The sequence below is a fragment of the Salvelinus fontinalis genome, chromosome 11, assembly GCF_029448725.1.
Source record: "Salvelinus fontinalis isolate EN_2023a chromosome 11, ASM2944872v1, whole genome shotgun sequence".
Taxonomy (NCBI): Eukaryota; Metazoa; Chordata; class Actinopteri; order Salmoniformes; family Salmonidae; genus Salvelinus; species Salvelinus fontinalis.
Window position 1 is genome coordinate 32,287,640 of NC_074675.1, and position 144,179 is coordinate 32,431,818.

Below are 144,179 nucleotides of genomic sequence, written 5' to 3' on the forward strand. Positions count from 1 at the left end.
CCGGAAAACATGTGTAAACAGAGCCTCCGCAGTTTGTAAGGCCGTAGGGAGACCGGGCAAAGGGAGAAGACGACAGGACTTAGAGAACCGATCCACAACGACCAGGATCGTGGTGTAACCCTGTGAAGGTGGAAGATCAGTCACAAAATCCACTGACAGGTGCGACCACGGCCGTTGAGGAACGGGTAAAGGTAAAAGCTTACCTCTAGGCAGGTGTCTAGGAGCCTTGCACTGGGCGCACACCGAACAGGAGGAAACATAAATCCTCACGTCCTTAGCTAAAGTGGGCCACCAGTACCTCCCATCAAGACAGCGCATCGTCCGACCTATCCCAGGATGACCAGAGGAGGGTGATGTGTGAGCCCAATAGATCAATCGGTCGCGGACAGCAGACGGAACGTACAGACGACCAGCTGGACACTCAGGAGGAGAGGGCTCTGCACGTGACGCCCGCTCAATGTCCGCGTCCAGCTCCCACACTACTGGCGCCACCAAACACGACTCTGGGAGTATGGGAGTGGGATCCATGGGTCGCTCCTCTGTGTCATACAGCCGAGACAATGCGTCTGCCTTGATGTTCTGGGAGCCTGGTCTGTAAGTAAGCGTAAACACAAAACGAGTGAAAAACATGGCCCACCTTGCCTGGCGAGGATTTAGTCTCTTCGCCTGCCGGATGTACTCCAGATTGCGGTGGTCAGTCCAGATGAGAAAAGGGTGATTAGCCCCCTCAAGCCAATGCCTCCACACCTTCAAGGCTTTTATTTCAGCTAACAGCTCTCGGTCCCCCACATCATAGTTACGCTCCGCCGGGCTGAGCTTCTTCGAAAAGAAAGCACAGGGGCGAAGCTTCGGTGGCACACCCGAACGCTGAGAGAGCACTGCTCCTATCCCAGCTTCGGATGCGTCCACCTCTACTATGAATGGCAAAGAGGGATCCGGATGAGCCAACACAGGCGCCGAGGTAAACAGAGCCTTCAGTTTACCAAAAGCCCTATTCGCCTCGGCCGACCACTGCAAGCGCACCGGTCCCCCCTTTAGCAGTGAGGTAATGGGAGCTGCAACCTGACCAAAACCCCGGATAAATCTCCGGTAGTAATTGGCAAACCCTAAAAAACGCTGCACCTCCTTTACCGTGGTTGGAGTCGGCCAATTACGCACGGCTGTAATGCGGTCGCTCTCCATTTCCACTCCTGAAGTGGAAATCTGATGCCCTAGGAAGGAGATGGATTGTTGGAAGAACAAGCATTTCTCAGCCTTGACATATAAATCATGCTCCAACAGGCGACCAAGCACCCTGCGCACCAAGGACACATGCTCAGCGCGTGTAGCAGAGTATATCAAAATATCATCGATATACACCACTACACCCTGCCCGTTCAGGTCCCTGAAGATCTCATCTACAAACGATTGGAAGACTGATGGAGCATTCATCAACCCATATGGCATGACCAGGTACTCATAATGACCTGAGGTGGTGCTAAATGCCGTCTTCCACTCATCACCCCTCCTAATACGCACCAGATTGTACGCACTCCTGAGATCCAATTTTGTGAAGAAGCGGGCCCCGCGCATTGACTCCATTACTGTATTGATCAAAGGTAGCGGGTAACTATATTTTACCGTGATTTTATTAAGGTCTCGATAATCAATGCACGGGCGTAAACCGCCATCCTTCTTCTTCACAAAAAAGAAACTCGAAGAGGCGGGTGAAATGGATGGCTGAATGAACCCCTGACGCAGGGATTCAGAGATATAATTATCCATAGCCACTGTCTCCGCTTGCGACAGAGGATACACGTGACTCCTGGGATATGCAGCGTCTACCAGGAGATCTATCGCACAATCCCCCTGTCGATGGGGTGGTAATTGAGTCGCCTTCTTTTTACAGAAGGCGAGTGCCAAATCGGCATATTCTGGGGGAATGCGCACGGTGGAAACCTGGTCTGGACTTTCCACCGTAGTAGCACCAACGGAAACCCCTACACACCTACCTGAGCACTCTCGCGACCACCCCGTGAGAGCCCTCTGTGGCCAAGAAACAGTGGGGTTATGAGTAGTTAACCAGGGTAGGCCTAACACCACAGAATACGCAGGGGAATCAATAAGGAAAAGACTAATCTTCTCCTTGTGACCCTCCTGCGTTATCATAGACAAAGGTGCGGTGACCTCCCTGATAAACCCTGACCCTATTGGTCGACTATCTAAGGCATGAATAGGGAAAGGCATATCCACAGAAACAATAGGAATCCCTAAACTATAAGCTAAATTTTTATTAATGAAATTCCCAGCCGCGCCTGAATCTACTAGCGCCTTATACTGGGAATGCAGGGAAAAATCCGGAAAGGTGACAGAGACAAACATAAGTGCAGCAGAGGGCTCTGGATGAGTATGGTGCCTACTCACCTGGGGTGATGCCAGAGTGCCCTGCCTGCCTTCTCTATTCCCAGAGGAACCAACCCGGCACCGATCAGCAGTGTGATCTCTGCGATCATAGATGGTGCTCGAGCGGGTACCCCCTCCAGTCTCCCTGCGCACCATCCCTCCCAATTCCATAGGTTCGGGAGAGAGAGTGCGGAAGGATGGAACAACCAGACCCCGATCTAGACGTCCCCGAGTAGCCAGCATGTTGTCCAGCCTGATGGACATATCCACCAGTTGGTCGAAGTTGAGGGTGGTGTCTCTACAGGCCAGCTCCCGACGGACGTCCTCGCGTAGACTACAACGGTAGTGGTCGATCAGGGCCCTGTCGCTCCATCCAGCGCCGGCAGCCAAAGTCCTAAACTCCAACGCGAACTCCTGAGCACTCCTCTTCCCCTGCCTCAGATGATAGAGGAGCTCACCTGCTGCTCTGCCTTCGGATGGGTGGTCGAATACCTTCCGGAAATGGCAGATGAGCTCCTCAAAATGGTCCAACGCCTTATCCTCTCCACACACAGCGTTGGCCCACTCCAGGGCTTTCCCGGTAAGGCAGGAGATGAGGGCGAAGCTTTTCTCACGGTCTGTTGGTACTGGAGAGACCGTGGCCAGATACAAGTTCAGTTTTAGGAGAAAACCCTGGCAGCTGGCAGTATCTCCATTGTATCCCGTGGGTAGGGATAACTGGATCCTGTTCTGTTCCGGCGGGGAAAAAACGTTCGAAGGAATTCCAGGGGGTGGTGGAGGTACTGGACACGCTCCCTGTCTCTCCCAGCGGTCCATACTCTGGACAATGCGATCCATGGCAGCGCACAGACTGTCAATCTCCGCCGCGTGTTCCAGGACGCGTTCCTCAACCTCCATTAGTGAAGTGCCTCCTCCTGCTGACTTCATTTTTATGGTCAGAGATTCTGTTACAATGGCGTGTATAAGTGGCAGAGGAAGTCAGGCGCAGGAGAGTCAAAATAGAGTGTAGCATGGAGTACTTTAATAAAAGTTCCAGTAATAAGCTCCATAACACTCACGAAAAAATATAATACAAAATCTGGGTACGAAGACCCATCGCACACTTATACACAAAACACACAACACTTGACAACGAACAATCTCTGACAAACACATGAAGGGAAACAGAGGGTTAAATACACAACAGGTAATGAATGGGATTGACAACAGGTGTGTGGGAAGACAAGACAAAACCAATGGAAAATGAAAAATGGATCGATGATGACTAGAAGACCGGTGAAGTCGACCGCCGAACACCGCCCGGACAAGGAGAGGCAACGACTTCGGCAGAAGTCGTGACACAAGGACATGAACAAACGACCGAAAACAGTACCGTGTGGCGAACAAACACAGACACGGCAACAATCACCCACAAACAACCAGTGAAAACAGCCTACCTTAATATGGCTCCCAATCAGAGACAATGACAAACACCTGTCTCTGATTGAGAACCCTATTAGGCCAAACAAACAAACCTAAACATAGAAACAAACATAGACTGCCCACCCCAACTCACGCCCTGACCATACCAAACAAATACAAAACAAGGGAAATAAGGTCAGGAACGTGACACTCCTACCATAATGATTCGATCATTTGTTGCCTGTAAGTTCAATAAATTGGTATACATGTTTTCGAAGAAGTGAGGATCATCCTGATTTGGACCATAATGAGCCAACTCTCTTTTTCGTCCACTTTCATATTCAAAAGGATCCACCTTCCTTGCGAATCATTCCTGACTATTTGCACATTCAGATCGAAATGTTTGTTAATTAATATCATCACACCCTTTGAGTTCCTTTGTCCATGACAGAAAATTATTTCACTACCCCATTCCCTTTTCCATGCAACTTCATCTAAGGATGTAGAGCGAGTTTCCTGTAATCAGTATATGTTATATTCCTTTTCTTTTAGCCATGTAAAGACTGATTTTCTTTTTTTATAATCTGCTAAACCGTTACAATTATAACTGGCTGTACTTATTTCACCTCTTACCTTAACTAGATACTATTCTCAGTCTAAATTGACCATAATTAGTGCTTGTAAAGTTACTGCCATCAGAGGTATTATGAAGGTCAAAACTAAAGCTTTCAAATGTCTGATATTTAGAATTCAAGAAATAGGTTCAAGCAATATTTGTTTTATTCCCTTGCCTGTTTGCCTGTGAGCCAATGCCACAGATGTTAGAAAACCGTGATCCTTAGCTAGTTACGGCCACTTTCACCATGATCCTTTGCGATTTATTTGGTGCCATTTAGCCCCATAGTTGCCCCGTGATTGGCCTAGTGAGCTGTCACTCATGGGGACACTACGTCACCACAAAATCTACAGAAAGAGCTTGAAAATTCAAGCCCATTTGGGTGCTGCCATAGTTTTACATTAAAGTGCCCATCCATAAAGGCTCAAGGTCATTGGCCACAGATAAAAGGATGTCAAATCACGTTATATCTACCGTAGCTTTGATTGGACTGATCATGTCAATATCATACTTTGAAAATCTTAGCTAGCATGAATCAAGTCGACAATCTACTGACAAATCCTTTTCAATCATTGTCATATGAAGAGAAATTATACTGTAGATAAAACATATCGGTGCTCATCGGCCATAAACATTACACAACAAGTTGGAAATCGCAAATTCAACAATGAGTGGTTTGGAAGGAATTAGTGTCTAACTGCAAGCTTTGCAAAGCAATCACTAGCCTTCTATTCAGTGGAGAGGGTGTGTGGTCTAAGTCTGGGTTTAAGGGTCTCTTTTCCAAGCTTTAACTTCTCTGCGCTACGGATCCCTTTAGCGGGATCATTTTCCTAAACAACCGCTGAATTGCAGGGCGCAAAATATTACTAAAAATATTCATAATCATGCAATCACAAGTGAAATATACCAAAACACAGCTTAGCTTGTTGTTAATCCACCTATCGTGTCAGATTTTGAAAATATGCTTTGCAGCGAAAGCAATGTATCAATCAATGCTACAACAGCTAGCCCCAAATTAGCATGGTCACGAAAGTCAGAAAAGCAATAAAATGAATCGCTTACCTTTGATAATCTTCGGATGTTTGCACTCACGAGACTCCCATTGTGAGGTTCTGAGTTATGCACTACAACCCAATACTATATGTGATTGTGATTGAATACTCAATGTGATTGAATATTAGCAACTGTTGGCCTGGGCGCCTGGGTGTCTGTGTGTGTGTGCTGGAAGTAACTGTTAGCCCCAGATAAGTGTGCTGGGAAGCTGTGGTTAGCCTTGAGCGAGAACAGTGTGCTTTTGTATACAGGTGCAAATAGCTCAGACAATGTTGCAGAGCTGTCTGACCTCAGTCTCTGGGATGAGGGAGCGTAATCTACACAGCAACAGCGCCGGGACACCAAAGAGCGCAAAGAGGCTAGGACTAGCCTGAGCGCCGGCGATAGGCTGGGTGGGTCTAAACCACGCCCAGTCTCTACTCCGACAGGCCGGCTCGGAAGCGGGAACTATCTCTGTCATGAGTATATTATAATATCTTTGTCAGGAACAAGTCAGGTGTTCCTTGTTCCACCCTGCGGGGTGGTGCAGTGAACCCCTATATACGAAAGTTGCATTTGCCATTTATTACTTAGTTAATAAAAAATACATAGCATACAATTAGTGACTCATTGTCATACTTGTCCTTATACCAGATTGAAGTGACGCAACCCTAACACCAGTTACACAACAAATGTTATTTTTGGTCGATAAATATGACTTTTATAACAAAAAAACGCCATTTGGGTTGCGCGTTATGTTCAGAAAACCAAAGCCTCGTTCCGTTCGACGAAAATTCCAAAAAGTATCCGTAATGTTCGTAGAAACATGTCAAATGTTTTTTATAATCAATCCTCAGGTTGTTTTTAACAAACATAATCGATAATATTTCAACCGGACCGTAACCTATTCAATAAAAAAGAGAAAGAAAATGGAGAGCTACCCCTCTCGCGCGCAGGAACTAATCAGAGGACACCTGACTAGGTGAAAATCTCGCTCATTTTTCAAAATAAAAGCCTGAAACTATGTCTAAAGCCTGGTCACAGCCTAAGGAAGCCATTGGAAAATGAATCTGGTTGATACCCCTTTAAATGGAAGAAAGACGGGCCAGGAAACACAGATTCAAAATAAAAAAATCACGTCCGGGTTAGATTTCAGACAATATTTTGACAGTTTTGGAAACTTTGGAGTGTTTTCTATCCTAATCTGTAAATTATATGCATATTCTACGATCTGGACCTGAGAAATAGTCCGTTTACCTTGGGAACGTTATTTAAAAAAATTTAAAAATATTCTGACCCCTAGCGTCAAGAGGTTAAAGGATAAATATCAACATTTTTACCTTTATTTAACTAGTCAAGAACAAATTCTTATTTTTAATGACAGCCTAGGAACAGTGGGTTAACTGCTTTGTTCAGGGGTAGAATGACCGATTTTTACCTTGTTAGCTCGGGGATTTGATCTTGCATCTTTCGGTTACTAGTCCAACGCTCTATAACCACTAAGCTACCTTTACTGAGCCATGCAACACCATGGGCCAGGAAAAGTTGAATACATAGGCCATGCTGTCAAGCCAGCATGACTTCTGCCTAGTTCAAAACAATTGGAAACTCAGACTGTAGTGAGTTCAAGACAACTCGGGAAAAAACTAGCTCCGACTGGGAAAATACGTTTTGAGCGGTCATCCAACTCGGAATTCCAAGTCAGGAACTCTGACGTCTTTCTAGAGCTCTGCCCTGAAGATCAATGACATCATGATTCTACCTTGTTTTTTTTTTAAGTTCCCAGTTGTTTTGAACGCACTGAAGTCTGAGATTTCCCAGTTCCGAATTTCCAGTTGTTTTGAACTTGGTAGAAGTTATGCGGGATTGACAGCATTGCCAATGTATTCAACCTTTTCTGGCCCATGGTGTTGCATGTGAATGTTTATTATTTTAAGCTTGGAAAAGAGACCCTTATACCTAGACCTTTAAACCAATGTATTGCTATTGTGGACTGACCAATGTAGATTGTTTCAAATACATGCAATTTAAAAGTTACATATCACAACATTTTGATTTTAAATATTTTGGACATCAGAGCAACCATGAGGGAATCTCATCTGAGTCAGAATTGGATGTTCATATGATAGGGAAGATATACAAAATTTGCAGAGAGCATATCCAACTGACATGCTCTTAGAAAAAAATATAAACTGTTGGAACCAAGACTTAAAACGAACTGATGTTGGCACAAGATGGAGGGAAAGTTGGAGCATAACTAACCAAATTAGTTAGCGAAAATGTACACTTAATCCAGTATAAACTAAACTAATGTATAGAATAGAATTGATTATACAAGTGACAAAATTCACCAATTCTACAGAACAAAAGCAGAGTCATGTCTTAAACTAATAATATGACTCAATAATCCATGCTTTCTGGGAATCCTATAAAATCCGGAAGTTGTGGGTGGAGCTAGAAAGTTGGCTGTCAGAAGTATTACAATGTAAACGTACTTTTAATCCATCTGTCTGCATATTGCAAGACATGGCATATGGGGGTGTAGTGAGATACCCAAAGGGCTGGAAGATTCTCTTCTCATCTTGAAAAAATGTATACTAAAAACTTGGAAATCAATAACACAACGAAAAAAATCTGATGATTTATTATTTAAATATTGAAAGTCTGTGGGCTACAGAGAGAAACAAAATGGTGCAGTTTCGCGGAAATTGATGCGGGCGCTGGAGATGGGGGTGTGTGTTAGTGGGTTTGGGCAGGTGTGATGTAGTTGATGTTTGTATGATGTTGCCATTTGTATGTTTTGTATTGTTTATAAAATAAAAAATTGTACAAAAATAAAACGTTTTGTCATAGTGTGGTGCTCAGTACCTGGATGTGCAAACTACAAGCAAGCACAGGCTGCTGGGGTAACATTTAATCAGTTACCTTAATAAGATGCCGTACAGAGGTAACATAGCTCACTTAGCTAGCTAGCTAGCTAACTACATTTGTTTTTCTTCATAATACATTGGCTAGATATTTCAAAGCAAATCAATGTAATTAGCCAGCTGCTATCTGGCAATGTGATTTGTAACTTTGTAAGCTATCTTTAGCTACGTTAGGTTACGTTAGCTACAGCCTACCATACCGTATCTAACCATTAGCCAGCTAACTAGCTAGCTATCGTAGTGGCTAACGTGACTGGCCTATGTGTTGTATTTACAGAGTCCGATCCCATCAACATCTGCAGCGGCATCAACATCAAGCTCAGCATCAGGAACTAATGTAAGTCACCTTTGCTAAATCTTTCCATGACTCCATGATGAGAAAATAAATATAAATATACTGGAGCTAGGCATAAACATGATCTGTGTTTTGTTGTCATAGTTGGTGTGTTTATAAGTAGGCTACAACTTCTACTGTAGTCTTCTCTGTATTATGGAGGCTTAGTTGATTGTTTATGCAAAACTTGAAGCCTAAATTGGAGAAAAACAGCGTTATTCGTAAGGAGGGGATGGTGTGGGTGACTAACTGGTGTCTGTTGGGGGTGAGTATTGTGTGTGTGTGTGTGTGTGTGTGTGTGTGAAGGTTAGTCAGCATAGACACAAGGTCGATGGGTGTACATAGTACCTTGTTTGAGTGTGTATTTGTAACGGATGTGAAATGGCTAGCTAGTTAGCGGGTACGCGCTACAAGCGTTTCAATCAGTTACGTCACTTGCTCTGAAACCTAGAAGTAGTGTTGCACCTTGCTCTACAAGGGCCGTGGCCTTTGTGGAGCTATGGGTAACGATGCTTCGTGGGCGACCGTTGTTGATGTGTGCAGAGGGTCCCTGGTTCGCGCCCGTGTCGGGGCGAGGGGACGGTTTAAAGTTATACTGTTACATTGATGCTGTTGACCCGGATCACTGGTTGCTGCGGAAAAGGAGGAGGTTGAAAGGGGGGTGAGTGTAACGGATGTGAAATGGCTAGCTAGTTAGCGGGTACGCGCTACTAGCGTTTCTATCAGTTACGTCACTTTCTCTGAAACCTAGAAGTAGTGTTGCACCTTGCTCTGCAAGGGCCGAGGCCTTTGTGGAGCGATGGGTAACGATACTTCGTGGGTGACTGTTGTTGATGTGTGCAGAGGGTCCCTGGTTTGCGCCCGGGTCGGGGCGAGGGGACGTACCAAAGTTATACTGTTACATATTGATGGGTTCAAAGTAGTAAAATGTTTGCTAATCACTTATTAGTGTACTGTATGTCCTACAGACTAATCCTGCTGCTTCTGCTTACAGTGCCTTGCAAAAGTATTCATCCCCCTTGGCATTTTTCCTATTTTGTTGCCTTACAACCTGTAATTTAAATGTAATTTTTATTTTAATTTCATGTAATGGACATACAACAAAATAGTCCAAATTGGTGAAGTGAAATGAAAAAAAAACTTGGTTCAAAAAATTCAAAAAAATGGAAAAGTGGTGCGTGCATATGTATTCACCCCCTTTGCTATGAAGCCCCTAAATAAGGTCTGGTACAACCAATTTCCTTCAAAAGTCACATAATTAGTTAAATAAAGTCCACCTGTGTGCAATCTAAGTGTCACATGATCTGTCACATGATCTCAGTATATATACACCTGTTCTGAAAGGCCCCAGAGTCTGCAACACCACTAAGCAAGGGGCACCACCAAGCAAGCGGCACCATGAAGACCAAGGAGCTCTCCAAACAGGTCAGGGACAAAGTTGTGGAGAAATACAGATCAGGGTTGGGTTATAAAAAAATATCAGAAACTTTGAACATCCGACGGAGCACCATTAAATCCATTATTAAAAAATGGAAAGAATATTGCACCACAACAAACCTGTCAAGAGAGGGCCGGCCTCCAAAACTCATGGACCAAGCAAGGAGGGCATTAATCAGAGAGGCAACAAAGAGATCAAAGATAACCCTGAAGGAGCTGCAAAGCTCCACAGTGGAGATTGGAGTATCTGTCCATAGGATCACTTTAAGCCATACACTCCACAGAGCTGGGCTTTACGGAAGAGTGGCCAGAAAAAAAGCAATTTCTTCAAGAAAAAAATGAGCAAACACGTTTGGTGTTTGTCAAAAGGCATGTGGGAGACTCCCCAAACATATGGAATACGGTACTCTGGTCAGATGAGACTAAGATTGAGCTTTTTGACCATCAAGGAAAACGCTATGTCTGGCACAAACCCAACACCTCTCATCACCCCGAGAACGCCATCCCCACAGTGAAGCATGGTGGTGGCAGCATCATGCTGTAGGGATGTTTTTCATCGGCAGGGACTGGGAAACTGGTCAGAATTAAAGGAATGATGGATGGCGTTAAATATAGCGAAATTCTTGAGGGAAACCTGTTTCAGTCTTCCAGAGATTTGAGACTGGGACGGAGGTTCACCTTCCAGCAGGACAATGACCCTAAGCATACTGCTAAAGCAACACTTGAGTGGTTTAAGGGGAAACATTTAAATGTCTTGGAATGGCCTAGTCAAAGCCCAGACCTCAATCCAATTGAGAATCTGTGGTATGACTTAAAGATTGCTGTACACCAGCGGAACCCATCCAACTTGAAGGAGCTGGAGCAGTTTTGCCTTGAAGAATGGACAAAAATCCCAGTGACTAGATGTGCCAAGCTTATAGAGACATACCCCAAGAGACTTGCATCTGTAATTGCTGCAAAAGGTGGCTCTACAAAGTATTGACTTTCGGGGGGTGAATAGTTATGCACGCTCAAGTTCTGTTTTTTTGTCTTATTTCTTGTTTATTTCACAATAAAAACATTTTGCATCTTCAAAGTCGTAGGCATGTTGTGTAAATCAAATGATACAAACCCCCCCAAAATATATTTTAATTCCAGGTTGTAAGGCAACAAAATAGGAAAAATGCCAAGAGGGTGAATACTTTCGCATGCCAATGTATGACTACCTTGACAATAGCTTTAGTAGTGCAGATCCTGTGGACCAGTGGTTCCCAAACTTTTTATAGTCCCGTACCCCTTCAAACATTCAACCTCCATCTGTGTACCCCCTCTAGCACCAGGGTCAGCGCACTCTCAAATGTTGTTTTTTGCCATCATTGTAAGCCTGCCACACACACACACACACTATATGATACATTTATTAAACATAAGAATGAGTGTGAGTTTTTGTCACAACCTGGCTTGTGGGAGTGACAAAAAGCTCTTATAGGACCAGGGCACAAATAATAATATAATAATAATAAATAATATAGCTCTTTATTGATCCATCTTCCATATAAAACCTTATTTGTTCATCAAAAACTGTGAATAACTCACCACAGGTTAATGAGAAGGGTATGCTTGAAAGGATGCACATGACTCTGCAATGTTGGGTTGTATTGGAGAGTCTCAGTCTTAAATCATTTTCCACAGTGTCTGTGCCTGTATTTAGTTTTCATGCTAGTGAGGGTCAAGAATCCACTCTCTTATAGGTACATGGTTTCAAAGGGCATCAGTGTCTTAACAGCGCGATTTGCCAAGGCAAGAAACTCTGAGCGCAGCCCTATCCAGAAATCTGGAAGTGCCTTCTGATTCAATTCAATTTTCACAGAACCGCTTGTTGCAATTTCGATGAGGCTCTCTTGTTCAGATATCAGTAAGTGGACTGGAGGCAGCGCATGAAAGGGATAACGAATCCAGTTGTTTGTGTCGTCCATTTGGGGAAAGTACTTGCGTAATTGCGCACCCAGCTCACTCAGGTGCATCGCTATATCACATTTGACATTGTCCGTAAGCTTGAGTTCATTTGCAATCAAAAAATCATACAATGATGGAAAGACCTGTGTATTGTCCTTGTTAATGCAGACATAAAAGAGCTCCAACTTCTTAATCATAGCCTCAATTTTGTCCCGCACATTGAATATAGTTGCGGAGAGTCCCTGTAATCCGAGATTCAGATCATTCAGGCCAGAAAAAACATCAGCCAGATAGGCCAGTCGTGTCAGAAACTCATCATCATGCAAGCGGTCAGACAAGTGAAAATTATGGTCAGTAAAGGAAACTTTAAGCTCGTCTGAATTAAAAAAAAAAACATGCCAATACTTTGCCCCTTGATAACCAGCGCACTTCTGTATGTTGTAAAAACGTTACATGGTCGCTGCCCATATCATTGCATAATGCAGAAAATACACAAGAGTTCAGGGTCCTTGCTTTAATAAAGTTGACCATTTTCACTGTAGTGTCCAAAAAGTATTTCAAGCTGTCAGGCATTTCCTTGGCAGCAAGATTTTGCAGTGTACCCAGTGACGTCGGGAACAACAGCTTGCACCGCGTTACCACTCCACTATGTCTCCCTGTCATGGCTTTTGCGCCATCAGTACAGATACCAACACATCTTGACCATCAAAGTCCATTTGATGTCACAAACCTATCCAGTACTTTAAAAATATCCTCTCCTGTTGTCCTGGTTTCAAGTGGTTTGAAGAAGTGGATGTCTTCCTTAATTGACCCCCCATAAACGTAACAGACATATACCAGGAGCTGTGCCAGGCCCTGTATGCATGTTAAATGACGAGACAGAGGCATTGATGCGAGTAACCAGTCTTGTTCAGTACATCACAATACATCCGGGTATCTCAAGCACCCCGGTAAAACACATGAGTTGCAGTAATGAACATTTACCAACAGATGGCATCACTGTGCCATCTTACACCCATAACATCTTCCCTTTAATAAAATAGGACAGGAGGTGTCAATTCACTAACAAAACAAACCTAGTAATAATACAAAAAATAACATTTTTTTTTCTCAGGTAACAACAACACATTTTGATACTCTCTTCACTTTTATCTCTGTCTGTCAACAATCCCTGATGGGAAACCTACAGATTAAGTATTTTTGGTGGCTGGGACAGACGCCCGCAGCGTGAAAAGACAGGGGGCTTGTCTGCGAGGACTGCGAGGACTCCCGCACAGGTGTGTCACCTGACTGTCTAAGGGGAGTATTGATGGGCGAGGGAGCGGTCGACCTGTGATCCCCTGGCTCTTTGCCCAGTGCCTCAGGCCCCATGTGACATGCTGGGGTTCCGTCTTTTGTCATGCGACCCCTTTGACCATCAGGGTTCTGAGTAGGTGCTGGCTCAGCAATCCGAAGGTCAACCCTGTTGCGACGGTACAGTGATCCATTCACTTCGACCAAGTAGGAGCGTGGTGCCACTTTCTGTACACAGGATCCGAGTCTCCAGAGGCCCATACAATCCCCTGGTAGTGGCTTCATTCGCACCGTTTCACCCACCCTGAGCTCAGGTAAGTCTTTTGCTGATTTGTCGTAGATTAACTTGGAGACCTGTCTTCTGTGACGTAGCTTCACCAGCACGTCTGTCACCACACAAGGCTCCAGGAGAGTGCTGGCTACTGGCAGAGCTGCTTTTAAGCGCCGTGCCATGAGGCGCTGGGCCGGGCTGCTATCCATGCCTTCTGTCGGGGTATTGCGCCACTGCAGGATTGCTTTCCAGACATCTTTGCCCTCTCGCAGAGCTTTTTTTGCAGAGGTTCTTTGCGATTTTTACTGCGGACTCCGCCTTCCCATTAGCTTTTGGGTGTCGTGGGGATGAAGTGACGTGTTCGAATTCCCATCCTGCAGCAAATTTTAGGAACTCAACTCCGGAGAATTGGGGTCCATTGTCTGAAATTACCCTATCTGGCTGGCCATAGTGGGCAAACTGAGCCTTGCAGCGTTTGATCGTTGTCTCTGCTGAGAGGTCGGGGAGGAGGTCAATCTCCCAAAAGTCTGAGTAATGATCGACTACCAGCAGAAAGTCTTTGCCACTGTGCTGGAAGAGATCTAGACTTACTATCTGCCAGGGGCGTATCAGTAGCTCGTGGGACATCATCGTCTCTCTCTGTTGCTCACTGGCATATTCATTGCAGATTGTGCATTTACTGACATAGTCTTTGATTTCACTCTGCATTCCTGGCCAATACAGTGTGTCACGTGCTTGTCTGTAACAGGCCTCACCTCCTATGTGACTTGAGTGCACACGCGCCAACATCTCAGGGCGCAGAGACCGGGGAATAATGACTCTCTGACACTTGAATATTACTCCGTTTTGAACACTGAGCTCCTCTTTGACTGGCCAATATTCTCTAACGGCTAAAGCAGTTTCTTCCTTGCAGTCGGGCCAGCCCATGAGAATCACAGACCTCAATGCCTGGAGTTGTCCGTCCCTGTCTGTGTGCTGTCTGATTTGTATAAGGCGCTGATCCGTAACATTGAGGTAGTCAGCCTGGTTGATGTGTTCAACATCCACTTGCTCTGTTTGTAAGCTGCACACTGCGTGTTGTTCATGCATGGAGCGTGTGTGAATGCCTGATGCAGTAGCCCTGCTGAGCGTGTCACTCACATACATCTCTGGCCCTGGCTTATACACCACCTTGAGGTTGTAGTTTTGTAGGGCCAGTAGCATGCTCTGCAGTTGTTTTGGGGCATTCAGAAGAGGCTTGCTGAATATAGCAATAAGGGGCTTGTGATCTGTCTCTGCGGTAATATTGCCGCGCCCGTACAGGCAGTGGTGGAAGCGTTGGCATGCAAACACAATGCTGAGGCACTCCTTCTCTATCTGGGCATAGTTCTGCTCTTTTGGGGTGAGTGCCCTAGAGGCGAATGCCACAGGCTGGCCCTCCTGCATGAGGCAACAGCCAAGTCCATATTGGTTTGAGTCACTCTGAATCGTGACAGGTTTTGACACATTGTAGTATCGCAGTACAGGTGTATGGGTGACCAGTTGTTTTATTTCCCTCACCGCTGCGTCATGTTTTGGGAGCCAATGCCAGATGGCGTCCTTGTCCATGAGCCTCCTTAGTGGCTCACACACTTCAGAGAGCCGCGGTAGGAATTTGGCCTGGTAGGTGACGAATCCGACGAAGCGCTGCATTCCCTTCACGTCAGATGGGTGGGGCATTTCCAAGACAGCCTTCACTTTTTCAGGATCCGCCTTCAATCCGGTGGAGGACAAGATGTGCCCATGAAAGCGGACCTCTGGCACTTTAAACTGAAGCTTTTTTATGCTTAGCCTTAGCTTGACCTGTCTGCATCTGACCATCAGGGTCATGGTCACATTCTGCCTCCTCATCACTGTCCCCGCAGCCCACTACATTTACATTTACATTTAAGTCATTTAGCAGACGCTCTTATCTAGAGCGACTTACAAATTGGTGCATTCACCTTATGATATCCAGTGGAACAACCACTTTACAATAGTGCATCTAACTCTTTTAAGGGGGGGGGGGGGGTTAGAAGGATTACTTTATCCTATCCTAGGTATTCCTTAAAGAGGTGGGGTTTCAGGTGTCTCCGGAAGGTGGTGATTGACTCCGCTGACCTGGCGTCGTGAGGGAGTTTGTTCCACCATTGGGGTGCCAGAGCAGCGAACAGTTTTGACTGGGCTGAGCGGGAACTGTACTTCCTCAGAGGTAGGGAGGCAAGCAGGCCAGAGGTGGATGAACGCAGTGCCCTTGTTTGGGTGTAGGGCCTGATCAGAGCCTGAAGGTACGGAGGTGCCGTTCCCCTCACAGCTCCGTAGGCAAGCACCATGGTCTTGTAGCGGAAGCGAGCTTCAACTGGAAGCCAGTGGAGAGAGCGGAGGAGCGGGGTGACGTGAGAGAACTTGGGAAAGTTGAACACCAGACGGGCTGCGGCGTTCTGGATGAGTTGTAGGGGTTTAATGGCACAGGCAGGGAGCCCAGCCAACAGCGAGTTGCAGTAATCCAGACGGGAGATGACAAGTGCCTGGATTAGGACCTGCGCCGCTTCCTGCGTGAGGCAGGGTCGTACTCTGCGAATGTTGTAGAGCATGAACCTACAGGAACGGGTCACCGCCTTGATGTTAATTGAGAACGACAGGGTGTTGTCCAGGATCACGCCAAGGTTCTTAGCACTCTGGGAGGAGGACACAATGGAGTTGTCAACCGTGATGGCGAGATCATTTTTATTTTTTATTTTTTTTATTTCACCTTTATTTAACCAGGTAGGCTAGTTGAGAACAAGTTCTCATTTGCAACTGCGACCTGGCCAAGATAAAGCATAGCAGTGTGAACAGACAACACAAAGTTACACATGGAGTAAACAATAAACAAGTCAATAACATGGTAGAAAAAAGAGAATCTATATACAATGTGTGCAAAAGGCATGAGGTAGGCAATAAATCGAATAATTACAATTTAGCAGATTAACACTGGAGTGATAAATCATCAGATGAACATGTGCAAGAAGAGATACTGGTGTGCAAAAGAGCAGAAAAGTAAATAAATAAAAGCAGTATGGGGGGTGAGGTAGGTAAATTGGGTGGGTAGTTTACAGATGGACTATGTACAGCTGCAGTGATCGGTTAGCTGCTCGGATAGCAGATTTTTAAAGTTGTTGAGGGAGATAAAAGTCTCCAACTTCAGAGATTTTTGCAATTCGTTCCAGTCGCAGGCAGCAGAGAACTGGAAGGAAAGGCGTCCAAATGAGGTTTTAGCTTTAGGGATGATCAGTGAGATACACCTGCTGGAGCGCGTGCTGCGGGTGGGTGTAGCCATCGTGACCAGTGAACTGAGATAAGGCGGCACTTTACCTAGCATAGCCTTGTAGATGACCTGGAGCCAGTGGGTCTGACGACGAACATGTAGCGAGGGCCAGCCGACTAGGGCATACAGGTTGCAGTGGTGGGTCGTATAAGGTGCTTTAGTAACAAAACGAATGGCACTGTGATAAACTGCGTCCAGTTTGCTGAGTAGAGTGTTGGAAGCTATTTTGTAGATGACATCGCCGAAGTCGAGGATCGGTAGGATAGTCAGTTTTACTAGGGTAAGTTTGGCGGCGTGAGTGAAGGAGGCTTTGTTGCGGAATAGAAAGCCGATTCTTGATTTGATTTTGGATTGGAGATGTTTGATATGAGTCTGGAAGGAGAGTTTGCAGTCTAGCCAGACACCTAGGTACTTATAGATGTCCACATATTCTAGGTCGGAACCGTCCAGGGTGGTGATGCTAGTCGGGCGTGCGGGTGCAGGCAGCGAACGGTTGAAAAGCATGCATTTGGTTTTACTAGCGTTTAAGAGCAGTTGGAGGCCACGGAAGGAGTGTTGTATGGCATTGAAGCTCGTTTGGAGGTTAGATAGCACAGTGTCCAAGGAAGGGCCGGAAGTATATAGAATGGTGTCGTCTGCGTAGAGGTGGATTAGGGAATCGCCCGCAGCAAGAGCAACATCATTGATGTATACAGAGAAAAGAGTCGGCCCGAGAATTGAACCCTGTGGTACCCCCATAGAGACTGCCAGAGGACCGGACAACATGCCCTCCGATTTGACACACTGAACTCTGTCTGCAAAGTAGTTGGTGAACCAGGCAAGGCAGTCATTAGAAAAACCGAGGCTACCGAGTCTGCCGATAAGAATATGGTGATTGACAGAGTCGAAAGCTTTGGCCAGGTCGATGAAGACGGCTGCACAGTAATGTCTTTTATCGATGGCGGTTATGATGTCGTTTAGTACCTTGAGCGTGGCTGAGGTGCACCCGTGACCGGCTCGGAAACCGGATTGCACAGCGGAGAAGGTACGGTGGGATTCGAGATGGTCAGTGATCTGTTTGTTGACTTGGCTTTCGAAGACCTTAGATAGGCAGGGCAGGATGGATATAGGTCTGTAACAGTTTGGGTCCAGGGTGTCTCCCCCTTTGAAGAGGGGGATGACCGCGGCAGCTTTCCAATCCTTGGGGATCTCAGATGATACGAAGGAGAGGTTGAACAGGCTGGTGATAGGGGGTGCGACAATGGCGGCGGACAGTTTCAGGAATAGGGGGTCCAGATTGTCAAGCCCAGCTGATTTGTATGGGTCCAGGTTTTCCAGCTCTTTCAGAACATCTGCTATCTGGATTTGGGTAAAGGAGAAGCTGGGGAGGCTTGGGCGAGTAGCAGCGGGGGGGGCGGGGCTGTTGGCCAAGGTTGGAGTCGCCAGGAGGAAGGCATGGCCAGCCATTGAGAAATGCTTGTTGAAGTCTTCGATTATCACGGATTTATCGGTGGTGACCGTGTTACCTAGCCTCAGTGCAGTGGGCAGCTGGGAGGAGGTGCTCTTGTTCTCCATGGACTTTACAGTATCCCAGAACTTTTTGGAGTTAGAGCTACAGGATGCGAATTTCTGCTTGAAAAAGCTGGCCTTTGCTTTCCTGACTGACTGCGTGTATTGGTTCCTGACTTCCCTGAACAGTTGCATATCGCGGGGGCTCTTCGATGCTATTGCAGTTCGCCACAGGATGTTTTTGTGCTGGTCGAGGGCAGTCAGGTCTGGAGTGAACCAAGGGCTATATCTGTTTTTGGTTCTGCATTTTTTGAACGGAGCATGCTTGTCTAATATGGTGAGGAAGTAACATTTAAAGAATGACCAGGCATCCTCAACTGACGGGATGAGGTCAATATCCTTCCAGGGTACCCGGGCCAGGTCGATTAGAAAGGCCTGCTCGCTGAAGTGTTTTAGGGAGCGTTTGACAGTGATGAGGGGTGGTCGTTTGACCGCGGACCCGTGGCGGATACAGGCAATGAGGCAGTGATCGCTGAGATCTTGATTGAAGACAGCAGAGGTGTATTTGGAGGGCAGGTTGGTCAGGATAATGTCTATTAGGGTGCCCATGTTTACGGATTTAAGGTTGTACCTGGTGGGTTCCTTGATGATTTGTGTGAGATTGAGGGCATCAAGCTTGGATTGTAGGACTGCCGGGGTGTTAAGCATATCCCAGTTTAGGTCACCTAACAGAACAAACTCTGAAGCTAGATGGGGAGCGATCAATTCACAGATGGTGTCCAGGGCACAGCTGGGAGCTGAGGGGGGTCGGTAGCAGGCGGCAACAGTGAGAGACTTATTTCTGGAGAGATTAATTTTTAAAATTAGAAGTTCGAACTGTTTGGGCATAGACCTGGAAAGTATGACAGAACTTTGCAGGCTATCTCTGCAGTAGATTGCAACTCCTCCCCCTTTGGCAGTTCTATCTTGACGGAAAGTGTTATAGTTGGGTATGGAAATCTCAGAATTTTTGGTGGCCTTCCTAAGCCAGGATTCGGACACGGCAAGGACATCAGGATTGGCAGAGTGTGCTAAAGCGGTGAGTAAGGCAAACTTAGGGAGGAGGCTTCTGATGTTGACATGCATGAGGCCAAGGCTTTTTCGATCGCAGAAGTCAACAAATGAGGGTGACTGGGGACATGCAGGGCCTGGGTTTACCTCCACATCACCCGAGGAACAGAGGAGTAGTAGGATGAGGGTGCGGCTAAAGGCTATCAAAACTGGTCGCCTAGAGCGTTGGGGACAAAGAATAAAAGGAGCAGATTTATGGGCGTGGTAGAATAGATTCTGGGCATAATGTGCAGACAGGGGTATGGAGGGGCGCGGGTACAGCGGAGGCAAGCCCAGGCACTGGGTGATGATAAGAGAGGTTGTATCTCTGGACATGCTGGTCTCAATGGGTGAGGTCACCGCATGTGTGGGGGGTGGGACAAAGGGGGTATCAGAGGTACGGAGAGTGGAACTACAGGGTCCATTGCAAACCAAAACAATGATAATGAAAACTAGCCTGAACAACAGTATGCAAGGCATATTGATATTTGAGAGAGACATACAATAAGGCATAAAGTGATTGCAGGTCTTGATTGGGAGAGCTAGCTAAAACAACAGGTAAGATAACAGCAGCAATAACAGGGTGTTAGTCTAACACAGCAACAACAGGTAAAAATGGCGACGACTAGGCAGAGAGGGTCGGATTAACTACACACAGATCCTGAGTTAAAGTACAGAGCCGACAGGTAAAGCACAAATAAACAGAATGGAGTACCGTGAATTAATGGACAGTCAAGCATGCATCAGCTATGTAGCCAAGTGATCATAGTGTCCAGGGGGCAGCCGTAGATGGAGCAGAGGAGGCCTCCACTAAGCTAGCACGCGGCGTATAAAGTTAGTAGCCCGGGGGGTGGTCTGCTCAGACGGAGGGGGTCTGGCGCAGTGGCGCTAGCGCTAGCTCTTCAGCTAGCCGGCAGATGGGCCTAGCTCGAGGCTAGCTCAAGGCTAACTGGTGCTTGCTTCGGGACAGTGGTGTTAGCCAGTAGTAGCCACTCGGTTGCAGCTAGCTAGCTGTGATGATACGGTGTAATTGTCCAGAGCTTGCGTCAGGAATCCGGTGATGTGGTAGAGAGAAAGCAGTCCTATATGCTCTGGGTTGATATCGCGCTTGCAGCTAGCCGGCAGATGGGCCTAGCTCGAGGCTAGCTCAAGGCTAACTGGTGCTTGCTTCGGGACAGAGGTGTTAGCCAGTAGTAGCCACTCGGTTGCAGCTAGCTAGCTGTGATGATACGGTGTAATTGTCCAGAGCTTGCGTCAGGAATCCGGTGATGTGGTAGAGAAAAAAGCAGTCCTATATGCTCTCGGTTGATATCGCGCTTGCAGACTGGTATGTATTGGCCCGGTATTGAAGCTGGCTGTGTCCGAGTTGAGGGTGAAGACCGCAGCAGTGGCTAACTGACTACTAGCTAGTAGCTAGTTATCTGGCTAGCTTCAGCTTGGGGTTACGGTTCTAAAGTATAAAAAAAATAGCAGGTCCGTACCACATTGGGTGAGGCGGAATGTAGGAATGTATATTCAGTTCCTAGATGGAAAGTGAAAGTAAAATATATACGAAATGTATACGAAAAATACGAAGACTATTTACTATTTACTATTTACACGCTACAGGACAATACAGGACAATACAAACACACGTCCGACTGCTACGCCATCTTGGAATCAAATCATGGAACGGGCAGTCCTTCCCCGGGAGGAAGAGCAGCTCCGTCTTGCCGAGGTTCAGCTTGAGGTGGTGATCCGTCATCCACACTGATATGTCTGCCAGACATGCAGAGATGCGATTCACCACCTGGTTATCAGAGGGGGGAAAGGAGAAGATTAATTGTGTGTCGTCTGCATAGCAATGATAGGAGAGACCATGTGAGGATATGACAGAGCCAAGTGACTTGGTGTATAGCGAGAATAGGAGAGGGCCTAGAACAGAGCCCTGGGGACACCAGTGGTGAGAGCACGTGGTGCGGAGACAGATTCTCGCCACGCCACCTGGTAGGAGCGACCTGTCAGGTAGGACGCAATCCAAGCGTGGGCCGCGCCGGAGATGCCCAGCTCGGAGAGGGTGGAGAGGAGGATCTGATGGTTCACAGTATCAAAGGCAGCCGATAGGTCTAGAAGGATGAGAGCAGAGGAGAGAGAGTTAGCTTTAGCAGTGCGGAGCGCCTCCGTGACACAGAGAAGAGCAGTCTCAGTTGAATGACTAGTCTTGAAACCTGACTGATTTGGATCAAGAAGGTCATTCTGAGAGAGATAGCAGGAGAGCTGGCCAAGGACGGCACGTTCAAGAGTTTTGGAGAGAAAAGAAAGAAGGGATACTGGTCTGTAGTTGTTGACATCGGCACTACGAGGATGTCATCTGCTATGGGTTCCACGCCACTGAGTCCCATCAACAGCTCGTGCTGTTTCCGCTGATACACCTCTGGAGTCACGGAGACACCAAACGGAAGCTTCAACCACCTCTTCCTGCCCCAGGGTGTCCAAAATGTGGTCATGTAGCTGCTGGGCTCGTCGAGCTTGCACTGCAGGAAGGCACCTCTGGCATCCACGAGCGTGAAGACTCTGGCCTTTGGGAGCTTGTAAAGAACATCCTCCAACGTGATCATAATGTAATGTGAACGTCGCAGAGCCCGGTTGAGGTGTTTAGGATCAATGCATATCCGTAGCTTGTCTGGTTTCTTGACGATAACCATATTATTTATCCAGTCTGTAGGCTCAGTGACGGATATCATGTGGCCATCTGCTTCGTATTTGTCAAGCTGAGCCTTTGTAGCTGCTTTCATGGCCACTGGTACATTGCAGGGTGCACACTGGACAGGCTGGATTGCTGCGTCCAACTCAAAGTGGACTTCCCCGGGAACTGACTCGACCGGTCCGTTGAAGACATCATCGTACTTGCTTAGGAGTGTCTCCTTACTCAGGGACCCAGTCTGGACTTTGTCTATAATGTTAAGATTAGCTGGGATGGTGAAGTTAATAAGCCCGAGGCGCTCGCATGTAGAACCTGACAGTAATGGCTGTTGACTAGCCTCAACTATTTCAAACTCAAGGGTGTGTTTCTGGCCACGTAAAACACACTCTGTCACAAACAGGCCCAAAGAGGTCATGAACTGGCCTGAATACAGTTTCAGCTTGGTGCTACTCTGTGTGAGTTTGTCTCTGGGTGCGAGCCTCCTTTTGTCTTTAAGGCTCATAACGTTGCATGTGGCCCCTGTATCTAGCTGGTATTGCTGTGGTATATTATTAAGTAGCAGAGTGACAAACCACTTTTGTCCTTTTGCCCTCACTGCCCCGATGCACTCGCTAGCATATGCATCCTCTGTGCTGTTGTTCCCTTCATCTGTGTTTGTTTCCATGGAGTGCACTTTACCCTCCTTTCTCTTGCTTTTCATGCAGACCCTTGCGAAGTGATTAGCTGTACCACAGGATTTGCATATTTTTCCATAGGCTGGGCAGTGTTCTTTTCCTCGTCCATGAGAAATGCCACAATATCGGCACGAATTGGGGTTGTCTACTGCAGAGTTGGATGTAGTATTAGCATTAGCTGTGGCAAAGAGGAATTTCTTTACTGGCTGCCTGAATGTAGCATTGACATTGCCCATATGTTGCCTTTCTAGCTCCATGGACCTTACCCGTTTATCAGTAAGGCTCTGCTGCATGGCATGTCTCCACTGCCAAGACCAGCGTCAGGTCACGTTCTCTCAGCAAACGTCTGCGGGTGCCCTCATCAGTTATGCCAAGCACAATCTTATCTCTGATCAGTTCATCTCTTAAAGCACCATAGTCACATGTAGCTGCCTTTTCCCTTAACCTAGTGACAAAGCTGTCAATCGACTCCCCGTCCTCCTGTTTGCAACAACCGAAAACATGACGCTCGTAGATGACGTTCTTTGCTGGCTTAAAGTAATGTTCAAGAGCATCAAGAATAGCTATAGCGTTACCTTGCTGAGCTGCTGTTAGGTTCAGGTTGTGTTTGTATACGTGTCGGCATTCAGTTCCCATTATAGTCCTCAAAGTGGCAGCCACTACCTCATCGTCCTTTTCCAGAAGTCCCGTTGCTAGCGCATAGTCCTCCCATTCACCTCTAAACGTATCCCAGTTCGTGCTCCAATCCCCGCTGAGCTTCATAATGGCGGGAGGGGGAATGTTCGCTGCCATCTCTAAGGTGGCAGTAGCTCATTGGCTACATCAGATTTACAACTGTCAGTGTCCATGCTAGCTGGGCTAGCAACACATATATAAATACTGATGCTAGCATTGGATGTGCTCGTGGAAGCAGAACAACTTGTGTTGTCGACAGGTGCAGGTGTAATACTTCTGGAAGTAGCAATACTACCAGTAGAGTTGGTATGTATCTCTATGGACGCGGGCCTTACTTTTTTTAACCATTTATTAATTTTCGAGCAATGAGGAATGAGCAGCAGCTACGTTTGGCTACATACAGACCGTTAGTGGAATTCCCGCGGGAGAAATGTATAGCTTTGTTGGAAAATCGAAATAGACTGTTTGAAAATGTGTATAACATTTTTATTTGATGTACCGCCAACGGCATTGTGCGTACCCCTGGGGGTAGCCACCCTATATAATGTACTATATTTGAATTGGGGGCCATTTCAGAGCTTGGTCTGGAACTACTCAGAAGGGAAGAAGGGACAGGAATTTTTCCTCAACTGGTAATCTGACCATGAACTGACCCCATTAGTCTTGTCACCAAACCTTACCCTTTTTCTCTTTCTATGCCCCCCTCTCTATTCTCTCTCTATAACATCTTCTCTCTAAGCCAAAGTTCTGTTCTGTGGAGAAGATTAAGACTATTGGCAGCACCTACATGGCAGCTGCTGGTCTGACCAATCCTGCTATAGGGGACGAGCGAAAGGTTGGTAGTGGCCTATTAAAATAAAGCTCTGTTCTGCCTCACTGGATCCTGTTCAAATACTTGTAAAAACACAACTTTACTTACTTCCTTCTCTAAGGTAGTCATGGATCTGTACATGATTGGATAAACAAAAGAAAGGTTACTTATTATCTTATTGCTTTCCACAATCAAATATCGTCACATCAATGAAGTGAAAGCTCTTAACTCTTGGAAGTTAGGAAAGAGGAAATCCATGTCTGAAGTATTTATTCGAACACAGTCTCTAGTCTGTCTGCCTGTATGGATTCTAACTGAGTGTTCTGATTCAGTGTGTTCTCATAGCCTGGTTAAACCAAGACTGAAGGCTGCACTCACCATTGATTCTTACTGAGTGTTCTCTTAGCCTGGTTAAACCAGACTGAATTCTGAGCTCACAATTGATTCTGACTGAGTGTTCTCTGTCTCCACCAATAGGACTGTGATGTGTCCTACAGCCATGTACGCAGCATGGTAGAGTTTGCCATCGCTCTGAAGAACAACTTGGAGTCCATCAACCAACACTCCGTCAACAGCTTTAAGCTACGCATCGGTAGCGTTCTATCGTTCTGACCTCTCCAACCAATCATCATCACTCATCTAGCCACACAAACACTGACCTATCACAATCGTCCTTATTTATTCTCATGCAGTAATGCTGTGAACGGGGACACTGCATTAGGAGGAAGGAGGTGCTGTCTTTTGGATGAATATGTTAAACCAAATACAGAATGTCAAAAAAGAAATACTTGGTTGGTAGGCAATTTGGGATAATTTATTACTTGTGTTTTGAATGAATCTGTCACTACTCATGAACTACTGTATCTATCTGTGTGTGATCTTTGATGACAGACAACAAAGCAAAGCAATTTAGGAATATGCTCTTACTAATGACAGTGACACAGAGTGGGTTCAAGGCAAGCAATGACAGTGAATGTTCCTTATTAGGAAATTATAGGCTATATGGAAACACAAGATTGTGTACTTTTCAATGGTTTCCTATAAGGGATGTTATATATAATAAGAATAAGTATGGGCTGTTATGTTATTTCAATGGATGAGGAAGTAGTTGACAGTAGGCTATCACTGCCAAAGGTACTGCTGCATTCACACTTTTGAATCCATCTGCCACCACTTTAACACTGTCTGTATGGCCAGAGGGACAAGAAAGATATGGACTCCATTAATCTTTCCTCGATTACGTGCATCCTCTCTCCTTGCCTGCTTCTCAAAATGTATTGGAGAAGAAGGTCAGACAGGAGGGACCTTGGACTTTCTCCTTCAACACTGTTGAGAAAGGATGGACGGAATCAACGGACGACAAAAAGAGATTGAGACTTTTACAACTCAACTCCCTTGATTTGATAACCATTTTAGTTTTGGCAGTGAAACGAGGCTACTCAGGAGAGAGAAAAAACATCACCCAAATGTATAGCCCCGTCGGAAAATATAAATGTACTGTTTGAAAATGTGAAGAAGAACGGCATCGCCCCCGACGGCTTTGCACCTTTGAGAATAGCTGCTGTAGACCCATTGGATGAAAGCTTTCAGCCGGGAACAAGCTCAACATCACCTGACTCTGAAGAGGAAAAGACTGCGTAGGCCTGGAAAAGCCAAAGTGTATAGTCTATGTCCCAGATCATGACCAGCTGCCGTTGCCCGACACAAGACGACGTTCACCAGCTGAAGAACACTCAGGAGCCCGACCTTTTAATAACATTCAGCCAACACAACATCCATATTCACGTAGACTGATGTGTAGCATAATATAGAATGCCTAGTATGCTCACAACTGCATTGTGTGGAAGACACATATCAGTTGAATACATTCAGTTGGACAACTGACTAGGTATTCCCCTTTCCCTTTGGTATAGAAAGCTCTTGTACATAAAACAAATGATGCAGGGAGCAGATGTATCATTTCAACTTTAATTTGTTGGCAAGCAAACATGCTTCAATATAACAGTAGATTAGTCTGTCATTGTAGCAAATAAGTAGACGGCTTGTATTCAAGACTATGTTTATTTGCTCTGGAGACCGAGGTGAGTTTACACAACAGTATGCAGGAACAGTTCTGGCAATGTACGGCATATACAGTGAATTCGGAAAGTATTCAGTCACCTTGAATTTGTACCACAATTTGTTACGTTACAGCATATTCTAAAAATTATTCAATTGTCCCCCCCCCTCGTCAATCTACACACAATAACCCAAATGGCACTAATACATGTTCCATGTCTCAGTTGTCTCCCGGCTTAAAAATCCTTCTTTAATCCGTCTCCTCCCTTTCATCTACAGCGATTGAAGTGGATTTAACCAGTGACATCACTGAAGGATCATAGCTTTCACCTGAAGTCACCTGGTCAGTCAGTCTGTCATAGAAAGAGCATGTGGATCATAGCTTTCACCTGAAGTCACCTGGTCAGTCAGTCTGTCATAGAAAGAGCATGTGGATCATAGCTTTCACCTGAAGTCACCTGGTCAGTCAGTCTGTCATAGAAAGAGCATGTGGATCATAGCTTTCACCTGAAGTCACCTGGTCAGTCAGTCTGTCATAGAAAGAGCATGTGGATCATAGCTTTCACCTGAAGTCACCTGGTCAGTCAGTCTGTCATAGAAAGAGCATGTGGATCATAGCTTTCACCTGAAGTCACCTGGTCAGTCAGTCTGTCATAGAAAGAGCATGTGGATCATAGCTTTCACCTGAAGTCACCTGGTCAGTCAGTCTGTCATAGAAAGAGCATGTGGATCATAGCTTTCACCTGAAGTCACCTGGTCAGTCAGTCTGTCATAGAAAGAGCATGTGGATCATAGCTTTCACCTGAAGTCACCTGGTCAGTCAGTCTGTCATAGAAAGAGCATGTGGATCATAGCTTTCACCTGAAGTCACCTGGTCAGTCAGTCTGTCATAGAAAGAGCATGTGGATCATAGCTTTCACCTGAAGTCACCTGGTCAGTCAGTCTGTCATAGAAAGAGCATGTGGATCATAGCTTTCACCTGAAGTCACCTGGGCAGTTAGTTTGTCATAGAAAGAGCAGGTGTTCATAATGTTTTGTACACTCAGTGCATACAGCGGAAGGAAAATATACTACTAACTCCTATAATAAATACTACAAAGGGAATACTTGCATATGGTGTGTTGTTTTGTTGTTGTTACCCTTATTTTACCAGGTAAGTTGACTGAGAACAATGACCTGGGGAATAAATGAGCCAATTGGAAGCTGGGGAGGATTAGGTGGTCATGACAGTATGAGGGCCAGATTGGGAATTTAGCCAGGACACCGGGGTTAACACCCCTACTCCTACAATAAGTGCCATGGGATCTTTAGTGACCACAGAGAGTGTAGGACACCTGTTTAAAGTCCCATCCAAAAGACAGCATACTACACAGGGAAATGTCCCCAATCACTGGCCAGGGGTATTGGGATATATTTTTTCCCCCAGAGAAACTCCTACTGGCCCTCCAATACCAGTTCCAGCAGCATCTGGTCTCCCATCCAGGGACTGACCAGGACCAACCCTGCTTAGCTTCAGAAGAAAGCCAGCAGTGGGATGCAGGTTGGTTTGCTGCTGACCCAAGGTGCAGTGAGGGTTCGGAGTCACTTTGATACAAGGGGAGATTGTTGTTATGGCCCTTTCACATCTCCTTTTGAATTGCTTTAATGGCCCGAAAAACACACGTAGGCAACTTCAAGTTGTAGTGGTACTACTAAGCCCCATTATGGCTGGATCGATCACAAAATTATGCTGTACTTAACAACACTTTCTCGTGTGAAAAGAAAGCGTAGCTATATTGCTAGCTAGCTACCGAAAACAAAACAACTTACTTGTTTGTCATATGTTTGTATTTAAAAAAAACTTCAAAACCTGTTTCGTCATCCAGGTCTTCTTGAAAAGAGGAATTGTCAGAAGCAGCCATTGTAATCAATTTGATAGCCATCAGTAACATAGCCTCCCGTGTACCTGTAGATACTAGTACCGCCCCCATTTTGAAAAGCCTGCCTTCGAGGGTCGGAAGAAGGAAGCAGGACTCCCGTCAGCCTGTAGTCTTTACAAAGCCAGGGAATATGAGTCAAGCTACATGTCCTGCAATATCGTGGCAGACAGGAACAACCATATTTATTCGCTGCTAGCATGATCGTGCAATCGGCAAAACACAAAGGCCACAATAATTGCTACAAAACATTACTCCATTAATTGTTTTATCAGACAGCAGGCTCAATCAACCAATGACCTGATTGGCTGAACTTTCCTGGCGTGAAAATTAAAAAAATACCGCTATGTTGCATAATTATGTCTGAAACACCTCTCATCACTAATAATTATTTCTGGGAGACTGGAAAAACCGTGTCTAGTGGAGAAGTAACCCTTTCAGTGTTAATTTGTGATTGTATATTCCACTTGATTTGGCGATGTTACCATATGTATCCCATGCAAATGATTAAGAGGGGTTGGGTTAAATGCATGCAGTTGTACAACTGACTAGGTATCCCCCTTTCCCTTTCCTTTCCCAAATAAAGCCCATTTGAAGAGAGATAGATATAATCACTGTTGAGCATTCCATTTAAAATGGTGTAAAAACTTTGCTAGAGTCATATTGTCTCTGCACAGTAGGGTACAGCAGGGTTAGAGAGATATGCAGACATAGGTTCATTGGGACAGGATTATTGCTTCTCAGCAGGGTGTTGTAGGAGGCGGTAGGACCTTGAGAGCATCATGTCCACTGGATAGGGCTGAGTGGCTGAACTGTGTGAATGGTCCAGTCAGTATTTGTGTGTATATGAGAGAGAGAGAGAGAGAGAGAGAGAGAGAGAGAGAGAGAGAGAGAAAGGGAGAGAGAGAGAGAGAAGAAAGGGAGAGAGAGAGAGAGAGAGAGAGAGAGAGAGAGAGAGAGAGAGAGAAAGGGAGAGAGAGAGAGAAGAAAGGGAGAGAGAGAGAGAAGAAAGGGAAAGAGAGGGAGAGAAGAAAGGGAGAGAAGAGAGAGAGTGTGTGTAGAGGAGGGGGGGACCAAGTAATATTACACTGGTTCCATATCATTGATCATCAACACCCCCACAGTGGGTATGTGCTGATGCAGAATCTTAGTTTGATGATTTTTTTACAGCAGGAAAATAATCCTGCAGCAACAGGAAATGTGAATTATTGTGTGGATTATAATTACTTGATACTTTTGTAAGGGTTGATCAATATTTGGTTAGGGAAAGTCTCACATTTTAAAGTGCTTATTCTGTTGTGTAGGAATTTCCCTGCAACAACAGGGTGATCAAATTAAGATCTTACACCTGTATACATTCAGAGAAGACAATTGTCGCAACAGAAGAGCATAGCCTTTGTCTGCCTTTCAATGAGCGGGAAAGGATGTTGGTGAAATATACCAATGCCAATAAAAAGGCTTATTTTAACTTACTGTAGGTGGTGTGTACTTCTGAGTAGGAACAAAACAAACAATAAATAATAATACGTTGAATAAATGTTGTTGTTATTTGTTTTCTGTTATTCCATATCCAATTTTGGCACAATAAATAAGAAAACAAGTCAATTTCCGATTTTGTTTTTTTTCAAATTCATAAAGGTTTTTCAAATTCAGCTGTTTTCTGTTTTTCCACTCTTTTTGTTTTGACTCAAAATATTGAAACGTACACGGGCCAAAGAGGCAAGTGATGATCGGTTCTTTGAGGTCTAGAGATGCCCTGAAAAGTCTATTTTAGCATTTTTGGGAAGTCAATTCAAAATTCAAAATATAGTTTAATATTGAATTCACGTTATCCTGCTTCACCAAACTATCATGCGTCTAAATAATTGTTTAAATATGACATATTTCTACATGTCCAGTGCTTCACATGTTCCTGAAACATTATGAGTAAAAAGAAATGCACATATCTTACAAAAACATCAATGCAATTTGGTATTTAGTAGCTTACAGAAGCGATTGCGCAACCTTCCACATCTTAGTTTATTTGTATGCACATTCATATACTGTATGCCCAGGCGTGCTCATAAAATCGTTCAGAATAGACAAAATATATAAATCTCTGTAAAAACAAAATAAAAAACATTTATCTGAAATTACATTACCAAAAGTTAAATACAGTAAGTTATATTGCATTTTCATGGTATTAAAGTGGCGGCAGATGGATTCAAAAGTGTGAAGGCAGCAGTACCTTTGGCAGTGATAGCCTACTGTCAACTACTTCCTCATCCATTTAAATAACATAACAGCCCATACATATTCTTATTATATATAACATCCCTTTTAGGAAACCATTGAAAAGTACACAATCTTGTGTTTCCATGAAGCCTATAATTTCCTAAGAAGGAACATTCACTGTCATTGCTTGCCTTGAACCCACTCTGTGTCACTGTCATTAGTAAGAGCATATTCCTAAATGGCTTTGTTTTGTTGTCTGTCATCAAAGATCACACACAGATAGATACAGTAGTTCATGAGTAGAGACAGATTCATTTAAAACACAAGTAATAAATTATCACAAATTGCCTACCAATCAAGTATTTCTTTTTTGACATTCTGTATTTGGTTTAACATATTCATCCAAAGACAACACCTCCTTCCTCCTAATGCAGTGTCCCCATTCACAGCATTACTGCATGCGAATAAATAAGGACGATTGAGATAGGTCAGAGTTTGACGTGTGGCTAAATGAGTGATGATGATTGGTTGGAGAGGTCAGAACAGAGAAGATGATTGGTCAGTCGGTGTTGATGAAGTAGGTCGTAAGTTCTCCCTTGCCCTTGACGGTGATGACTCCTCTCTTGGTCACACTGAAGCCAAAGGTCTTTACCACCTGCGCTGTTTCCTCGGTCACCTGTAGAGAGAGACAGAACCATTTAACAAGCGCTCTCTCTTTCATTCAAAATGTTTCTCCCCTCTCTCCAACCCTTCACTCTCGCTGTCTCTCCCTCCCCTCTCCATCTCTCTCTCACCTGGATCTTGTCTAGTACTCCGGTGCTGTCCATCCTACTGGCCACGTTCACAGAGTTCCCCCAGATATCATACTGTGGTTTGTGGGCTCCGATCACCCCCGCAATCACTGGACCATGGTTTATCCCTATATAAAGTAAAGGAGATAAAGTGATGAAAAAGTTAGTTGGGAGGGGGAGATGGTTATCAAATCAAGGGAGTTTTGTTGTAAAAGTCTCAATCTCTTTTTGTCGTCCGTTGATTCCGTGCATCCTTTCTCAACCGTATTGAAAGAGAAAGTCCAAGGTCCCTCCTGTCTGACCTTCTTCTCCAATACATTTTGAGAAGCAGGCAAGGTGAGAGGATGCACGTAATTGAGGAAAGATTAATTGAGTCTATATTTTTCTTGTCCCTCTGGCCATACAGACAGACTCACCGATGCGTAGCTTAAAGCTGTTGAAGGAGTGTTGGTTGATGGACTCCAAGTTGTTCTTCAGAGCGATGGCAAACTCTACCATGCTGCGTACATGGCTGTAGGACACATCACAGTCCTGTTGGTGGAGACAGAGAACACTCAGTCAGAATCAATTGTGAGCTCAGAATTCAGTCTGGTTTAACCAGGCTAAGAGAACACTCAGTAAGAATCAATGGTGAGTGCAGCCTTCAGTCTTGGTTTAACCAGGCTATGAGAACACACTGAATCAGAACACTCAGTTAGAATCCATACAGGCAGACAGACTAGAGACTGTGTTCGAATAAATACTTCAGACATGGATTTCCTCCTTCCTAACTTCCAAGAGTTAAGAGCTTTCACTTCATTGATGTGACGATATTTGATTGTGGAAAGCAATAAGATAATAAGTAACCTTTCTTTTGCTTATCCAATCATGTACAGATCCCTGACTGCCTTAGAGAAGGAAGTAAGTAAGGTTGTGTTTTTACAAGTATTTGAACAGGACCCAGTGAGGCAGAACAGAGCTTTATTTTAATAGGCCACTACCAACCTTTCGCTCGTCCCCTATAGCAGGATTGGTCAGACCAGCAGCTGCCATGTAGGTGCTGCCAATAGTCTTAATCTTCTCCACAGAACAGAACTTTGGCTCAGAGAGAAGCTGTTAGAGAGAGAGAATAGAGAGGGTGGCATAGAAAGAGAAAAAGGGTAAGGTTTGATGACAAGACAAGTCAGTTCATTGTTAGATTACCAGTTGAGGAAAAATTCCTGTCCCTTCTTCCCTTCTGAGTAGTTCCAGACCAAGCTCTGAAATGGCCCCCAATTCAAACGTAGTGCATTATATAGGGCGGCTACCCCCAGGGGTACGCACAATGCCGTTGGCGGTACATCAAATAAAAATATTATTCACATTTTCAAACAGTCCATTTCGATTTTCCAACAAGGCTATACATTTGGGTGATGTTTTTTTCTCGCCTGAGTAGCCTCATTTCACTGCCAAAAATAAAATGAAACCATCTAGTGTTCAGCGAAGTAACAACACAATGTCAAATACAGGCATCCTAGTCAAATAATTAACATCCAATCACATTAATTGTTTCTCTCGCGGGAATTCCACTAACGGTCTGTATGGAGCCAACCGTAGCTGCTGCTCATTCCGTTTGCTCGAAAATGAGTAAATGGTTAAAAAGAGTAAGTCCACAGAGATACATACCAGCAGTATTACACCTGCACCTGTCGACAACACAAGTTGTTCTGCTTCCACGAGCACATCCAATGGTAGCATCAGTAATTCTGCATGTGTTGTTAGCCCAGCTAGCATGGACACTGACAATTGTGAATCTGATGCAGCCGAAGAGCTTTTCCTGCATTTCCTTACCCGGGAAAGAACCGAACAACAGATAGGGACGTTGGACCATCAAAGAGGCGCAAATATGATGATATCTACATTGATTTGGGGTTCACTTATACTGGGAGTGGTGCCTTTCCTCAGCCACGGTGTGTTATATGTGCCAAAGTACTATCTCACAACTCGATGAAACCTTCACTCTTGCGTAGACTTTTAGAAACTAAACATGCCAATTTGAAAAATTGCCACAGGAGTTTTTGGAGTGAGAATTAAGACGACTTTCGAGTAGTAAGACATATATAAAAGCAACAGATACCATTAATAAGAAGGGGCTAGAAGCGTCTTATATGGTGAGCTACCGAGTGGGTAAGACAGGCAGGCCCCTTACTATTGTGGAGGACTTCATTCTTCCTGCTGCCGCAGATATGGCTGGGACAATGCTGGGGGAAAAGGCCCAAAAAACTATACAGACAATGCCTTCATCAAACAACACTGTTTCACAACGCATCAGTGACATGGCAGGAGATGTTTTGAAACAATTACTGCTTCGCATACAAGCCAGTGAATTCTATGCGTTAAATCTGGATGAGTCAACAGACGTGGCCGGCCTAGCACAGCTCCTGGTACATGTCCGTTACGTTTATGGGGGGTCAATTAAGGAAGACATTCTCTTCTGCAAACCACTGGAAACCAAGACAACAGTAGAGGATATTTTTAAAGTACTGGATAACTTTGTGACATCAAATGGACTTTGGTGGTCAAGATGTGTTGAAATCTGTACTGATGGCGCAAAAGCCATGACAGAGAGACATAGTGGAGTGGTAACGCGCATGTAAGCTGTTGCTCCCGACGCCACTTGGGTACACTGCAGCATCTACCGAGAGGCTCTTGCTGCCAAGGTGATGCCTGACAGCATGAAATACTTTTTGTACAATACAGTGAAAATGGTTAACATTGTTGAAGCAAGGCCCCTGAACTCTCGTGTATTTTCTGCATTATGCAATGATATGGGTAGGGACCATGTAACGCTTTTACAACATACAGAAGTGCGCTGGTTATCAAGGGGCAAAGTATTGACACGTTTAAAAAAAAATGAGAGACGAGCTTGAAGTTTTCTTTACTGACCATAATTTTCACTTGTCTGACAGCTTGCATGATGACGAGGTTCTCACACGACTGGCCTATCTGGGTGATGTTTTTTCTGGCCTGATTGACCTGAATCTAGAATTACAGGGACTCTTCGCAACTACAATGGTTCCTCCTTTAAAAGTTGCGAGCTTACGCCGCGGGACTTAGCGGTACCCAGCGTCACGCCTTCATTGCTCCAGACTACCGCAGGGGGGAGTTAGAGCACTCATTATGCATTTGGGTTCCAAGGTTTTTATATGACCAATCAAAATCGAGTGGGTCCAATGACAAATTCCATGTAATGCCACCCGTCGCTGATGACTTTCTTCAGCAAAGCTGTCTGACAAAAACATTATGGTGGATGCAAATGCAAGTAATTATAACGTCATAATGAGTCAAGCAAAACATGTACAATTAAGAGGAAGATGTTAGTTAATGTAGAAACAGACAATTGTGCATATTTTTCTGTTTCCTATTAGCAGGACAATAGACTTTTTATAGATTTATTATCCAAATGGAAAAGCATATACTTTACAGTACTGTATTTCTTCATCGGCATCTTTATGCTTTTGTTAATAAAATAATGATAAAAATACTCTTTCAAAATGCTGATGTTTATTTAGTTATGGATCCATTGCGAATTACTATGGGAATGAATATCACTGAATTACAGAAATATTGGAACAAAGTTGTCTAATGAAGGGAAACAAATTGTTGGAAAATACTCTTTCAAACACAGGGCCACGTTGTACTGGGCCATTATGGCTATTAGAAGGGCTATATTTTGGCCTTTGTAAATATTATTTTGGCCTTTATTCAGATTACAATTTTTTTCAACAAAATCGTCTCCAAAATATTGTTATATATAGCCTTCCCGCTATGGATGTCTATTTCAGCACCGTTTTGTGCTGCTCTGACACAAGCATGGAGAAACGAAATTGTTCAATTATAGTCCAAGATATTCTTAAAATATGTGTTGACTGCATATAAGCAAGTGATGTTTGCTAAATAATCAAGTTATGTATCTCCAGAAATAAATAATTCTAAATAACAAACTGGCTTTATTTACAAATTAGTGAGAATTGTAACGGCTGCTCTCCTCCTCTTCGTCTGAAGAGGAGAAGCATGGGTCGGACCAATACGCATCGAGGTATGCAGTCATAATGAATTTATTTAAATGATAGACGAACACGAAACACTTGAGAATTTACAAAATAACAAACGCAGTCAACAGACCTGGACACGAACTTACATATAACGTGAAGAACGCAATAACAGGAAAACTGACTACATAAAACGAACGAACAAACAAAACCGAAAACAGTCCCGTGTGGCGTTACATACACTGATACAGACACAGGAGACAACCACCCACAAACAAATAGTGTGAAAACACCTACCTTAATATGGCTTTCAATCAGAGGAAATGAAAACCACCTGCCACTAATTGAGAGCCATATCAGGTCACCCTTAACAAACATGAAACACACAACATAGACTACCCACCCAAACTCACGCCCTGACCGTCAAACACATACAAAATAACAGAAAACCGGTCAGGAACATGACAAGAATGTCTCACCCCATGTTCAAGAATTGCCTTTTTCTCGCTCACTCTAGGTTAAATGAAACGAAATCTCCAAAATATTGTTACTTTTAAACAAAGCAATTTTTATTATTATTAATTAATTTAGAAGGATATAAAATCCACTTAAGATATTCTCAGATATTCTCACAGATCCTAACAGAAAATGCCCCTTAGATATTAATTTAGAATCCTCCAATCCTCTAAATGTAATTACTGGTGTCACGTCATTGAAAACAATATTTTTAGATATACTGTAGGCCTACCATAGGCAAATTAGTCTCACTAGTGTTGAGTAATGTACTGCTAAAAGTGATGTAGATCTTATTTATTTAAAGAGCATATTGAAGTTAGAAGCAATAGGATTTGAAGCAAAAGCTTATAACTATTTCAGCATCGTTTCGCGCTGCTCTGAGACAAGCATGGGGACTGGTCTTGATAAATCAATGAGATTTTTATTTTCACTTAATCTCCGTTTGGGTATTGGTTAGATTAGAATTAGAAAATTAGGTTGCAGAAATGTTATGCTCTTAGTGTAACCTTTATTTAACTAGGCAAGTCAGTTAGGAACAAATTCTTATTTAAAAGGACAGCCTACTCCTTCCTCCCCATCGGGGAATATACCCACATGCCCTGCCCGCACGACACAGGGATTCTTTAGCTAAATAGCCCAGTACTGTACTCCCGACCGTCACGTTGTACAGCGCCACATTTTCCATTCCATCTTAACGGAAACCCTGAGGGTTTTGTTTTTAGTTTTTCTCGGAATAGAAACACCATAATATTAATCAAATTAATTAAGCCATATTTCTTAAAATCAATGCCATATACTATGTTATTACAAAAAAGGTTTTAAATTCTCTGATAATGCCAATGTAGAAGACTATCAAATGCTTCTCAAAGATGCCCTCTGGTGGTCAAACTAGCAGTAACTTGCATTAACAGAAAAAAATGGCTGACAATTAAATACTGTGCCACAGAATGCTGCAGCAGCCCACAAGGTGTGCTGCAGTATGGCACAACTTTTAAAGGAGCAACCACTGTATATTCAATGTGCGGGACAAAATTGAGGCTATGATTAAGAAGTTGGAGCTCTTCTCTGTCTGCATTAACAAGGACAACACACAGGTCTTTCCATCATTGTATGATTTTTTGTGTGCAAATGAACTCAAGCTTAAGGACAATGTCAAATGTGATATAGTGAAGCACCTGAGTGCAATTATGCAGTTACCTTCCCGAATTGGATGACACAAACAACTGGATTTGTTATCCCTTTCATGCCCTGCCTCCAGTCCACTTACAGATATCTGAACAAGAGAGCCTCATCGAAATTGCAACAAGCGATTGAATTGAATCAGAAGCCATTGCCAGATTTCTGGATAAGGCTGCGCTCAGAGTATCATGCCTTGGAAAATCGTGCTGTTAAGACACCGATGCCCTTTGCAACCACGTACCTACGTGAGAGTGGATTCTCGGCCCTCACTAGCATGAAAACTAAATACAGGCCCAGACTGTGTGTTTAAAATGATTTAAGACTGAGACTCTCTCCAATACAACCCAACATTGCAGAGTTATGTGCATCCTTTCAAGCACACCCTTCTCATTAACCTGTGGTGAGTTCTTCACAATTTTTGCTGAACAAATAAGGTTTTATATGTAAGATGGCTAAATAAAGAGCAAAATTATTGATTATTATTATATTATTATTTGTGCCCTGGTCCTATAAGAGCTCTTTTCCACTTCCCACGAGCCGGGTTGTGACAAAAACTCATTCTAATGTGTAATAAATGTATTGTATAGTGTGTGTGTGGCAGGCTTACAATGATGTCAAAAAACAACATTTGAGAGTGCGCTGACCCTGGTGCTAGAGGGGGTACGCAGCTGGAGGTTGAATGTTTGAAGGGGTACGGGACTATAAAACGTTTGGGAACCACTGATATAGGGAATAACGTGGCATTTTTGTACCTCGTCAAAGTCTGAGATGATCTCATTGAGGAAACGTAAACACTCCAGTCCATCTCGGTTCACACTGCTCTCGCTGTAGAACTCCTTAAACTGGGGTACCGAGGCGAACATCACACACACACAGTCACAGGACTGGCTGTACAGGTCCTGCAACACACCCGCAAGACACACATTACGTCACAACACTGACACAAACGCGTTATATACACACACACACACAAAACACGTTATAACGTCATATCACAACCCACACACATGTCACAAGCACACACGTCATATCCCAACACATACACGTTATATACATACACAAACATATTATATGCATGTACACACACACACACACACACAATAATGACGCCTCACTTCGTCCTACCCAAGGCCTTGGTATTTGCATGGTCATTTACATGTTTTTTTTTAGCATGATGTGTCCCTAACACAGTTACAGCATTGTTGCTGGTGGTGGAGCACATTTGCCTCACTGACCACACTACCCACTGTACTCTCCAGACCTAGGTTCAAATGCTATTTTATATCGTTCAAAGACTTGCTTTAGCCTGCCTGGAGTGCCAGGTAAGTGTCTTTTTCCTATTCGTTCCATTGCAACAAGCAAGCTCAATCAAACACAGCTAAAGTATTTCAAATGGTTGCAAATAGTACTTGAACCCAGGTCTGACACTGACACACACACGTTGACTTACCTGGTTGCGTATGGTCTTGCCCATGAATTTAGATGCTACATGAAGAGGTAGGACATTCTTCAGTAGTAGTTTGTTGACGTTCTCCATGGTCTCCATCTCAACCCTCTCAGTTCTGAAACACTGCTGCAGTAGGAACTCCACGCGACAGCCCAACTCGTCCTGACGAAAACACACATCGTTAAACACACTCAAACACACACTCAAACACACGCACACTTTAAACACACACACACACGCACGCGCACAATTTAAACACACACGTACAGAGTAAATATACACAAACGCACATACAAGCAGAAAGGCATGGACGCCACAAGCACGTACACATGCTGAAAGCAAGCACGCACGTATGAACACAGACACGTGCCCTTACCTGTCGTGCCAGTATCAGGCATGTAAAATAGAAGACGAACAGCCAAACTCCAGCCATGATCTTAGGCTCCTTTAGGACTCCAGGTCTGTGGGAACACACACACACACACGCACACTTTGAGACACTATGTAAACATCCCTCTCTCCTTTGTTCTCTCTGTCATGCCACAGTCTTTCTTAAAACGTACTCAAACACACACGCATATACTGGTCTGACTCAGCCCAGGTTATTAGAGTTTCATACAGTACCTTTTTCTGAGTCCAGAATGTGAATCCCAGACGATAGTAGCGTTTTACATTTATTTATTCAAGCAGCTCATACAAAGGTCCAAGGAGATAACACCGCCTCAGGCTTCATTGACTAATGTTTTGAGATACTCTCTGTGTTAGGTTCCATAACACCAAAGTGTATCAGGCCGTTACTAAAAGTGTGTGTGTAAGTGCAAGTGTAACGGTCCTGACCTGTTTTATGTTGTTTTTGTATGTGTTTATGGTCAGGGCGTGTGTTTTGGGTGGGCAGTCTATGTTTTCTGTTTCTATGTTGGTTTTGGGTTGCCTGGTATGGCTCTTAATTAGAGGCAGGTGGTTTGCGTTTTCCTCTAATTAAGAGTCATATTTAGGTAGGGTGTTCTCACTGTTTGTTTGTGGGTGATTGTCTTCCGTATCTGTGTTATGTTTTGCACCATACGGGACTGTTCGGTTGTTCGTTTATTTTGATGTAGTCTGTTTCCTGTCCGTAAGTGTTACGTTTAGTTGTGTAAGTTTATGTTCAGGTTTCGTCTACTTCGTTTTCTTGTTTTGTATTTTTGAAAGTGTTTTGTTTTTCGTGTTGCCATCATCGTTTTCAAATAAAGAGATGGCTTATTTCCCTAATGCTGCATTTTGGTCTGATGATCCTTCTCTCCTCTCCTCGTCCGAGGATGAGGAGAACGACAGCCCTTACAGCAAGCGTATAGTTGAAGTCGAAAGTTTACATACACCTTAGCCAAATACATTTAAACTCAGTTTTTCACAATCCTGACATTTAATAGTTAAAATTCCCTGTCTTAGGTCAGTTAGGATCACCACTTTATTTTAAGAATGTGAAATGTCAGAATAATAGTATAGAGAATGATTTATTTCAGCTTTTATTTCTTTCATCACATTCCCAGTGGGTCAGAAGTTTACATACACTCAATTAGTATTTGGTAGCATTGCCTAAAAATTGTTTAACTTAGGTCAAACATTTCGGGTAGCCTTCCACAAGCTTCCCACAATAAGTTGGGTGAATTTTGGCCCATTCCTTCTGACAGAGCTGGTGTAACTGAGTCAGGTTTGTAGGCATCCTTGCTCGCACATGCTTTTTCAGTTCTGCCCACAAATGTTTTATGGGATTAAGGTCAGGGCTTTGTGATGGCCACTCCAATACCTTGACTTTGTTGTACTTAAGCCATTTTGCCACAACTTTGGAAGTATGCTTGAGGTCATTTTCCATTTGGACGACCCATTTGCGACCAAGATTTAACTTCTTTACTGATGTCTTGAGATGCTGCTTCAATATTTCCACATAATTTTCCTGCCTCATGATGCCATCTATTTTGTGAAGTGCACCAGTCCCTCCTGCAGCAAAGCACCCCCACAACATGATGCTGCCACCCCCATGCTTCACAGTTGGGATGGTGTTCTTCGGCTTGCAAGGCTCGCCCTTTCTCCTCCAAACAAAATGATGGTCATTATGGCCAAACAGTTCTATTTCTGTTTCATCAGACCAGAGGACATTTCTCCAAAAAGTACAATCTTTGTCCCCATGTGCAGTAGCAAACCGTAGTCTGGCTTTTTTATGGCGGTTTTGGAGCAGTGGCTTCTTCCTTGCTGAGCGGCCTTTCAGGTTATGTCGATATAGGACTTGTTTTACTGTTTCCTCCAGAATCTTCACAAGGTACTTTGCTGTTGTTCTGGGATTCATTTGCACTTTTCGCACCAAAGTACGTTCATCTCTAGGTGACAGAACGTGTCTCCTCCCTGAGCGGTATGACGGCTGCGATGTCCCATGGTGTTTATATTTTGTAACGACTCTCGTCGTTGGTTGAAGGAGAGGAGGACCAAATCGCAGCGTGGTATGTATCCATATTTATTTGAATATTTTTTTTTAAGACGAACAAAACGAAACCCAACGACGCTACAGTCCTGAACTTGAGAATATATAAAACACAAATAACGCACGAACAGGAACAATCACCCACAAACAAACAGTGAGAACAGCCTACCTTAATATGGTTCCCAATCAGAGACAACGTAAAACACCTGCCTCTGATTGAGAACCATATCAGGCCAATTAGACAACCCTAAACCAATGAAACACATAACATAGAATATACCCACCCAGCTCACGTCCTGACCAACTAAACAAGGACTAAACAAAGGAAATAAGGTCAGGAACGTGACAGTACCCCCCCCCCCCCCCCCCCCCCAAGGTGCGGACTCCGGCCGCAAAACCTGAACCTATAGGAGAGGGGTGTGCATCTGTCCATGGTGGCGGCTCTGGCGCTGGATGTGGCCCCCACCCCACCATAGTTAATCCCCGCTTCCGTGGCCTCCTCAGAATGGCGACCCTCCAAAATAACAAAATAACCCCACTGTACTGATGGATGCCTCTGGACAGAGGGGCAGCTCCGGACTGAGGGGCAGCTCCGGACTGAGGGGCAGCTCCGGACTGAGGGGCAGATCCGGACTGAGGAGCAATTCCGGCATCGCCGGCGTGACATTCAGCTCTGGCAGCTCCTGGCTGACTGACGGCTCTGGCAGCTCCTGGCTGACTGACGGCTCTGGCAGCTCCTGGCTGACTGACGGCTCTGGCAGGTCCTGGCTGGCTGGCGGCTCTGGCAGCTCCTGGCTGGCTGGCGGCTCTGGCAGCTCCTGGCTGGCTGGCGGCTCTGGCAGCTCCTGGCTGGCTGGCGGCTCTGGCAGGTACTGACTGGCGGGCGGCTCTGGCGGCTCCTGTCTGGTGGGCGGCTCTGGCGGCTCCTGACTGACGGACGGCTCTAGCGGCTCCTGACTGGCGGGCGGCTCTGGCAGCTTCTGACTGACGGACAGCTCTAGCGGCTCCTGACTGACGGATGGCTCTAGCGGCTCCTGACTGACGGATGGCTCTGAAGGCTTAGGACAGACGGGCGGCTCTGAAGGCTCAGGACAGACGGGCGGCTTTGAAGGCTCGGGACAGACGGGCAGTGCAGGCGGCGCTGGGCAGACGGACAGCTCAGACGGCGCTGGGCAGACGGGCAGTGCAGGCGGCGCTGGGCAGACGGGCAGCTCAGGCGGCGCTGGGCAGACGGGCAGTGCAGGTGGCGCTGGGCAGACGGGCAGTGCAGGCGGCGCTGGGCAGACGGGCAGTGCAGGCGGCGCTGGGCAGTCTAGGCATATGTAGGTCTATGGTGGCCTAGATTGGTTCCCAATCAGAGGCAGCTGTTTATCGTTGTCTCTGATTGGGGATCCTATTTAGGCTGCCATTTTCCAGTTTGGTTTGTGGGTTATTGTCGATGTGATGTTGCATGTCTGCACTCGTTTCTTATAGTGTTCATGGTCGTTTTTGTTATTTTGTATAGTTTGTTCAGTATTCGTCTTTATTAAAAAGGAAGATGTATTATAATCACGCTGCGCCTTGGTCTCCTCACTACGACGCTCGCGACACTCAAATTATGTCAATTAGCCTATCAGAAGCTTCTGAAGCCATAACATAATTTTCTGGAATTTTCCAAGCTGTTTAAAGGCACAGTCAACTTAGTGTTTGTAAACTTCTGACCCACTGGAATTGTGATACAGTGAATTATAAGTGAAATAATCTGTCTGTAAACAATTGTTGGAAAAATGACTTGTGTCATGCACAAAGTAAACTATAGTTTGTTAACAAGAAATCTGTGGAGTGGTTGAAAAACAACATTTAATGACTCCAACCTAAGTGTACGTAAACGTCAGACTTCAACTGTACATGTTACTATCTATTATCCAGTCTATCTTGGTATCGTCGTAGAGCAATGTGTGTGTGTGTGTGTGTGTGTGTTAGTCTCACTTTGTATCGTTGTAGAGCAGGGCCATGTAACAGTCTGAGCGAGGTGCGTAGACGTAGAGGAAGAGAGACAGGTAGACTACTACAGCCAGTGTGAGGAGCAACACCTTGATGGACATGCACGTCCTCACAAACACCACCACACTTAGCATAGCCAGCAGGCAGCAGTACAGGTAATACTGTAGGGAGAGGGGAGGGGGAATATGGACAGACAGACAGACAGACAGACAGACAGACAGACAGACAGACAGACAGACAGACACAGATGGGAGAGAGGGAGAGAAGAGAAAGAGAACATTTTATTTATATTACTAATTACCGATAATAGGCCCAAGTGTAGTTTTATGCACTGTGACAAGTGTATCCATTACACTACATGCAAATGCAGTTTGATTGATTGGTTGATTGGTACTTACAGGGACGGTGTACAGGTTGAGGTTCTGTAGTTGCGACGTGTTGTACGAGTTGGAGGTACAGTCGTTTCCAGGTAGAAAGAACTGGGGGGTGAAAAACACAATGGGTCAAAGTGTGTGTGTATCTGTCCAAGTTTGTGCCCGTGTACGTGGATTTATATATTTGTGTGTATGTGTGTGTGTGTGCTGACTCACAAAGTTTAGTATGGCCATAAGCAAGGTGATGAGTAGACAAAGGCAGACCAGCAGTAAACGTGCCGCCGGCCTTGTGGCCACTCCTTGCGACAGCGACGTCACCCACTGTAGACTGAGAGGGATTTTAGAGCGCCATATCTAAAAACACCCACACAAAAAAAATATCTGGTTAGAACACTCAAACAGTGGAAATGTTCCAAGAGAAACATGCCGCTGGGGTTGAGCCGTCGTTAGGGTTAGGTTTGGCGCAGTGGTCTAGGGCCCGTGCCCTAGTGGTCTAGGGCACTGCATCGCAGTGCTAGCTGCGCCACCAGAGTCTCTGGGTTCGCGCCCAGGCTGGGCTGGGTTCGCGCCCAGGCTCTGTCGCAGCCGGCCGCAACCGGGAGGTCCGTGGGGCGATGCACAATTGGCATAGCGTCGTCCGGGTTAGGGAGGGTTTGGCCGGTAGGGATATCCTTGTCTCAGTATGTAAAATGTAATGAAATGTAAAAAAAAAAGAAAAAAGAAAATGTAATAAAATGTATGCAAGTCGCTCTGGATAAGAGCGTCTGCTAAATGACTAAAATGTAAATGTAAAATGTAAATGTAGTGTTACCTCAAGGTATCCAGTGCAGACCACAGAGAGAAGCAACACTAGAACAGGGAAGGTGACACCATACGACACAGCCATGTGAAAGTTCCTGAGAGAGAGAATGAGAGAAAGAGCGAGAGCAATGAAATGAATTCTCAATTTCTCTCCATTTCGATCCTCAGGGCCCTCGACACCTCTACCCCCCTCTCTCCTTTTATCTGGATGTTGTTTGCGGTCGATGCTCACAGTAAGTGCAAAACGCAAATTCCTTTTGTCTTCCGTTCTCTGCTCCATTTGCATGAGTTTGCGTTGTGATGTTGGCATTTGCGTCAAAACAGTAGTATGTGTTTGTGTTTTTGTGTGTGCATGATGTGCGCTGAAAGGTTTTTGTACCTCACGCACACGGGATACTCACTTCTGGGAGACGAGCATTTGGACAGTAAACAGAGACACGAAGATGAGAGCCATGCAGCCTACTGACTGGTGTAGACCTTTGACCTCTGAGAGACGAAACTGCAACACACACACACAACAGACAACGCCATGAGCCTATATCATTACACAGACAACACACAACCCTATAATACCAAACACAACTCAGATATAACCCCCACTAATAAATTAGGCACAACACCAGGTACACCACCATTACATCAGATACACTGAACTAATACAACAGTCAGTCATAATAGGTTTGGAAATGTCATTAATATAGCTGTCAAGTTTGACAGAAGGGGGTCCACCCTATGTTCTCTCAGCCCTATGTTCTCTCAGCCCTATGTTCCCTCAGCCCTATGTTCCCTCAGCCCTATGTTCCCTCGGGATCCAATGAACCAATTCCGAACAATATTGGCTCAAATGCTTATTGTGATAATGTAGAAAATGCTGATTATTTCATGTAAGGATATGGGACCTACTGAACATGTTCAATCACTATGACCTTGACCTTTTGTCAATATTACAGCTGCGCGCATTGCATTTCCTGAAGAAGAAAAAAATGGATCTCAGCATCTACTCAATACATTTATATAATGATTGGATCCAATGTGTCAACTCGTGTGGCCTAGGACCCACTGAAATATTGAACCACTGGTGACGACATGAAGTTGGAAAATGGCTCTTCCTCTCATTTGGTTTGACAACCCCTGGTTTAGAAGTTAGAACTGAGGGAACATGGGGCTGAGGAAACATAGGGCTGAGGGAACAGACATGGGCTGCGTTTTAAATTCAGAAAAGACACACCCTCGTCCACTTATCCTCGCTTTATGACCTTGGGGGAATCCCCGTGGCCATATTTGTCGTCGGTCCAAATGATTAGCCAAGCAAGGGAAGTTTGCAACATAAGCCCCTCAGCCCTCATTTTTATTAATGGAGTTTGCGAGTGTACAATTATGTTCACTTCGGGGCTGGAAACGCCCCATAATTCAATTCGTGATGATTGTACATCCGCTAAGAAAAGTCTGCCAAAACTTAAAACCTCAACATCAATATGGAGTCAACATACAAGTGTAAGTAAAAAGTAATGTAAATAAGTTACAAATTGTGCTACTAATGCACAAACATGTCTCATAAAAGTAATGATGTTTTTGTTTGGTTAGCTTTTGGAAATTGTAGAAATCAAACATTTTCATCTTCAAAAGTTCTCGCTAAGCAGGCTAACTAATTAGCTAATTAATTAGACCTCTCCTTAACCAGTTTCAACTGAGATTGTTCATTATGAACTGTACTTGCTAGCTTAGTTCGTTGCTAGCTTGGTTAGCTCGTTGCTCGCTAGCTTGATAAAACAGCTCTGGCAATATCATTTTTGTCAGATAGCTAAATTGTACAGTCAGCATTTTGTCTAAATTGATCCTCATACAATAACCAAACGATTGGATAAACAAATCATTTGTGGGTTCTATATAGAACCGTAAAGCAGACTTATTTTTAGGAGTGCACTGTTATACCAGACCGATCACAACATACAACACAGACATTAACACCACACTTCAAAAGACAAATCTAACACACAGACATGTCACAAAACATAACTATTACACAGCAAATGAAAAACGGCAGCATAAAAACTCCCACCTGTTTCTCCAGCTTTAGGTCATTGAATAACAGCGTGATGCAGTTCAGCTTCTTTTCTCTCCGCCTGTGATAGATAGAATAAGAGAAGAGAGGAGACAGATAGTAGAGAAAATAACAGAAAACAACAGAAAGATCTTACAGCTATGGAAAAACACTTACTCTGCAGCGTCAATAGTATCTAACGACCCTCTTATGCCATCGTCCAGGACCGGACTGGAACTAAGGGGGGATTATTTTGATTAATTATTTAAAATTACACTTATACAACAATTGGAAAATAATTCAAAGTAAAATAGAAAAGCTGGTTAACCTGCTGGAATCGGTCTGAGTAGGTGGTCTATCCTACAAACAAACACACACACACACACCCACACAGTCAACAAAACACACACAAACAAATCAAATATTATTTGTCACATGTGCCGAATACAACAGGTGTAGACCTTACAGTGAAATGCTTACTTACTAGCCTTTAACCAACAATGAAGTTTTAAGAAAAATAACTAAGAAAGTTGAACTAAAATAAACTGAAGTAAAATACACTAAAAAGAAAAAAATAGACAAATTAAAAACCAGTAGGGAGGCTATATACAGGGGGTACCGGTACAGAGTCAATGTGAGGGGGCACAGGTTGGGGGGGGGGGGGTTGGTCAATGCAAGAAGTCCGGGTAGCCATTTGATTAGCTGTTCAGGAGTCTTATGGCTTGGGGTAGAAGCTGTTAAGAAACCTTTTGAACCTAGACTTGGCGCTTCGGTAGCGCTTGCCGTGCGGTAGCAGAGAGAACATTCTATGACTAGGGTGGCTGGAGTCTTTGACATTTTTTAGGGCCTTCCTCTGACAGCGCCTAGTATAGAGGTCCTGGATGGCAGGAAGCTTGGTCCCAGTGATGTACTGGGCCGTACGCACTACCCTCCGTAGTGCCTTGTGGTCGGAGACCGAGCAGTTCCCATACCAGGTGGTGATGCAACCAGTCAATATGTTCCCGATGGGGCAGCTGTCAAACCTTTTGAGGATCTGAGGACCTATGCCAAATCTTTTCAGTCTCCTGAGGGGGGAAAGGTGTTGTTGTGCCCTCTTCACGACTGTCTTGGTGTGTTTGGACCATGATAGTTTGTTGGTGATGTGGACACCAAGGAACTTGAAGCTCTCAACCTGCTCCACTACAGGCCCGTCGATGAGAATGGGGGCGTGCTTGGTCCTCCTTTACCTGTATTCTACGATCATCTCCTTTGTATTGATCACGTCGAGGGAGAGGTTGTTATCTTGGCACCACACTACCAGGCCTCTGACCTTCTCCCTATAGGCTGTCTCATCATTGTCGGTGATGAGGCCTACCACTGTTGTGTCGTCGTTAAACTTAATGATAGTGTTGGTCATGCTTGGACATGCAGTCATGGGTAAACAGGGAGCCCCAGGGTCCTTTGCTTAGTGATGAACTTTGAGGGCACTATGGTGTTGAACGCTGAGTTGTAGTCAATGAATAGCATTCTCTCGTAGGTGTTCCTTTTGTCCAGGTGGGAAAGGGCAGTGTGGAGTGCAATAGAGATTGCGTCATCTGTGGATCTGTTGGGGAGCTATGCAAATTGGAGTGGGTCTAGGGTTTCTGGGAATGTTGTTGACGTGAGCCATAACCAGCCTTTCAAAGCACTTCATGGCTACAGACGTGAGTGCTACAGGTCGGTAGTCATTTCAGTAGGTAACTTTGGTGTTCTTGGGCACAGGGACTATGGGGGTCTGCTTGAAAGATGTTGGTATTACAGACTCGGTCAGGGAAAGGTTGAAAATGTCAGTGAAGACACTTGCCAGTTGGTCAGCGCATGCTCGCAGTACACGTCCTGGTAATCCATCTGGCCCTGCGGCCTTGTGAATGTTGACCTGTTTTTAAAGGTCTTCCTCACATCGGCTATGGAGAGCTTGATCTCACAGTCGTCCGGAACACCTGGTGCTCACATGCATGCTTCAGTGTTGCTTGCCTCGAAGCGAGCATAGAAGTTATTTAGCTCGTCTGGTAGGCACGTGTCACTGGGAAGCTCGCGGCTGATGATGTACGATTCAATCTTAGTCCTGTATTGACGCTTTGCCTGTTTGATGGTTCGTTGGAGGGGATAGCGGGATTTCTTATAAGCGTCCGGGTTAGAGTCCCGCTCCTTGAAAGCGGCAGCTCTACCCTTTAGCTCAGTGCGGATGTTGCCTGTAATCCATGGCTTCTGGTTGGGGTATGTCGTACGGTCCCTGTGGGGACGACGTCATCAATGCACTAATTGATGAAGCCAGTATACTCCTCAATGCCATCGGAAGAATCCCGGAACATATTCCAGTGTGTGCTAGCAAACCAGTCCTGTAGCTTAGCATCTGCATCATCTGACCACTTCCGTATTGTGCGAGTAACTGGTACTTCCTGCTTTAGTTTTTTCGTGTAAGCAGGAATCAGGAGGGTAGAGTTATGGTCAGATTTGCCAAATGGAGGGCGAGGGAGAGCTTTGTACGCGTCTCTGTGTGTTTCGTAAAGGTGGTCTAGAGTTTTTTTCCCCTCTGATTGTAACACAAATGTAACACACACACACACACAATGTTCGAGTTCACTCTGAATAAATAAGATTAACTCTGCCAATATTGAAAGATTGACAGAAGAGAAAAAAGAGAGAAAAAATAATTTTGTGAACATTGTTAGGATTGCTAAGGCAATATGTTCATGAAAGGCATAAGAATGAGTGGGAGAAAGATTTAGGGTGTCTGTAGTTGTGAAAGTATGTCATGCATGTGTGTGTAATAGGAGAAGGTAGAAGAGACTAACAGGGTCATGTTCAGTAGGGCACACAATGGTAAACGTTTTAAAATGTGTGTTTCTTGTTGGACAAGTCCAGGTAAATTTACTTCCACTTGGTGCCCTGGTATGTTATGACCCTGGTATGTTACTTACTTAGGAATATGAGTGGGTGGGATGGGATATGGGGTGTGTGTTTGTTAAAGTTTGTCATGCATGTTGGCATGATTGTGTGTGAATGGCATACGTGTGGATCAGCGCTGAGTGTGTGTGTGTATACGTGTCTGAGTGAACAGAGAAGGTAGGCGGGTTCAACAGGTACATTACTCACTGCGGATGGCTGTGATTGGTTCGTGCTGGCGCAGGTCGGGTTGATTGGCAGCTGGGTGGGTGTGGCCTCAGGGTTGCTGAGGTCAGAGAATGGACAGATGGTCTGCCAGGACTGCAGGTACTGAGACATCCTCACTGAGGCTCGCTGCCTATGACCACTGACCGTCAGGACGTTTGTCTGGAACACATGCAAACATCAGGCATGCACACTAGGGCTGACCCCATTTAGTCGACTGGTTGATTGTTTGGTCGATAGGCTGTTCGTCGACAGAAATGTTATTAGCCGAACAGTCTAAAATATATACTGTATATATGTATTTTTTTGGCACATGAGGCACCTGTCTGATTCACGCCTGTCTCAGTGGACTAATCCATTGGAGGCCGCGGGGATGGCACACCAGTATCACCAGTAGTACATTTACCGTTTATTACCATCAATTACATTTACATTTAAGTCATTTAGCAGACGCTCTTATCCCGAGCGACTTACAAATTGGAAAGTTCATACATATTCATCCTGGTCCCCCCGTGGGGAATGAACCCACAACCCTGGCGTTGCAAGCGCCATGCTCTACCAACTGAGCCACACAGGACCACACGGGACCCATCAATGTTTGTTTGGTTATGGTAATTTCTGTTCATAAATTCAATATATTATTATTACCGTTCTCATTGTCGGAGTGGACACGTTGTTTGCGGACTGCACAACCTTTGGGTTACACTTGTAAAGAACACGTTTTTGTTTAATTCATCCATTTAGGAATTGACAATTTATTCATTGTCGTTTGTTTTTAGCCCCCCTGTCAATGTCGAGTAAGGACACACACCTGATTATAGGCTAGGCTACCTGGCCCGCGCACAAATGTAGGCCTATAAATGTGCCCATTTGGGGATCTGATAGTATTTCTGATTGTCTTAACTCACCACCATTGTGGAACTTCTCAAAGTAATTTTTTCTTCACCTCAAACAGCAAGTCAACAAAGTCTGTTTTTACATCCATTGAAAATGACAATAGTTCATCAATGAAGCCTATTTGAAAAATCTTTCCAGCTCTCTTTCGATAGAGTGAAATGGGGAGAAAAAATGTAATGCTCTGATCCGGTGGAAACCTCATAAAATAGGCCTGACTGATTACTTCTCTCTTGCGCAAATACCCTACAGCTATGTCTCTCTGGAGCTCACTGGAGTGGAAACTCTGAGAACCCAGAATATTTCATACAATGTTGCAAGTTTGCTGGCAGAGCTTCAACCCCAGTTAGTTGTTGATACAACATTTCAAGTTCCTTGCAGGCAGGCCAGGCTGAGCCAATGTGATTTATAGGATATTTATTTTTATCGGGATATTTTCTACCTGCAGGTGGCAATGTTTTTATTTGTTGGCTTTATGTAGACTATTTTACATAGTTGGAAATGGCAATAGAAGTTACTTTCAGAATTTAGATTTTGAGATATGAAGACTTTGTTATAAATTAAATTGAACTGTTCAATGAAAATGTGCATATAAAAATCATAACTGGCACACAGATTGGTAGAAATGGTAAGATAAATTGCCACTCCAAATGGAAAAGGTTGCCGACCCCTGGTGTAGCCTATTAGGAACGTAACAGCAGAATCCGCGAAGCCCCGCAGCAACAGGAGGAAGAGAGTCGGGAACAGGTATTTTTTCTTCTGGTTAGGCTTGATCTCTGGCTCCCTCCAGTCATTTGTGTGTCTTAATGATTTAATCACACTGCACACACACACACACACACACAAACGTCAGGTATGCACGCACGCACACAAACACACACACACACACACACAGCCACGCACACACATCAGTGATGCATGCACACACACGCATGCTGAAACATGTACACACACATCATTTTTGTACAGGTGCAGGCATCTAAGAGAATTTAAACGCGTACATACACACACACACAGAGATACAAGGACAGGCTTTCTAAAACATGCACATTGCACACACCTTTTCCTTCCTCTTAGAGGTGGTGTCTTCCTTATGGGGGTCGATCACCAGGTAGGTTTTCCTCCCCTTTAGCAGAGCATCCCGGCTTCCCCCGTCAGTGTCCTCCATTTGGTACACCCCAGCTAAGTGTCCCAGTGTCTCCTCTGTGATGTGGACACGCCTTGGGTGGGAAACATTGCAAGTAGAAATGTAATGAATAGAACAGGCACAATTCCTTATTCTGCATGGCAAACAATCATATTTGTTTTACGTAAGGTGTTTCTATCTGAATTAACTGTTAAATTGTGCCCTGCCTCCTGAACACACACTTGCAGAAAGCATATTTGCGTAAAGATATCACACACAAACATAATAACACATGTATAACACATCTATTACACATTTACAATAGTTTATAACACATGTATGTCATCTTATTACACATTTATAACAGTTTATAACACAGATTATAACACAAGCACATGGCATTTCCTGGTTCCTTACCCTGGCATGCCCCCAGACTCCATATGGTTGGCCAGGGTCACGTCATGTGACCAGACGTCGTACTGCCACTTCTGTAGACCAATCACGCCACAGAGAACGTTGCCGGAGTGCACACCCACTCTCATACTGATCTCCACACCAGTAGCCTCCCGTAGTTTACTACAGGACATGACATGGTTATAACCATGGTTACAACAATCAGCCAGGACCTCAAACCAATGTCATACAGATTATGTTCAACTATTTTTGCATGAAATCATATTTATGGCAGCATCATAAGGTGATATGTCAGAAATATGTCTAAATTTAATAAAGTAGATAAGCACATGTGATTGAGATTAATAATTTAAATATTGACATGTTATCATAAAATGATATACCTTTCTATAACAATCTGTATAAGCAATTCACTAAAGTGATTCTCAGAGGTGATACACATGGAGTTGATTGACACATATTGGATGACAGTTAGATACAGATAAAGGAGAGACCTATATATGAGTGGTGATGGAGAGCAGTGATTGAATTATCGATTGATTGATTGGCAGACTGACTTGATAGCCGTGCACATGTCGAGTCCCATCTGAACACAGTTCCTGGCGTGGGCTGGGATGGGGTCTGGCAGACCCGACACACAATAGTAACAATCACCCAGGATCTTTATGCGCAAACACTCGTTCTTCTGGAGAGAGAGAGGGGGGGAGAAGGGTGGATGGGTATAGGGAGAGAGGGGGGAGGAGAGAGGGGGAGAAGGGTGGATGGGTATAGGGAGCGAGGAGAGAGAGAGGGGGGGAGAAGGGTGGATGGGTATAGGGAGAGAGGGGGGAGGAGAGAGAGAGAGGGGGAGAAGGGTGGATGGGTATAGGGAGAGAGGAGGGAGGAGAGAGAAGGGGGGAGAAGGGTGGATGGGTATAGGGAGAGAGGAGGGAGGAGAGAGGAGAGAGAGAGGGGGGGAGAAGGGTGGATGGGTATAGGGAGACAGGGGGGAGGAGAGAGAGAGAGGGGGAGAAGGGTGGATGGTATAGGGAGAGAGGAGGAAGGAGAGAGAGAGAGGGGGAGAAGGGTGGATGGGTATAGGGAGAGAGGAGGGAGGAGAGAGAGAGAGGGGGAGAAGGGTGGATGGGTATAGGGAGAGAGGAGGGAGGAGAGAGAGAGAGGGAGAAGGGTGGATGGGTATAGGGAGCGAGGAGGGAGGAGAGAGAGAGAGGGGGAGAAGGGTGGATGGGTATAGGGAGCGAGGAGGGAGGAGAGAGAGAGAGGGGGAGAAGGGTGGATGGGTATAGGGAGAGAGGAGGGAGGAGAGAGAGAGAGGGAGAAGGGTGGATGGGTATAGGGAGAGAAGAGGGAGGAGAGAGAGAGGGGGAGAAGGGTGGATGGGTATAGGGAGAGAGGAGGGAGTTGAGAGAGAGAGGGAGAAGGGTGGATGGGTATAGGGAGAGAAGAGGGAGGAGAGAGAGAGGGGGAGAAGGGTGGATGGGTATAGGGAGAGAGAAGGAAGGAGAGAGAGAGGGGGAGAAGGGTGGATGGGTATAGGGAGAGAGGAGGGAGGAGAGAGAGACAGGGGGAGAAGGGTGGATGGGTATAGGGAGAGAAGAGGGAGGAGAGAGAGATAGACAATAATAGTCAAGTTGCCTCAGTAAATGTGCACTACATCATAAGGATCCATTGACCTGTAGTTGAGATATTGTGTTGAGAGACTCTCTAGCTAGCCAAAACATTTCTATACCTATACATCCAGCATAGGGCAAGGTGAGGGGAAAGGTGACTGACTGATTGGTTAAGGGAAGCTCTCACCTTGGCAATGTCATCGAACCTGCCGAAGAGCTTATTGAGGACTCCCACCAGCTCCTCAGGAGAACAGGTACTGGCCAGCTTAGTAAACCCCACAATGTCAGCATACAGAATACTAGAGAATGAAGGACACAACAGGGATGGTAGTGACCAGGTATAGACCCTGGACTAGGTCTGCTTTATCCCTATCAGATAAAACCAGGAAGTTAACAAAAGTCCTCAGGCTCTAGGATCAGGCCCCCTCTTTCCGTGTAATCTTATTTATTATGATTATATAAGACAAAACTGTTCCTAGAGCAGCATTCTGACTCTGAGACACTTTATGAATCCTGGCCCAGGTCTCAGACAAGGTTATATTCATCACATCAAATCAAATTTGATTGGTCACATACACATATTTGGCAGATGTTATTGCAGATGTAGCGAAATACTTGTGTTCCCAGCTCCAGCAATGCAGTAGTATCTAACAATTCACAATGATACACACACATCTAAAAGTAAAAGAATGGAATTAAGAAATATATAAATATTACATTGAGCAATGTCGGAGTGGCATTGACTAAAATACAGTAGAATAGAACACAGTATATACATATGAGATGAGTAAAGCAATATGTAAACGTTATTTAAACATTACTAAAGTGAGGAGTGTTCAATTCTAAAGTGGCCATTTATTCCAAGTCTATATATATTTAGGGCAGCAGCCTCTAAGGTGCAGGGTTGCGTAACTGGGTGGAAGCCAGCTAGTGATGGCTATTTAACAGTCATGTTATCCATTGTGTTGTGTGTATAAGCGCACGTTTCCTCACCTGACATCTTTGTGTTGCCGGATGTACAGACTGTGAAAGTTCTGTCCTTTCTCTTTATTCTCCGACAGTCGTTTGATGATCTCTGTCTTCAGCTCCATAGCGATATATCGTGGCAACACAGACAGGAGGAGGTGCTCCTGTTGTCAAGGGGAGGGGCATGAGGAGGGTTTGTGTGTTCATTGATTAAATGATCAAACTATTGACTTACAGTAGCGGACTGTTTGCATGCAGGTCATAAAGGTGGGCATCTATGACTGAAAGCTCTCTTGGAAGAGGATGCCCTTTGATGGGCTCTGAGGGGATTGATTAATAGGACTATAGAATTTTATTGAGTCGAGTTGAACTGAACCGAATTGAACTGAACAAGTTGAATTGATTCAGCTACCTGCTGGTGTTTTTGCATGTCCCTCTGGGAGCGCATGGCGCTGAACCTCTCTTTCTTCTTACTGGACTTCCTGTGGGCATGCTCAGTCAGCCACAGGTGAAAAACTCCCACACAGTTCACACACAAAAACAACACAGCATTGGCCACCAGCTGTCAGGGAGGGAGAGCGGGGAGGAGGGGGAGAGAGAGAGACGTTTTTATATTAAAAAAAAAACATTTAACCAAGGCAAGTCAATTAAGATCAAATTCTTATTTGCAATGAGGGAGTGGCGAGAGGGAGGAAAGGGGGGGGGGGGGGGGGGGTAGAGGGGGGGGTTGGGTGAGTAGATGAGAGAGTAGGAAATGGAGGGAGGGAGAGTGAGAAAGATAGAGCAGGCAGGTCGACAGGGAGAGAGGATAAGGAGAGAGAGATAGAGGGATGGGGGAAACAAAGGCAGAACGGGCACAGCAGCATAGCAGGTGGGGTTCTTACTTATCATTGTTCAGTAAAACGACAGAACCGCCATGTCGTACCAAGCTGAACTTAGACACACAAACAACATAGGAAACAGTGTGTTGTGGACTGTGCTAGCGTACACATGTCCTGGCGAATTTGAATAGGGATGCTATCAGACGATGCAAATGTGAGTGTGTCTGTGTTTGTGTCTGTGTGCTTACTGTAATTCATTCTTCCGTTCTCTGCAACTCATTTGCAAGAGTTTGCCTGTGACCTTTCCATTTGCAGCACATTTAGTGTGGGTGTTTCTTTCATACCACGGCACCGAGCTGAGACAAGCCAAGTTCTACTGTGCTGGGCTTCATGGGTACACAACCCTTAAAGTTGCCGGAACCAAATCCACAATGACAATATATAAAGAAAATATCTGATTTGCGTCGGCACAATAGTGTGAATAGGGTTTCTGTGTGTCTGTGTCTATCTATGTGTGTGTGCGTGTCTATCTATGTGTGTGTTTGTGTGTCTATCTATGTTTATGTGTGTGTCTATCTACACTACCGTTCAAAAGTTTGGGGTCACTAAGGAAATGTCCTTGTTTTTGAAAGGAAAGCATATTTTTTGTCCATTGGCAATTTCTCGCATGGAATAGCCTTCACTTCTCAGAACAAGAATAGACTGACGAGTTTCAAAAGAAAGTTATTTGTTTCTGACCATTTTGAGCCTGTAATTGAACCCACAAATGCTGATGCTCCAGAACTAGTCTAAAGAAGGCCAGTTTCATTGCTTCTTTAATCAGATCAACAGTTTTCAGCTGTGCTAACATAATTGCAAAAGGGTTTTCTAATGATCGTTTAGCCTTTTAAAATTATAAACTTGGATTAGCTAACACAACGTGCCATTGGAACACAGGAGTGATGGTTGCTGATAATGGGCCTCTGTACTCCTATGTAGATATTCCATAAAAAATCTGCCGTTTCCAGCTACAATAGTCATTTTCAACATTAACAATGTCTACACTGTATTTCTGATCAATTTGATGTTATATTAATGGTCAATTTTTTAAATTTTCTTTCATAAATAAGGACATTTCTAAGTGATCCCAAACTTTTGAACGGTAGTGTATGTCTACGTGTGTCTATCTATGTCTATGTCGGTGTTTCTATCTATCTATGTGCGTGTGTGTGTGTGTGTGTGTGTGTGTGTGTGTGTGTGTGTGTGTGTGTGTGTGTGTGTGTGTGTGTGTGTGTGTGTGTGTGTGTGTGTGTGTGTGTGTGTGTGTGTGTGTGTGTGTGTGTGTGTGTGTGTGTGTGTGCGTGCGGGCTACTATGTTTCTTTTACCTGCACTGCCAGGTCTGGTGTGTTAGGCCTGGTGACGGGAACGTAGACACTGATGATGATGATGTGTGACACACTGGTCCCTATGCCCACCATCAGAGCCCAGGCTAGGGACAGGGGCAGCACCGTGTACACACACAGAGACAGGAAGAGGAAGAACGCTACCTGTAAAGGGAGGAAGGGAGGGAAAGAGAGAGAGACAGTGAAAGAAAGTTCTCGCTAACAGCTAGCCACGTCTCAGAAGAAGTGCTGATCTAGGATCAGTTTTCCCTTTTAGATCATAATCAATAAGATTACATGGACAGGGAGGACCTGATCAGTGATCAGCACACGCACACTAAGACGCTTTGTGAATACAGGCCTTGACCTGCTCCTCCCCCCTCACTAATTCTCCACCCCCCCATCCCTATCTTTGACCTGCTCCTCACCCCACCCCCTACCCTTCCAACCCTTCCCTCAACCCGGCCCCTTCTCCTGTCTGACCTGTTCCCATGCGGTGACGGGCCCTCCGGTGAAGGTGAAGACTATAGCTGTGACATACAGGGCCCCCCAGAGGCAAAGGGACAGCGCTCCCCCACACCGCCTCACCACGGCCAGCCAGGGCAGGGCCACCAGCAGGGCTGTGCTCAAACACAGTACCACACAGACCACGGACAGGGCCCCTACATGGACACTGATGTTCTGGAGAGTGGGAGAGAGAGCGCGAGAGCGAGAGGGAGTTAAACACCGCAACAAACACCACACTGATACTCTGGAGAGGGAGTGTGAAAGGGAGAGAGATAGAAGGGGGGGGGGGGAATTTAGGAGGGGGAAGAGAAGGGAGAAGGGAAAATTGAGAAGGTTGAAAATGGTTAATAGTTTGTTAATTCAATTATAAATATATCTAGAATCCTAAACAGCACCTCAACCCTTAATTTACCTCCCCATCCTCCTAGCTCTTACCCCTGGCTACGGTACACCATCCACACATCCTCCTTCCCCCCAGCTCTCTCACCCTGCTTGTGGCTGGGATGAGATTGATTATAGCCCCAGAGTCCATACTCCATACTCCTTCCCCTCTACCTCCCCCCTACCCTTCCATCTCCCCCTCCATCTCCCCCTCTATCCCCTACATCCCCCCCACCTCTTTCAGCCTTCCGGTAGTTGGTATAAGGATGATGATAGCCACACAGAAGCCCATGGCCAGCAACAGTCCAGGGAGCATGGCTGGTGTCTCCTCTAGGCACCTTATGAGAGAAGGGTTTATTTCAATAAAGGCAACATAACATTGGTATCAATAGCATTGAAGGCTAAATGATTTGATACAATTGACGGTTTCCACAAATGTGAAGAATAAGCACACACTGGAATTATGCAACAAACAATGCACATTTAAAATGCATATTTAGTGCAGAGCCGTGGTGTCGTGGTAACATTCCACGGCTTAAGTCACATGTACTACTCTCCACCGGAGACAGGGGTTCAATCCCTGTGTCCACTGTTTCTCCCACTTGTCCGTCTCCCTCCTTGATTTTTTACTGTTTGAATAAAATAAAGTGTACAAAATACCTACAAAATAAATTAAAATAATTAAAATACAGTTTTAAAAGGTAAAAATCATACAGACCTTATGAAGGCCTTGTGTACTGCTCTGTAGCAGCAGCACACCCCCTCTGCTACACTCCTCTGTGAGGGCGGTCTACCGTCGCCTTCACCCCCCTCCCTAACGTTCGGGGTGTCGTCCCATGTGATGTCGGGCGCAGGGGCCGATTGGTTGAGAGGGACTGAAGTTTCCGATCTGGAAGTGGAAGTGTCGTCGGACGGGATGTCGGGGGTTGTGTAGTTGTCGTGGTTACGTCTGCAGAGGGTTGTTGTGGAGTCCATCATGGCCAGATCAGAGTTGTGATTGTGTGGGTTTGTTTTTAATTTAAAGGCATCAGTACTCTTTTTGTGCGAAGAATCTTCACCGTTGACTTTGCCGCTCTCATCTAAGTTATCATAAGTGTCAGTGGTCGTTTTAGCGCTATCATTATCAGAGTCATTGCTGGATTTTGTGCTGTCATTCATCAAAGTGTCTGTTTTAATGTCAGTGCCATGGTTACCAGTGCTCGCAGTGGACGGGAACTCCGGAGATTCTTGGAAAGACGATTGGGCCTTGAGTGGTTCCGAGGCTAGCTCCACCTTAGCCACGCCCACCTCTATGTAGACCCGAGGCTCACTGTGCGCTGATTGGCTCTCGGAATCACCGTTGACCTCATCTCCGAAGTCATCACATTGAGTCCTGATGTCATTCATTTTTGCTGTGATGTCCTTCCTTTGCGTTACGATGTCACCGCCCTCATCTTCTTCTGCAATCGGATGTTCATTGTCTGTTGTGCTGCTGGTCAAATCCTTCAGCTCCATGCTCGTGTCTTGCCCATCTCCCCTGTCTCCCCCATCTCCCCCACCAGCAAACCCACTACCAGTCCTGTGGATGTCTCCCGTTCTGTTTCCCCCAATCACCAAGTATCCCTCAGGGTCGTCTTGCATGGTACTTTAGTGCTTATCTCTATGTCCTTGTTGTCAGGGAAAGGAAGGACAAACAAAAGACAAAGTCATTGTATAGTCCCTTCAGGTCGTCTGGATAGTTCTAAGACATGCTAGAAGCACAATGTCGTTTCCTTGGAAGACTGTAAGTCCATGTGGAAATGGAGGAATGTTTCACTGTCAAAACAGATAAAGATGAAAAGTAACTCCAAAACCCACACATAATCCTCAGTGTTAAGTCATGCTAACCACTACTGCTAACCAGACCATAATTCTATTACCACTTATGCTACCCACATATGCTAAAGCTAACCACCTGTTATTTATGCTAACCAAGCCATAAGGCTAACCACCACTTTCCTAAATACAATCCTTTCTCTTCTCCAATAAAGAATTGTACTGGAAAGCTTACATTTTCTAAAATGTTAGACTAACCCCTTATGCTAAACCAGGACATAACAACTACTGTCCAAAACACAGCCTTTCTCTTCTTCAATCAAGTAATAAATGAGGCTGTTTGGTTGACTGCTGTCAGTCAGGTTTTTAATGCCAGTTAGATTACACGTTTCCCAGTCAGTCATTTCCCTATTGTGTTAAACAAGTTCTGCTAGATGAAGGTGTTTCCTCATTCACTCTGATGACAGGGGTGAAGTTTTCATAAGGTACAGAAATGCAAAACTGACACAAGATCAGTGTTTATGGGCAACTCCACCCTGCTACACCCACTGATGACTCCACTAATGCAGACCTGGGTTCAAGTAGCATTTTAAATCATGCTTGATTGACCCTTCCAGCCGTATTGGACCAATAGACTAGTTCCAAATCTGTAAACCCCACCCATCTTGCACTCTAGGCAGGCTAGAGCAAATGCTTGAAGTATGTGAAAGATTTCAAATAGCATTTGAATCCATGTCTGTTCTGACGCTCCCTGTCCTCCTCCCTGTTGGTCTGTGACATGATAGTGACGCAACCCTAGCAATTATCATGACACTCATTCATGTCTTCCTTCTCTCTCTCTATCTCTATCTCAAAGAGCAATATGTGAATGAGGAGAATTCTAAACAAATGAACAAAAACTATACTCAACTGCATTTCAAATGATATGTAACACAAATGAATAAAACGGCATTTCCACATTTCAAATAATATTTAGGTCTACATAACTGTTTACAAATGGGTACAGATGAAGGATCTTAATTTGATCACCCTGAATTTACGAAAGATACATCAACCCCTACAAAAAATGCTCATTCATTATAATCCACATAAACATTCACATTTCCTGTTGCTGCAGGATTATTTTTCCTGCTGTTGCAAACTGGCTCAAATTAAGATTGTTTATCTGAATCTCCCAGTCTCAGTTATTAGTGTTGTGACACTAGGCTACACTACATTCTTTAAAAAAAAGGTGCTATCTAGAACCTAAAATGGTTCTTTGGCTGTCCCCATACGAGATCCCTTTGAATAACCCCTTTTTTCTTCCAGGTAGAACCCTTTAAGGTTCCATGAAGAACCCTTTTCACAGAGGAAACAATTTCCAAGGTTCTCCTATGGGGACAGCTGAAGAACCCTTTCGGAACCCTTTTTTCTAAGAGTGTAGGAAGATAGCACACACGGTTGAATTACTTTGATACAAAAATCACAGCTATCAGTAACAAAACAAAAAGTTAAAGTCGAAACCAGTAACCTACCTTGTTTTTCGAGTTGTTTTATGTTAGTCTGGCTGACTGTTGCTTGCTCTCCCCCCTCTCTTTTTCTCTCTCTCCCTCCTTCTTCCTCTCTGTTGCTCTCTGTATCGCTCACAGGTCCATCTCTCATTTTCCTATCCTCCTTTTTTTATGACCTTTTTCTGTTTTCCTCCTCCACCTCCTCTACCCTTTCGCTCTTTCCTTCTCTTTCTATCTGTTCGACTGATTTGAAACCCAACATACATCAACACATCTGAACTGAAACCACGATCCTTTTAACATCAATTGAATTCACAGCTGTATAATATCACATCCATGATTTAAAGCCACAATATGTCATTTGAACAAGAACAAAACAGCAGCCTGCTCTTGGTTTGCTATAAAACTGAGGTATGACACTAGGGAAATGTATCCACTCTCAAATTTAATTGAGCTATAACGCATGAGGAATTTATAAATGATATTCAATGAGATATACTGCTCAAAAAATTGCAGAGTGGGGCTTTAGGAAAATAAGTGTGTGTGTGTGTGTGTGTGTGTGTGTGTGTGTGTGTGTGTGTGTGTGTGTGTGTGTGTGTGTGTGTGTGTGTGTGTGTGTGTGTGTGTGTGTGTGTGTGTGTGTGTGTGTGTGTGTGTGTGTGTGTGTGTGTATGGTTGAATCCCAAATAGGCCCTGGTCAAAAGTAGTGTACTATAAAGGGAATAGGTTACCATTTAGGACGCAACTTATGTGTCCACAGACAAGTGCGCATGTGTGTTACAATGAAAAGTCCCTGCGCCAGCTATGCAAATACACTGAGGTAAACATAGATGAACGAAAGAGACGGAAGGGAGAGAGGGAGGGCAAGGGGAGAGACGTGAGAGAGGAAGGAGAGAATGCGGGGATAAGAGGGCATGGGGAGAGGGAGTGCAAGGGGAGAGGAGAGAGAGGAGGGAGAAAGGAAGGGAAGAGAAGGAGGGAGAAAGAGGAGAGAGTGATGGCAAAGGAAGAGAGGAGTTTCGGCTTTCCATTGTGACATCATAAAGCAGTAAATTGGTTAACAGAACAATAACAAAGAGAGTTCCAAACCTATCTGCCAATAAAAGCTCGTTTTCAGTTTTCACCTCCCAGACAGTCCAAGCAAATTATTGCTTTAGAAATAGCTAAAGAGCTATTTTTGGCCATTTTAATGGAAATCTGTTACAGTACGGTACCCAAAAGTGATATAATATTTTTTTTAAACAGCTGCATGTATAAAGTCATACACATGACAGTTATAATAAAGTGTTACCTCTATATCTTGATGGAGAGGATCCTTATCTGGTCTCTTGTCTAGCTTATGCAATCACAAAGAGATGAAAGGAGGTTATTCTCCAATCAGATTGAACCCATAAATACTAGTAAGTATAGGTAAAGTTATAAAGTAAGTATATCTCTTGAAATAATCCACTGTTAAAAATATGCCAGCAGTTTCTTAACATCGGTACATTATTAAAGCCAGAAACCATGATACCCTCACCTCGATCTCTTTCTCTCCCTCTGTCTGTCGAGAGTCTCTGTGTGTGTGTGTGTGTGTGTGTGTGTGTGTGTGTGTGTGTGTGTGTGTGTGTGTGTGTGTGTGTGTGTGTGTGTGTGTGCGAGTGTGTGTGTGTGTGTGTGTGTGTGTGTGTGTGTGTGTGTGTGTGTGTGTGTGTGTGTGTGTGTGTGTGTGTGTGTGTGTTGCCTATTCTTTAGGAATGTTCCAAAAATAGTTGGCGGGTTCTCTTTTTCCTCACCTGAACTTGACAAACCAGTCCTAGATCACCACAAGCTTTAGTGCATAATGAAATGTACAGAATAGACTAGAATAGACTAGAATAGACCAGAATAGAGTAGAGTAGAGTAGAATAGAATAGACTAGATTAGAGTAGAATAGACTAGAATAGAGTAGAGTAGAATAGACTAGATTAGAGAGAATAGACTAGAATCTAATGCTTAAAGAGACTTGTTTGTCCTAGACTTGAAATTATGGTTGAAAATACAGAGTGGGGCTTTCAATCATGGATGCAATATCATACAGCTATGGGTTCCATTGATGTTTCGATTGTTTGACATCAGGAACTACGTAATAAAATGTCTAGAATAGAATTTATGCCCCAGAGACTTTTTTTCTTGCATGTCAGAAACAAATGTATTGTCAGGTGAATTCTCCTTAAATGTACATTTAATTGTTTCACATTGTGATTTTATGGGGCGGCAGGTAACCTAGTGGTGAGAGCGTTGGACTTGCAAGATCAAATCCCGAGCTGACAATGTAAAAATCTGTTGTTCTACCACGGAAAAAGGCAGTTAAAAGGACCTGAAAATGACCTGCCTGGTTAAAATAAAGATATTTCACCTGTCTTGTGATTGTCTCCAACCCCCACCAGGTGTCTCCCATTACCTTGTGTATTTATACCTGCATTTTCTGTTTGTCTGTTGCCAGTTTGTCTTGTACCATCAAGTCCTACCAGTGTGCTCAGTTTTTGTCTTCCCAGTTCTGATCTTTCTTTCTGTCCTGATCCTGATCATTACACTTGTGCTGGGAACAATAGTATTTCTGTCTGTAATAAAGCCCTTTTGTGGGGAAAAACTAATTCTGATTGGCTGGGCCTGGCTGCCACGTGGCTGGGCCTACAGTATGGCCTCTCAGGTCCACCCATGTCTGCACCCCTGCCCAGTCATGTGAAATCCATAGATTATGGCCTAATGAATTGATTTAAATTGACTGATTTCCTTATATGAACTGTAACATTCTTGAAATTATTGCTTGTTGCGTTTATATTTTTGTTCAGTACAGTATTTACAGTTCTTCCTTTATACTCTGATCAGTTTCTTCTCTCTTTTTCTCCTTTTCTTCCTTGTGCAAGATCTTTTTATCAAGCTGCTCCTTCCATCTCAGTTTGACGTCACCAGACATCCCCTTGTCCCTCAGCTCTTTCTTCATCTGAGGAACTTAAACAGAATTTTGTTTACTGACTATTGACAATGCAGCCAGCACTGGCTAACAATTTACTGTTCGTCCCCTTATGCATGCATTCATACAGCCTTTATAACAGCTACAGGATCAGTCAGGTCCATGTTCTAGTCCTCTCTCGCCGTCTGCTGTATCTTGGTTGTGTAGTTGTTGGTAGCCCAGTAGTTGCTTGTGTAGTTGTTGTCACAGTAGGATCTGCAGTTTTAACATATGCCATTTAGCAGACACTTTTATCCAAAGCAACATACAGTCATACAGTTTACGTATGGGTAGTCCTGGGAATCAAACCCACTACCCTGGCGTTACAATTGCCCTGCTCTACCAACTGAGCTACAAAGGACCACCGAGGAGTAGTTGTGATTGCCGTAGTAGGAGCTACAGTTGTGGTTGTCGTAGCAGGAGCTGTGGTTGTCGTAGTAGGAGCTGTGGTTGTCGTAGTAGTTGTTATTGCCGTAGTAGAAGCTGCATTTGTGGTTGTAGGAACTGCAGTTGTGGTTGTCGTAGTAAGAGCTGCAGTTGTGATTGTCGTAGTAGGAGCTACAGTTGTGGTTGTCGTAGCAGGAGCTGTGGTTGTCGTAGTAAGAGCTGCAGTTGTGGTTGTCGTACTAGCTGCTGAAGCTGCTTTGGTTGTTGTGTACGTCTGAATCATGAGTTAATAAGCAGGAAGTCTGGAATCCTCCAGACAGAATTTCTGGAAAACCTGGGAATTTTGGGAAAGTTTCCGGAACTTTGCAACCCTACACTGAGCGAGACATTCAGTCTGGTTAAACCAAGCAGCAGTTCTCATCGGACCATCTCCCCTGAGTCCTTTTATGAAGCAGAAACACACAGGTAACCTGGAGACGAGAATAGAATATACAGTCAGGTCCAACATTATTGGCACCCTTGATAAAGATTACCAAAAAAAGACTGTATAAAATAAATAATACAAATACTGAGCTACTTTTATGAAAAATGTATCCTTTTATACTAATGCAACTGCTCTGAGAAAGAGATTTTCAAACCACAGATGTTGAACTTTACCCAGTAACAGGACATTTTAGTCAAAAACCTGGTTGCCTCTGCCAGGAGGCTGAAACTTGGCCGCAAGTGGATCTTCCAGCATGACAATAACCCCAAGCACACATCAAAGTCCCCCCCAAAATTGTTAATTGACCACAAAATCTAAGTTTTGCAATGTCCATCTCAGTTTCCTGGACTAGAACCCCATTAAAAACCTGTGGTTTGAATTGAAGAGGGCAGTCCATAAGCGCAGTTGACGAAATATCAAGGATCTGGAAAGATCTGGAAAGATTATGTATGAAGGAATGGTTTAAGATCCCTCCAAATGTGTTCTCCAATCTCATAAAACATTTTGGAGAAAGTTTCATTGTCATTATCCTTGCAATGTGAGTTATTGAAAGGTATTGAAAACAGTGGTGCCAATAATTTTGACCCCTATCTTTTTGAGGGGAAAAATATTACTTGTTAAAGGTCCCGCAGAGTCATCCTATTTCCCAAGTAAAAATAGTCTCTGAATCACCCATAATATTTCCCTAGTTCCCTTTCTCCCATCTCTAACTACCAAGAAGCCTGAAAGAACAGGCTGAGTGGGCGGGGAGCTGATATTCATGAGCTTGCCTTGACGGACAGCTCTTGACTGACAGCCACCCTAAAGTGTTCAGGCTACCATTAATTCATACAATTTGTAACCTTCATCTCATGTCCGAATTCTTAAAAAAATAAATAAAAAAAAGTAACAAAATGTGCTATCATATCACGTAAAAGTGAATTACTTAGGCTCAGTGGTGGAAAAAGCACCAAATTGTCATACTTGAGTAAAAGTAAAGATACCTTAATAGAAAATGACTCAAGTAAAAGTGAAAGTCACCCAGTAAAATCCTACTTAAGTAAAAGTCTAAAAGTATTTGGTTTCAAATATATTTAAGTATCAAAGTAAATGTTATTGCTAAAATATACTTAAGTATCAAAAGTAAAAGTATAAATGATTTCAAATTCCTTATATTAAGCAAACCAGACACCACCATTTTCTTGTTTTTTATTTACGGATAGCCAGGGGCATCATTTACAAATGAAGCATGTGTTTAGTGAGTCCACCAGATCAGAAGCAGTAGGGATGACCAGATATGTTCTCTTGATAAGTGTGAATTAGACAATTTTTTTGTCCTGCTAAGCATTCAAAATGTAACAACTACTTTGGGTGTCAGTGAAAATGTACGGAGTAAAAAGTACATCATTTTCTTTAGGAATGTAGTGAAGTAAAAGTAAAAGTAGTCAAAAATATAAATAATACAGTAAAGCACAGGATGGATCGCACGCACAGCACGCATAGCCTCCCTACATGCATTGCTGGATCAAGGGTGACTTTTGACATTTAAATTTTTTGGGAAATTTGGCATTTTTATTTTGGCCATTTGTTGACCATGGCTGCCATCTTTTACATAGACCTACTGCAGACAACTACTACTGCAGGTTTTTATGATTGTAATCATAGATATACACGAAGATCAAGGTTCCCACGTTAGCGGAGACTGCATTCATGGTAAACCCTGCATATGTTGGCTCAATCGGAAATGACCTTTAGATTTCCTTTACATTTCTAGTGTGCAAACTGGAACGATTCAGCCACACAGACTGAATAGAGCCCTAACAGTCGCTATTCATTTGCCCGACTCTGTTGTTGACTAAGGAAGGACCAGTCATTTGTTGATCATGGCTGCCATGTTTTACTCTATTCTACTCTACACTATTTATTCTACTCCATTGTAAACTAGTGGTAGAGAGAACGTGACATGTTTTCAGAATATATACAATAATAAACACAGAGATTAATAGGTGTATTGTAAACCCCGTTATTCCCGAACAGGGACTATAGGCAGTTCTTCCCTACAGAGATCGGTTCAGATTAACAAAAAGACTCTACAATAGTACATTAGGTAAGAACATTTCACCACTACTGAGTATAGCTGGTTTTCTTGACAAAAGTGTTACAATTTTAGACATTTGATTAATTGTGTTGCAAAGGATGATGATGATCATGAGGACGATGATGCTACCGCTGATTATCATGTTGATTATGACAATAAAGACAATTCCAGTGTCGTGTCTAAGGGTGCGTTCGTAAATTCACTGTGGCTATCTACTCCGATTTCAGAGCACTCTCATCTGAGTGTGCCAGAGTGCAGAATAACTGACAAATTGACAACGCTCAACACCCGTTGAATGTGGCCTGTGTCAGTAAACGTTGGCAAAAAAAGCATGATTATATTGTTGCCAGCAGCAGTTACAGTCACCAATGCTCTGGATAACATTAAACCAGCCAAACCAGTTCCGTTAGGGCGAGTAAAATGGTTAGCGTGAGGTTTGTGTGTGGAAGTAGCTAGTAAGCTAGCTAACATTAGCCAGTTAGCTTGGGTGCTTGACTGCAGTTGGGAGAGCAGAACGCTTGGATCAACCATACTCCTAGGCCAGAGTGTCCAGTGTCTGCTCTGAACGCTTCCAGAGCGAAACGCTCGCCCAGAGGGCACTCTGAGCGCACTCTGGCACTCCAGATTGAATTTACGCACACACCCTAAGTATAATAAACTTTGTTCAGGAGGGCTGTCTGTGTTGTTATGCGTTAATAACATTTAGACTATGTTACCCAGCAGGCTATGGGGGGGGGGGGGGGGGGGGGGGCGGGTGGTTGAAGAATGCCTTGAATGGCTAAACAAGGAGTTTTCTAGCTGAAGTATGTGTTCATTAAAAGTAGTTAAACCTATGCCCCGGTTTGTCATTATATAAGGAACAAACATAACACTATCTTATCAAGTCATGGGAAAAAAAGTGGTGGGGCCGGGTTCACAAAACAGAACATTTATAAGTTCATAACATAGTTCGTAAGTGCAATTCCTCAACAATATCTTAAGATTGAATGATTTTCTTATGAACTTCACAAATATCTTGTTGGGTGGTCCTTTGCACAGGGTGATGTAAGTTTCCTTCATCAATCAGTCTTCCAGATAGATGACACAGACACAGGAACCTTGATACAAAACTCTTTAGTAATAAAATGCAATTGCAGACAGAGAATCACACGTAGAATACCTCTGTAGTCTATAGTAAAGATCTGTGTGGCGAAACAGGAGACAACACTCTTTAAACTAAACTCAGCAAAAAAAAAGAAACGTCCTCTCACTGTCACCTCACTGTCACTGTCAGCAAACTTAACATGTGTAAATATTTGTATGAACATAACAAGATTCAACAACTGAGACATAAACTGAACAAGTTCCACAGATATGTGACTAACAGAAATGTAATAATGTGTCCCTGAACAAAGGGGGGGGTCAAAATCAAAAGTAACAGTCAGTATCTGGTGTGGCCACCAACTGCATTAAGTACTGCAATGCATTTCATACTCATGGACTGCACCAGATTTGCCAGTTCTTGCTGTGAGATGTTACCCCACTCTTCCACCAAGGCACCTGAAGGTTCTCGGACATTTCTGGGAGGGAATGGCCCCAGGCCTCACCCTCTGATCCAACAGGTCCCAGACGTGCTCAATGGGATTGAGATCCGAGCTCTTCGCTGGCCATGGCAGAACACTGACAGTCCTGTCTTGCAGGAAATCACGCACAGAACGAGCAGTATGGCTGGTGGCATTGTCATGCTGGAGGGTCATATCAGGATGAGCTGCAGGAAGTGTACCACATGAGGGAGGAGGATGCCTTCCCTGGAACATACAGCATTGAGATTGCCTGCAATGACAACAAGCTCTGTCCGATGATGCTGTGACACACCACCCCAGACCATGATGGACCCTCCACTTCCAAATGGATCCCGCTCCAGAGTACAGGCCTCGGTGTAACGCTCATTCCTTCGACGATAAACGTGAATCCGACCATCACCCCTGGTGAGACAAAACTGCGACTCGTCAGTGGAGAGCACTTTTTGACAGTCCTGTCTGGTCCAGCGACGGTGGGTTTGTGCCCATATGTGCCGTTGTTGCCGGTGATGTCTGGTGAGGACCTGCCTTACAACAGCCCTACAAGCCCTCAGTCCAGCCTCTCTCAGCCTATTGCAGACAGTCTGAGCACTGATGGAGGGATTGTGCATTCCTGGTGTAATTCAGGCAGTTGTTGTTGCCATCCTGTACCTGTCCCGCAGGTGTGATGTTCAGATGCACGATTCTGTGCAGGTGTTGTTACACGTGGTCTGCCACTGCGAGGACGATGTGTCTAAGGCACGTTCACACAGATGAGCAGGGACCCTGGGCATCTTTCTTTTGGTGTTTTTCAGAGTCAGTAGAAAGGTCTCTTTAGTGTCCTAAGTTTTCATAACTGTGACCTTAATTGCCTACCATCTGTAAGCTGTTAGTGTCTTAACAACTGTTCCACAGGTGCATGTTCATTAATTGTTTATGGTTCATTGAACAAATCAAATCAAATGTATTTATATAGCCCTTCTTTCATCAGATGATATCTCAAAGTGCTGTACAGAAACCCAGCCTAAAACCCAAACAGCAAGCAATGCAGGTGTAGAAGCACGGTGGCTAGGAAAAACTCCCTAGAAAGGCCAAAACCTAGGAAGAAACCTAGAGAGGAACCAGGCTATGAGGGGTGGCCAGTCCTCTTCTGGCTGTGCCGGGTGGAGATTATAACAGAACATGGCCAAGATGTTCAAATGTTCATATTTGACCAGCATGGTCAAATAATAATAATCTCAGTAGTTGTCGAGGGTGCAGCAAGTCAGCACCTCAGGAGTGAATGTCAGTTGGCTTTTCATAGCCGATCATTAAGAGTATCTCTACCACTCCTGCTGTCTCTAGAGAGTTGAAAACAGCATGGATAACAGCATGGATAACGCTTGACACCCAGCGTCATAACACGTCATGACACGGTCATAACCATGTCATAATATGTCATAACAGCTGACATGACCTGTCATTACCTGTTACAATATGGTCATAACACTGTCTTGACACATACACCCTTGACTTTTTCCACATTTTGTTACGTTACATCCTAATTCTAAAATTGATTAAATCATTTTTTCCTTCATCAATCTACACACAATACCCCATAATGACAAAGCAAAAACAGGTTTTTGGAACATTTTGTAAATGTATATAAAAACACCCGGAAATATTACATTTACATAAGTATTCAGACCCTTTACTCAGTACCTTGTTGAAGCACCTTTGGCAGCGATTACAGCCTTGAGTCTTCTTGGGTATGACGCTACAAGCTTGGCACACCTGTATTTGGGTTTCTCCCATTCTTCTCTGCAGATCTTCTCAAGCTCTGTCAGGTTGGAAGCGAGTGTCACTATACAGCTATTTTCAGGTCTCTCCAGAGATGTTCGATCGGGTTCAAGTCCGGGCTCTAGCTGGGCCACTCAATGACATTCTTGACTGTGTGCTTTGGGTTGTTGTCCTGTTGGAAGGTGAACCTTCACCCAAGTCTTTGGTCCTAAGTAGTCTGGAGCAGGTTTTCATCAAGGATCTCTCGGTACTTTGCTCCGTTCATCTTTCCCTCGATCCTGACTAGTCTCCCAGTCCCTGCCACCGAAAACATCCCCATAGCATGATGCTGCTACCACCATTCTTCTCCAAAGGGATGGTGCCAGGTTTCCTACAGATGTGACGCTTGGCATTCAGGCCAAAGAGTCCAATCTTGGTTTCATCAGACCAGAGAATCTTGTTTCTCATGGTCTGAGAGTCCATTTTGGCAAACTCCAAGTGGGCCTTTTACTGGGGAGTGGCTTCCATCTGGCCACTCTACCATAAAGGCCTGATTGGTGGAGTGCTGCAGATACAGTTGTCCTTCTGGAAGGTTCTCCCACCTCCACAGAGGAATTCTGGAGCTCTGTCAGAGTGACTATCAGGTTCTTGGTCACCTCCCTGACCAAGGCCCTTCTCCCCCAGTTGCTCAGTTTGGCTGTACGGCCAGCTCTAGGAAGAGTCTTTGTGGTTCCAAACTGCTTCCATTTAAGAATGATGGAGGCCACTGTGTTCTTGGGGACCTTCAATGCTGCAGAAATGTTTTGGTACACTTCCACAGATCTGTAAAATATGGTGGTGGATTTTTTATGTTATGGGGCTATTTTGCTTCCACTGGTCTTGGGGCCCTTGGTCACAAACTTTACCCGTACCAGGATATTTGAAACCCATTGAAAACCTGTGGTTTTGATTGAAGAGGGCAGTCTGATGGCTATCAAGGATCTGGAAGGATTCTGTATGAAGGAATGGTTTAAGATCCCTCCTAATGTGTTCTCCAACTCATAAAATATTTTTGAAAAAGGCTCAGTGTCGTTATCCTCACAAGGTGAGGTATTGAAAGGTATTGAAAACAGGGGTGTCAATAATTTTGACCCCTATCTTTTTGAGAAAAAAAAAGATTACTTGTTAAACAAAACAAAACTGTATTTGTATAAAATATTATTTCCATACAATATATATTTTTGCATACAATATAGCTTTGTATTTTAATTATTTATTTTATACAATCATTGTTGCTCATCTTTATCGAGGGTGTCAATAATTTGGAACCCAACAGTATGTTGGATGACCGTATCGGTATCTGTTAGTCCCAGTGAAGAGCGAGGCTAGAACACGGACCTGACTGAACCTGCCGTTCAGGAGGCCATCTTACAGCAGGTGAGTCTCACCTGCTCTTCCTCTCAGCTATCATTTACTACAGATTTGCCTGTCTTCTGCAGCGACCATTAAAAGTACCTTTCAAAGCATCTTAGGCCCTTGGTCATGTTTATGACTGCCTATCGCTGATGCCATAATGTGTTATGTAGCTTTATGAATGCATACATAAGGGGGCGAACAGTAAAGGGTTAGTAAAGGCTGCATAGTCGGTAGTCAGTACACAAAATGCTGTTTTATTCCTCAGATGAAGAAAGAGCTGAGGAAGAAGTGGATGTCTGATGTCACACTGAGATGGAAGGAGCAGCCCGATGGAAAGATCTTCGACAAGGAAGAATAGAGCAAGAAGAAAGGAGGAAAATGTGAACCGAGTATGAAGTTGGAACTGTAAATATTGTTACAGGAGGCCATTTGGGACATTTCTGACAAACATCCCAATTAGCCAAAACCTAAAACTAGCCTTACCATAACCATAACCAACCCCTTAACCCTAACCTAATTTAAAACAATTTGAAAATGAAATATTGGCTCGCAAGTCAGTCAGGTCCACTTAGTTTCCCCAACTATTATTAAAAAAAATCTGATTCTTTATAATCTCTAGCCAACAATAGTTAAATATTATTACTACTGCTACATTATGTCAAATTGCATTTGGATTTTGTTGGTTATGAATTGTTCAAACAATAATTCGAAGAAATGTCAATGTTTCACCATTAATTTATTTATTTAACCTTTATTTTATCCAGGGGTCCAAGGTCTCTTTTACAGATGAGCCCTGAATTACATAAATTACAGAAAATACACACATTAATATAAATACAAAATGCAAGCAGAAAGAAAGAAAATACACGGCCATAAAAAAATAACACATTCATCAGTAATAAGGTCCTAAAATCAGCTTTCTGAATTGCCACAGAGGCACCAAAACAACAAATTTAAGAACATTTTGAAGATCGTTCCACAAATAAGGTACATGAAAACTAAAAGCTGATTTACCTAACTCAGTAGACACCAAAGGAATTTCCAGAGTTAGCCATCCCTAAGACCAGGTGTGGTAACTCGTATGTCTAAAGTTTAGTAATGACGTTAGGTAAAGTGGGACTTTTTGTAAAAGTGCTTTTATAAATGAAAATATAGCAATGTATCAACCTACATGACATCAACAAGGGCCAACCAACTTTCTGGTAGAGAATGCAGTGATGAGCATTAAAATTGTTGCACGTAAACAAAGCGCAATGAGCTATGATAAACTGCATCTAACGGCTTTAATGAAGTAGCAGCTGCTTTCATATAGATGATGTCGCCGTCGTCTAGGACCTATAGGAATGTTGACTGAATAATCTGCTTTCTACTATTTAGCGAGAGACAGGACCTATTTCTATAGAAGAAACCCATTTTTATTCTCAGCTTCTTAACTAACTCATGAATATGCTTTTTAAAAGAAAGCTTTTCATCTATACAGATATTTGTAAGCAGGGACACGATCAATATTGACACCATCCATAGTACATATGCTTAACACAGAGTTATGTTTATGCGCTCTCGAGAACTACATATACTTTTACCTGTATTCAATACTAATTTCAGGTCAATAAAGTGTTTCTGTAATACAATGTAGTTCAGACAGAGCTTGGTCAACCGTGTTTGGTCAACGATAGCATAAACAACAGTACTTTAGGCATACAAGTGCAGGTTACAATTTTTTACAGACAAGTCGATTTTGTTAATGTAAACAGTAAAAAGTACAGGACCCAGAATCAAACCCTGCAGGACACCTTCCATGTTTTTGATTCAATGTATTTACTTTTCTTGTTATTTCTAAGTGTAAACAACTGTCTTAACATGACAAACGTGTGTTTGAATTTACATTCTGTGGGTTACATTCAATGTAACAGTCTCCACAAGGAGAACATGTGTAATTGGTTAATTCATTGATTGATTAATGAGATTTGATTATGATATTTTTTCAATATTACCAATTAATGATTGTTCAATTTGTTCATTCTTACTATGGTTTACATGCATTTTCTAACTCTTCTTACAATAATATTATTCCTATTTCAAACTGCATTTATAGTATGAATATACAGTATAAAAATAAACTAATCATTGTCTTACTCTTTAAACTACAGTTCATGCAATAACATTAACAAAGTTATACTATTGAAGTACGACACCTCTGAGTTTGAAATTATTAATTGGAAGTTGAGCATCATCAACTTATTAATTTCATGCTGTAATGTCATGTTTAATAGATAACATTGTACACTGAATTCAGCAACACTACTCATCCCTAACACTAAATCCAACAGTGGCCAGAAGTGTTACAATAAATAAAATAAAAATGTAAGGGTAAGAAATACGTTTTAAAAATTGTGTTGCAGTATTTAAATCCTGTTTCCAACATTAATTGGATAAAAATCTATTAAGAAACATAATTTGAAGATCTGTCTGACTTTTAACTAAACCTATCATTCAAACACTTAAATAATATACATTAATATACACACGATGGACTCGACTGAATAGAAAGGAAGAAAGAAAGTGAAAGTTATTGGTATTCGAATAGTAGTCTTATTTTTCTGGAATACCACCTCAAACACACACACACACACACACACACACACACACACACACACACACACACACACACACACACACACACACACACTCACACACATCCTCCCCCCATTACTCAGTCTACACCCCCCTGCTCACTCTCCATCTATTGCTGCAGCATAAAGTCTGACAGTGAATTGATGTCAGTCACTGTAGGGTTACACTGCAGCACCAGAGTAACAATGCTGTCTTGTCCTGGGAACACCTGGGATAAGCTCTCCCTAAGTCTGGAGGTCTCTGCTGCACTCCTCTCCATATCCAGGCCAAGGCCCATCCCCGGAACAAGGTCCATTCCAGGGCTACCGTGTCCAGCCTTAGCCTGCCCCTTCCTTTTCCCTCTGCCACGGGCCTGGCTGGACTTCAGGACCTCTGTCTGGGCCCTGGGAGCTTGGGGGAAGGGGGTGGAGGCAATGCCCGCAAATGAGTGACTGCCTGGGACAGGAGTCCTGAGAGACAGAGAGAGAGACAGAGAGAGAGAGAGACAGAGAGAGAGACAGCGAGAGAGAGAGACAGAGAGAGACAGAGAGAGAGAGAGACAGAGAGAGAGAGAGAGAGAGAGACAGAGAGAGAGAGAGAGAGACAGACAGACAGAGAGACAGAGAAAGAAAGGGAAGTAGGGAGAGAAAGAGTATGAGCAATGTGTACATGTTTATGTGGGAGAAATCTAGTCAAAGAGTAAGAGGAAATGTGTATGTGTTACTACCTGTGCAGTGAGCGTAGGAAGTCATCCAGATGGGGTCCTTCTCGGCCCAGCGGGTCATCAGGCACCATGAAGTGATCCCCTACAAACGTGTACTGGAGGAGACTGGGTAATACAAAATCAGTATGACACTGAGACCTCCTTTACAGCTTGTATTATTCCTATCTGAACAGCTGTGATTAGGATGACATGCCGAACATGGGCCTCGCATTTACTTGCAATTAAACCTTGTACATAAAATGCGTGCACTCTGGCCGCATTGTGTTCGGATCTAACCTTCCCTCTCATTTATGCAGATAATTTGTGCTCACAATTCAATTATATACAGTGTATAGCCTATAGGCCTACATAAGCGGTCACCAACCTTTAATGAGTGAGATCTACCACTCAGATTTTTTTTAACATTAATTAAAAAACGTAAGCCTACGCAACATTAACCTATTAAAAACAGTACTGTAGCAATGAGGTTTGTGCAGTAGGCTATAAGCCCAAAACATAAAAACATTTGAGGTAGGCCATATGATCACACCGGTAATATTGTTGTATTACTTGTGAAGCACAGCTGAGGGAGCATACATTTAAATAATAAGCTTTTTATTATACTGGGCTATTTTACTGGGCCAGCATCTGATGGTCAGTCTCAGTGGAGGGAGAGAGCAGCAGACAAAGGGTCTGCCTCTCAACATCCCTCCACTAACACTGACCAAAAAGCGGCACAGTCATCCAGATAATACCGAAACTCAAGTCGCACCGCATTATTTCTGCATAATGCACAAATTAATGTTCTTACTCCTATGAACAGAGAAAGTTAAATATTTCTCGATATTAAAAGACCCAAGCCGCTAATAATAACAACACAAGCCTATAGATACACTTTCCTTTTACTCATTCATACTTCTGCAGTGCTGGTTGTAGCGCGAGTAGGACACACATTTTATGGTTTATAAAAGTTGAGTAAAAAGCTCCTAGCGTGGAACTGAGAAAAATAGCTTTTATTCATACAATGTGACAGAATAACCAACCCTAAATGGAGACAGCGGGAATGGCCCGTCCGACACCGCCGCAACTTCGGCAGCCGCAACTTCGGCAGCCGCAACTGGCCCGCATGGCGCCGCAACTGGGCCGTCTGCCACAACTATGGCAGCTGCAACTGGCCCGTCTGTCGCCGCAACTTCGGGCAGCTGCAACTGGGGCAGCAGGGTAGCCTAGTGGTTAGAGCGTTGGACTAGTAACCGAAAGGTTGCAAGATCGAATCTCCGAGCTGACAAGGTAAAAATCTGTCGTTCTGCCCCTGAACAAGGTAGTTAACCCACTCTTCCTAGGCCGTAATAGAAAATAAGAATTTGTTCTTAACTGACTTGCCTAGTTAAATAAAGGTAAAACAAAATTTAAAACTGGCCTGTCCGCCACCGCAACTTTGGGCAGCTACAACTGACCCGTCCGACAATTTCGGGCAGCTGCAACTGGCCTGTCCACCGAAGTAACTGGCCTGTCCGCTGCAGCTTCGGGTAGCTGCAACTGGCCCGTCCCACGCCGCAACTTCGACAGCTGCAACTGGCCCTGACCGACACAACTTTGGCAGCTATAGGCCTTTCGTTTGCCAGCTGCCGACGTTGCGCAGGAATACCTAATAGGGAGTTTTAATACTCCACCCAAAAAGACAACATGCCATGAAAAGGCACGGGGACAAAGCCCTAAACATACACATATACAAAAACACAGGGATGTAACCCAGACAAAAAAGTGAGGTTAAACCTCTAAAAAATACACGGGACGAGACCCGTAATAACAAGTGTACAACAATATATGGGACCCGTAATAACAAGTCCACAACAATACACGGGACGAGACCCGTAATAACGAGTACACAATACACGCAGCACGAAAGTCGAAACAACTAAGCACAGGTACTCACAAGACCAACGGACATGGGAACAATAACCGACAAGACAATGGTGAACAGAGGGCACATACAGTATATATATAATTTCTAATCAAGGGGAATTGATAATGACAGTTCAGTGACACCTAGAGGCCGGGGACGTAGACCTCCGGAGCTGGTGCACGGAATGAGCAGCAGTACCGGGGGAATCCGTGACAGCTACATTACGTCATTATGTCAATGGAGTGCTATTCAACTTTTTCACGTTAACTGTTTTCCATCGTTCCCTTTGAGCGTCATCTTAGGCTATTCCGGAATGAACATGTCAATATTTGCTGACATCTTCACTGCAATAACTATTTACCTATTCCGGACTAAACTATTTACCTATTCCGGACTATTCTGCACAGGTTTTATTGCATATTATGATGAGTGAGAATGTGATCGTTGGAACAGGTTATAGAGCAAACAATGCAATTATTACAACATAAGTGGACGATAAATGACATCAAATCACGTTATCTACCATAGCTTTGATTGGACTGATCATGTCAACATCATACTTTCAGAATCTTAGCTAGCAAGCAGTCATCATCATGAATCAAGTTGACAATCTACTGGCAAATCCTTTTCAATCCTTGCCATTTGAACAGAAATTGTAGATAAAGCGTATCGATACTCATCGGCCATTGGACATAAACACTACACAGATGGAAATCGCAAATTCAACAATGAGTGGTTTGGAAGGAATCAGTGGCTAACTGCACGCGTTGCAAAGCAATCACTAGCCTGCTATTCAGTGGAGAGGGTGTTTGGTCCATGTTTGGGTTTAAGGGTCTCTTTTACAAGCTTAAAAGGATAAACATTCACATGCAACACCATGGGCCAGAAAAGGTTGAATATATTGGTCATGCTGTCAATCCAGCATGACTTCTGCCGCATTCAAAACAACTGGAAAATTGGAACTAGGAAATCTTAGACTTCAGTGAGTTCAAGACAACTGGGAACTCGGATTATACCCTTTGAGTGGTCATCCAACTCGGAATTCCTAGTCGGGAACTCTGACCTCTTTCTAGAGCTCCAACCTGAAGATCACGTACATCATGATTCGACCGTGTTTTTTCAGAGTTCCCAGTTGTCTTAAAAGAACCATAAATCCAGAGAATGCCAGACTGAAGACAAAGTTTTATGACAAAATTTGCTCACAAGAAGGACTGCCGCGCCACCTTCCTGTTCAAGTGAGCACAGCAAAACAAAGTCCAAAAATGTATTGTATGCTGCTGCATAAAGGATGTAATATGCCAGGGAGATACATATACTGCAGCTAAGAAAGTAATACTAAGTGTATGTTGTGTAGTAATCTGTTAGTAGCCCATGTGCCTCACCCTAATAATTTGGTCCCTTTCCCCCTCATAATGTAGCCTACTGTTCTGACTTGGTGGTGCACATGTAGCCTATAGCCTGTCTTAGATAAATGTCATCATCGAAAATTGTTAGAGCTTTCATTGTCTGCTTATATGCCCGCTTTATTTATCCTATGGTTCTGACTTGGTGTACAGGGAGAATACTGTAAGAGTGGCCCATGTTCTGAATTATGTCACTGTATATTTGAGAACAAATAGTTATATTCACTAAGTCCGTCTTAGCTCGGTCATTAATGTCTTAATAGAAATTACGGATTGCCTCTTATCCGCTCATCGTTCCCTTATGCCATAGTTTGTACATCTGAATTGTCAGTAGAAACCACATTTGTTTAAGAAAGTCAGCCATATCAGCTATGTTTTGTTTTTAAAGGCAGTAAATGAGGCTGAATGAACTGTTTCGCTGGCAGACAAGGCTCCGCTGATAGCCAGGTGTAGCGGTGTTAAGGATTCACTCCATGGTGCTGAAAAGAAAGCTCTGCTGTTGGGACAGATTTATGTAGGCCCTAACAGTTTGTGGACACCTTTTGTCACCGTTTATAGCGCAATGAATGTATTGTTTAGTGTTGTGTGGATGCTTTGCTGGTATGCATACAAAAAAAATTTGGAGGAGTTTGCCCCACCAAGATCTACATGCTAAAATCGCCATTGACTAGGCCTAGTCTATTTGTAGGCCTACGCCTACTGTTTCAAAAAATACCTACCTAAAGCAAAATATCAGAAATAAATGAGCCTATAGCTTACCGGATAATGCAAAGACATAATGTATGAAACTCGATGGGGAAAGTCTGAAGGGGAGAGAGAGACGGTTATAGTGCGATAGTGATGACGAAGACGAAATTGAAAACTTCAAACAAAAATGATACGCACCTGTCCTAAATAACGGTCCGCCGTTGGCACGTTTTAGTAAAACAAGCGGTTAAATGCCGACACCACATTTGGAATTTTGTGTGCAGTAGTCCGCTCTACCCTCTTTTTTACATTCAATAGGTGGAACACTTGAATAACGCTTTATTTTAGACGGAGAACTGGATGATGTTGCCCACTGAATGTGGTCCCGGCTGGCCTAATTGCATTTGCACAGAGAAAATCTGCATTTAGACCTGGCATGAAGATGCGTTTCTTGATATGCGAATACAAATGTGCACACAGTCGACATTTTTAAAACAAGATGTAAATAGGGTCTGGTGTTATGGAGATATGAGCCCAAAATATCCCTTTCAAATCAAAAGGGTGTTGGTTTATACAAAAGGCTGACTTTAGTTGTCAAATCCACTAAGGGAGAATGAAAATGATATTGTTGCTGTCCGGTGCAAGGCACACATCTATCCAAAATCTATTTCTGAAAATGTTTCTGATTGCATTGGACAGTTGCCAATATACAGTCAACTTATTGACCAATAATATTTCATGCCCATCGTCTCAACTGTTCCCTCTCCTCCATTCCTTTCTTTCTCTTTCTCTACCTTTTCTTGATGATGTCCCTAAATTTATGGGACTCATTCAGCAGGTCTCTAAAGTTGTCGTTTGTCACGATCACTCCATCCGTCTCCTGGGCCAGCTGCAGCATGAACCTGCAGAGAAGAGAGGGTTGAATGACGAGGGAAGAGTGCAATGGGGACGTCAATTCATCCATTTAGAGAATATTTCCTATTAAGCACGAATGAACTTAAACTGTAACAAAGCTGTTTATAAACAGTTTTACAGGAGTTGATCAAATATATTCGTGCAACGTTTAGAAGCCGTTAATAAGCAGCTGTTTATATAAAGATTGTAGGCTGTTTATAAGCCATGTATATAGTTTAAAAGCTGTTTCCAACAGATCTATAGTATGACAGAAGCGAGGAGCCAACCTGTCATCGTATGAGTTGATCCTCTTCCCCTCGATCTCTCTGGAGGGGGTGTAGGCGAGCAGACCCAGGTTCTGAAGGTCAGTAAGGTAGTGCTGCTCTGAAAACAACACAAACCAAAAACTGCTCATTTACAACACAGTATACACAGTCACACACATTTGCCACCATGAATCCATTCCTTAGGGATAATACTATACAGGCTTGGTGTCAATTCAGGAAGGGAATAAATTCATGGACAAATACATTCATGCCAAATCCATACAAAAAAAACTTCACTTCCTGAAGTGACTTGACAAAACGGGTGAAATGAAAGAGCTGGATGGATGTGAAGTCTGGCCTTCCAGACGGACAGGAAGTGTTACCTTTGACCCGGGAGTCTCTCTTCTGCCTCCACTGGGGCAGGAAGGTGCTGACTCTGCGGTGGCCGCGGTTCCAGAAGTGTTGCACGGCCAGGGCGATTCCTCGACACGAGAAGAAATGACCCAGACCGTGACTACAGAGGAGTGAGATAAAAACATTAAACCCGGCTGTGTAGTATACTTGTTATTTGAATCATGAAAACAATAGCTGTTAGTTGGAGCATAACATTACAACTCAAACAGTTGTGGATTCATGTAATCCAAGGGCCACACAGGTATGTCACTTTGTTGTTTCTCCACTGCTTTCAGTGAAAGCGTTTACTAAATAACTTAATGATTGAATAATGAATAATCTCAACATTTTGCCTGCTCTTTTACATTTTCCATCTTATTTTTTTATATTTTCATCCTCTCACTTCTCTCATTCCCTCGTTCTCACCTCATGGCAACATTGCTCCCGTCGATGACCACCCTCCTGAGCCCTGGGTCTCCTGGTTGGTCAGTCAGCTTGAGGTCAAAGGGCGTCTGTAGTCCTTCCAGGAAGCGCTGCTGCCCCGTCACTAAAGACCCTGCTGCCATGGGCGGGAGACCCCATCTTTCAACAGCCGGGGCAGGGAGACCCTTTCTTTCTGGAACCTCTGTTGCTAGGGTAAGGAAACCCCGTTTCTCCTTCACTCTGGTTGCTGAGGAGTTATTCACGGTGAGGGCGGAGTCTAAGGTGGTCTGGTGTGGCTGGGTGAGAGGGTAAACAAGTTGATGGGGAAATAAGGGAAGGTTGGTGGGTTGTGGAGGTAGTGTGATGGGGTAGGTGGGCTGGGGAGGCCCTCTGACTAAAGGGGGGCTGGCTCGACGGGGGGTGTGTGTCTGGGCGGGCTGCTGTCGTGTCTGTGTGGGGTTCTTCTGGAGACCATGGGTCGGGAACGGAACCTGGTTCATCACAGCATTCCACTGAGCCAGATCCGGTTCAACCCTAACTGGGCCATCAACGGTTCGGTTTGGCACTTTCACTCCTTCTACCTCATCCGTCTTCCTTTCACCTTTGGCATTCTTCCTTTCTACTCCTCTGTTTTCAGTAGTTGTGAATGTTTGTGCCGGTGCCTTCCTCTCTTTACCCCTCTCCTTCTCCGTTTCCTCTTTTCTGCACTTCTTTTTCCGTACCTCTGAGTCAACCTCATTCACCTCTCTTGGTTCGTCACGTACCCTGTCCTGGGATTTGGCTTCTGTCTCTCTGGTGCCTTCTCTCTGTAGCTCCAGGAGTAGCTGACGTATGGACAGTTCAGGTAACGTACTGTATACTTCTGTTACCTTCTCCTCTGTGTACCCACAGTTGGCCGCAGCCCTCTTCAGCACCCCCAGTACAAAATCCTCCTCGTTCCCCACCTCTCCTCCCTTACTGTTCCCTTCATCGCTCTCCCTGCCCCCCTCACCTCTCCCTCTGTCTACCTCTTCAGACAATCCTGCACTCTCCCCCCCTCTTCCCTTCTCCTCTCTTTGCTCTTCTCTAGCCCTCACCCCTTCTCCCACGCCTCCCTCCATCTCCACTCTTTTATCTATACCGCTTCTCTTTCCTCTCACTTCTTCACCTCCGCACTCCTCCCCCTCTCTTCCCCTCTCCTCCACCTCTCTATGCGCTAGCTCCACAAGGCCGTTCATGGCCAGTCTGGTCCGGTTCTGCTCTTGTTGCACCAGGTCCAGGATCTGGGAAGCTTCTCTGGGTCTGGTCTGGGCTAGGACCCTCAGTACCACGTCTTCCGCATAGCCCATAGCCGTGAAGAACTTCAGAAGCAGGCCAAACTCCTCCTTGCTCCCTACTGACAACATGTTCCCTTCTCCCTCCTCTGTCTCCATCTCCTCCTCCTCTTCCAGGTGTCCCTCCTCCTTTACCTCCTGTGGGGAATGCCCTTGTACCTCTTTTGCCTCCTCCGACCCCTCGGCTCGACCACGAATGTCTTCGTTTTGGGGGAAAGAGTGGAAGATGGGATCTCGGGGGGCTGCTTCGTTCCCAATCCCTATCCCTCCGTGTGTCCCATATCTGCTTCCCTCTCTACCTTTTACAGGTGCGGTAGTGAACGTCTGTTGAGAAAACTGTTCAATATTCCGTAGACCAAGGTCTTGGTTGTGGTAGGAATGTTCGGAAGGTTTGGTCGTTGATTTGGTCATTGAAATCCCCTGCACTTCCTGTATGTCCCTTGCCTCTCCAGCTCTGGTCCCTATTCTGCTATCCATAAGTGTTAGTGCCTCTAATTCGTATTGGCTGTCCCATAGTCTCTGTGTATCAGTGTCCATTAGACCCACTCCGTCTCTAGACCCCCCAAGACCAAGGTTCAAGCCCAGCCCTGGACCGGGATTTAAACACCCATGACCTGGGTTTGAGCCCCCATGACCCGGGTTCAAGCCCCCGGGACCAGTGTTAGATCCCAGCCCAGATTCCCTCACCAGATCCAGTAAAGTCTCCTTCACTGCTCCCGGTAGCACTAGCAGGTCCAGAGTGTGCCTGTCATCCCATCTCTCCACCAGGGACTTGAAGGCCCGACAAGAATCCAGGGTCTCGCCTGCTGTCCTGTCACTAGGCTCGCTGAGTTGTCCCTGGGTGCCCTTGGAGCGCTCCACAAGGTCTGTGATCAGGGAGTAGGCCCTGACCACTGGTTCTGCCAGACCTGAGATGAGCAGGAAGCCTGGGGAAACCACCTGGAGGAAGGAACATTTGAAAAAAGGGAGAAGATCAACTTTAGCCTCTCAAGGACTAAAGAGACTTAAACCCACAACCTTCTTCCTCTCCTCTAATGTTCATTTCCTTCTTTCGTTATCCATCTATCCAAGTGAGTGAGTGAGTGAGTGAGTGAGTGAGTGAGTGAGTGAGTGAGAATACACTTGTCTGTGTGCCTGCATTTGAGTATGCGCCTGGGAGCGAGCATGTGTATGCTTACCACTATGCGAGCAGAGGTGTTTCTGATCAGGCAGTCCATGAACAGCCCCCGTGCTCCACAGAACACACAGTGAAGAACCCCTGGATACGGAACCTCCTGCGGGGCCTCCTGGTTCACAACTCCCTTAACAAACAACTGGAGGAGAGAGGGAACGTAAGCAACTTCCACACAGACCATCCGCTGGCATGGCGCAGTGCTATATTAACACACTACCCCTCTGTCAAGTGGGGGGGTGTTAGCGATGGGTGGAAACTCAGGACACTAGACAACAAGGACTCTGATTAAGCCAATGTTAAGTCTGGAACAGTATTGGTACAGGGCAACCCCAAACAGTTCAGCTGGACCTACACCGAATCAAAGAGGGAGCGCAGCAGGAGACGCTCTCTCTTGAGAAAGACTCCCCCACCCCGAGCGAGTCAGACCTCTTCATTATACAACCCCATAGACGAGCAACCCAAGCAGAAAGTCAACCTCCCAGCACAGAGCACTACACCCTCACTAAAATGAAGGATAAATTCACCCAGCTGGAGGTGAGGCAGGTGGAGCTGGGAACAGCAAGTGAACACACTCCAGTCAACACAGACCCAGACAACAGTCCAGCACAACAACACCCCCCCAACCAGACCTGAAGAGCTGGAGGGGGAGAGAGACATATCAGAACCCTGGATTGTGCTGTGACAACTTCAACAGGAGAAAGAGCAGGGGCGGAAGAAGAAGGCCCAGCGGCAGCAGAAGAACAGAGCACGAGAGGAGAAGGTGGAGGGAGAAGGTGAGAAAGATGACGTGTGAGAGAGAACAACCCATTAGAGAGCTGGTCTCCCCCGAAGAGAAGCGAGCAGAACAGCCCACCTCCGATCCTAACCATAGCCTCGACATCACAGCAGGACAGATAAATGAAGAACCCCAAGCCCAGGGGATCCCACCCCCTCTGAGCACCCCCCCATAGCCCAACTGAAAACCCCCCTACACCCACTGAGGACATACGTAAGCCACAGATTATACTTCTTATGGACTCAAACAGGGAATATATAGAAGAAAATCTACTTTTTCCCAAACACAGTCTCTAAACTCTGTTGTCCAACCCCCCCCCCCCCCCCATGCCCACATCCCATATAGGCCCTTTCAGATCAGACCTATGGCCCTCCTGCCTACCCCATGGCCCCCACTCTCGCAAAGAGGGACTCAACATGAAAGTCACACATATGCCCAGGCCGTGAGCAGGTAAACAGGCCCAACCCCCACTCTTACACAAGCTCAAGCCAATGGCATGTACCAGATAATAAGCAGGCTCTGCTCACACTTACTGGTTTGACCACACGACTAACAACACTGGACACGTTATGGAACACAAAGCCTTCACTATCTAATCATGGACTATCCAAGGCCTGAGGTCATCTGCCTTTAGCCTAAAGACCAGGAACCTGGATTTCACCAAAAAAATCTGAAATACAGACATTGTCATCCTGGTTGCCGTCTAGGTTACAGAGAGCTGGTAGTCCCATCCACCAAACTACCAGGTGTGAAACAGGGAAGGGACTCAGGGGGTATGCTTATTTGGTATCGAGCAGACCTAAGTCACTATTAAATTCATTAAAACAGCAACATTTTGCTCGAAATTTAAAAAGGAAATGATCTCATCAGAGAAAAATGTCCTCCTGTGTGCTACCTATATCCCCCCACTAGAATCCCCATACTTGAATGAAAACAGCTTCTCCATCCTGGAGGGGGAAATCAATCATTTCCAGGCCCAGAGACATGTACTAGTCTGTGGCGACCTAAATGCCAGAACTGGACAGGAACCGGACACCCTCAGTACACAGGGGAACCAACACCTACCTGGAGGTGACAGCATTCCCTCCCCCATATACCCCCCTAGGCACAACTACGACAACATAACCAACAAAAACGGGTCACAACTCCTACAGCTCTGTTGAACTCTGGGTCTGCACATAGTCAATGGTAGGGTTCATGGGGACTCCTACGGTAGGTACACCTATAGCTCATCGCTTGGCAGTAGTACTGTAGACTACTTTATCACTCACCTCAACCCAGAGTCTCTCAGAGCATACACTGTCAACCCACTGACACCCCTATCAGATCACAGCAAAATCACAAGTCTACTTGAACAGAGCAATACTCAATCATGAGGCATCAACGCCAAAGGAACTGAATAATATTAAGAAATTATATAGATGGAAGGAGTGTGGAAACCTATCAAAAACCAATTAGACAACAACAAATTCAATCCCTTTTAGACAACTTCCTGGACAAAACCTTTTACTGTAATAGTGAAGGTGTAAACTTGGCAGTAGAAAACCTAAACAGTTTATTTGACCACTCAACTTCCCCATAAAATCAAAAAAATGTCAAGCAGAAAACCTAAGAAAATTAACAATAATGACAAATGGTTTGATGAAGAATGTAAAAACCTAAGAAAGAAATTGAAACTGTCAACTAAAAACAAAGACTCAGAAAACCTGTGCCTATGCCTTCACTATGGTGAATCACACAAAAAATACAGAAATACACTACGGAAAAAGAAGGAACAGCACATCAGAAATCAGCTCAAGGTAATTGAAAAATCCATAGACTCTAACCACTTCTGGGAGAATTGGAAAACACTAAAAAAAAAAACAACACGAAGAGTTATCTATCCAAAATGGAGATGTATGGATGAACCAGTTCTCCAATCTTTTTGGCCCAATATCAAAGAACAAACATGATCAAATACAAGTCTTAGAATCAACTATTAAAGACTACCAGAACACACTGGATACTCCATTTACACTGAATGAACTACAGGACAAAATACAAACCCTTCAACCCAAAAAGGCCTGTAGTGTTGATGGTACCCTAAATGAAATGAGAAAATATACAGACCACAAATTCCAATTGGCTATACTTAAACTCTTTAAGATCATCCTTAGCTCTGGAATCTTTCCTAATATTTGGAACCAAGGACTGATCACCCCAATCCACAAAAGTGGAGACCAATTTGACCCCAGTAACTACAGTGGGATATGCGTCAACAGCAACCTTGGGAAAATCCTCTGCATTATCATTAACAGCACACTCGTACATTTCCTCAGTGAAAACAAAGTACTGAGAAAATGTAAAATTGTCTTTTTACCAAATTACCGTACGACAGACCACATATTCACCCAGCACACCCTAATTGACAAACAAACCAAAACAAAGGCAAAGGCTTCTCATGCTTTGTTGATTTCAAAAAAGCTTTCTACTCAATTTGGCATGAGGGTCTGCTATACAAATTGATGGAAAATGGTGTTGGGGGAAAAACATGACATTATAAAATCCATGTACACAAACAACATGCGTGTGGTTGAAGTTGGTAAAAAACACATTTCTTTCCACAGGGCCGTGGGGTGAGACAGGGATGCAGCTTAAGCCCCACCCTCTTCAACATATATATCAACGAATTGGCGAGGTCATTAGATAAGTCTGCAGCACCCAGCCTCACCCTACTAGAATCTGAAGTCAAATGTCTAATGTTTGCTGATGATCTGGTGTTTCTGTCCCCAACCAAGGAGGGTCTACAGCAGCACCTAGATCTTCTGCATAGATTGTCAGACCTGGGCCCTGACCGTAAATCTCAGTAAGACAAAAATAATGGTGTTCCAAAAAAGGTCCAGATGCCAGGACCACAAATACAAATTCCATCTAGACACCGTTGCCCTAGAGGACATAAAAAACTAGACAATATACATTGGCCTAAACATCACCGCCACAGGTAACTTCCAAAAAGCTGTGAACGATCTGAGAGACAAGGCAAGAAAGGCATTCTATGCCATCAAAAGGAACATAAAATTTGACATACCAATTAGGATCTGGCTAAAAATACAAATACTGGTTTCAAGCACAGGACGCAGCAGGTGTTTATTGTAAAGGACCACAGGAGGATGCAGGTAGCTGGGTCCAGGGGCAGGCAGATGGTCATACACAGGGGGTCCAAATAGGCAATAGTACAGGCAGGGAAAAAGCTAGTAACGTCGTCCGGGAGATCAGGCAATAGGTTGATAACAGGAAATCCGATAAACTACGGTACAGGCAGGGAATAGGCAAAACGCGTCGTTAGTGAGGCAGGCAAAAACTATCATACACGGGAGGATTGAATTACGGGACACCCGAGCTCCAAATAGAAGTGTGTCACAAAACAAACAATACCTCACAATGATGGGGTGCATATAACTGAACTAAATAGTGTGTGACAATGACATACAGGTGTGTCGGAAGCAGACATTACAAGTGTACAACATAAAACACCAAATAATGCATGCAGAGCAGAATTAGCTCGATACCCGCAATTTTTTTAATCTAATCTAAATTCTACAACCACCTAAAAGGAAGCGATTCCCAAACCTTCCATAACAAAGCCATCACCTACAGAGAGATTAACCAGGAGAAGAGTCCCCTAAGCAAGCTGGTCCTGGGGCTCTGGTCAAACACAAACAGACCCCACAGAGCCCCAGGACAGCAACACAATTAGACCGAACCAAATCATGAGAAAACAAAAATATAATTACTTGACACATTAGAAAGAATTACCAAAAAACAGAGCAAACTAGAATGCTATTTGGCCCTAAACAGAGAGTACGCAGTGGCAGAATACCTGACCACTGTGACTGACCCAAACTTAAGGAAAGCTTTGACTATGTACAGACTCAGTGACCACAGCCTTGCTATTGAGAAAGGCTGCCATAGGCAGACCTGGCTCTCAAGAGAAGACAGGCTATGTGCACACTGCCCACAAAATGCGGTGGAATCTGAGCTGCACTTCCTAACCTCATGCCAAATGTATGACTATATTAGAGACACATTTCCCTCAGATTACACAGACCCACAAAGAATTCGAAAACAAACCCAATTTTGATAAACTCCCATTTTTATTGGGTGAAATACCAGTGTGCCATCACAGCAGCAAGATTTGTGACCTGTTGCCACAAGAAAAGGGCAACCAGTGAAGAACAAACACCATTGTAAATAAAACCCATATGTATGTTTATTTATTTTCCCTTTTGTACTTTAACTATTTGAACATAATATGACATTTGTAATGTCTTTATTCTTTTGGAACTTTTGTGAGTGTAATGTTTTCTGTAAAAATATATATAGTATATTTCACTTTTGTTTAATATCTATTTCACTTGCTTTGGCAATGAAAACGTATGTTTCCCATGCCAATAAAGCCCCTTAAATTGTATTGAAATTGAAAGCGAGAGAGATAGAGGGAGAGAGATGGGTTGGGATAATGGTGGGGGGAAGATTGAGAGAGAGAGAAAGAGTGAGAGACACAGAGAGAGAGAGAGAGAGCGAGAGAGAGAGAGAGAGGGAGAGAGAGAGAAAGACAGAGCGTGAGAGACAGAGAGAGAGAAGGGTGAGAGACAGAGACAGAGAGACATGTTAAATACAGATGACAGGTACTTGGGTCCTATATAATGTTTGGAGTTTTCCCCAGTCAGATCACGTGATCAGAAAAACCCCAGGGTCCTTATGACACATATAGTGAAATTACCACCTAGTGTTAATGCAAAAGACTAAAAGGTTAATCTCAACTGTAAAACATGTTAACATAAGGGCATTTCCATCTAAAAGGACCCATGAGCACCAACATCTGAAGTTCATAGGAGCATGTCAAATTGGGTGTCAAATGAAAGCTAAGAGTCTATATATTATTTAAAAACTTTTTTCAAGCATTTTCCATCCTGAAAATGTGGAATAAGCAAAGGCTTTGATTTCTGGTCAAACATGGAAAAGAGGTCTTAGACAACAAATGTCTTAAAAGCTATTAGAAATACATCAAAACACAATATTGTTGAATTAATGACCCCTGCCAACTAATATCTACACTTACATTTGGTTTTGGAGAAATGATTTGCCTTCTGTAAGTTTAAGAAACATTTCCTTGTAATTCCGTTACCAAAAACCCACATATCTTGAAGATATTTTCTAATTTCTCTCCCTCATGTGGAGGGAGGAAAATGTATGTTCACAGAAGTAACAAGTAAAGGTTGAACTACAAAATAGTTAGAGTGTTTTTGCTGACAATAAGTTTGTTTATGAATTATTAAGTGAATAAAACTCATAATTATGTTAGGACTTACCAAAAAAATCAGTAACAGAATTACTGCAATTTAATTGGCTACAATAGTAGTCAAAAACCACAGTTGGGTCACTTGCTACTGTCCTCCCTTCCACTGGCATACTGTTATGTTCAGCTCATAACAGTTTTATTCTCTTTCTGTCGTTTGGTGGTCAAAGCAAGACTGTGACTGTCTTGATAACCTCTCCCTCTCACTCACTCACTCTCTCTCTCTCTCTCCAGTTAATGTCACCTCTACCGGCTCTTACTGACACCTACCATGACACCTACCACCTACACTATTTCGATTTACTGTAACAAACACCCTCACCCACTGAGCACCAACCAACACTGGACGTCAATGTATGTTAAAAAGTAGTTGAAATTTGGTCCTGGCCCGGAACAAATCTGAACCACTCATAGACGACTATGTTGCACAAGTTTGGACAGCACAGTACAGTAGATCTCAGTAGAGAACAGTACAGTAAAGACACGCATAGTAGAGTAAAGTACAGTACTGTAAAGTAGAGTTCAGTACAGTACAGTAGGGCACACTAAAGTAGAGCACAGTATAATATACTGTACTGAACATAACTACTTTACTGTGCTTTACTGTACTGTGCTCTACTGTATTGTACTGTACTCTACTGTGCTGTACTGTGCTGTCCAAAGTTGTGAAACATAGACGTCTATGATTGGTTCAGATTTGATCCAGTCCGGACCAACCAAATGTGGTATTTTTGGGGGGTGGAGCTCATTACAATAATAGCCAGATGTGTAGAATAATACCCATATATGCAAAAGAAGGATATTGCATAATTCTACCTTTGTTTACCTATTCAGGATACATCACCATGAAGAGAATGATATTCATATCCATAATTATGCATTTCTGTATAGTACAGATCAGGGACCCATAATGTAATTCCATTACTGTAATTCCATTACCAGATGTAAATCCACTTCACCTACTGTAGTTCAATAACAATATTTTTTTTTGGGGGGGGGGGAAACGTGGTCGCATAAAAAACTGAGGGAGATTTGACCGTAACTCAGCTACCAAACTTTGGTATCAGCACGGTCCTTCCAGTAAATGTTTGTTTTTTAAATATCTGTGTAAATTGGTCGAAGTAGTCCTTGTGAATTGAGTTGTATGGTTTGTTAAGCTTTCAAATCAATTGTTTTTGTTTAGCATACATTTTAAAGTGAAAATCCGAGTCAAAGCGTAATTCTGTTACCATGAAATTGCACATAACATTAAAACTAAAGAGTTCCGAATAATAATAATAATAATACGAGTCATTTCTTACTTTGGCAGCCACAACGTCGTTCCTTCCTCCTGTTAGTTTAAGCCAGATCTGTCCATCATGTGGCAACACAGCATCCTCCTCTCTCCCGATCATAAAGGACACCCCAAATATCCTCTCCAGGGAGGGGTGGAAGGACAGTAGGGCTCCGCGTAGCGCACCGGAACACGCAAACTCATCCTCCACCTGGTCCTCTCCTCCTCCATCACTCCATCCTTCTCTCTCTCTTCCAGACATTGGAGAGAGATGGCTCAGGGCAGAGGCCATGGGAATGGGGGGTTGTGTCAGAACTCACTGAGAGGGTGGGAGAGAGAGAGATAGAGACAAAGAGAGACAGACAGAGGGATATGGAAAGGGAGAGAGCGAGACACACGGAGAAATAAATGGTGTGTCAATTTATTCTATTTCCAATAAAATATTAATAACTTAATATGCCCATGTCAGGCAATGATCTGCCATAGATCTATAGAGATAAATAGTAATGTTTTTTTTGGAGGCACTAACTCCGCCATGGCTCGTTGGACAAAGTCTATGGGGAAAATTAATGGCGTTTTTGGATAAACGCTGAAAATAAGGTCTGTGGTAAACACAGGCTTTGGAGATCTTATACGTTTTGTTCTAGGAGATCATCTTCATCAGCTAACGTCCCTTTTTGTGAATTTTGAAGAATTTATGTAATAAAAATAAGCACATAAAGGCTTAATAATTCAAAGGTCATGTTAGCTGACTGCTATTATTTCATAGAACAAAACGTATAAGATCTCCTACGCCTGCGTTAACCTTCTTTTCGGCGTTTATCCCAAAGCTCTTTCCCCGTTCATTTTTATCATAGAGATGGTTGAACGAACGAGGTAACTAATTTCCGGGTTTTAGGACAACAAGCTGGCGAACTCTATGGGTCGAGCGAGATTTGGAAGGTTTGCCTCGCGAGACTTCTAGGTAGGAATAATAACAGGAATTGACAAACATTCTCTAAACCCAATCTCGTCCACAGCTAACAATAGTTTTATTTAATTTACAAAGTTAAATGTAGACTTTACATTTAAATAATATTATGAACAAACGCAACAATTCTCTAAACGCATTCATCCTTCTCCCAAAGTCGCTCTCTTTCACTGTGGCTCAAAATGTAGATTTCTAATAGGCTATTGGAATAATTTGATGCTGCCTTCTGCGAACTTAAAATAATACAGTACCAAATTCATAAATACCGTAAGATCAAAAAACGATGTGCCAGACCGACAGTAGCCGTTGGTAAAATAAAACGAGATAAAGTGTCAATTGAACAACATTTGAGTTTCTGTCTGAACTTGTGTGGTCTTCAAAAACGAAACAATAGACACAACAACGTAAATCCTAGAGTATCTGCGACATTCATAAAGTCAACTCAACTCCTATCTCTTGCCAGTCACATGCACGACTTCAATTTGTTATTATCGGTAATACCGTAAACCGACAGCTAAGTTAAGTTGCGTATTCATTATTTATTAAATATCGTTGGTGCTTTAGAATTAGGACTAACAGTTTTACAGAAATATGACATTCAAAGTTACTGAATACTTGTAAAACAAGCACATTAAACCCGACCTCTCGGTGAATGGTGACACCAGGAAACAAATATGCGCAGATACACCAGGGTGTACGATCAAAACACAGAGAGTAAATCAAGAGATAAGGGGAATTCCATTTACGTCATGCCCGACATAGAACACTTCCCTTTCCATAGATAAGTAGGTGGTTCCGCTGTAAACGAGAATTAACTTCACCCTGTAATTCTTTGCAACAAATTATCGAATCTAGCATTTCGTGACAGTAATTGTCAGTTGAAGAATCCAAGCCTAAAGCCATCATATTAACCATAACCCCTCTGTTGCATTACTTATATAAATTATAATGAGATTGGGGTAGGGGTAGGGGAGAGAAAAAAACATTGGATATTTATATATGGGGACCATTCTGCATGGAGAGCTACCAGCGCTGCTTTGTAAGCGGTTCCCTCATGATATGCTCTTATTTATTTAGTTGTGGGGGTTTGGAGTCAGACACACGCTCTGCTGTACAACATACAGTATTGTTTGAGTTAAGTCGGGGTTCTCTCCCTCTCTGTTCCTCTCTACCAGTCGTGGTGGATATCAAGTGATCTGGAGCAATGCTCGCAATTAATTTGTCAGTTCTGTTTTCTATTAGTTTACAATTCTAACCTTGGCTAAAAGGGAATGGGAAAAATATCAAATAAGGAACATGGCATTATCTCGCCATAGGCTCGCAGGCCTGCTCCTGCCCATGTCAAAGGCCTGCTCATGACCACAGCAAGCTACACAGTGCTGGGTGTGGCCCAGAGAGTGGATCTTGCCACCTGGTCTCAGAGCATTTTATTATTTTGTACGTAAATCCGAGACACTCCAGTTAGTATGATATGTTACGTTTGTATGGTATGTATTCATTTGTGGATGTCCATTCCCCATTTCGTATGATATGCTACGATTTACAATTTATATTATATGTTACAAATTTGTAAAACGTACAATATGTTATAATTTCTAGCTAGGTGACTAACGTTAGAAAGGTTTACAATATTATGCGTTATTGTTTTAGCAGTGACACAGGCATTATACTTTATGAATCTTGCAGGAAGATTAACCAACCCAGTTGCTTTGTTTGTGCTCATTAAGCATAGCAGATTAGAAACTTTGTTCTCTGTTATCATACCCAGCTAAAACAAGTCATTTGTGATACCTTTGCTATGGTAAAAGTTTTCAATCAAAGTGCTTGACTTGGGCATGAGCTCACCAGAGTTGAGTGCCAGCACATTCAATTTTCTACTGCTTGAGTTCCTGTTCCTCTTACAGAATATTAGCTCAAAACTATTGTGGAGCTCCTTCAGATAAATATGAACAGTACCAGCACCCAAAATGAGTACAGGCACCTATTTCAGTTCAAATCAAGCACTGGATATGTCCTTTACTTGTTTGCGGAGTTCACACCCTGCTACATTTCTGGGAAACAAGTTTTGGTTTATTTCTTACCATCATTTACTAATGTTGACAATTTTTTCATTGTATTTTGTAAGGTGCGCTCCATGTGATCAATGAGCATGTGTGTCACGATCGTCGTATTGTGGAAGAGAGGAGGACCAAGGTGCAGCGTGATAACAATACATCTTATTTTATTGAAGACGAAAAATGACGAACACTATACAAACGAATAAAACGACGACCGTGAAGCTATAGAACAAATAGTGCTGACACTAAACACTACACATAGACAATCACCCACAAACTACCTAATGAATATGGCTGCCTAAATATGGTTCCCAATCAGAGACAACGATAGACAGCTGTCTCTAATTGAGAACCAATCTAGGCAACCATAGACATACATACACCTAGACTAGACACTGCCCCATAAACATACAAAAAACCCTAGACAATACAAAACACATACATCCCCCATGTCACACCCTGAGCTAACTAAAATAATAAAGAAAAGAATGATAACTAAGGCCATGGCGTGACAATGTGTCTGGTTTCTCTGTCCTCGTAATGTTGATGGAATGCGCAATCCTGAGCACAAATATGCTAACTGGATGTCTGATTTATTATTGTCTTAAATCACCACCACTAATAAGCTGAGTTCCTCAGTAATTTTTTCTTCACCTCACACAGTAAGTCAACAAAGTCTGTTTAAAAAAAACTGATGATATTACCTCACAGTATTTGAAAAATCTCTCCAACACTCTCCCCCCACCAGTGGCAGCCTGCTCTCATAGACTAGATGTAACATAGTAAACGTAAACGACACACCCAAATTAGTATAATATGTTAAGTTTTGTATGGTTAAAATTAAAGTAGTGTAGTTGGTCGGGATAGGTGAGTAGGCATATAACGCTAATGTCTATGAACCCAAAGCTTGCGAGTTCGAATCTCATCACAGACAATTTTAGCTAATTAGCGGCTTTTCAACTACTTACTACTTTGCAAATACTTAGCATGTTAGCTAACCCTTCCTCTAACCCTGACCTTAACCCTTTTAGCTAACCCTAACCCTAACCTTAAACCTAACTCCTAAACTTAAGCCTAACCTTAACCCTAACCCCTAACCTAGGTATTAGTAGTGGTAAATTCGCCCAATGATCTCAAAACAGCCAGGGTGGATCCGGTCCACAAGAAAAGCAGTAAAACAGATGTAGGAAACTAAAGGCCTGTATCAATCCTCAGCACAAACTTAAAAAAAAAAAACTCCAATATGGTTTTAGAACAGCTCATTCCACTGATACTGGCCTTATCCACCTTTTTAACCACATCAAGCAGGAAAGTGAGAATGGGAAGTACAGTATACAAGTAGGGCCATGTTAGACTTGCAAAAAGATTTTGATACTGGACAATGATATTCTCCTGATGAAACGGAAATGCATGGGTCAAAATGATGTACTGTAGCAGTGAATTGGTTTAGGTCTTATCTGACCAACAGAAATGTAACGAAATGCTTTTGTTCCTAGCTCCAACAGTGCAGTAGTGTCTAATAATTCACAACAATACACACATCTAAAAGTAAAATAATGGAATTAAGAAATATATAAATATTAGGATGTGCAATGTCGGAGTGGCATTGACTAAAAACTGTAGAATAGAATACAGTATATACATATGAAATGAGTAAAGCAGTATGTAACATTATTAAAGTGACTAGTGATCCATTATTAAAGTGACCAGTGATTCCATGTCTATGTATATAGGCAGCATTCTCTAAGGTGCTGGGTTGAGTAACCGGGTGGTAGCCGGCTAGTGATGGCTATTTAACAGTCTGATGGCCTTGAGATAGAAGCTGTTTTTCAGTCTCTCGGTCCCAACTTTGATGCGCCTGTGCTGAGCTCGCCTTCTGGATGGTAGCAGGGTGAACCGGCCTTGGCTCGGGTGATTGATGTCCTTGATGATCTTTTTGGCCTTCTTGTGACATCGGGTGCTGTAGGTGTCCTGGAGGGCAGGCAGTGTGCCCCCGGTGATGTGTTGGCAGACCACACCAACCTCTGGAGAGCCCTGTGGTTGCGGGTGGAGCTGTTGCCGTACCAGGCAGTGATACAGCCCGACAAGATGCTCTCAATTGTGCATCAGTAAAAGTTTGTGAGGGTCTTAGGGGTGCAAGGTTAATTTCTTCAAGATCCTGAAGAGAATAGGCACTGTTGCGCCTTCTTCACCATGCTGTCTGTGTGGGTAGACCATTTCAGATGGTCAGTAATGTGTACGCCGAGGAACTTGAAGCTTTTCACCTTCTACACTGCGGTCCCGTCGATGTGGATAGGGGTGTGGTCCCTCTGCTGTTTCTTGAAGTTCCTTGATCAGCCCAGTCAGTCGTTGAGGGAGAGGTTATTTTCCTGGAACCACTCCGCAAGGTCCCTCACCTCCTCCCTGTATGCTGTCTCGTCATTGCTGGTAATCAGGCCTATTACAAGTTTGTAATGTTGGTGATGTTCTGTCAGAGCCCAAAGAAATATCCTGTAGAATACTGCAGGGATCAATTTTAGGGTCTCTATTATTTCTTATATATGTCAATGATATGCTAGACTCCTGCTTTACGCTGATGACTCAGCGATACTGGTATCAGGGAAGGATACGGCTTAGAGGAGACCTTGAGTAAGGAATTGCCTTATGTAAGAGATTGGTTGACTGAACACATTGTCGCTACATGTGGGAATAACTTAATCAATTTTGTTTGTAACAAAACTTAGATTGTTTAGGGCTAACAAGATGAAGGTAAACTGTGTAGGATTTTTAACATTTTTTATTTAACCTTTATATGACGGTTGTTTTTTAAGATCAGGGAAATTTGTAATGAATGGGGGTGGCAGGTAGCCTAGTGGTGGTTAGAGTGTTGGGCCAGTAACTGAAAGGTTGCTGGATTGAATCCCTGAGCTGACAAGGTAAAAATCTGTCGTTCTGCCCCTGAACAAAGCAGGTGACCTGCTGTTTCCTGGTTGGCCATCATTGTAAAATAAAATAAAATTCTTAACGGACTTGCCTAGTTAAATAAAGGTCACACACAAGTCAGTTAAGAACAAATTCTTATTTACAATGACAGCCTACCCCAGCCAAACCCAGAGGACGCTGGGCCAATTGTGGGACTCCCAATCACGGCCAGATGTGATGCAGTCTGGATTTGAACCAGGGACTACAGTGCCTTCGACCAATGCGCCACTCGGGAGCCAAAAAAGTGTAACTTATCTTAGTGTGTCCATAGATCAATCCCTTTCTGGAAACAAGATTGCTAACTGACATTTCTATATCATAACACTAGATACCTTAACATCAAAGTCAAGAAACTGCTTATGTCAACCTTCAGTGTCATTATGATTATGCCTGCTCTGCTTGGTGATTATGCCTGCTCTGCTATAGTGGGCTATCAAAAAAGCTGAACAAGAGAATGCAGGTCACACAAAATAATGTTATCAGGTACAGTACATGCTGAATGTCCCCCCTAGGACCCACAGGGGAACAGGAGTTCCGGGAGGTGGTCTTGTTGCCTTTGGAGTCCAGAGTGGACCAACTTAAGCTCAATCAAATGTTTGACATCTTAAATGATCGTGCCCCAGGTTATATGAAATACCACATTGATATGGTATAACCAGCACAGTTACAATACCAAAGATAGTGTTATGTCTTATAAAATCCCAAGAGTAAACAGTACTGCTAGGTGCACGTTTTTCTTTACAGGCATTTGTCTCCCCTTGGAGATAAAGGAAAGAAATAGTAGAAATACCTTTAATAGCAGGCAAAGGTTTTCATTTGGAGGTCGCCCCCTTGTGGCCCCTACTGCTGGTCAGGTGTATTTATTTTTTATTTTTTATTTTATTTCACCTTTATTTAACCAGGTAGGCCAGTTGAGAACAAGTTCTCATTTACAACTGCGACCTGGCCAAGATAAAGCAAAGCAGTGCGACACAAACAACAACACAGAATTACACATGGAATAAACAAATGTACAGTCAATAACACAATATAAAAAAATCTATATACAGAGTGTGCAAATGAGGTAAGATTAGGAAGGTAAGGCAATAAATAGGCCGTAGTGGCGAAGTAATTACAATTTAGCAATTAAACACTGGAGTGATAGATGTGCAGAAGATGAATGTGCAGGTAGAGAGGTGCAAAGGAGCAAAAAAAACAAAAACAATATGGGGATGAGGTAGTTGGACGGGCTATTTACAGATGGGCTATGTACAGGTGCAATGATCTGTGAGCTGCTCCGACAGCTGATGCTTAAAGTTAGTGAGGGAGATATGAGTCTCCAGCTTCAGTGATTTTTGCAATTCATTCTAGTGGCAGCAGAGAACTGGAAGGAAAGGCGGCCCGATTAGGAATTGGCTTTGGGGGTGACTAGTGAAATATACCTGCTGGAGCGTGTGCTAACGGGTGGGTGGGTGCTGCTATGGTAACCAGTGAGCTGAGATAAGGCGGGGCTTTACCTAGCAAAGACTTATAGATGACCTGGAGCCAGTGAGTTTGGCGACGAATATGAAGCGAGGGCCAGCCAACGAGAGCATACAGGTCGCAGTGGTGGGTTGTATATGGGGCTTTGGTGACAAAACGGATGGCACTGTGATAGACTGCATCCAATTTGCTGAGTAGAGTGTTGGAGGCTATTTTGTAAATGACATCGCCGAAGTCGAGGATCGGTAGGATAGTCAGTTTTACGAGGGTATGTTTGGCAGCATGAGTGAAGGATGCTTTGTTGCGAAATAGGAAGCCGATTCTAGATTTAATTTTGTATTGGAGATGCTTAATGTGAAGGAAAGAGAGTTTATAGTCTAACCAGACACTTAGGTATTTGTAGTTGTCCACATATTCTAAGTCAGAACCGTCCAGAGTAGTGATGCTGGACGGGCGGGCAGGTGCGGGCAGCGATCGGTTGAAGAGCATGCATTTAGCATTTATTTGAAAGACAGGGATGATGTTCAATAAATAGATTGTTTCCTAGTTTAGGGATGATGTGCAATGAATAGGTTGTTTTTTAAGGTTAGGGAAAAGTGCAATGAATAGTGCCAGTTTCAAGGATTTCAATATAAATTAATGTATTTATGGCTGTTTGTAATTTCGTTTTGCCTTTTAATCATTATATGGGGTATTACTTTTGCCATCGAGGACCACTTTGGAAACAATTAATCAATACTTTGTTAATACCTTTAAGTGCTATCCTCTGGGTCCACATTGTACATTTTGTTGTTTATGTCTATTACCCAAATAGATTAAATTCAATTCAACAACGTTTCCACTCCGGCTTCACAGTAAACGTCACAGTAAATTACTGTAGGCCTAATTAATCCATGTATTAACAGAAACTAATGTTACCAAATGACAGGGATTAAAGGTAAATTTACTATATACTATATACTAGATACTGGGAATTGCTAAAAAATAAACAATCAAATGGCAAACTAGCACAATAATACAATGCATTCTGGAGAGCAGCATCTCAATCAGCTACATGCGATGCCCAAATTGCGGGCTTCCTAACAAGACAAATAAGCCTACACATTTGTGATTTGAAACAATCCACAGCTTTAAAAGAAGCAAATGATCCTCTGTGGCTAAGTCATGCTCTTCCCGCAGCTATGAATAAGGGGGCAGTTGAAATTGATGAGGGGGCACAGTTTTGGGGGGCTCTTGCATCATATTTATATAGAATTCTGCTTACAGTGCATTTGGAAGTATTCAGAACCCTTTACTTTTTCCACATTTTGTTACGTTACAGCTAATCAAAATCAAATCAAATGTATTTATATAGCCCTTCTTACATCAGATGATATATCAAAGTGCTGTACAGAAACCCAGCCTAAAACCCCAAACAGCAAGCAATTTAGGTGGAGAAGCACGGTGGCTAGGAAAAACTCCCAAGAAAGGCCAAAACCTAGGAAGAAACCTAGAGAGGAACCAGGCTATGAGGGGTGGCCAGTCCTCTTCTGGCTGTGCCGGGTGGAGATTATAACAGAACATGGCCAAGATGTTCAAATGTTCATAAATGACCAGCATGGTCAAATAATAGTAATCACAGCGAACAGGTCAGGGTTCCATAGCCGCAGGCAGAACAGTTGAAACTGGAGCAGCAGCACGGCCAGGTGGACTGGGGACAACAAGGAGTCATCATGCCAGGTAGTCCTGAGGCATGGTCCTAGGGCTCAGGTCCTCCGAGAGAGAGAAAGAGAGAATTAGAGAGAATATACTTAAATTCACACTGGACACCAGATAAGACAGGAGAAATACTCCAGATATAACAGACTGACCCTAGCCCCCCGACACATAAACTACTGCAGCATAAATACTGGAGGCTGAGACAGGAGGGGTCAGGAGACACTATGGCCCCATCCGATGATACCCCCGGATAGGGCTAAACAGGCAGGATATAACCCCACCCACTTTGCCAAAGCACGGGCCCCACACCACTAGAGGGATATCTTCAACCACCAACTTACCATCCTGAGACAAGCCCGAGTATAGCCCACAAAGATCTCCGCCACGGCACAACACATGGGGGGCGCCAACCCAGACAGGAAGACCACGTCAGTGACTCAACCCACTCAAGTGACGCATCCCTCCTAGGGACGGCATGGAAGAGCATGAGTAAGCCAGTGACTCAGGCCCTGTAATAGGGTTAGAGAATCCCAGTGGAGAGAGGGGAACCGGCCAGGCAGAGACAGCAAGGGCGGTTCGTTGCTCCAGTGCCTTTCCATTCACCTTCACACTCCTGGGCCAGACTACACTCAATCATAGGACCTACTGGAGAGATGAGTCTTCAATAAAGACTTAAAGGTTGAGACCGAGTCTGCATCTCTCACATGGGTAGGTAGACCATTCCGTAAAAATGGAGCTCTAAAGGAGAAAGCCCTGCCTCCAGCTGTTTGCTTAGAAATTCTAGGGACAATTAGGAGGCCTGCGTCTTTTGACCGTAGCGTACGTGTAGGTATGTATGGCAGGACCAAATCGGAAAGATAGGTAGGAGCAAGCCCATGTAATGCTTTGTAGGTTAGCAGTAAAACCTTGAAATCAGCCCTTGCCTCAACAGGAAGCCAGTGTAGGGAGGCTAGCACTGGAGTAATATGATCAAATTTTTAGGTTCTAGTCAGGATTCTAGCAGCCGTATTTAGCACTAACTGAAGTTTATTTAACCGGAAAGTAGAGCATTGCAGTAGTCTAACCTAGAAGTAACAAAAGCATGGATTAATTTTTCTGCATCATTTATGGCACGAAATTTTCAGATTTTTGCAATGTTACGTAGATGGAAAAAAGCTGTCCTTGAAACAGTCTTGATATGTTCGTCAAAAGAGAGATCAGGGTCAAGAGTAACGCCGAGGTCCTTCACAGTTTTATTTGAGATGACTTTACAACCATCAAGATTAATTGTCAGATTTAACAGAAGATCTCTTTGTTTCTTGGGACCTAGAACAAGCATCTCTGTTTTGTCCGAGTTTAAAAGTAGAACGTTTTCAGCCATCCACTTCCTTATGTCTGAAACACAGGCTTCTAGCGAGGGCAATTTTGGGGCTTCACCACGTTTCATTGAAATGTACAGCTGTGTGTCATCCGCATAGCAGTGAAAGTTAACATTATGTTTTCGAATAACATCCCCAAGAGGTAAAATATATAGTGAAAACAATAGTGGTCCTAAAATGGAACCTTGAGGAACACCGAAATGTACAGTTGATTTGTCAGAGGACAAACCATTCACAGAGACAAACTGATATCTTTCCGACAGGTAAGATCTAAACCAGGCCAGAACTTGTCCGTGTAGACCAATTTGGGTTTCCAGTCTCTCCAAAAGAATGTCGTGATCGATGGTGTCAAAGGCAGCACTAAGGTCTAGTAGCACGAGGACAGATGCAGAGCCTCGGTCTGACGCCATTAAAAGGTCATTTACCACCTTCACAAGTGCAGTCTCAGTGCTATGATGGGGTCTAAAACCAGACTGAAGCATTTCGTATACATCGTTTGTCTTCAGGAAGGCAGTGAGTTGCTGCGCAACAGCTTTTTCCCAAAAAATTGAGAGGAATGGAAGATTCGATATAGGCCGATAGTTTTTTATATTTTCCGGGTCAAGGTTTGGCTTTTTCAAGAGAGGCTTTATTACTGCCACTTTTAGTGAGTTTGGTACACATCCGGTGGATAGAGAGCCGTTTATTATGTTCAACATAGGAGGGCCAAGCACATGAAGCAGCTCTTTCAGTAGTTTAGTTAAAATAGGATCCAGTATGCAGCTTGAAGGTTTAGAGGCCATGATTATTTTCATCATTGTGTCAAGCGATAGAGTACTAAAACACTTAAGTGTCTCTCCCGATCCCAGGCCCTGGCAGAGCTGTGCAGATCCAGGACAGCTAAGCCCTGGAGGAATACGCAGATTTAAAGAGGAGTCCGTAATTTGCTTTCTAATGATCATGATCTTTTCTTCAAAGAAGTTCATGAATTTATTACTGCTGAAGTGAAAGCCATCCTCTCTTGGGGAATGCTGCTTTTTAGTTAGCTTTGCAACAGTATCAAAAATTAATTTTGGATTGTTCTTATTTTTCTCAATTAAGTTGGAAAAGTAGGATGATCGAGCAGCAGTGAGGGCTCTTCGATACTGCACGGTACTGTCTTTCCAAGCTACATTACATTTACATTTAAGTCATTTAGCAGACGCTCTTATCCAAAGCGACTTACAAATTGGTGCATTCACCTTATGATATCCAGTGGAACAGCCACTTTACAATAGTGCATCAATCTTTTAAGGGGGGGGGGTTAGAAGGATTACTTTATCCTATCCTAGGTATTCCTTAAAGAGGTGGGGTTTCAGGTGTCTCCGGAAGGTGGTGATTGACTCCGCTGTCCTGGCGTCGTGAGGGAGTTTGTTCCACCATTGGGGTGCCAGAGCAGCGAACAGTTTTGACTGGGCTGATCGGGAACTGTACTTCCTCAGAGGTAGGGAGGCGAGCAGGCCAGAGGTGGATGAACGCAGTGCCCTTGTTTGGGTGTAGGGCCTGATCAGAGCCTGAAGGTACGGAGGTGCCGTTCCCCTCACAGCTCCGTAGGCCAGCACCATGGTCTTGTAGCGGATGCGAGCTTCAACTGGAAGCCAGTGGAGAGAGCGGAGGAGCGGGGTGACGTGAGAGAACTTGGGAAGGTTGAACACCAGACGGGCTGCGGCATTCTGGATGAGTTGTAGGGGTTTAATGGCACAGGCAGGGAGCCCAGCCAACAGCGAGTTGCAGTAATCCAGACGGGAGATGACAAGTGCCTGGATTAGGACCTGCACCGCTTCCTGTGTGAGGCAGGGTCGTACTCTGCGGATGTTGTAGAGCATGAACCTACAGGAACGGGCCACCGCCTTGATGTTAGTTGAGAACGACAGGGTGTTGTCCAGGATCACGCCAAGGTTCTTAGCGCTCTGGGAGGAGGACACAATGGAGTTGTCAACCGTGATGGCGAGATCATGGAACGGGCAGTCCTTCCCCGGGAGGAAGAGCAGCTCTGTCTTGCCGAGGTTCAGCTTGAGGTGGTGATCCGTCATCCACACTGATATGTCTGCCAGACATGCAGAGATGCGATTCACCACCTGGTTATCAGAAGGGGGAAAGGAGAAGATTAATTGTGTGTCGTCTGCATAGCAATGATAGGAGAGACCATGTGAGGTTATGACAGAGCCAAGTGACTTGGTGTATAGCGAGAATAGGAGAGGGCCTAGAACAGAGCCCTGGGGGACACCAGTGGTGAGAGCACGTGGTGAGGAGACAGATTCTCGCCACGCCACCTGGTAGGAGCGACCTGTCAGGTAGGACGCAATCCAAGCGTGGGCCGCGCCGGAGATGCCCAACTCGGAGAGGGTGGAGAGGAGGATCTGATGGTTCACAGTATCAAAGGCAGCCGATAGGTCTAGAAGGATGAGAGCAGAGGAGAGAGAGTTAGCTTTAGGAGTGCGGAGCACCTCCGTGACACAGAGAAGAGCAGTCTCAGTTGAATGACTAGTCTTGAAACCTGACTGATTTGGATCAAGAAGGTCATTCTGAGAGAGATAGCAGGAGAGCTGGCCAAGGACGGCACGTTCAAGAGTTTTGGAGAGAAAAGAAAGAAGGGATACTGGTCTGTAGTTGTTGACATCGGAGGGATCGAGTGTAGGTTTTTTCAGAAGGGGTGCAACTCTCGCTCTCTTGAAGACGGAAGGGACGTAGCCAGCGGTCAGGGATGAGTTGATGAGCGAGGTGAGGTAAGGGAGAAGGTCTCCGGAAATGGTCTGGAGAAGAGAGGAGGGGATAGGGTCGGAAGATAGGGTCGGAAGATAAGCTAGTCGGAAGACTTCCAGTGTGGTAAGGCGCCATTTCTTTTCCAATTTTCTGGAAGCTTGCTTAGGAGCTTGGGTATTTTCTGTATACCAGGGAGCTAGTTTATTATGACAAATGTTTTTAGTTTTTAGGGGTGCAACTGCATCTATGGTATTGCGCAAGGTTAAATTGAGTTCCTCAGTTAGGTGGTTAACTGATTTTTGTCCTCTGACGTCCTTGGGTAGGCAGAGGGAGTCTGGAAGGGGATCAAGGAATCTTTGGGTTGTCTTAGCACGACTTTTGCACGACTAGCAATGATAGCAATGATAGGAGAGCCCATGTGAGGTTATGACAGAGCCAAGTGACTTGGTGTATAGCGAGAATAGGAGAGGGCCTAGAACAGAGCCCTGGGGGACACCAGTGGTGAGAGCACGTGGTGAGGAGACAGATTCTCGCCACGCCACCTGGTAGGAGCGACCTGTCAGGTAGGACGCAATCGCAATAGCACGACTTTTGATGCTCCTTGGTTGGGGTCTGAGCAGATTATGTGTTGCGATTGCAAACGTAATAAAATGGTGGTCCGATAGTCCAGGATTATGAGGAAAAACATTAAGATCGACAACATTTATTCCATGGGACAAAACTAGGTCCAGAGTATGACTGTGGCAGTGAGTCGGTCGGGAGACATGTTGGACAAAACTGTGGACTTTTCCATGTGAATATTAAAATCACCAAAGATTAGAATATTATCTGCTATGACTACAAGGTCTGATAGGAATTCAGGGAACTCAGTGAGGAACGCTGTATATGGCCCAGGAGGCCTGTAAACAGTAGCTATAAAACGTGATTGAGTAGGCTGCATAGATTTCATGACTAGAAGCTCAAAAGACGAAAACGTTGTTTTTTTTTTTGTAAATTGAAATTTGCTATCGTAAATGTTAGCAACACCTTCGCCTTTGCGGGATGCGGGGGGGATATGGTCACTAGTGTAACCAGGAGGTGAGGCCTCATTTAACACAGTAAATTCATCAGGCTTAAGCCATGTTTCAGTCAGGCCAAACACATCAAGATTATGATCAAGGATTAGTTCATTGACTATAACTGCCTTGGAAGTGAGGGATCTAACATTAAGTAGCCCTATTTTGAGATGTGAGGTATCACGATCTCTTTCAATAATGGCAGGAATAGAGGAGGTCTTTATTCTAGTGAGATTGCTAAAGCGAACACCGCCATGTTTAGTTTTGCCAAACCTAGGTCGAGGCACAGACACGGTCTCAATGGGGATAGCTGAGCTGACTACACTGACTGAGCTAGTGGCAGACTCCACTAAGCTGGCGGGTTGGCTAACAGCCTGCTGCCTGGCCTGCACCCTATTTCATTGTGGAGCTAGGGGAGTTAGAGCTCTGTCTATGTTCGTAGATAAGATGAGAGCACCCCTCCAGCTAGTATGGAGTCTGTCACTCCTCAACAGGCCAATTATCTACAAATTCTATCTTTTGGGAGGGGCAGAAAACTGTTTTCAACCAGCGATTGAGTTGTGAGACTGCTGTAGAGCTCATTACTCCCCCTAACTGGGAGGGTGCCAGAGACAATTACTCGATGCCGACACATCTTTCTAGCTGATTTACACGCTGAAGCTATGTTGCGCTTGGTGACCTCTGACTGTTTCATCCTAACATCGTTGGTGCCGACGTGGATAGCAATATATATAGCAATATATAAAAAGTTGAGTGAGGGAAAAACTAAAAATATAAAAAGTAATTAAAAGGTAAAAACCGTAAAGTTGTCAGGTAGCAAAGTAAGGTTAGCAACAAAATGCACAGCAGCACGTAAACAAGTCTGCAAGTTGTGACCGGAAAGCCTTATTCTAAATTGGATTTTAAAAAAGAATTTACTCATCAATCTACACACAATACCCCATAATGACAAAGCAAAAGCAGGTTTTTAGATATTTTTGCAAATTTATAAAATAAAATAAAAACTGAAATACCTTATTTACATAAGTATTCAGACCCTTTACTATGAGACTGGAAATTAAGCTCAGGGGCATCCTGTTTTAAATCAAATCAAATTGTATTAGTCACATGCGCCGAATACAACCGGTGTAGACATTACAGTGAAATGCTTACTTATGAGCCCCTAACTAACAATGCAGTTAAAAAAAATACAGATAAGAATAAGAAATAAAAGTAAAAAGTAATTTAAGAGCAGCAGTAAAATAACAATAGCGAGACTATATACAGGGGGGTGCTGGTACAGAGTCAATGTGCGGGGGCATTGGTTAGTTGAGGTAATATATACATGTAGGTAGAGTTAATAAAGTGACTATGCATGATGATAACATGATAACAACAGAGAGTAGCAGCGGTGTAAAAGAGGGGGGGGGGGGTACAAATAGTCTGGGTAGCCATTTGATTAGGCGTTCAGGAGTCTTATGGCTTGGGGGTAGAAGCTGTTAAGAAGCCTCTTGGACCTAGACTTGGCGCTCCGGTACCGCTCGCCGTGCGGTAGCAGAGAGAACAGTCTATGACTAGGGTGGCTGGAGTCTTTGACAATTTTTAGGGCCTTCCTCTGACACCGCCTGGTATAGAGGTCCTGGATGGCAGGAAGCTTGGCCCTTGTGATGTACTGGGCCGTTCGCACTACACCCTGTAGTGCCTTGCGGTCGGAGGCCGAGCAGTTGCCATACCAGACAGTGTTGAAACCAGTCAGGATTCTCCCGATGGTGCAGCTGTAGAATCTTTTGATGATCTGAGGACCCATGCCAATTCTCTTCAGTCTCCTGAGGGAGAATAGGTTTTGTTGTGCCCTCTTCACGACTGTCTTGGTGTGCTTGGACCATGTTAGTTTGTTGGTGATGTGGACACCAAGGAACTTGAAGCTTTCAACCTACTCCACTGCAGCCCTGTTGATGAGAATGGGGGCGTGCTCTGTCCTCTTTTTCTGTCCTCCACAATCATCTATTTTGTCTTGATCACGTTGAGGGAGAGGTTGTTGTCCTGGCACCTGTCACGATTCTCTAGCTCTTCCTCCTCCTCGGACGAGGAGAGGAGAGACGGATCAGATGACCAATATGCAGCGTGGTAGGTAGACATAATGATTTATTGCAAGACGAAGACAGACACGAAATACACTTGATAATTTACAAAATAACAAACAACGTAGACTGACCTGAACATAAGAACTTACATGTAACGAAGAACGCACGAACAGGAAAAACAGACTACACAAAAGAACGAACGTACAAACAAACCGAGACAGTCCCGTGTGGCGCGACAAACACAGACACAGGAGACAACCACCCACAACAATCAATGTGAAAACACCTACCTTAATATGGCTCTCAATCAGAGGAAATGAAAACCACCTGCCTCTAATTGAGAGCCATATCAGGTCACCCTTTAACCAACATAGACACACATAACATAGACTACCCACCCAAACTCACGCCCTGACCGTCAAACACATACAAAATAACAGAAAACCGGTCAGGAACGTGACAGCACCACACAGCCAGGTCTCTAACCTCCTCCCTGTAGGCTGTCTCGTCGTTGTCGGTGATCAGGCCTACCACTGTTGTGTCATCGGCAAACTTAATGATGGTGTTGGAGTCATGCCTGGCCGTGCAGTCATGAGTGAACAGGGAGTACAGGAGGGGACTGAGCATGCACCCCTGAGGGGCCCCTGTGTTGAGGATCAGCGTGGTGGATGTGTTGTTACCTACCCTTACCGCCTGGGGGCAGCCCGTCAGGAAGTCCAGGATCCAGTTGCAGAGGGAGGTGTTTAGTCCCAGGGTCCATAGCTTAGTGATGAGCTTTGAGGGAACTATGGTGTTGAACGCTGAGCTGTAGTCAATGAATAGCATTCTCACATAGTTGCTCCTTTTGTCCAGGTGGGAAAGGGCAGTGTGGAGTGCAATAGAGATTGCATCATCTGTGGATCTGTTGGGGCGGTATGCAAATTGGAGTGGGTCTTGGGCTTCTGAGATAATGGTGTTGATGTGAGCCATGACCAGCCTTTCGAAGCACTTCATTGCTACAGACTTGAGTGCTACAGGTTGGTAGTCGTTTAGGTAGGTTACCTTAGTGTTCATGGGCACAGGTACTATGGTGTTCTGCTTAAAACATGTTGGTATTACAGACTCGGACAGGGAAAGGTTGAAAATGTCAGTGAAGACACTTGCCAATTGGTTAGCGCATGCTCGCAGTACTCGTCCTGGCAATCCATCTGGCCCTGCAACCTTGTGAATGTTGACCTGTTTAAAGGTCTCACTCACATTGGCTGCAGAGAGCGTGATCACACAGTCTTCCAGAACAGCTGGTGCTCTCATGCATGTTCAGTGTTATTTGCCCCGAAGCGAGCATAGAAGTAGTTTAGCTCGTCTGGTAGGCTCGTGTCACTGGGCAGCTCACCTGTCTATGTTTCCATTGATCATCCTTGAAACGTTTCTACACCTTGATTGGAATACACCTGTGGTAAATTCAATTGATTGGACATGATTTGGAAAAGCACACACCTGTCTATATAAGGTCCCACAGTTGACAGAAACCTCACCAATGCAACTCACCAATGCAACCTCACCATGTGCGACTAAGGCTTCATGAGTCTTGCGGAATTAAACGTTCACCAGCTCCTTCATTTCGGACTGAAACAGCACTGCTGCTCCCGAGTGTGGGAAAAGCTTCCGACTTCGACAGCATCTGAAAGTTCACCGATGGGTTCACACGGGTGCCAAACCCTTCTGCTGCGATGTATGCAGGTTAACATTTGTCATAATGAATCTTGTTCTGGAGACAGCTCTGCAGAGTGGTCACTAGCTGGCACAGACACAACGCCATAAAATCGGATTTTAAACCTAACCTTATCCGTACAGCTAACCCTAATGCCTAACACTAACCTTAAATTAAGAACAAAAAGAAAATGTCTGTTTTCATACATTTTTACAATATAGCCAATTTGTACATTCCAGCTGGGGAAATCGCTCAGTTCTGCCTCTAGGATGAATTAAACGTCAACAATAAACGTAAACCTGCTCAAAGTATGTGGCAGCAAATTCTCTGACCATACAAACTGGAACAGAAACAAAGATCCACATGGGCAACAAGCCGGAGGAGTGCTCAGACTGCGGGCTGAGGTTCAACTGTCTTTTCACCCTGAAGTTGCACCAGTTAACTCACACCAAGGAGAAACCGTACGCTTGCAGTGTCCCCAACTGTGGTAAACGGTTCAGTCAACCGTTGAGTTTGTGAAGACATGTTCAGACACATACGGGAGAGAAACCATTTGCGTGTTCCAAGTGATTACAGATCCACAGACAAATCGACATTATGAACCCATGAGAAAAGACACACTGGTGTGAAGCTGTATTGCTGTGATGAATGTGGCAAGGCTTTTTTTATCAGGCAAAAAGCTGGAAATCCATCAGAGAATATACACAAGGGAGAAGCCATACCACTGTGACATATGTGGGAGAGATTTCTCCCAGCTAAGTAACATGAAAGCGCATAAAAAAAATCTACAAAATACGTTTGCATGCAACAGGTGTGGCAAGGGGTTTGCCTTAACCAGGCCTTGACATGTACAAATAGCCACCAATGCTGAGCCCTTGGGGCATCCACATTTAACAGTCTAAATCCATTTCATAATTAATAAATCCATTTAATATACACCATCACAAATAAATCCATTATTTTGTTTAGGCAGATCATACGAAACATTATTATACTAAGAAAATCTATTTCCAAAGAACAGAATAGCTGAGTGTCGCGAGAGCTCACATGTGGAACCCGTGGAACTGCGGTTATTCTGCAAAAAAGTTAAATTTTGTAAAAAAATGAAAAGCATGTGCTCTATTCTCTCTGGGTCAATTATACACTGCACTGTTCATCAGTCTCTTCATACACTGTTTGACAATTTATCATATTGTCACCCATCAGACTATTGTGAATTTAATCTTAACTTTAGGCTACATCTATTAGTATATGCGTGAAATTAGTCTCGATGTAGTTTCATTGGGCCATTATCAGCTGGGCAGGCAACTGTCGGTGAATAACAATTTAAAACTACTTATGACAGCTTATAACCAAAGTCAACATTTTGCAATGATGACAAAATCAACATTTTACAATAGCCAGATCAGCCTTTGGACTTGAACCCCATTGAAGACCTGTGGTTTGAACTGAAGAGGGCAGTCGATAAACGCAGACGAAGAATATCATAATTTTTTTAAATTCCATATGGAGAAATGGTCTAAGATCCCTCCCAACGTGTTCTCCAATCTCATAAAACATTTTAGAAAACAGCTCATCCTTGCAAGGGTAGGGTGCTGGAGTACTGAAAACAGGGGTGCCAATAATTTTGACACATTTTTTTAAGATTTTTTAAAATTACTTGTTAAACCAAAAAGATAAAATCAGCGCAATTGTATTACTATAAAATACTAGAATTAAAAAAGAATTGAGCATGCGATATAAGTTAATATTTATTTTAGACCGTATTTTTTCTCATTTTTATCAAGAGTGTCAATAATTATGGACCTGACTGTATGGCATCTTCAGATGGGGAGACTAGATATATAAATTGCTTTATAAATTGTTTTAATTTAATTTTCGACCAGTGCCTCCACACATTTTGCACTCTACAATCTCTTCTTCTGTATGAGTTTATCTCTGACAGTGACTTTGACATGATATGCCTCACTGAAACATGGCACAGAGAGGGTGACTTTTACCATCTTCAAGAAGCAGCTCCGCCTGGATACAAATACATTGAAAAGGCGTGCAGCTTGACCACAAGACTGTGACACTGTCTTGGCACTGCTCAAACTCCCCTCTACTGCCCAAAGAAGACCATTACATTCCGCAACCTGAGTAAACTTAACCCATCCTTCTTTCAAGAAAACATCAAGCCCAACTTTGCGTCTGACTGCAGTAAGCTGGCCTTCGATGACATGGTCAATCTGTATAACAGCACTCGGAGCAATACCCTGAACATCATTGCCCCTGAAAAAACATGTGAAGTAACATTCCAACGCTCGTCTCCTTGGTTCACTGATGAACTGCGCAGAAGGACGACTCATGGCTGTAAGCTTGAGAGACATTGGAGGAAGGATGGCCTCGTACTGGCCTATAAAACCACCAGCACATGCCTTAAAAGCAGCACGATCAGCCTTCTACTCTGCCACGATTGACAATAACAGCGTTAACCCCGCCTGTTCTCTACCATCGACCACCTTTTTAACCCTGCAAACTCATGCTCTCCTGCAGCCTTATCTGAGCAGTGCACTAGCGTCTCAGATTTCTTCACGACATAAATTGACACTATCAGGACAAACATCATCCTCTAAGACGGCCTGTACCCCACCTCCTGAGCCTCAAACCTAGACTGCGCCTCCCTTCAGCAGTTTTACAGAAGTACCATCCGCCGATGAGCAGTCAATAATCCCTCAAATGAAGGCCACCACTTACCACATCCCTACTCAAAACCTGCTCATCTAGCATGCTTATGTTTGTCACCACCCTGATCAACAAGTCCCTGCTGCCAAGAGAGGTACCATTGATCTTCAAAACAGCTGCAATCACCCCCTTACTGAAGAAACCCAACCTTGACCAGGACATCCTATCCAACTACAGGCCCATCTCCATCATCCCCTTCCTATCAAATGTACTGGAGAAAGTGGTCGCGAATCAACTTCAAATGCATCTGGCATTTAATCAGTTGTACCAGGTTTTCCAGTCTGGCTGCTGATTCTGGATCTCCCAGCATCCTCCATGTCCTCTTAGATCTCAGTTCTGCTTTTGACACCGTAGACCACATCATCCTCCTGTGGTCGTCTCAGAGCACACTTCTGTCTCTGGAACAGCTCTGAACTGGTTCTCCACCTACCTCTCTAAAAGGAAGCAGTACATAACTAATGGAGAGTCTAGATTAGAGGAGTCTGCAGTCCCATGCGGCATACCACAGGGGTTAGTGCTGGGGCATATCCTGTTTTTTATTTACATGCTCCCCCTCGGCCAAATCCTCAGAGATTATAACATCAATTTCCACTACTATGCTGACGATACCCAGGTCTACATTAACACCAAACCGGACAACATCTCTGCCCTAGAAAAACTCAGCAGCTGCCCAGAGGACATCAGAGCATGGATGAAAGAGAACTTCCTCCAGTTGAACAGTAGCAAGACTGAGGCTACGCTTATTGGGACATCTAAGCAGGTCACCAGTGGTGGAGACATCTGCCCTACAATCAACGGCCAGGCCAGCTACCTGTCCTCTGTCATCTCCAACCTAGGAGTCAAGTTTGACCCTTCTCTGTCATTCGATACCCACCTAAAACAAATATGTCAAAGATAATTTTCCATCTTAAAAACAAAGAAACTTCATCTTCATCTTCAAACTTCATCTTCTCTCGGATTGGCTATGGTAATGCGCTAGAAGTCCTGAAGACACGTCTCTGAACTATGGGGGACAGAGCCTTCTGCTCCCTTGTCCGTCCCTCGCCTATGGATTGCTCTCAGGAACCTTTGAAACGGGCCTTAAAACCTACTTATACAGACTACCTTTTTTATAGTCTTATTCCCTATCTAAAATGTATTTAGCACCTAGCACACAATTGCTATTTGACCTGCCTTGATTCTAAATTAATGTTGTTTTTATTGTACTGTATATTAAAAAAAAATCCTCAGTAGAGCTTTAACATCACTCTGTTATGAAATGTGCAATACAAATAAAATGTATTATTATTTAAAAACAATTGAACAGTAAATCAGATATGTATGAAAATACCCCCCAAATAAAAGGTGACATTTGTACATTTTGTCACCTCATATGAAACATTTGATATCAAGTCCAAAATGCTGGAGTATAGAGACAAATGTAACATTTTAGCATCACTGTCCAAATACATACATATAGTACCAACAGTAACATAGGGAAGTGTATTTGTATATATTAAGCTTTATAGTAACACAATTCCATAATCACTCACTCCTATATGTGCTAACACATGCCTCTGCTACACCCTCCTATGTGGTAACACACACACACACATGTCTATGAAGAATGAACAAAGCACTCCTATGTGCATATAACATACCTCCGCTGTGTATTCGAGCAGCGAAACAAATTGGTTGTGACAGTGTACAGTGTGAACCCCACAGGTTCCTGGCAACACACACACACACACACATACATTTACACACGGCCCTCGCCAAAACTCCCATCTGTCACCGGATCCGCCAGGACGAGCCGCATGAGCCCCTACCCAGAATCCTCCTCTCGGGGCGTTGAAGGTGGCTGCGCTATTTACAGGACTAACAGATGCACCGCTTGGAGAAAATGAAAGTTTCCCCTAATCACTGATTCAGGGTCAGCATTTCTTCCTAATGGAGAAAAGGAGGAGCAATTGTTTCAGCTAGTGACAGTCACTTTGAAGAAAATCCCGTATTTACTGTACGACCAACCCTTTTTATTAGCACGTACAATTATTTGCATGCAGACAACAAAAGCCAACACATATTACATGAATACTCAAGCATAAACTGAACACACTACAGTATCATTTCAATAATGGAGCAGTGTATTTAAAAGTGCATTCAAAAATCGTAACATTCAGGATTTTCAGATACAAAGCGAGCTGTAAACTCATTGTAACTTTCATACATACACACTCGTCCTCCTAACCCTAGCTGTGTCCTCACTTGATGTCTACCCTGTGTCACCTTGCTTGCCTTTCCCCTGTCCCTCTCTCTTTTTCTCTTTTATTCTCCCTCCCTCTTTCCCTCTCTACAAAGGAAACACCAGAAACCCAGAGAAGGTGGAGTATTTCCATCCCCCCATCAGGTTCCCTCTCTCCAGTTTGAGATAAGCCTTGTCTCCTCTCTCCATGGTAACCAACCCAGCGTTGGTGGCTGCTTCCCTGGTCACGTCCTGGTCCCCGGCGAATGCTGAAATCACCGGGTGTCCGTTCAATACCAGACTCACCTGAGAGAGAGGGATAGAGGCATAGAGGGTGGGAGGGAGGGGTAGAGAGAGAGTAAAGCGTTGTTCACATTGTGCTTCTACACCTGCATTGCTTGCTGTTTGGGGTTTTAGGCTGGGTTTCTGTACAGCACTTCGAGATATTAGCTGATGTACGAAGGGCTATATAAAATAAACTTGATTTGATTAGCAGTTTGAAGTGGCTCATATCCTATTATTTTACATTTGAATCTTTTTCCTGCAGTCTGAAGAGCCAAAACGCACATGGAATCAGATATTTAAAGCCACATTTCAAGCCTCCTTCGTAGGTGCTTTGATGTCCGATACAAATCTGATATATTTGCCCTCAAGTGTTTTTTTTACTCTTATTTAGCATATCTTCTTGCTTGCTAGCTACTCTGTTGACAGTTTGACAAGAACATGGGGTAGCTAACTAGCTTGTTAATTATTTACAAACAAATTAGTGAATGTGCTAGAAAGCTAAACAGCTACCTAGCTAGCAAGTTGACTTCTGTGGCTAGCCAAAAAGTACTTGTTTTGAAAGTTAAATCATCTTATCCAGTGAGGCTTTAAAAGTGCTCTTACACTATGATTTTGAACATTCAAAGCAACTGGGAAACTTCCATGGCAGGCATTGTTGTCACCTTAGCTTGCTACATTGGCCTCCCGAGTGGCACATCAGTCTAAGGCACTGCATTGCAGTGCTAGGGGCGTCACTACAGACCCGGGTTTGATCCTGGGCTGTATCACAACCGGCCGTGATCGGGAGTCCCATAGGGCGGCGCACAATTGGCCCAGCATCGTCCGGGTTCGGGGAGGATTAGGCTGATGGGGCTTTACAAGTAGGCCGTCATTGTAAATAAGAATTTGTTCTTAACTAACTTGCCTAGTTAAATAAAGGTATTGTATTGAAGTTAATGTACCCAGAGGAGGACGGAAAATAGCTGTCCTCTGGCTACACCATGGTGCTTCCCCAGAGAGTGCTGTTGAGGCTACAGTAGACCTTCATTATAAAACAGTGTGTTTTAATCAATAATTTGGTGACGTGAATATATTTAGTATAGTATCATCTAACTTTTTAATGTTATACTCTTTTTATTTTTAATGAAATCCACTAAGTAGGATGGTACTCCCCTTCCTCCTCTGATGAGCCTCCACTGGAAGGGAGACAAAGATAATATACATCAATTTGCTGTAATATTATTTGTGTTTTCATGTCTAACCCATACCTGTATTGTCTGTCGGTTGTATACTTTGACCACATGGAAGCAGAAACTGAAGACTCCTTTTCTGGGAGCCACAAAGATGCTGCGTGCTGGGTCAAAATGGCTGCCCACATTCACCAGGATCTGAGAAAGAGATGGAGAGAGAGAGGTGGGGGGAGAGAAAGAGGGATAGAGGTGGAGGACAGAGAGATGGAGGGAGAGAAACAAGTTGATAAAAGTTGACAAAAGTTGACTTTTTTATCATGTAAAAGTTGACCACAGTTATTCAGTCTATTGGATGGTCATGGTATGGTCTCACTAACCTGGTCAAAGTAGATGGTCATGGTACGGTTGCTCATCTCAGAGGGTTCGTGGTTAGTGTTCCTGACAGCGGAGAACGCCACTCGACCGGCGCCCGACCGCACCGACATCCCCAACGCGTTACCCGACGGTTCCGACGAGGGGGTGGAGTCACAAACCACAAGACACTTCCCCTCCAACACGATTGGCTCAGTGTCATTCTGAGCTCTGGCCCCCAGGGGACCCCATTGGAGGATTAAAATTAGCCCAAGGAAAAAGGTGTGGTTAAGTGTTATTATGGGGCGGGGCAAAGCTGAACAAGGAAGAGGAAGGCGGTGCATATTGTCTCAAATGGTTGTAAGGTCTTGGGTGTTTTTTGGATGTTGGTTTTTCAATTTGGACACCGTTGGAAATGTCAGTTGCCCACACAGTTTCAGTAGAAACAAACACTCCTTTGTGAATACCAGACAAATTTCAGTAAACCAATGTCTGTCTTTTCAGTCTTGTCTAAACCACACGGTAATCAGCTAGATCACAGTTTAAATCCTTGCGGAATCGTTAGTTGGCTCTGAAAGGTTGAATCCCAGATGGTCAATTGATCCAAACCCACTGAATCTGAATGGTGGATGGTGTATGCCTGATCACTTGAAACCCACCTTTGGGCCACGACCCAAACCTCCTGCAGGTACGGCCAAGTTTGTCCAGGTTCCCGACCTGTTTTAGCAGATTTGTAACACAAGTCTCAGTGGAGTTGGTCAGGTGGTTTTTCACAGGCCAACCTTGACCCTGCCAAAGATAAAGATTCAGAACAGAAATTGATTCACTGAGAAAGACAGTCTAAAGTCTTAGAATCATAGTATACAGCATTAAAATATCATAGTATCCTAGACAAACTCTTGAAGCAGGCCTAAAGTGAATGTAGTGCTCAAATGTAAACAATAGTTCCATTTTTGGGTGGTGTAGATGGAGAAAGAATTCGAGGGATGAGAAGGAAAGGAGGAGGTAGAATAAGGGATAATTTAATGGATTGGCTTAAAGAGGGAGGGGGAGGGAGGGGGCTGAGGCTATTGAAGCCAGCTGGACACAGGAGGAGGGCAGGAGAGTGGGAGGAGAGGGAGGAGGAGAGGCCTGCATCATCACTTCTGAGCTACCATCTGTAGGACACACTCTCCTCACATTCCTTTACACACACACATGCACACACATACACATAGACGCACACATGCGTAATCGCCCATGTATTTGCAATTCCATATATTTATCCATGTACAAAAATACACATAGAAACTGTAAATTTCCCCATTGTTCCTCATAGTATGCATAGTATGCATAAAGACATGGCTAAAGGTCAATCAGATTTGTGAAAATAATCCCTAGCTGTGTATTGTCGCTTTCCATGTTGTCTGTTGTCTGTAGCTTGTGAGGTGTGGAAACACTTTTATGAATTTTGTCTTGCTGCTTTTTGTTCTATGTTGCTCTGTCTGTATGCTACGTCTTGCTTGTCCTATGTTGCTCTGTCTGTATGCTATGTCTTGCTTGTCCTATGTTGCTCTGCGTGTGCTCACTGCTCAATGATTGTCTATATTGTAATTTTTTTAAATAACCTGCCCAGGGACTGAGGTTGAAAATTAGCCGGCTGGCTAAAACCGGCACTTTTACTGAAACGTTGATTAATGTGCACTGTCCCTGTAAAAATAAACGAAATAAACTAAAAACTAGTCTAAATTCCTTTAAGCTCATTGGATGGTGAAGGACACACAGTTTTTACATAAGACGTCTGTCTATATTTGCCCCTTGTGGAAAATGTTCTCTTTATTGACAAAGATCATTACAGAAAACATAAATGAAAGAGTAATAAAGTGACAGAAATATGACATGACAACAATATTGAACCATTTTCAAAAAACCATCTCACATTACCATGGAAAATAGTTTTTTTTGTGTATAGCAGGAAAAATAATAATAAATAATTACAACAGTGAAAAAAACGAAATGTTAAATCTTACCTTTTACGATGAGTATATTTCCTGTATCGACGTGGAAGTTACTCTGTCCCAAGAGGCAGATTGCCCTTTCTCTGTCTCTTTTCTCTGTCTTTTCACTGACTCCCTCTCCCTCTCTCCCTTTCTTTTTCTCGCACTCACACTTTTTCTCCCACTCCCCACCTCTCTCTCACACCTCTCCCCCCCTCTTCCCTTTTTCTCCTTCCTCGCTCTCATCCCACCCTCTCTCCTTCTCAGTCTCTCTATTTTTCTCTCTCCCCATCTCCTCCCCTCTCTCTCTCTGTCAGGGAACCCCTGTGTTCAAACAGACGTTTTATCATATCACAACCACCATAAATCGTCTGTTTTCTCTCGCCCACAACCGCCTACCTGTTCCACACTCCTCCCTCTTCTCTCCATCATCTCAGATCCTCTTTCCATTCTCTATCCTTTCCCACTCCTTTAAATGCCATTGAGCTACTGATAAAAAGGGGATTTTTGCTTACACTTGTTGCGCATTTAGACACTTGGATTTAGAAAAATGTAAGAATTGAATATAGACTTCTCACAGTAGAATAAGAATATCTATATCAGTAATGTGACCTTACGTGGTTACAAAATGTTGATTACATTTTTTTAATCAGTACAGTTAGTTATTTCTATTTCTGGCCAGAATTGAGGGAAGATCTCCAGTCAGACAACAGTCTCAGAACAACGTGATGTGATCGAACGGATGATTGACAGCTCCTCACAGCTATAGATAGGGCCACGGGTGGGACTTTAGAGCTCACAACTGTATAAGCCCTTTCCACCAAACAGATAACCAACGGGGCTGTGTTCTTTCCGCCGCCATGGAGACGGGCTAAAGTACGGATACAGGGTCTCGGTGAAGACACGCCAACTATAACTATAAATATGAGCCTTATCGTCCACATTATAAAAGGAGACCAATCCCTCCTCATAATCCACAAACACCCCCACCTTCTTGGGCTTGTCTCTCAGGTGATGGGGGATGGATGGCCCGACACAGGCGTTGAGGTTTCCCCCTTTCCCACGACACACGGCCCAGTAGCCTTGGTCTGGCCTCACCGTGACACTCTGCTTCCTGTTGACGGACTCTCTGGCCACATACACATCCCGGTCGGTCTTGTCACCCACCTGGAGGGAAGCGGGAGTAGACAGACAGTGCTTGAACGTACATTTTTTCCCTTTCCTTTCACTGCAGTGTAATGTTTTTTTTAAGGCCCAGGGTCACGTTGGTCTCGTTTAGTAATCTTTTTCATGTGTTGTTTTCCATTTTCAAAGTTAAGTGCAAATAGATAAACTAAACAAATAAAATAAAATAAACTAGACTAACCAAAACTGTGAGCTGAGGTACAACAACATAAATCATAAGAACATCATAAGAGAATAGGTGTAACTCTCACTCAAGATTAACTCACAATTCAATTGTTTTAAATTTTTCGTTGTGAGCGAGATTCACTCCTAGCTACAGTATAATCTCTTCATATTTTCCCTCACCTGGACTACCCAGTAGCACCTCTCGGTGGCGAAGTCTTGTTTTCCCAGCACACATACGCAGTAGCCAAACCTTTTCGGATCATCAACCAGGGAGCAGTTCTGCTGGTATCCCAGACTCACCTGCTTCCCATCAGAGGACAGGTGGACCAACGAGGAGGCTGTGACCGGGTCCAAGGTCATGTCCGCTGTAGAGAGATGTTCTTTAATATTTTTTATTTATTTCACCTTTATTTAACCGGGTAGGCCAGTTGAGAATAAGTTCTCATTTACAACTGCGACCTGGCCAAGATAAAGCAAAGCAGTTCGACAAAAATAACAACACACAGTTACACATGGAATAAACAAACGTACAGTCAATAACACAATAGAAAAATCTATATGCAGTGTATGCAAATGTAGTAAGATTAGGGAGGTAAGGCAATAAATAGGCCATAGTGGCGAAATAATTACAATTTAGCATTAACACTGGAGTGATAGATGTGCAGATGATGATGTGCAAGTAGGGATATTGGGGTGCAAAAGAGCAAAAATAAATAACAATATGGGGATGAGGTAGTTGGGTGGGCTATTTACAGGTGGGCTGTGTACAGGTGCAGTGATCGGTAAGCTGCTCTGACAGCTGATGCTTAAAGTTAGTGAGGGATATATAAGTCTCCAGCTTCAGTGATTTTTGCAATTCGTTCCAGTCATTGGCAGCAGAGAACTGGAAGGAAAGGCAGCCAAAGTAGGTGTTGGCTTTGGGGATGACCAGTGAAATATACCTGCTGGAGCGCATGCTACGGGTGGGTGTTGCTATGGTGACCAGCGAGCTGAGATAAGGTGGGGCTTTACCTAGCAAAGACTTATAGATGACCTGGAGCCAGTTGGTTTGGCAACGAATATGAAGCGAGGGCCAGCCAACGAGAGCATACAGGTTGCAGATGTAAGCTCTGATAAGTTATATGTATGATATATAAGTTATGAAATATGATAATTTTGGGGAACGATCAATTTAAGTTAATTTCATTTCAATTCTATTCAATTTATTAACATAACTTTATTTATCCCATCTAGGGAAATTTAGAAAGGCAAAGTCAGTTTACAAAATAACATGTTATATCAATGTATCAGTATTGAGATAAAAGAGACACTGACCTGTATGAAGTGGAGTTGTTCATCAGTGTGAGAGCTGCTCTAGCTCAGTGCTTCTCCTTTTTACCTCAGTGATTTCCTGATACAGCTCTTTGATGAGCCCCTCAGCCTGCCTCTCTGCTGCTTTCTGCTTCTCCTCAATCACCTTGATGAGCTCAGCCTGGGTTCTCTCAAGCCTGGCTTATCTCTTTTTCAGCACAAGACCAAAGAAAATAATGCAATATTAAAGACAATGGTTTTGAACAAATGTTCTTGCTGAAGTCCTGCATATTCATCAAACCACGTTAAATTCATACAACTACAGAGGACTCAGAGTTGAGCCTTGGGGTACCCCACATAGATGAAAACAATAACAGTCCGGATGCTTATCATAAGAACTCACTCTACTGAGCTTACGGTACTGTATATTTAATAAATATTATTTATCAAACCAGATTGAATTAATACAACTTTAATGGACCCAGAGTTGAGCCCTTGGGTACCCCGCAACATTCAGGATGCTTATCATGAGAACTCACTCTGCTGAGCTCCACCGAGTGTTTGATCTCATCCTTACTCAGTCTGTCCTAAACCATCCTCAGCAAATCTCCTTCAGTCTTTTTCATAAGTCTGTGAAGACACCCCGGAAACTGTAGGATTACTAGCCTGTAAAACTGGAAATGTCTTTGGATAATACTGAAAATCACATTTGTTGGAGAGTATGTGCCTGAATTGGCAAGATACAATTTAGTAACACTTTATTTAAAGCTTGCAGGTATAATGTTTTATTATGAAGTTAATTATACAGCTTTTAATATTTAGAGCTACGTTCAACTTGCTCCCATCTTTTTGCTGTCTCTTTCTCCATAGAAATAGTGTTGTGGCCCTTGTCTCGGTGCATCTCGCACACACTGGTTGTTCCTGTTGTTCCTGCAGAAGAGGCCCAGGGGCCGCTCGTGCTTCCTGCATACGGCGGGCGTGGTGAAGGTTGCTGTGTTTGTCAGCCTGTGCCTCTGGAGGGCCGGCTCTCTATGTTGAGGCCACAGGTGTGTCTTGCAGTATTACACCTGACACACAAGACAGGACTTAACAGCCTTCTGCTTCGTCCCAGTGCAGAAATTGCAGGAAACTGCATCAGGCTCAGGACTGAGCCCTGGGGAACACTGTGCCACTGATACTCCTATATCTTGATAATCGTCTTCCTCCGCCTGCCGGGCTTTGACCTTTATAAGATAATATAAATATTAAAAATATTATTAATAATTATATAAATATAATATAAATACAGTTGAAGTCGGAGGTTTACATACACTAAGTTGACGGTGCCTTTAAACAGCTTGGAATTTTCCAGAAAATTATGTCATGGCTTTAGAAGCTTCTGATAGGCTAAATGACATCATTTGAGTCAATTGGAGGTGTACCTGTGGATGAATTTCAAGGCCTACCTTCAAACTCACTGCCTCTTTGCTTGACATCATGGGGAAATCAAAAGAAATCTGCCAAGACCTCAGAAAAAAAATTGTAGGCCTCCACAAGTCTGGTACATACTTGGGAGCAATTTCCAAACGCCTGAAGGTACCACGTTCATCTGTACAAACAATAGTACGCAAGTATAAACACCATGGGACCACGCAGCCATCATACTGCTCAGGAAGGAGACGCATTGCGTTCTGTCACCTAGAGATGAATGTACTTTGGTGCGAAAAGTGCAAATCAATCCCAGAACAACAACAAAGGACCTTGTGAAGATGCTGGAGGAAACAGGTACAAAAGTATCTATATTCACAGTAAAACAAGTCCGATGTTGACATAACCTGAAAGGCCGCTCAGCAAGGAAGAAGCCACTGCTTCAAAACCGCCATAAAAAAAGCCAGGCAACGATTTGCAACTGCACATGGGGACAAAGACTTTTTGGAGAAATGTCCTCTGTTCTGATAAAACAAAAATAGAACTGTTTGGCCATAATGACCATCGTTATGTTAGGAGGAAAAAGGGGGAGGTGTAACGGGCTTCCTCCTTCTCCTCATCCGAAGAGGAGTAGCAGGGATTTGACCAAAATGCAGCGGGTTGTGAATACATAATGATTTAATAAACAAAAACAGAAGAACACGACGAACACTTGAATAATTACAAAACAAATAAACGAATGTAGACAGACCTGGACACGAACTTACATACAACGTGAAGAACGCATGAACCAGGAAAACAGACTACATAAAACGAACTAACTAACAAAAACCGGAACAGTCCCGTGTGGCGTAACATACAGACACTGACACAGGAGACAATCACCCACAAACAAACAGTGAGAACAACCTACCTTAATATGACTCTCAATTAGAGGAAAACGCAAAACACCTGCCTCTAATTAAGAGCCATACCAGGCAACCCAAAACCAACATAGAAACAGAAAACATAGACTGCCCACCCAAACTCACGCCCTGACCAATAAACACAACCAAACAACAGAAAACAGGTCAGGAACGTGACAGGAGGCTTGCAAGCCGAAGAACACCATCCCAACCATGAAGCATGGGGGTGGCAGCATCATGTTGCGGGGGTGCTTTGCTGCAAGAGGGACTGGTGCACTTCACAAAATAGGTAGGAATGAGGTAGGAAAATTATGTGGATATATTGAAGATACATCTCAAGTCATCAGTCAGGAAGTTAATGCTTTGTTGCAAATGGGTCTTCCAAATGAACAATGACCCCAAGCATACTTCCAAAGTTGTGGCAAAATGACTTAAGGACAACAAAGTCAAGGTATTGGAGTGGCCATCACAAAGCCCTGACCTCAATCCTATAGACCAGTAGTGGGCAGAACTGAAAATGTGTGTGCGAGCAAGGAGGCCTACAAACCTGGCTCAGTTACACCAGCTCTGTCAGGAGGAATGGGCCAAAATTCACCCAACTTATTGTGGGAAGCTAGTGGAAGGCTATCTGAAACGTTTGATCCAAGTTGGTGAAGATGTCTAGGCAAATACAGCACTGGAACTTGTTACAGGAATCAGGAATCGAAAGAAGAACCTTCCCTCTGTTACATCACCTTTTATGTGTGTTTTGCACATGTGCAATTATGTTAAATAAACCTGAACCTGTTTCTTTGTTTGCATGAGATTTACAACTAGACTACTTTACAACTAGCTGAAGCATTAAAGGGCAGGTAGCATAAACGTAACCACATGAAACATATGCATTTGCATTAGCATACACATCAAAGTCCCTATGCAAAGTTCTACCTTATTTTTATTTATTTTTAGTTATTACATAAAACCGACCAGAATTCCGAAAAATACCAAAGCCATGTCAGAAAATATTTTTCTGGGGTGTGATGTCATATGGAGGACCAGGCAAGAGCCTATTCCCTATCATGTGAACTCCAACAGAAATAACTTTAAATGTACAGCTTTAAATTAAACCAAATTGTTTGCACTCATCACTACTGGTTTTAATTATATTTTCTGCCAATTTACAAGCAAACACTTTATGAATGTATTGTTACAAATCAACTTGCAGGGTTGCTAGCCAACTAGCCTGCTAACAGTAGCCCTACTATTCTGCTAACGTTAGCCTTACCAGCCTACTAACGTTACGTTAGCACTGAATGATAAACACCTAGCTTACAGCTACATTAAAGTGTTAGCCAGCTAACATTAGCTATTTAGCCAACTAGCTATTAGCCTAGCCAGCCTAGCCAACCACCACGGTTATGCTTGGCAAACTGGAGAACAGCTAGAACACAACTAACACAACACAGCTACCAAAGTGAGGGGGAGGTGGGCGCTTCACCGGGCCGAAATCCCCAAAAATAGATTCCAGATATCAGTCAGCTAGCATGCTAGCACTAAGCCAAGGTGGTAAAAGTTACAAAACCCATAACCTACTATACAAAGAACCTGTCGAAAAGTTTGAAAAAAAGAGAACAGACAAGGTAGAACAGACAAGGTACTACACAATTAGAGCAAGCAGATATGATTTTCTCTATAGTTTTGAGCCCACGGCAAGAAAGCACCAGAGCCTGCCAAGCTAATGGTTTCCCATTAGATAACCCAGCCACAAAGTCTGTGAATAGTTTGAGGTGTGGCTAATGTTAGCCAGCTTGAGCTAGCTACCGAGCTAGCATTTTGAACTCGGTATCACAGAGTAGATCCTCCAAATTACGTTGAGAAATAGTGCATTGTGGGAAGTTTAGCTATGTTTATAACTATGTTTGTACTTACAGGTAAGTAGATCGTGGCTACAACTATGTTACTAAGTAAAAACTCATGCTTCCTACCCTTTAAATAACAACCAAATTGACCTCAGACAGGAGGCCTTAAGTTAGACAGAATGGACCTAAAGTTAAGTACAGGAATCCTAAGGCCTTGGAGTTCCATTTTGTGTGTTTTGTCATCCAAAAGACAGGGAGGAGGAAGTTGCATTACATGAATCAGGATTCAGGGTAGAGTACTATAAAATAGCCTATTGATGCTTAACTGTGTTTGTTTTGTTTATTTAAATACATGTTGTTACCCTGGATCTACTACAACACCCCTAGCAAGGGCAACACTATCAAGGAACAGCCAAATTAACCTGAGGAGAACATTTACTGAAAAGCTGCAGCTGACGATTTGAGTCATTACCAGAATGTCAAACCATTAACTGGTTAGGTAGCATACAAACTCAAACCTTAGGAAAACAAAACAGTTTTTCAATGTCACATGACTGGAAATTCCTCATCCCTAGCTTCTCCTACAGTGACTCATGAAATTGCACAACAATTCTTCTATTCTTGTTCTTCTTTTTTTTACGCTACCAACAATGGAATGCTGCTGAGCTTGTGCAGGAATGATGGTGTGAGAGAGATGGTGCAACAGTGGTGTAGTGGTGCCTGGAGAAGTGGGTATACTCTAATCTTGTCAGTTTGTTCAGGTTTTCTTTTTCAAAGTCACACTTAAAGTCACACTTTTGAGGCCTCTAAAACATTTAGATTTTTGAGAGTAGTTGCCCTTTAATTGAAGTGTGCAAGCACCTAGCACTATTGTTTGATCAGCAGTGTTTTTGTAGAACATGAGATGTTAAGGGTGTTGAGCCAGTAACCAAAAGGTTGCTGGTTTGATTCTCCGAGCTGACTAGGTGCAAAATCTGTCGATGTGCCCTTCAGCAAGGCACTTAACCCTAATTGCTCCTGTAAGTCGCTTTTGATGAGTGTCTGCTAAATGACTAAAATGTCAACTGCATCATAACAAGCCAATATCTATGAAGAATATGTGTATATGTTTCTATATGAGATGTGTTTTTCATAGATATTGGATAACACAAACAATGTAAGATTTACTGTATCTCGTTCAAGGGGGTGATACAATTGTGCAATGGATATAATTATCCAACAAAGGTTGTTTTAAAGTGTTCGTCCCATGTTTCATGAGCTGAAATATAAGATCCCAGAAATATTCCATATGCACAAAAGCTTATTTCTCTCCAATTTTGTGCACAATTTTGTTAACATACCTGTTAGTGATAATTGTATCCTTTGGCAAGACAATCCATCCACCTGACAGGTGTGGCATATCAAGAAGCTGATTAAACAGCATGATCATTACACAAATGCTCCTTGTGCAGGGGATAATAAAAGGCCACTCTAAAATGTGCAGTTTTGTCACACAACACAAAGCCACAAATGTCTCATGTTTTGAGGGAGCATGCAATTGGCATGCTGACTGTAGGAATGTCCACCAGAGCTATTGCCAGAGATTTAATGTTATTTTCTCTACCATAAGCCACCTCCAACGTTGTTGGCTGGGCCTGGTTCCCAAGTGGCTGGGCCTATGCCCTCCCAGGCCCACCCGTGGTTGCGCCCCTGCCCAGTCATGTGGAATCATAGATTAAGGCCTAATGAATTTGTTTCAATTGATTCATTTCCTCATATGAACTGTAACTGAGCAAAATATTTGAAATTGTTCCATGTTGCATTTATATTTATGTTCAGTATATACAGTACCAGTCAAAAGTTTGGATACACCTACTCATTCAAGTGTTTTTCTTTATTTTTACTGTTTTATACATTGTATAATAATAGTGTAGACATCAAAACTATGAAGTAACACATATGGAATCATGCAGTAACCAAAAAAGTACATATCCAAAGATATTTTATATTTAAGATCTTTGAAGTAGCCACCCTTTGTCTTGATGACAGCTTTGCACACTCTTTTGCATTCTCTCAACCAGCTTCATGAGGTAGTCACCTGGAATTCATTTCAATTAACAGGTGTGCCTTATTAAAAGTTCATATTGGAATATCTTTCCTTCTTCATGCGTTTGAGCCAATCAGTTGTGTTGTGACAAGGTAGGGGTGGTACACAGAAGATAGCCCTATTTTGGAAAAGACCAAGCCCATATTATGGCAAGAACAGCTCAAATAAGCAAAGAGAAACAGCAGTCCATCATTACTTTAAGACATGAAGGTCAGTCAATGCGTAAAATGTCAAGAACTTTTCAAGTTTCTTCAAGTGCAGTCGCAAAAACCATCAATTGCTATGATGAAACTGGCACTCATGAGGACCGGTACAGGAAAGAAAGACCCAGAGTTACCCCTGCTGCAGAGGATAACTTCATTAGTTACCAGCCTCAGAATTCGGCAGTTAACTGCACCTCAGATTGCGGCCAAAAACATACTTCACAGAGTTCAAGAAACAGACACATCTCAATCTCAACTGTTCAGAGGGGAACAGGCCTTCATGGTTGAATCGCTGCAAAGAAACCACTACTAAATTAACCTGTTTGGAAAAGGGGGCAATATTTTCACGTTCGGATGAAAAGTGTGCCCAGAGTAAACTGCTTGCTACTCAGGCCCAGAAGCTAATATATGCATATTATTAGTAGATTTAGATAGAAACACTCTGACGTTTCTAAAACTGTTTGAATGATGTCTGTGAGTATAACAGAACACATATGGCAGGCAAAAACCTGAGAAAAATCCAACCAGGAAGTGGGAAATCTGAGGTTTGCAGTTTTTCAAGTGATTGCCTATCCAATATACAGTATAAATGGGGTCATATTGCACTTCCTAAGGCGTCCACTAGATGTCAACAGTCTTTAGAACGTTGTTTCAGGCTTCTACTATGACGGGGGAGTGACTAAGAGCTGTTTGGATCAGAGGTCTGTCAGAATGCCTTGAGCTAAATCTCGCGCGCGGCCGTGAGCGCAAGCTCCGTTCCTTTTCATTTCTAAACACAAAGGAATTGTCCGTTTGAAACATTATTGAAGATTTATGATAACAACATCCTAAAGATTGATTCTATACATCGTTTGACATGTTTCTGCGAACTGTAATGGAACTCTTGTCACGATCGTGTGGAGGATTGACAGACCAAAACGCAGCATTTGGAAAATACGCCATCTCTTTTATTGATGACGAAGGCAAAACGAAACAAAAACACTTACACACTAAACAAAACAATAAACGATCGTGAAGCTAATCAAACGTAGTGCATACACAGGCTACAAACGTATAACATAGACAATTACCCACAATCAAATGAAAGCCTATGGCTACCCTAAATATGGCTCCCAATCAGAGACAACAGAAATCAGCTGTCTCTAATTGGGAACTCATTCAGGCAACCATAGACTCTCCTAGACAACTAAACCAACATAGACACAGCTAGACACATGCACTCAACACAAACCCATACACTACACCCAACACCCCCTTTACCATATAATCACCCAAAACCGACAAAACACAAACAATCCCCATGTCACACCCTGACCTAACTAAAATAATAAAGAAAACAAAGAATACTAAGGCCAGGGCGTGACAACTCTATTGACTTTTCGTCTGGATAAGTGCTCGCGCCTTGTGAATTTCGATTGGTGAACTAAATGTGCTAACAAAAAGGAGATATTTGGACATAAAGATGAACTTTATCGAACAAACAAACATTTATTGTTGGAACTGGGATTCCTGGCAGTGCATTCTGATGAAGATCATCAAAGGAAAGTAAATATTTATAATGCTATTTCTGACTTTTACTGACTCCACAACATGGCATGTATCTGTATGGCTTGTTTTTGTGGCTGAGCGCTGTACTCAGATTATTGCATGGTGTGCCTTTGCCGTGAAGCTTTATACGAACTTTATAAAACATACATGTATTGTGTAACATGAAGTCATATGAGTGCCATCTGATGAAGTTCATCAAAGGTTAGTGATTCATTTTATCTCTTTTTCTGCTTTTTGTGTGATCCTCTCTTTGGCTGGAAAACGGCTGTATGTTTTTTGTGACTAGGCGCTGACCTAACATAATCGTATGGTGTGCTTTCGCTGTAAAGCCTTTTTTGAAATCTGACACGATGGCTTTAATTTGGGGTATTGCACTTGTGAATGTATGAAAGTTAAATATTTCAATATTTCCACTAGCGGAACCCCTAGCCATAACAGGTTTTAAACTAATAAGAAAAAGAGACTTGCTGGGGCCAAGAAACACGAGCAATCGACATTAGACCGGTGGAAGTCTGTCCTTTGGTCTGATGAGTCCAAATTTGAGATTTTTGGTTCCAACCGCTGTGTCGTTGTGAGACACAGAGGAGGTGTACGGATGATCTCAGCATGTGTGGTTCCCACCGTGAAACATGGAGGAGGTGGGATGATGTTGGCGTGCTTTGCTGGTGACACTGTCTGTGATATATTTAGAATTCAAGGCACACTTAACCAGCATGGCTACCACAGCATTCTGCAGCGATACGCCATCCCATCTGGTTTGCAATTAGTGGGACTATCATTCGTTTTTCAGCAGGACAATGACCCAAAACACACTTCCAGGCTGTGTAAGGGCTATTTGACCAAGATGGAGAGTGATGGAGTGGTGCATCAGATGATCTGACCACAATCACCCGACCTCAACCCAATTTGGTATTTTGGTATTTTATTAGGATCCCCATCAGCTGTTGCAAAAGCAGCAACTACTCTTCCTGGGGTCCAAATTGAGATGGTTTGGGATTAGTTGGACTGCAGAGTGAAAGAAAAGCAGTCAAGGAGTGCTCAGCATATGTGGGAACTCCTTCAAGACTGTTGGAAAAGTATTCCAGGTGACTACCTCATGAAGCTGGTTGAGAGAATGCCAAGAGTGTGCAAAGCTGTCATCAAGGCAAAGGGTGGCTACTTTGAGGAATTCTGAATATAAAATATATTTTGATTTGTTTAACACTTTTTTTGTTTCTTAATGATTCCATATGTGTTATTTCATAGTTTTGATGTCTTCATTATTATTCTTGGTTTTTCCGAAATAGCGCTATCTTCTGTATACCACCCCTACCTTGTCACAACTGATTGGCTCAAACGCATTAAGAAGGAAAGAAATTCCAATATTCAACTTTTAATAAGGTACACCTGTTAATTTAAATGCATTCCAGGTGACTACCTCATGAAGCTGGTTGAGAGAATGCCAAGAGCTGTTGAGAGAATGCCAAAGCTGTTATCGAGGAAAAGGGTGGCTACTTTGAAGAATCTCAAATCTAAATTTTATTTTGATTTGTTTAACGTTTTTTGGTGTTATTCAATATTTGTGATGTCTTCACTGAATGAGTAGGTGTGTCCACACTTTTGACTGGTACTGTATATTATACAATATTCTACATGAATGTGACTCACTTGTGTGTAATTACACCCAGGTAAGCAGAAAAAAAACGTGTTCAGTCGATTCCAATACAGGTGTACCTGATAGGAGGCGGGGAAATGGTCATATTTAACCACACCTCTCTAATCAGGGAACGTACTGTCCCATTAAACCCGCCCACCTCTGCCCTCACTGCTCTGGGTAAGAGTTGCCCTTTAAAGTTTGTGTTGACATAGAAACAAAAACAGTCACAAGTGAAGTAGTCATCCTTTATTATAATTTGCTTCCAAATTACAAAGATCAACACTAATTCCAGAAAATGTGTACCTTATTAATGACGTTTTTGATTATATGATTATAATTAAATAAAAGAAGAGGACCAAAATGGAAATAGGTTTTTACAGTATGTACATTTTTATCCTCAATGATTTTAAATGAATTCTATTCGTGTTTTTAAATTGTCAATCAAATCAAATTAATAACCCCCCCTCCCCCCCCACATACACTAATAAAGTTGAGATATTTTAACACACATTTATAATACACACTCAAACGATATTTCATACAAAATGTCAGATTATATCTAAAGCCAGAAGGTTCTAAGTAACTTTTATGATCCGACACCATTTAGAGTTAGATCTCTGTCTTTCTCTTCATTCTCTTCTTCCCCCTTTTCTCTACCTCCTTTTTTCCTATCTGCCTGTTAATTGTTAATGAGTTAGTAATTGTTAATGATATACAGTAATATAATGTATGTAATGTAATACATACTCTAGGACAGGGTTCCCCAACTGGCGGCCCAAAGAACAAATTTATTGTTGTTGTTTAACATAAAAGACTGTAAAAACACAAGCAAAACAGCTCCAAGTGATTTTAATTTGGGGAATCTGTTCTAAAGTATTCTATTGCAAATAGAATGATATACATTTAGTGCACAAAACATTAAGAACACCTTCCTAATATTGAGATGCATTTCAAAGCAAGGTTTGAAATTATTCTCTTTTAGTCAAATATTACGTTTGTTTGGACTTAATGGTCAATTTGCTGCCTACAAATTATTTGAAATTATGTTCAGGGGGATGGCCCCCTGACCATCCGCTCAAGGACAAAATCGGCCCGCGGCTCAATCTAGTTGACGATCCCTGCTCTAGGAATGCATTAAGTCATTGAATTAATTCAGGATAGTAACAATCTTAATGTGTGAATGTAAAATATTATCATTCCATATAGTTGGACACGTACAAAACTCAAAATCAGCTAAAATAATATATAGGAGTGTTTTCCTACGAATCAAGAAATATAATAAAATGTACAATCCTCTTTTTGTCATAACTGGTTCTCTCTCCATCTTTTGGGAACCCCCCTTTTCTTATTTGTGGAAGATCTTCCCATCGGGCTGCTCCTTCCATCTCAGTTTGACGTCATCAGACATCCCCTTCTCCATCAGCTCCTTCTTTATCTGAGGAACGAAAATACACGGAACACAGTATAATGTGCTATGATATAATATAATAATGGATTATAATACAGCATAACGCATCGTGTTATCTTTTTATACTTTAAATGTGTCAATAATAGGCCCCAAAAAGATACCATGAGACTCACTTGCTGTAAGATGGACTCCTGTACGACAGGATCGTTCATGTCCATGTTTTGGTCATTCGGGGTCAGTCTCACTCGCACCACCTTCTGAGTCGTCTTCACCTTAGGAGCTTAGAAATAAACAGACACGACAATTAAACTTTTGTCATGTTGATCGCAGTGCATGTTCTATAGGAAAGCGAAGGGAGAGTTATATTGACATTTTGTGTAGACCCTAATGCTCAAGACTACAATTAGAAATACATCATGTATTTGTCTTTTTACAAGCAATCCAGTTGTTCATCACTCTGTCAGAATAGTTTATACATTAACTCACTGCTGTAGCAAACAAAGGGTTGCCAAGTATTATCACAGGGCCAATCTGTCCATTCGTCTGTCACCGTGTTTCCTTCCTTGAACACTGCTGCACCACATCGAGGTTTACTGTCATTGTTATTGGGTTCTCCCAACTTCCAGTGCCTAAATGAGGAACCACTGCCATCTGACCACTTCCAGGAGTCGCTATACAGGCCAATCCACACATCACGATCACCAACCAAGGTCTCCATTTCCTGGTTCTCAGCCTGGTTCCTCACACTGGCCAGGTCTCGGTAGCGTGTTCTGCAGTAGTTCTGAGCTTCACCCCAGCTTTTTTTTGTTTCATTTACTAAGATAAATCTCGGACTGTTATTTTTGTCACCTGCAAATAATGGATGGATTTAGAAATCAGGACGAGTGGGTATTTTCTTACAAATCTACATTTTGCTCTTCAAGGAAGGTGGTCATGTGTGACTCAGTTGGTCGAGCATGGTGCTTGCCAGGCCAGGGTTGTGAGTTCAATGGGGGAGCAGTATGAAATAGATTTGTAATGGGGGAGCAAGGGGGAGCAGTATGAAATAGTATGAACATTCATGCATTTTGGATAAGAGTGTCTGCTAAAATGTTTTTTAAAAAATGTACTTGACTTAATTCCACTGAGGCTGCTCATCAGTGTTTACAGTATGCATGTTTGAGTGTGTATTTGTAAACATAGAAATGACAAGAAAAGTGATTAGCATAGTAATAGTCTACTTAAAACTCTAGACGGAGGAATACAGCCAACAAAAAAACACATTTCTCACCGGTGCAGCAGATGAAGGAATGTTCCAGCTTGCAATCCTGATTTTCCCACATCCCATTTTTAAGGACCACACAGTGTTGTTCCGGAATGTTATTCGGTTCACCGCTCTGCCAGTGTCTAAACTCAGCCTCTCCCTTACTGTAGTAGCCACTGTCTTCAAGAGACCACCTCCAGCTGTTAATAACATCATCATACAGCCCTATCCAGACAGTGCCTATCCAATAATTAACACTAAACCTGTCCATTTTCATCAATCTGTTCATATCCTCAATATTGCCTATGGTGGCCAGGTCAGTGTACGTATCTCTGCAGTAGGTCTGTGCTTCCTTCCAGGTTATCCAACTCTCCACAAAGTGGTACTGATATGGAAGGCATGGAAAAGGCAAATACAACCCTGGGAATAAAACGAATTTAGTGCAAACACATCTAGCCCTTACATGGTCACATACCTTCATCCAACAACACAGAAATACACTGCTCAAAAAAATAAAGGGAACACTTAAACAACACAATGTAACTCCAAGTCAATCACATTTCTGTGAAATCAAACTGTCCACTTAGGAAGCAACACTGATTGACAATACATTTCCCATGCTGTTGTGCAAATGGAATAGACAAAAGGTGGAAATTATAGGCAATTAGCAAGACAGCCCCAATAAAGGAGTGATTCTGCAGGTGGTGACCACAGACCACTTCTCAGTTCCTGCTTCCTGGCTGATGTTTTGGTCACTTTTGAATGCTGGCGGTGCTCTCACTCTAGTGGTAGCATGAGACGGAGTCTACAACCCACACAAGTGGCTCAGGTAGTGCAACTCATCCAGGATGGCACATCAATGCGAGCTGTGGCAAGAAGGTTTGCTGTGTCTGTCAGCGTAGTGTCCAGAGCATGGAGGCGCTACCAGGAGACAGGCCAGTACATCAGGAGACGTGGAGGAGGCCGTAGGAGGGCAACAACCCAGCAGCAGGACCGCTACCTCCGCCTTTGTGCAAGGAGGAGCACTACCAGAGCCCTGCAAAATGACCTCCAGCAGGCCACAAATGTGCATGTGTCAGCATATGGTCTCACAAGGGCTCTGAGGATCTCATCTCGGTACCTAATGGCAGTCAGGCTACCTCTGGCGAGCACATGGAGGTGCGGTGCCCCACAAATAAATGCCACCCCACACCATGACTGACCCACCGCCAAACCGGTCATGCTGGAGGATGGTGCAGGCAGCAGAACGTTCTCCACGGCGTCTCCAGACTCTGTCACGTCTATCACATGTGCTCATGTGCTCAGTGTGAACCTGCTCTCATCTGTGAAGAGCACAGGGCGCCAAAGGCGAATTTGCCAATATTGGTGTTCTCTGGCAAATGCCAAACGTCCTGCACGGTGTTGGGCTGTAAGCACAACCCCCACCTGTGGACGTCGGGCCCTCATACCACCCTCATGGAGTCTGTTTCTGACCGTTTGAGCAGACACATGCACATTTGTGGCCTGCTGGAGGTCATTTTGCAGGGCTCTGCCAGTGCTCCTCCTGCTCAAAGGCGGAGGTAGCGGTCCTGCTGCTGGGTTGTTGCCCTCCTACGGTCTCCTCCACGTCTCCTGATGTACTGGCCTGTCTCCTGGTGGCGCCTCCATGCTCTGGACGCTACGCTGACAGACACAGCAAACCTTCTTGCCACAGCTCGCATTGATGTGCCATCCTGGATGAGCTGCACTACCTGAGCCACTTGTGTGGGTTGTAGACTCCGTCTCATGCTACCACTAGAGTGAGAGCACCGCCAGCATTCAAAAGTGACCAAAACATCAGCCAGGAAGCATTGGAACTGAGAAGTGGTCTGTGGTCACCACCTGCAGAATCACTCCTTTATTGGGGGTGTCTTGCTAATTGCCTATAATTTCCACCTTTTGTCTATTCCATTTGCACAACAGCATGTGAAATGTATTGTCAATCAGTGTTGCTTCCTAAGTGGACAGTTTGATTTCACAGAAGTGTGATTGACTTGGAGTTACATTGTGTTGTTTAAGTGTTCCCTTTATTTTTTTGAGTAGTGTATAACATACTGTACAGACACACATTTACTGTACTTACCTGTAAGAAACAGTAAGAGATGGGTTCTCCACCCCATCGTTTGGCTGACTAACGGAATATAAAAGGGATTAATCAATTCAATATAATAATAATAATGATATAGTACATATTTCTTATATATTTTGCATCGAATTCTTACATCATCCGTGATTGCTAACAAGGGCTAACATCTACAGTTTTTCTTTCATCTCTTTGGTGAAATTTTCTCACGTATGAATTCAATTTTCACAACTTTGAAAACCAATCATCAAAGTGGTTCATGTTTTAAAACTCTAAAGACAATTTCCATTGAGTACAACAAATTCACATTCCTTTGTTAACTGAACCAAATCGCTCTTTCACTGGTTTCACAGTGCAATTCTAACATTACATTATAGCCATTGTTGTCACTTCTTAATCCAACTGCTCAAAACGGATAACTACTACAACTAGTTTGAGAATAGCTGAATTCAGTAAAATATATACGGTATTTTAGATAATAAATATATCAATTAAAATCAATTTACTTTGGAAGGTAAAACGTCTTTACCAAAAGATGTGAGGAATGAGTACCTTCGTCAGCCACTGTGCATCAATACATAGGACAAGGTGGAAAGAGTCACTATATGGTACCATTTTATACAGAGAATCCAATTATGAAAACCTAGCTCTCACACTTCCATTCAACGTATATTGCGACAATATCACTTAAGAAGATCTGTGTTTGACTTACAATTAAAGATTTTGGATCAGAAATATATATTTTGTTATGTCAACTGTTTGTACTCAAATTGGGTGCATTGTTTACTTCACAGGGCTTAAAATAAGACTCATAAGTAAGACTCATAACGCATCCAGAGATAACAAAACAATTAAGATCGGGTTAAAATTTCAGAGAACTATCCCTTGTAACCCCCTAGAGTCGATTGACCAACCTGTGCATCAATCTAAGTTACACAAATCCGTCAGTTTCAGCTAGAGAACATTTTTTTGTATTGGATGCATCTCAATCCACCGCATCCGCCAGTGTCACACTTCCACATCTGCAGTGAAAGGTGGCAGTGCAAGAGCGGGGTTTGTCAGACCATGAGATATCCTGACAAATCGGTCTTCTCACGAAAACGTCTGTAGCATCCGAATACTTTGACCTACAAACTAAATGGACAGTGGAGCTTCTCGTGAACATTATGGTGTTCTATTTTTACGCTAGGGTCCCCACAAGTGTCACGGGACTGTCTGAATGTAACTGGTACAGGTTTTAAAAAATCTAATGGAAGTATGAAGGTAGTTGTGCCTACCCAAAAAGGGGGTTAAATGTATATGTAAAAAATACAATTTAAAAAAATATATAAAAATGGAAAGTATTCAGAACCCTTGACTTTTTCCCAAATGTTTTACTTGACAACTTTATTCTAAAATGTATTAAATTGTTTTTTTTCCCGTCATCAATCTACAAACTATACCCCATAATGACAAAGCAAAAACAGTTTTTTGATTTTTTTTTAGATGTATAAAAAAACAGAAATATTACATTTACATAAGTATTCAGACCCTCAGTACTTTGTTGAAGCACCTTTGGCAGCGATTACAGCATTGATTCTTCTTGGGTATGACGCTACAAGCTTGGTACAACTGTATTTGGGGAGTTTCTCCCATTTTTCTCTGCAGATCTTCTCAAGCTCTGTCAGGTTGGATGGGGAGTGTTGCTGCACAGCTCGTTTCAGGTCTCTCCAGAGATGTTCGATCAGGTTCAAGTCTGGGCTCTAGCTGGGCCACTCAGGGACATTTAGAGACTTGTCCTGAAGCCACTCCTGCGATGTCTTGGCTATGTGTTTCGGATCAGGTTTTCATCAAGGATCTCTCTGTGCTTTGCTCCATTAATCTTTTCCTCGATCCTGACTAGTTTCCCAGTCCCTGCCGCTGAAAAACATCCCCACAGCATGATGCTGCAACCACCATGCTTCACCGTAGGGATGGTGCCAGGTTTCTTCCAGACGTGACGCTTCGCATTCAGGCTAAAGAGTTCAATCTTGGTTTCATCAGACCAGAGAATCTTGTTCCCCTCCCCCCTCCCCCAAAATGTTAGACTCTAAGGAATTAAATACTGGCACCTATTTTAGTCCAATTCAAGCACTGAGTAAGACTCATAAAAATGAATGACATTGGGGTAAAATTTCAGAAAACTATCTCTTCAATACATTCACTGCAAATAAAAGTCAAATCTACTATGAATCTATAAAAACGTTTAAAACATTTTATTGGTCCATATTTACAAAAAACATAAACTGATTAATTACTCAGTTTGGATAATTCAGTTTATATTCAGAAATTTGAATTAAAAGATATTAACCTGTTGAGTGGGTCTGGCCTGGTCTCTCTCTGGTCTGTGGACTGAGGTCTCCCTGTTGTTGTGTGTCTGGTGCTGTCTCTGTCTGTGGTTGTCTCTCCTCTATGCAGAGGTCCTTTAGAGGGCTGAGATGCAAAGTAACCCCCCAAACAACGCGTTACAGTGTCTTTCCACTTCGACAGGTGAAACAAAATGGCTGCCGCTGCCGTGACTCTAAGTCATCCATTAGAGACTCCTAATGACTGGTCATTTCCCTAGCCTCGCTCACCATGTTAATCGAATTGCATTGCTTACCATGGTAATAGGCACTCCCCATATTAGCCTGTCAAATACCAGTTGTCAATGATGAATATGGCTACAAAGGTGACCACTTGGGTTGGTACCTGTGTGACCTGTATTCACCAGATGACTGTGTTAGCCCTCTGAGCTAAAGCCTATAGCATAGGCATTAGGCTGCCAACATGCGGTGTTGAGTGTAATGTTTAGCATTTTGTGACAACTGATATAAAAAGAGCTTTATATAATACATTTGATTGAAAAACATGTGCTTCCACTGTGTTTCAGGATGATGTTACACCTAGGTACAGATCTATGATTAGCTCCACCTCCCCCAATCCTTACCTTTAACATTAGTGGGGGAAATGCAGAACTGTCCCTGCTTCAGCATCTATGGGCAACTTCCCCCTACACCTTCCACTGTCCCTCCCAGCTGAGACTGAGGATGGAGCACGTTAGAGGTCCAAGTGCACCAGGTCCAAACATTCATGACATTGTCACACAGACGCAGAGCCATTATGGGCCTGAGGGGCTGCGAAGAAAGGGGGAAGAACGAGAGAGACTGGTGTAGGATGAAGTATCCTCTAGACACTGATCTTGGGTCAGTTTCTCATTTTCCCTACTAATGGTTAAGGTTGGGATGGGGGAGGGGAAGCTGATCCTAGACTTGCAACTCGCAGAAACTTCACCCCAGAGCGAAAGAGACTGAAGAGAAAGAGGAAAAAGAGGAGAAGTGAGGTGGGAAGAGGAAGATGAGTAAAGGCAGAGATCTGGGCCTTTTCTCGTTTGGGCAAAAGTCCATCCTCTGTCCTCTCTCCTCCGTCCTTTCTTCTCCAAGACCCGGAAACCGATAAGTGGTCAAGTGGTCCAGAAGTGTGTCAATTCGTTAGTAGGCAAACGGAAGAAGGTCCTCCCCTCCTCGATAGCCTCCTTTTAGTGAGGAAGCACAAGTGTATCCTACCACGGAAAAGTTTTGACATCTGCCACACCCCCTTTGAATCAGATGTTGTATTGTTGGAGGAGAAAAAGCATGCACACATTTTTTTCAATATGCTACTTACAGTGCCTTCAGAAAGTATTCATACCCCTTGTCTTATTCCACATTTGGTAAGCAACTACAGTGTATAATTTGGCCTTGTGTTTTAGGTTATTGGCATTGTGTTTTAGGTTATTGCCCTTCTGAAAGGTGAATTTGTCTCCCAGTTTCTGTTGGAAAGCAGACTGAACCAGGTTTTCCTCTAGGATTTTGCCTGTGCTTAGCTCTGTTCCGTTTCTTTTTATCATACCTATAACATGATGCAGCCACCACCATGCTTGAAAATATGAAGAGTGGTACTCAGTAATGTGTTGTGTTGGATTTGCCCCAAACATAACGCTTTGTATTCAGGAAATGAAGTTAATTTCTTTGTCACATTATTTGCAGTTTTACTTTAGTGCCTTATTACAAACAGGATACATGTTTTGGAAAAATGGAATTCTGTACAAGCTTCCATCTTTTAATTCTGTAATTTTGGTTAGTATTGTGGAGTAACTAAAATGTTGTTAATCCATCCTTAGTTTTCTCCTATCACAGCCATCACTCTGTAACTGTTTTAAAGTCACCATTGGCCTCATGGTGAAATCCCTGAGCGGTTTCCTTTCTCTCTGCCAACTGAGTTAGAAAGGACTTCTGTATCTTTGTAGTGACTGGGTGTATTGATACACCATCCAAAGTGTAATTAATAACTTCACCATGCTCAAAGGGATATTCAATGTCTGCTTTTACATGTTATACCTGTCTACCAATAGGTGCCTTTCTTTGAGAGCAATGAAAATCCTCCCTGGTCTTTGTGGTTGAATCTCTGTTTGAAATTCACTGCTCAACTGAGGGACCTTACAGATAATTGTATGTGTGGGGTACAGAGATGAGGTAGTCATTCAAAAATCATTTTAAACACTATTATTTCACACGGAGTGATTCCATGCAACATCTTATGTGACTTGTTAAGCAAAATGTTACTCCTGAACATATTTAGGCTTGCCATAACAAAGGGGTTGAATACTTACTGACTCAAGACATTTCAGCTTTTCATTTTAAATGAATTTGTAAAGATTTATACAAACATAATTCCACTTTGACATTATGGGTTATTGTTTGTAGGCCAGTGACACAACACTTCAATTTAATCAATTTTAAATACAGGCTGTTACACAACAAAATTAGGAAAAATTCAGGAGGTGTGAATACTTTCTGAAGGCACTGTATCCTTTTATTCATAAAATGTCTTGCACAACTAACCTAATTTGGTTTTTATCACTTTACACATTTATTTTGGGATCCACCCCTGTAAACACAATTTGCTTCATGATGCACGAATGGAGAAGGAGCTTCTTGTTTCATACAAGCGCATTTTCGTCCACGTTCGCTCTCCTCGCCGCCTCTCCTCGATTACCTTTGACCTTTTTTAATGAAAGAAGGCGAGGGAGGACGCAGGAGTTGATCAAATCTAATTGAGAAAAGGCCCTGGTTGGATTGAGGATGGGATACTCATATCAGGAAATGAACAAGAAGGTATGGAGGAACCAGCACTGACAGACACAGATATATTGATACTACCCCCTCGAGGTTGCTTTTGAGATGAGCAGCTCTCTTCAGTCATTCTAAATAATATGCTAGTGTTGATATTGGAACAGATACAATTGCCTGGGTTGTCTGAATTCCCATTTGTCAGTAAGAGCTGGAGTGGGAGGGACTTTATAGATGCAGGCAGCTCAGGTGCTGCTGTCGAGTCATGACACAGTCACACTGATTCCACATGACCTCATAGTCACACCCATAGCCTAGTTAGTGAACACACCTTGGACTATTGTACTTATACTGGATGCATCATTTGATTTATGATGCATTAGTGCCTAGAGTTTTGCAATTGTGTTACTGTAATGAACTTCAGTTTGTCAGTGTTATCTTACTCTGACCTCCCTGCTTGGTGGTTTGTGTGTGTGGGCATGTGCGTGCCTATGTTTGTTCAGCTTTAATTTGGTAATGCATCATTCCACATGTCAGGTGGTCAGCTGTCCATTTAGGTGAGTCATCATGGCTAGAAAACGTTGCCACTTGGACTGAATAGGCACGCCCCTAACACACACACACACAAATAAGTCATTGCATTGTAAAGTGAATGCATGTCTACGCAAAACAAATAACCACGATTGTGTTTTGTGGTGAATGCTGTCGCATTAAGGCAGGTTTTAAACAGAGACAGACAGAGAGACAGACGGGCAGGCAGGCAGACAGACATGCAGCACTGAGGCACATGAGCGGGAGGGGTTAACTGACCTGTGAATAACTGCATTGATACCTTATGACTTTTACCTGTTTTACAGCTAGCCTTACAAAGTCTACCTGCCACACTCACAAGTCACCTGTCCCGGTGTGCGTTAGAAGAGATCTTCAGGGCTGGCTGCTGCTAACTGCAGAGAGCTGAAGTAGGTACCCAACACAATGAAGAGTAAGTATCGATATTTAACATTCAAGAAAAATTGACAGTGTAACAGATACTGTTATGTTGACAGCTACAGTGCAAGGGACTGTATGATCGAATAGGAGGGACAGTAGTTATATGCTTGAACTGTCGTTATGTGTCAGTGAAGACATACAGAACCAGTCAGAAGTTTGGACACACCTACTCATTCAAGGGTTTCTCTATATAATTACTATTTTCTACATCGTAGAATAATAGTGAAGACATCAAAACTATGAAATAACACATGTGGAATCATGTAGTAACCAAAAATGTGTTATACAAATGAAAATATATTTAGATTTTAGATTCTTCAAAGTAGCCACCCTTTGCTTTGATGACGGCTTTGTACACTCTTGGCATTCTCTCAGGTTCATGAGGAATGCTATTCCAACAGTCTTGAAGGAGTTCCCACATATGCTGAGCACTTGTTTGCTGCTTTTCCTTCACTCTGCGGTCCAACTCACCCCAAACCATCTCAATTGGTTTGAGGTCGGGTGATTGTGGAAGCGAGGTCATCTGATGCACCACACTTTCACTCTCCTTCTTGATCAAATAGCCCTTACACAGCCTGGAGGTGTGTTGGGTCATTTTCATGTTGAAAAAAAAATGATAGTCCCACTAAGCACAAACCAGATGTGATGGCATATTGATGCAGAATGCTGTGGTAGCCATGCTGGTTAAGTGTTTCTTGAATTCTAAATAAATCCCTGACAGTGTCACCAGCAAAGCACTCCCACACCATCACACCTCCTCCTCCATGCTTCACGGTGGGAACCACACATGCAAAGACCATACATTCACCTACTCTGCGTCTCACAAAGACACGGCGGTTGGAACCAAAAATCTAAAATTTGGACTCATCAGACCAAAGGACAGATTTCCACCTGTCTAATGTCCATTGCTCGTGTGTCTTGGCCCAAGCAAGTCTCTTCTTATTGGAAAGAAATTTGACCATGAAGAAATTCGACCATGAAGGCCTGATTCACGCAGTCTCCTCTGAACAGTTGATGTTGAGATGTGTCTGTTACTTGAACTCTGTGAAGCATTTATTTGGAATGCAATTTCTGAGGCTGGTAATTCTAATGAACTTCTACCTTCTGCAGCAGAGGTAACTCTGGGTCTTCCTTTCCTGTGGTGGTCCTCATGAGTGCCAGCTTCATCATAGCGCTTGATGGTTTTTGTGACTGCACTTTCAAACTTTCAAAGTTCTTGAAATGTTCCAGATTGACTGTCTTAAAGTAATGACGGACTGTCATTTCTGTTTGCTTATTTGAGCTGTTCTTACCATAATATGGACTTGTTCTTTTCCGAAATAGGGCTATCTTCTGTATACCACCCCTACCTTGTCACAACACAACTGACTGGCTCAAACGCATTAAGAAGGAAAGAAATTCCAATATTGAACTTTTAACAAGACACACCTGTTAATTGAAATGCATTCCAGGTGACTACTTCATGAAGCTGGTTGAGAGAATGCCTAGAGCTGTTGAGAGAATGCCTAGAGCTGTTGAGAGAATGCCAAAGCTGTTATCGAGGCAAAGGGTGGCTACTTTGAAGAATCTCAAATATAATTTTGGTTACTACATGATTCCATATGCGTTATTTAATAGTTGTGATGTCTTCACTGTAATTGTACAATGTAGAAAATAGTAAAAATAAAGAAAAACCCTTGAAATGGTAGGTGTGTCCAAAATTTTGACTGGTACTGTACAGTATGACTTTAAAAAGATATTGTCACGTTTTACTATTTCAATGGTGAGAAATATACCGAACAAAAATATAAATGCAACATACAACAATTTCAATGATTTTACTGACTTACAGTTCATGTAACAAAATCAATTGAAATAAATCAATTAAGCCCTAATCTATGGATTTCACAAGGCTGGGCAGGGGCACAGCCATGGGTGGGCCTGGGAGGGCATAGGCCCACCCACTTGGGAGCCAGGCCCAGCCAATAAGAATTTGTTTTTCCCCACAAAAGGTCTTTATTACAGACAGAAATAGGTCCTGGGCTGACGTGGTTACACGTGGTCAGCAGTTGTGAGGCCAGTTGGACGTACTGATAAATTCTCTAAAACAACGTTGTAGACGGCTTAAGGTAGAAAGATTAACATTCAATTATTTGGCAACAGCTCTGGTGGACATTCCTGCAGTCAGCATACCAATTGCAATCTGTGGCATTGTGTTGTGTGACAAAACTGCACATTTTATAGTGGCCTTTTATTGTCCCCAGCACAAGGTGCATCTGTGTAATGATCATGTTGTTGAATCAGCTTCTTGATATGCCACACCTGTCAGGTGGATGGATTATCTTGGCAAAGGAGAAATGCTCACTAACAGGGACGTAAATAAATGTGTGCATAACATTGGAGAGAATTAAGCTTTTTGTGCATATGGATCACTTCTGGTATCTTTTATTTCAGCTCATGAAACATGGGACAAACACTTTACATGTTGCGTTCATATTTTTGTTCAGTATAGTTATTCCGAATATTATAATCCGTAAATTGAATCGCAATGCCAAGGGTGTTGTGGTAATAATGTTTATGTTCAAGTAGTGTTATAAGGGTTTGTCTTTTTAGTTTGGAAAACAAGGGTAAATACAGGGTGTTATCTGTAAGATCGAAGCTTGACTCATTTTCCAGTGTAACTGTATTTGTATAACAATCATATAGGGAAGATAATCTACTAAAATTATTATCTGGTAAAGAAATTAGAAACCTGAAGGCGGAGGAAACGCACACCTGGTCAGGCGATGTGCTGGCTAGCAGAGTAGAACACTATCCAAAATAAAGGAGAGCCGTACACTGTAGGAGCTCAGATAAGACATTTTAATAGCAACGTTTCAGAAATTAGAAATAACACTTTTTTGAATTGTTATCATAGCACAATTGTTATCATACCAATCTTTTATTGCTTGTCATTGGCGTCCACTCAACACTGACTTCCTCTCTCAGTGATCATTATGGACTGTATAATGTCAAACTGTCTGTGTCCTAAATGGCTCCCTATTTTCTAGGGCTCTGGTCAAAAGTAGTGCACTACATAGGAAGTAGTTTGGGATGTACACTATATGTTCCTCTTTTCTCTCCAGAGATGGCTTCCCCTACTAGTCTGCTATCAGAGAATCAGTTCCAGTGTTCTGTCTGTCTGGATGTGTTCACTGACCCAGTCACGACCCCATGTGGCCACACCTTCTGCATGGCCTGTATCAGAGGGCTCTGGAAGATCAGTTATGGCTGTAAGTGCCCAACCTGTGAGATAACCTTCACAGTTAGGCCCCAAATTAGCATCAATGTTGCATTCAAAGAAATCACCGATCAATTCAAGAGGATTCAAGTTGGCATCTCAAACCTAACTGTCGCTAAGCCTGGTGAGGTGGCCTGCGATGTCTGTACCGGAGGGACGATCAAGGCCCTCAAGTCCTGCTTGGTGTGTCTGACCTCTTACTGCGAGCCTCACCTGGAGCCTCACAAGAGAGTTGCTACGCTGAAGGTCCACAAACTGATTGACCCTATGGAGAACTTGGAAGACAGGATGTGTAAGAAGCACGAGAAGCTCCTGGAGTCGTTCTGTAAGACCGACCAGATGTGTGTCTGTCAGTTCTGCACCGAGACGTGCCACAAGACTCACCACACCGTTGCTATAGAGGAGGAGTGTGGGGAAAAGAAGGTACTGTAGGCATTGGGGGATGAATGTTGATACACAATAGTGATTAACTTTTTTGTGATCAATTGCTTTTTATTTACTTTTTTTGTTTAAAGGACAAGAATCAATAGGGCCCAAACTCTGATCTTGGGTTTAACCCCAGTGTGGAAAACTCTACTCCTTCCAGCACATCTTGACCCAGATCTTCACCCATAATGGCAACTGTTACATCTAGCCCAGTACTAC

At 43.4% G+C, this 144,179-nt stretch overlaps 4 protein-coding genes and 1 pseudogene across 5 annotated transcripts in view; 1 reads left to right on the plus strand and 4 right to left on the minus strand.

Moving 5' to 3' along the window:
• Positions 1–30,257: 30,257 nt before the first annotated feature.
• LOC129865554 (adenylate cyclase type 4-like) lies at positions 30,258–62,172 on the minus strand. The gene is made up of 26 exons (XM_055938429.1): positions 58,063–62,172; positions 57,580–57,682; positions 56,940–57,137; positions 56,460–56,621; positions 54,686–54,835; positions 54,301–54,437; positions 53,495–53,606; positions 52,255–52,382; positions 51,701–51,859; positions 51,218–51,377; positions 49,249–49,425; positions 46,463–46,494; positions 46,312–46,371; positions 46,153–46,216; positions 44,495–44,592; positions 44,104–44,188; positions 43,509–43,646; positions 43,317–43,397; positions 42,904–43,079; positions 38,860–38,944; positions 38,487–38,645; positions 37,789–37,935; positions 32,316–32,423; positions 31,748–31,862; positions 31,335–31,459; positions 30,258–31,216 (listed from the first exon to the last, which is right to left on the minus strand). Exons 1-26 carry the CDS (start codon positions 58,962–58,964, stop codon positions 31,100–31,102), a joined length of 3,978 nt encoding a protein of 1,325 aa, XP_055794404.1. The 5' UTR covers positions 58,965–62,172; the 3' UTR covers positions 30,258–31,099.
• Positions 62,173–71,958: 9,786 nt separating this feature from the next.
• Positions 71,959–91,779, minus strand: LOC129865556 (NEDD4-binding protein 1-like). Of its 2 annotated transcripts, XM_055938430.1 has the most exons (9): positions 91,639–91,779; positions 90,431–90,721; positions 83,021–83,155; positions 80,533–82,781; positions 80,097–80,227; positions 79,735–79,831; positions 79,348–79,455; positions 74,582–74,683; positions 71,959–74,324 (listed from the first exon to the last, which is right to left on the minus strand). In XM_055938430.1, the coding sequence occupies exons 2-9, from the start codon at positions 90,692–90,694 to the stop codon at positions 73,985–73,987; spliced, it is 3,426 nt and encodes a 1,141-aa protein (XP_055794405.1). In that variant the 5' UTR covers positions 90,695–90,721; positions 91,639–91,779; the 3' UTR covers positions 71,959–73,984. The 2 variants fall into 2 exon arrangements, with proteins under 2 accessions (XP_055794405.1, XP_055794406.1); XM_055938431.1 differs by lacking the exon at positions 91,639–91,779 and having other exon boundaries at positions 90,431–91,323.
• Positions 91,780–113,150: 21,371 nt separating this feature from the next.
• On the minus strand, positions 113,151–117,354 carry LOC129865557 (cerebellin-1-like). Its single transcript, XM_055938432.1, has 4 exons — positions 117,196–117,354; positions 115,213–115,975; positions 114,914–115,033; positions 113,151–113,687 (listed from the first exon to the last, which is right to left on the minus strand). The coding sequence occupies exons 2-4, from the start codon at positions 115,528–115,530 to the stop codon at positions 113,490–113,492; spliced, it is 636 nt and encodes a 211-aa protein (XP_055794407.1). The 5' UTR covers positions 115,531–115,975; positions 117,196–117,354; the 3' UTR covers positions 113,151–113,489.
• Positions 117,355–117,830: 476 nt separating this feature from the next.
• On the minus strand, positions 117,831–123,107 carry LOC129864715 (E3 ubiquitin-protein ligase TRIM39-like; annotated as a pseudogene).
• Positions 123,108–139,954: 16,847 nt separating this feature from the next.
• The window catches only part of LOC129865558 (E3 ubiquitin-protein ligase TRIM39-like), a 9,964-nt gene continuing 5,739 nt past the window's right edge, over positions 139,955–144,179 (plus strand). The window contains exons 1-2 of the mRNA XM_055938434.1: positions 139,955–140,267; positions 143,380–143,957. Of these exons, the coding sequence (XP_055794409.1) occupies positions 140,261–140,267; positions 143,380–143,957 (585 nt within the window). The 5' untranslated portion in view covers positions 139,955–140,260. The remainder of the gene's footprint in view (positions 140,268–143,379; positions 143,958–144,179) is intronic.

Excerpts from the sequence above, each read along its gene's own strand:
- LOC129865554 (XM_055938429.1), bottom strand. The coding sequence starts at position 58,964 with ATGCAAGACGACCCTGAGGGATACTTGGTGATTGGGGGAAACAGAACG. Across the intron at positions 54,836-56,459 it reads CACCAGACCTGGCAGTGCAG|CTGGTGGCCAATGCTGTGTT; the intron begins GTAAAAGAAACA and ends CCTCCCTGACAG. Across the intron at positions 31,460-31,747 it reads CAGCTTTAAGCTACGCATCG|GGATAAACCATGGTCCAGTG; the intron begins GTGAGTCTGTCT and ends TACTTTATATAG.
- LOC129865556 (XM_055938430.1), bottom strand. The coding sequence starts at position 90,694 with ATGGCCTCTGCCCTGAGCCATCTCTCTCCAATGTCTGGAAGAGAGAGA. Across the intron at positions 82,782-83,020 it reads ACACCTCTGCTCGCATAGTG|GTGGTTTCCCCAGGCTTCCT; the intron begins GTAAGCATACAC and ends TCCTTCCTCCAG. Across the intron at positions 80,228-80,532 it reads GGGAGCAATGTTGCCATGAG|TCACGGTCTGGGTCATTTCT; the intron begins GTGAGAACGAGG and ends ACTCCTCTGTAG.
- LOC129865557 (XM_055938432.1), bottom strand. The coding sequence starts at position 115,530 with ATGCACCGCCTTCCTCTTCCTTGTTCAGCTTTGCCCCGCCCCATAATA. Across the intron at positions 115,034-115,212 it reads TGACCATCTACTTTGACCAG|ATCCTGGTGAATGTGGGCAG; the intron begins GTTAGTGAGACC and ends TCTCTTTCTCAG. Across the intron at positions 113,688-114,913 it reads ACAACCGACAGACAATACAG|GTGAGTCTGGTATTGAACGG; the intron begins GTATGGGTTAGA and ends CCTCTCTCTCAG.